The sequence below is a fragment of the Rana temporaria genome, chromosome 1 (assembly GCF_905171775.1).
Source record: "Rana temporaria chromosome 1, aRanTem1.1, whole genome shotgun sequence".
Lineage (NCBI taxonomy): Eukaryota > Metazoa > Chordata > Amphibia > Anura > Ranidae > Rana > Rana temporaria.
Window position 1 is genome coordinate 106521141 of NC_053489.1, and position 144179 is coordinate 106665319.

A 144179-nucleotide genomic window follows, 5' to 3' on the forward strand; every position below is an offset into this window, starting at 1 on the left:
GCTGCAGCCAGGTGGGTTGGCAGTGCCTGTAGCGGTGGTGCTGGGGTCAGTGGCCGCAAGAAGAAAATTCCAAGCTGATCACTGTATTTTGCCACACATTCCTGCCTGTAAAGGGCCATTGCTAAAAATCTAATTGAGAGTTGTCAGATCAACAGTGCATCAGCTGGAGCCAGTAAGCAACTCTGTGCAGGAGGAGTGTAAAGGAGACTGTATATAGACTGTATATAGGAATATGTTCCTGAAGTGAAGTGGGCATCCCATAACCTCCCATCCCTATCCAAATTTTTAACCCTCAATAAATAACAAAAAAAAAGTCATGGACTGTTCTCTGACTCTAGAGTGCCTGTGAAAATTCAGTGTGCCTGGTTATGCAGGAGTGGGGGATCCGGTTCACCTGCGGCTCCTTATGGGTGCTGTCAGGAACACTTAAATGCTCCTGCTCCTCATTCCAGCATCTGGGTTTTGGCCATTGCATTCTCCCTGTCTGTGTCCACCTGGAAGGTGATTGATATAGTTAGTCACCTGTTATAAGCTAGCCAAATGCTCTGTCCCTTGCTTGTGATAGAGACAGAGATACCTGCATTGTTCCTGATCGAGCTTCCTGTTTGTATGCCCTGCCTTACTAGTTTGGATTTCCCTGTATATGACTTTGGACCGGATTATTGGTCTATTCCTTGAACTCAGCCTGCCTTTTACCTGGACTGTCAAAGAATCACGCCACATGGTCTGCTATCTGACAGTATCTCTTGGCTTTGCTTGGTTCACATCTGGCCTGGTGTGGTGGCCCGGCACTATAGCATTGTGTATGAGTCCTGGGGGCAACCAAGTACTGGTAGGGCTGCTTGCCTTAAGGGAACGGGGGCTGCTATAGGTGAAGCACACAGTAGCTAGCTAACCCCCTAATTTTCCAGCTAAAAGGTTGCTTTTGGGATATACTCACCTTATAAGATGACCCCCCTTCCTTTTTTCAAATCTCACTGTGCCCATTGCATGCCTCACCTCACTGTGCCATTGCATGCCTCACCTCACTGTGCCCATTTCCACACCTTATCCCTGACATGCAGAGTCAGACTGCTGGCATCCATTGTTCAAAAGCCGCGCCTCCTCCTCGTCCTGTTCCGTGATAGGTGGAACAATCAGTTTCCCAGCAGAGCCTGTGTTCCTCAGCCTCGGATGAGAGGACATCCGCAGTTTGACTCTGGATATAATACCGGCGTATAAGACGACTACTGTTTTTTGGGGGATATTTTTAAGTATAAAAGGTCATCTTATACGACAGAAAATACAGTAACAAACATATCATACTTACCTCCACTGTGCAGTTCGTTTTGAACAGAGTGACCCCGATCGTCCTCTTTGGGCCCTGGGGTCCCACGGCGGCTCTCACGGCTCCTCCCCACAAGAGCTAACCCCCTTTGGGAAGCTCTCTCTCAGGGGGTTACCTTGTGGGCTCACTCCCTTGTCATACAATCTGTGTCCATAGCCACCAATTGCATGACTCGCCCTGCCCCCAGGGGCCGCGTCATTGGATTTGATTAACAGCAGTGGGAGCCAATGGCTCCACTGCTATCATTTTATCCAATGAAGAGCCGATCAGGCATGGGGAGAACGATGCAGGCTCGCGCCCTCGGAAATTCAGGGCTCAGGTAAGTAAAACAGGGGCTCGGGGGGGGGGGGGGGGTGGTGATTGCAAGGTGATTTTTCACCTTAATGAATTTAAGCCACACTCCTCTGATTCTGAAGCACAGCAGGTTAATCTGATTATTACATGGTTGCAAGGGGATCCCCAGTCTTGGGCTTTTAGTCTCCCCACAGATGACACAGCCAGAGGGTCAGTTGAAGAATTTTTCAAAGTCCTGGGTTTACTCTGCGATGTCATAAAACCATGCTACCTGTCTGCTAACTGCCAGTATCTCTTGGCTTTGCTCGCTTTGCATCTGCCCTGGTGTGGTGTCCAGACACTAGAGCATTGTGTATAAGTCCTGGGGGCAACCAAGTACCGGTAAGCCTGCTTGCCTTAAGGGCACGGGGGCTGCTATAGTACACAGTAGCTAGCTATAGTGTCTGACCACCTGCGGTGGGGTAGACGTGACAGGTGCGCTACATACGTTATGTTGACTATTTTAGGTAAACTTAGGCTTTAACATTTTGCAGCTTACCCAATCATAGATGTGATGGCTGCATTTTGTCCATGTTTCCCTTTATTTCCATCTAGTTATCCAGACAGTCAGGCCCCGTACACACGAGAGGATTTATCGGACCGGACCGTTTCCGCGGATAAATCCTCTCGAGGATTTGCGAGGATTTTGATCCGATGGAGTGTACTCACCATCGGATCGAAATCCCCGCCGAAATCCCATCGCGATGACGTGTTGCGCCGTCGCATTGATGATGACGTGGCGACGTGCGCGACGCTGTCATATAAGGAATTCCACGCATGCGTCGAATCATTACGACGCATGCGGGGGATTTTATTCGGACGGATTGATCCGGTGAGTCTGTACAGACCAGCGGATCAATCCGTTGGGATGGATTCAAGCGGATAGATTTGAAAGCATGTCTTCAAATTTTTATCCGCTGGAAATCCATCCCAGGGGATAAAAATCCGCGGAAACAGATCCGCTGGATTGTACACACCAGGGGATCTATCCGCTGGAGCCGGTCCGCGGATCAATTCCAGCGGATGGATCCTCTCGTGTGTACGGGGCCTAAGTGTGTTATTTTTTAAACATCCTTTATTAGATCAAGCTATCCAGCAAAAATGCCAGTTAAAGGATTGCGACAAACCTTTTAATAGTGCCAGGGCTGCTTACAATGGTCAGATTGTATAAAAAAAAAATTCCCAAAGGAAAATAAAACGGTTTGCTGTGACTGTTTATAAAGTGTTAGCTAGAGTTCAGCTTTAATTTGTTAGTTAAACCGAAGGTCCGCCAAATTATTATTATTTTTATTTTTTTAAAGTCAGCAGCTACAAATACTGCAGCTGCTGACTTTTAAAATAAGGACACTTACCTGTCCAGCGCACCCACGATGTTGGCACCCAAAGCCGATCTCTGTTTTGGCTCTCGGGTGCTGCCACCCACATTTTCGGTAAGGTAATCAGGAAGTGAAGCCTTGCAGCTTTACTTCCTGGTTCCCTACTGCGCATGCGCAACTCGCGCTGCGCAATGCCACAGGTCTCTGCTGTCTACTGGGACCCGTGTGTCTCCCGGAAGACAGCGGGGGGGGGTGTATCTGGGGTATCTGCTCCCCTGGAAGGTGACAAATGTGACAGCGGAGGGGGGGAGGAATCCGGACAGCGGAGGTTCCATTTTTGTGTGGACCTCCGTTTTGAGCCCAGATATGTGCCATGTGTTATATTCTCCTTTCTGCATTTTGGTTGGTGTAATAGGTTTCTTCTGAAATGCCCTAATCACCAGCTGTTTTGTTACCGTTGTGTTTTCTGGTAATTATTGGTTATTCTATGGGTACACTGATATGTCCTTATGTCTATATTATTGCCATTTGATATTGCAAGCTGAATGGTATGTACCCTTTCTTTGGCATGATGTTAATGCTTATTTGGAAACAAATACATTTACACTTTTAGATGTGTTCACTTGCATACAATGCATCCAGAAAGTATTCACAGCGCTTCACTTTGTACACATTTCATGACAATATGAAAAAAGTTTGTTTAAAATCTTTGCAAATTTATTAAAAATAAAACAGGAAAAAAAATCACACATAAGTATTCACAGTCTTTGCTCAATACTTTTGTTGAAGCACCTTTGGCACCAATTACAGCCTCAAGTCTTTTTGAGTATGATGCTACAAGGTTGGCGCACCTATTTTTGGGCAGTTTCTCCCATTCTTCTTTGCAGGACCTCTCAAGCTCCATCAGGTTGGATGGGGAGTGTCGGTGCACAGCCATTTTCAGATCTCTCCAGAGATGTTCAATCAGGTTCAAGTCTGGGCTCTGGCTGGGCCACTCACGGACATTCACAGAGTTGTCCCAGAGCCACTCCTTTGTTATCTTGGCTGTGTTCTTAGAGTCATTGTCCTGTTGGAAGATGAACCTTTGCCCAACGCTGTATCCTGGCCTAGGCCAACAAGGCCCAGGCCTAGGGCCAGAGGCGTATCTAGTGAAAATAGCGCCTATGGCAAGCACTGAAACTGCGCCCCTGTCGAAACATTTGAGACCCATCTTTCAGATAACCTTATCATCCCTTGTGATAACTTGAGTAGTGACATATCCTCTTTATGGAGAAATCTGGGGTTTATTAGACCCCTGATCCCTCCTCTGCCCTCCAAGGCCAGGTAAATGCAGAACCAATACTGGAAGTGATGAAATGTTCATCACTTAAGGCCTCAGTTTTCACAGAGGAGAGGGAGAAACTCATGTTCCTCCTTCTTCTTTGTGCGCTGCCAATCCGACCAGATGGAATGGGAGAGCCTGGGAGAACAGGGGAGGGCTGTGGCTGAACGCAGCAGGGATAGCGCTGCCATTGTCCATTAGCAAAGGTGCTGAAAAGGAGATCCTGCCTATGCTCGGGAGAAGGGAAGAAGAGACCCTCAGACCCTGGTAAGTGGCTTGCTGCCCAGCCACCCAACAGCACCCCCTTCATATGGCGCCCATCAGGGCCGATCCTAGGCAGGGTGCACAGGGTGCTTTGCACCCAGGCGCCTGCAGAGGAGGGGGCGCCAAAGTGGCAGAGTTCTCCCCTCCCTCCTTGTTTGTGTCCGTCCAGAACTAGTATTCCGAGCATAATTGTGTGTCCGTCCAGAACTAATGTGTCTCTGACCATCTCCTTTACTATGTCTGCAGTCTCTGACCAATTCCTGTACTTTGGCTGCAGTCTCTGATCATCTCCTGTACTGTCATCAGTCTCTGATCTTCTCCTGTACTATGTCTGCAGTCTCTGACCATCTCCTGTACTGTGTATGCAGTCTCTGGCCATCTCCTGAACAATGTCTGCTGTCTCTGACCATCTCATATTCTATGTCTGCAGTCTCTGACCATCTCCTGTATCATGTCTATAGTATGTCTGGGGGTCTTTCTAACAGACTCTCTAACAGAAGCCCTCTCTGTGTCCATCAGAGAGCCCCCCCCCCCTCCAGGTCCCAATAAAGTACTCTGCTTCTCTTCCTGTATTTTGTTTATTGTTAAGAGATCATGTAAGGATCCCAGGGTAATGAAGACTTTGTGGGAGGAGCATCTCTGTGGTTGAGTAATTGCCATAGAAACATTTGTAAAGGGGAGGATTTAGTAAAATGACCACGTCCATGTGGGGACGCCAGAAATATTTCTGCACCCAGGCGCCTGTGACCCTAGGATTGGCCCTGGCGCCCATGGCACTTGCCATGGCTGCCATACCCTAGATACGCCACTGCCTAGGGCAGCACTTTGCAGGGGGGCAGCACAGAAAGACTCCCTGCCGGCTTGCGCTACACTGTTACAGGCTGGGTTGAGAGACAAATTAGTCTAGCACCACCATAAGGCTGCCGCACTACTTCCAGTATGCGGGGGGCCAGCATTTCACAACTGGGGGGGGGTGCTGCTTCTAATTTTGACTATCCTATCATCCTGAACCATAAACCTTCCTCACTGTGCTATATGTTTTCTGCTGCACCATTGACATGGTTATATCTTCTTAGTTAAAATCATGGGTGTAGGAACCCTTACAAATCTGGGGGGGACAGCATTTTTACTCGCCAGGTATATTCTTATTCAGTAAACTGGGAGTTGTTTATAACGTGTATGTTATTTTGAAGGGTTGAGAGGGATCCCCTTCTTAGGGTTGCTGCCTTATTCTACTGTTGTGATTTAGCGCTGACCTATTTTGTTTTATTTGTAAATCTAAAGAACGCAAGTTTTTAAAATCCAAAAACTTTTTTTCGACGATCACAACACATTGCAAATTCCTTTGCTATGGCTTCAATATCTAGTTCATCCATTATGTCTCTATGGATGTTGCATATAGCAACATGGTTCAAACGTTTCTGGGTCATTGTGGACCTCAACCAGGTTTTTAATCTACGCAGTGCACTAAAACTTCTCTCAGCTTCACAGGAAGAAGCAGGAATAGTTAATAGGATTCTGATAATTTTTTCTACACTGACCTGACCTGCATACACTGACCTGACTACACTGAACTGCATTGCATACACTGACCTGACCTGCATTGCATACACTGACCTACATTGCATACACTGACCTGACCACACTGACCTGACCTGACCTGCAGTGCATACACTGACCTGACCACACTGACCTGACCTGCATTGCATACACTGACCTGACCACACTTACCTGCATTGCATACACTGACCTGACCTGCATACACAATCACTGATCTGATCTGCATACACTGACCTGACTACACTGACCTGACCACACTGACCTGACCAGCTGCATTGCCACCAATTTGATTGGCACATGCAGTGGAAAATTACTTATAGAAAGGAAAATTGAAATGTGTTTGGCTACGGAGCAGCAAGTTTAACTAATATTTGGTGACATATTTTAAATCGATTGTTTTTATTAAAGTTTTTTTTTTTATAAGTTTACCAGGGAAAGAAAAAAAAAGGTACATTAATAACAAACCATATAGCCAGGAATCTGAATACCATCTTTCATGCCCTGTACAATTTAATTCCTGTGTACAATAAACTGTAGTGAAGCATCACTGTCTGTTCAAAGACAAAACCTAATAAACAATGCAATGCAGAGTAAGATGTTGTCTGTATCACCTGTGACCTCAGGCTGCTGGCAGCTGGGCGTTCACCAGCCGTCCTCCACGCCGGCGCCACGGTCCACCGCCGCCTCCTCCTCCTCCTCCTCAGACACTGCTCTATTTGCTGCGCCTGACGTGAACTCAGGCTTCGTGCGCTCTGTCTCCCCTTTTAAAGGGACCGGCCATGCGTGATCATGCGTCATCACGTCCCGGCCGCAAATCGCGATAGAATTGGTCCACTGTGATGTCCATCATGACAGCACAGCGCGCCTATGATGGACATCTCACTGGCCAATCCTGGGATCGTGGGCGGGCGGGACCGTGTCTGTGATGTAGATGGACGCTCACCGTCGCACGGCACAGGCACTGACAGTGACAGGCAGCAATTGTCTTGACTTATCCCCGCGCTGCCTGGGGGGGATTTTACCATACCTGTCCCCCCGCATTATTTCCTGGGGGGGGGGGATGCGTCCCCCCCGGTTCCTATGCCCATGGTTACAATACAGGCCTCATTGATGGAGTGCTGCAGAGATGGTTGTCCTTCTGGAAGATTCTGCTCTCTCCTCAGAGAAATGCTGGATCTCTGTCAGAGTGACCATCGGGTTCTTGGTCACCTCCCAGACTAAGGCCCTTTTCCACCGATCGCTCAGTTTGGCCGAGTGGCCCACTCTAGGAAGAGTCCTGGTGGTTCCAAACGTCTTCCATTCAGGGTTGATGGAGGCCACTGTGCTCTTTGGGACCTTCAATGCTGCAGACATTTTTATGTACCCTTCCCCAGATCTGTGCCTCGAAACAATCCTGTCTCAGAGGTCTACAGACGATTTCCTTGGACTTCATGGCTTGGTTTGTGCTATGACATGAACTGTTAATCATGTCCAATCAACTGAATTTACCACAGGTGCACTCCAATCAAGCTGTAGAAACATCTCAAGGATGATCAGTGGAAACAGGATGCACCTGAGATCACTTTTGAGTGTTATGGCAAAGGCTGTGAATACTTAGGCCCCTTTCAGACGTCCGCTCCGCCTGTCCGTTATTACAAGTCCGTTAACGGACTTGTAATACATCCCTATGGGATCGCGTCCGTTAGCGGATGGAGCATCCGCTAGCGTCCGCCGGGATCCGGTTTTCGGACGGAAGAAAACCCTATTTTTCTTCCGTCCGGCGGAACGGAACTGATGCAGACGGACAGATGGTCCGTCTGCATCCGGTTCCCCATAGGGCAGAGCGGAGCTGAGACAGGGCGGTCCCTGCACTGTGTGCGGGGACCGCCCTATCCGCCGACAGCTGAGCGGGGATCCCCGCTGAGCCGACGGAGACACACGGAGCGGGCCCAGAAATGGTCCGCTCCGTGTGAAAGAGCCCTTATGTACATGGGATTTTTTTTTTTTTAAATACATTTTCAAAGATTTCAAACTTCTTTCATGTTGTCATTATGAGGTACTGTTTGTATAATGTTGAGGAAAAATAATGAATTTAATCCTGAATAAGGCTGTAACATAACAAAATGTGGAAAAAGTGAAGCGCTGTGAATACTTTCCTGATGCACTGTATATGTGTTTTTTTTTTCCTGCTGTGTGGGCCCCATCGGTTATTTATCCATCGGTTAAAAAATTTGAAACTTGTTTTAAAATTAACCGATAGAAAAAAAAACGATCGTCTGTGGGCACGTCCATCGGTTAAAAATCCACGCATGCTCAGAATCAAGTCGATGCATGCTTGGAAGCATTGAACTTCATTTTTTTCAGCACGTCATTGTGTTTTACGTCACCGCGTTCTGACACAATCGTTTTTTTAACTGATGGTGTGTAGGCACGACTGACCATCAGTCAGCTTCATCGGTTAACTGATGGAAAAATCCATCAGACTGTTCTCATCGGATTGACCGATCGTGTGTACAGGGCATAACTTTCACTCTCTGTTGGAGTGAATATTGGCATCAAATAAAACACAGAACAGTTTTAAAAAAAACTGTATGTGAATTCACTGCAAAATATATTCCAATGGGCAATAAGTTTAAAAGGATTAAAGTAAAAAAAAAAACTGTAAATAATAATAGCTTGAAAAAAAATTAAGGAACACTATCATCATTTAAATGTTGCAAAGAATATAACGGGATATGTAAAAATGAAATCAAGGATGCAAAAATGTAAAACGAACGACAGATTGCAAAAGATAGTAGGACAAACCCCAAAAATTCTTCAAATATATTAATAGTAAAAAGGTCAAGTCTGAGCATGTAGGCCCTTTACAAAATAATCTAGAGTGGGTGACTGGGGACAAAGAGAAGGCAAATTTAATAAAAACCTTCTTCAGCTCTGTGTATACAAAGGAGCATGGGGGAGCTCATGTCCATAATCGGATGGTATTGACACAATGACTCAATTGGAACAATCTGTTTGTAAATGGATACAAAACTGGCTAAAAGACCATGTTCAGAGAGTAGTGGTTAATGATTTATACTCTGGCTCTAGGGTTGTTAGTGGCGTACCCAAAGGTTTCATTGTTGGGACCCTTCCTTTTAAATATATTTATAAACGATATAAGGTTTGGGATTTAGATGACCATTTCAGTGTTTGCAGAGGACACCAAGCTATGCAGTGGAATAACGTCCTTTCAGGATGTCTCCAACTTACAAGCCAAACTTAATGCCCTGTTTAATTGTGCAACTATGTGGCAAATGAGGTTAAAGTTATGCACTTGGGGGCTAAGAATATGCATGCATCATACATACTAGGGGGGGTACAACTGGGGGAATCCAAAGTGGAGAAGGATCTCAGGGTTTTGGTAGATCATAAGCTCAATAATAGCATGCAATGCCAAGCTGCGGTTTCCAAAGTAAGCAAAATTATTTCTTGTATTAAAAGAGGTATGGACTGCAGAGAGAAATATATCATTTGCCCCTGTACAAATCATTAGTAAGACCTCATCTGGAATATGCAGTTCAGTTTTGGGCTCCAGTTCACAAAAAGGATATCGGGAACTGGAGAAAGTGCAGAGAAGGACAACCAAACTGATAAGAGGTATGGAGGAGCTCAGCTATGAGGAAAGATTAGAGGAACTGAATTTATTCTCTCTTGAGAAACGGATATTAAGGGGAAATATGATCAACATTTACAAATACATAAGTAGTCCATATAGTGAGAGTTATTCACTTTAAGGTCATCACTTTAAGGCACATTTTACGTCTGGAGAAAAAGAGATTTGATCTCCAAATACAGAAAGATTTCTTCACAGTAAGAGCTGTGAAAATGTGGAATAGTCCACCACAAGAGCTGGTCCTGTCCAGGTCAGTAGATTGCTTTAAACAAAGGCCTGGATTCTTTCCTAAATATACATAACATAACTGGATACTAACATTTATAGGTAAAGTTGATGCAGGGAAAATCCGATTGCCTCTCGGGAGTTTAGGAAGGATTTTTTTCCCCTGCTGGAGCAAATGGGATCATGCTTTGCTGGGGGTTTTGTCTTCCTTTGAATGAACTGTGGGTACAGGATTGTGTATAAAGGATTGTATACATTTTTTTCCTTTTTATTGGTTGAACTAGATAGACATGTCTTTTTTCAACCAGACTATTAGCTAGATTCAGGTAGAGTTAGGTCGGCGTATCAGTAGATACGCCGACCTAACTCAGAATCTACGCCGACTTATGTTTAAGTGTATTCTCAAACAGAGATACGCTTAAACATATCTAAGATACGACGGCTTGAGCTAGGTGGCGCTTCCATTGTGGTCGGCGTAGAATATGTAAATCAGTAGATACGCCTATTCACGAACGTACGCCCGGCCACGGCAGTACATTTACGCCGTTTACTTAACGCATTACAGGCCTAAAGTTATTCCATCAAATAGATGGAATAGTAATGTTAAGTATGGCCGCCGTTCCCGCGTCGAAATTCGAAATTTTTACGTTGTTTGCGTAAGTCGTCCGTGAATAGGGATTTACGTTGTTTACGTCCACGTCAAAATCAATAGGCCCGTGCGGAGGACGTAGCTGCAATGCACACTGGGAAATGTAGGTGCATGCGCAGTTGAAAAAAACGTCAATCACGTCGGGTCAAGCCTCTTTATCATAAAACACGCCCCCTTAGACAAATTTGAATTAGGCGCCCTTACGCCCGCCCGCTTTAGGCTACGCCGCCGCAACTTAGCAGGCAAGTACATTGTGAATCATGTACTTGCCTCGCTAACTTACGGCGGCGTAGCTTAAATGCCTTAAGCTACGCCGCCTTAAAGTTGCGGCCATGTATGTGAATCTAGCTATATGTAACTATGTGACTGTCAATCCACGAAAATGTCCAAAAAACACAGAGTACACCATTTTTTGATAACACAGCTCACCACAAAGCGTGGGCGTGCCTTACCATGCGTTGTAGTGCTCTACAACACATCTGCAGTGGGGAGCTGCATAATCCCTAAGTGCATTAGGATGTGTTGTCATAACACACCACGCTGGAACGTTGTGTGGTTGCACAAGACAACCGAAGCACATCTCTTAACCACTTCCCAGCCTTTAGAAAAATGATTGCCAGGCGGGTGCTTTTCCATCTTGACTGGACAACATATGACGTCTTGTCAGGATGCGCCGATCATAGGACACAGCCAATGACCGATCTGAATACCGGCTCACTGCCGGTATTCGACCGCCGCGATGAATCACAGCTGGTTACATGACAGTTGTACACAAAGGATGGCTTCCTTTCAAGCCATCCAATGTGTAGAAATTTGTTGCTAGCTGTGATTGGTCAATCCGATCTCATGGTACTGGCAGGGCCTATCACAGCCTATTTGTACCATGTGATTAGCTGTGACCAATCATAGCTAATCAGAACAAAAAAGACTCAATGAATAAGTTTCATTCAGCAAAATTCTTGTTTTATAGCAATATAATACATGATAAAAATAAAGATTTTTGTACTGTAACCAGTCCCTGATCACCAGTTATAAGATGACGCTGTACTGCACTGGTGACAGTATATCATTTTTTTTTTTTAATGTGACTTTTTGTTTATTTCTTTATTTTCCAAAACCACGATGACAAAAAATTACAACTTCAAAAAACCTGCTATACCTCTTACTAAATACCTTGGACTGTCTACATTCCAAAAAGGGGTTGTTTGGGGGGTATTTCTACTGTTCTGGCATTTTAGGACCTCAAGAAATGAGATCAGTACATCAAGATTGAGCAATTTTCAGATACTGTATATACCATAGTTTGTCGACACTATAACTTTCCTATATACTAAAAAATATACACTGATTTGGGTTATTTTTATCAAAGAAATGTAGCAGAATACATGTTGGGCTAAATTTATGAAAAACATTTATTTGCAAAATTTTCAAACAGTAACAAAGAAAAACATATTCTTTAAAAAAAAAAAAAAAAAAAAATTTACATTTATTTAACAAAAAAAAAACAGTGGTGATTAAATACTAACAAAATAAAGCTCTATTTGTGTGAACAAAATAACAAAAATGTGTTTGGGTACAATGTTGCATGATGGCGCAATTGTCATTTAAAGTGCGACAGCACTGAAAGCTGAAAATGGCTCTGGGCAGGAGAGGGTAAAAGTGGCTGGTATTGAAGTGGTTAAACTGGCCACAGAAGGCTCAAAATGTGTCCGGTTTAGCAGAGACTAGTCCAATTTTTTGATCCCTATATGGCCATTCTCGTTTCAGAGAAGGCCATCTAATGATCGACTTCTTCTGAACCAGGTTCTTGGGAATTTTTTCTTTGATCAGTGTGTTCTGACAGCGGAGAACACACAAAGGAATGTGTGGATGGGGGAATCCATTTTATATATTTTTTTATCAGCCTGATGTTTGATCGAGCAAACTGACCATGTATGCCCAGCCTTAGACCCGAGCAGAGATGTACTTTGATTTGCTTGTGCAATAGATTTACTCTTGCTGATATTGGAGTGCTGTGATCACCATTTTTAAAGCACAGTAGCTTTAATTTTAATGCCATCTTTACTCTGCCTACCCTGTCTGCTCTTTTATATATGGAGAATAAAATTGGCATGTTTATGACTTTTAGGGTTTAATAAATTTACATATGTGTGCGTTATGTTAAGACAGCCTGTTTTTTTTTTATAGGTTCTCAAAGCATCTCAGTACACAAAAAAATGCACCTGTTCTATGTTGACAAAGCAGCACACCGCAGCAGACATCCGTGCATTGTGGTGCACAGGTGGATTTTTTTCACTGTATATGTATGTTGGGGTGCAACTCAGTATAAATAGCAACAGACACCAATCCACCTATATACCGTCACATTAGCGTGCGTTACAGTCAGGGCTATCTTAATGCATGGGCATTCCTGGGAAATGCCCAGGGGCCCCATAATCTTAAATTATATTATATGTGTCAACTGTCATATATGCCAGATTTGCCGTGACAGTCATGCTCTTTACTAAACTGTCCCGGGATGGCACGGGCAGCGTCCCAGAACCTGTATTGTACCCTACTGATTCCCTCTGTACTCTGCCCTTCTTTATGCACCTTTTTGTTGATTAGTCTTTGATTTATGGCATGTTTTCCTACTGTTTAACCACTTGCCTACTGAGGACGTCATATGACGTCTTCGACTTTGTGCGGTGATATCTGAATGATGCATGCAGCTATAGGCATCATTCAGATATCACCATCTTCTGCCAGCGATTCTCTGCACGATAAGAATGATCATAGCGGCAGTTCCGCCGCTTGATCGTTCTTATAGGCAGCGGGAGGGGATGTCCCCCCTCCCGCCGACATCCGGTGCTTCTCCGGGCTCTCCCGTGCCATCGGGGCCCGGAGAACCGTCCGGTGCTGGCCAAATCGGCCGGTGCTAGCTCACGACGATAGAGATGACTGGTGACCAGATGGTCACCAGTCATCTCTATGACCATTGGAGGCCCGAGTGCGATGTTGTGACGTCACGCCCGGGTACCCGGAAGTAGAAAAAAACCGCAATCGCGGCTGTCGGCATGAGATCGTGAATTTTTTTTCACGATCTCATGCTTTTAAGCCTGGGGGAGATATGTGGGGTCTTATTGACCCCACATCTCTCCATAAAGAGGACCTGTCACAGATTCCTATTACAAGGGATGTTTACATTCATTGTAATAGGAATAAAAGTGATAACAAAAAAAGTGTAAAAATAAAAAAAATTAAGTAAAATAAAAATAAAATATATTTTTTTTAAACGCCCCTGTCCCTGGTAGCTCGCGCTCAGAAGCGTACACGCATGCAAGTCCCGCCCACATATGTAAACGCCATTCAAACCCCACATGTGAGGTATCGCCGCATGCGTTAGAAATAATACTAGCACTAGACCTCCTCTATAACTCGAAAATAGTAACCTGTAAAAAAAATTAAATCGTTGCCTATGGAGATTTTTAAGTACTAAAGTTTGCCGCCATTCCATTAGTGTGCGCAATTTTAAAGCGTGACATGTTGGGTATCTATTTACTCAGCGTAACATCATCTTTCACATTATACAAAACAAATTGGGCTAACTTTACTGTTTTGTTATTTTTTAATTCATGAAATCGTTTTTTTCCCCCAAAAAGGGCGTTTGAAAAATTATTGCGCAAATACCGTGCGAGAAAAAAAGTTGCAATTACCGCCATTTTATTCCCTAGGGTGTCTGCTAAATAACAAATATATAATGTTTGGGGGTTCTGATTAATTTTCTAGCAAAAAAAATTAGATTTTTACATGAAGGAGAGAAGTGCCAGAATAGGCCCGGTGAGACAAGTGGTTAAAATCAATTTTAAAGTACTAATAAATATATGTTTATTTCTATCAACTATTGCACCAGTGCATTACTTTGCCCATGATGCTGATAAGACAGTTCTGGTTACAGTAATGTGCAGTAAAAGGCTTTTTACCATGCTTTACAGCAATGCAAATGTGTATATGAGCCCTTAGTGATAGTGAGAAAGGTAGATACTGCTGCCATACAAGGCTGCGATTGAAAGGTTTGCATGCAACTTCAGGATCTCCTGATCTTTTTGACATTCATTTGTTATGAATAGTAGTCTCTGAAATGTTATGTTTTTATAATTTCCTTGGATTAAAATGTCATAATCTGTAAAGCGTTTATCTTGTATGCCTTTAAGTTGTTTTGGGATTGCTCTTTGGGATCCTTTGCATTTAATTATTTAATTCTCAATGGTTGGTGAAAATGGCAAATACCACTGCCAAGCAATGAGTAAACTTTTAGCTTGAGGGTGACTCTCTTTCATTGTGTTAAACATATTTAAATCATCTTTATCGAGCAGCCAGCCATACATCATAATGGTCAACAAGTGTGGTTGTCTGGACACAAATCGCACAAAGGCAATGACAGTTAAAGCGTTGGACTTAATATGCTGTGTGTACATGCGACTTATATCCAGATGACTGAGCTTTGGCATGTGACCTGATCTCTCAAAAAATGTTCTCCACCCAGATTCAGTGACGTTGGTGTTGATTTGCAGTTCAAGTTGTTGAAGCTTTGTCAGATAGCCGTTTCTTGTAATATCAGCTACAAAGATAATAAATAATACAGTCATAGAAAAATATTAACATCTTTCAATTGCGAATCTATAAGCATCTAAAAAAAACATCTTAAAGTATAAGGTTAGTTATATACGATTATATTTCCGATGTGGGCTAAACAAGAGAAATCAATCAATACGTCCATCCACGCCGCATCTCCGCTGCCGGCTATTGCATAGAGACAGCCTCAGCAACTGAAGCTGCCTGAATACATCTGATGGGATGCAATCACTGTTTGACTGATCATTTTACACCCATGTTAGTTGATTATGTAATTGACTTGTGTAAAGCAGGGTGGTGCTTACTGGGCTGATTCCTGCTGAATAAGCCTTATATGGCCAGCCTAACTGTACTTAACAGTATTGTGACAGATCTCGAATACCCCAGGTGGGCACATCCGCCAGACCTGTGTCTCCTGTCCTCCTAACGCACCCACAGCCTGCAGATTCACCATAACCAGCCCTTAACCCCTCAATCACGAGACAATCCACACAGGGGTTGAGGGTTAAACATGCAGAGCATAAACTGTTTATTAAATCCAAGACATACACTTTTACACACAGTTAGGGACACTCCCCTCAGCCTTGTAAAAGAGGGGAGGGGGACAAGGTACAACCAATGGGAACTGAACATTTGTACATTGAAACAGACTACAGATAAACATAAAGGGATTATGGTAAGCAGGCAGCCTCTCAATACACATCCCATGCGGAGAGATGTCTCCAGTCCAGACCATTTTCTTTGTGCAATGAATCAAGACAATTAGACACAGCAACAAGAGGGGGGGATGGGGGAGAAGGCATGTAGCATTACATTACATTATCTCAATGCCAGCTTGTCCCCAGGTCTCCAGTCTCTTCGGAGCCATAATCTGTGGGTAGGAGGTCTGCCCACAGTCCCTTCCAAAACACACAGTGACAGTGGGTTCTGTCACAAGTATATACCTAGAATCTCCTAGAAGGAGCCACACATACATTAGCACGCTGATTACCCTAAATAACAGGGTACTCTACATCAGCCCTCAAAATTTACACATTAGCCTACTCGCATTTTGCGAGTAAATTTTGAGGGCTGGCGAGTGTGGGCTGCCTATCAAAGTTTCCCGAACAAGGAGGAGGGGCTGTATACGATGCTCGTGGCGGGGAAAACAGCTATTGAATTGAAAGCTGTTCCCAGCACTTTAAACAACCAGGTGGCGGCGGCGGCTCCTCATCTCTCTTACCCAGCACATGTAGGCTGCCATGTGGGGACATCTGTCTGCAATGTGGGGACACGTGGCTGCAATGTGGGGACACGTGGCTGCAATGTGGGGACACGTGGCTGCATTGGTAGACATGGGCAGGCTGCATTTTTGGGCACAGATAAAGTTATTGTTAATATTTATTTTTATAACTTAATTCTGCATAAAACATTTAAGTGTCATTTCATGAGATAATTTATGGGGGCGGGATTAGGGAGCGGGACATGGTAGGGGTTGGGCGGGGCAACTGGTGGAGAGTACGCCTTGAGGCCTGGCTAGTAGCTCAGGACTTGAAATTTTGAGCCCTGCTCTACATGAACCCAAATAAAATGTTGCGCAGTGTCCCTTAAGTCTCATTAAAATAAATACAACAAAGTACAAGCAAATGTTCTCCTTAATCATAATTTTTGAGAAAGGTGACACCACTATTACATAGGTGTGAGGTAATAGGCGATCCTTATATAATACGAAAAGTAAGTACAAACAAACAAATTTATCTTGCTATAAACGCGCCCCGGCGTATAGCGCGCACCCCCGAACTTGAAGGAAAATTCCTGAAAAGAAAAAAAATACTTAGTTTGGATGCCCCTCGTCGGTGTCTTGCCCGTCGTCCATCGCGTCCTGCTCGTTGTCCATCGGCGGCCTCGTCCGGTCCGGCGTCCTTCTGCGGGCATCGTGGTGTCCTCCACACTCGATCCCCGCTTCCCGCACTGTGTTTGAACCACTGCGCCGACATATACCGAGTGCAGTACACTCGGGTATAGTCGGGAAGGCTCGGCTCCTCTCGCGTAAAGGACGTGACCGCGAGAGGAGCCCAGCCTGCCCGACTATACCCGAGTGTACTGCGCTCGGTATATGCCGGCGCAGTGGTTCAAACAGCGCGGGAAGCGGGTATCGGCGTATATCGTGCACCCACGATTTTGCCCTGATTTTCAGGGCAAAAAAGTGCGCGGTATACACCGATAAATATGGTATCTTTTTCTAAAAAATTAGAATAAGAAGGTGACACCACTATTGCATAGGTGTCAGATGATAATCCTGGTTGGATCAATTAGCAAAACAAAAGTCCATGACCAATATGTTCAAACTAATCAAATGACGATGATTTAATTAGTTTAAACATTAGTTTAAGCCCTGAGCAAATCCCCAGGAAGTGGGCCTGGCAGGGGACCATGGAGCCCTTAAATAGCAATGAGCCATGCCAGTCAGGGAGTCAGGTGGAAGATGGAGAATCAGTGCTGGAGGAATCTGTCAGTGACCCTTGAGGGACCCCTGCTGCGGAGGGATTTTTACTCAGGCTGGAGCTTGGGAAGTTGGCATGGAAGGATCCCACCAAAGAAGGCAGTTGGAGGGTGCAGGGACAGACAATGGGAGAGACTGCCAGCTGTAGCAGGTCTCTCTTGGAGAGAGCGGTATGTCAAGTCTTCATCCAACTTTGCCCATGGGAGTCTGCAATGTGTGTGTTTCAGTCAGGAGGAATGGGAAGAGGAATCAGCCAGGTGGACTGGTGGCAGCCAGGTGGGTTAGCATTTCTGCAAACAGTAGAGCTGGGGTCAGTGTCAATGGGGAAGCAGAAGGTGATGTGAGATGCTGTTCACTCCACATGTGCTACTTTACCAAAGGTCTGGGCTTGTAATGGGCTGTTGTTGAGCTAACGGTAGACCGTTAGTTCCCAACAAGTGAACCCAGCAGAAGCTGTGCAAAGGGACCAAGTTTGTGCAGGAGGAAGGAAGAAGAGAAATCTGTAAATAGGGAGGACGTTGTTCCTGGTTTTGTGTGTTGGACATTCAATGAAGGGAAATGAGTTTCTTCCACTTCACCCCAGACAATTGCATCCTTAACTGCCCTTGCAAAAGGCTCTATTGGGCAAACATCAAAGCCTGTGGCCCCTTAAATGTCTTTGTCCTCCGACAAGCTCTCCAATCTGACACTACCTACTGGCTCTGGTTGGAAGTGCTAGGCAATTCAGCTGCTTGAGGAGTAAAGGCTTCATGTATTGACTCTTTGGACGATTCTTTAATCAAGGCTGCTATTTTCCTGCCATCCCCTTCTTTGTCAGTGCTTCCCCCAAGGGGACATGACATACTAGCTTGTCACACACTGACTTTACAAACTCAACAGGTTACCAGCCATAATGGTTGCTGCGTTTGTGATGGAGACAGAGAGCAATAATAACGAGAGGGGAGATGATGACCTTGATCAATGTTGCATGGATGTCTGCACCTAAATGGCGACTGCTCAGGCCTTTAGAGGGCTCCCTCCATCTTGAGGTCCTTGCAGGGCTGTATGCTGCTTGCTCCAGGCTGACTTGACATATTAGTTTATCAGGCAATTACTTTCCACCACAAACACAGTAATTATTAGGGCCAGTAACCTGTGATGTTTGTAGACAGGGAGCAATGATAACAACGGGTGAGATGATGACCTTGATTCAAAAAAAAGGGAAAACAAAACATACCTGCAAACAATGACCACATAAGCATCCAGCATGCATGAGTAAAGAACACCACCACGTGTTGCCCAAAAATGCCTTAAAACCATTATTTAAAACTGGTACCCTTGACCATTAGTGATGATATCAGTGCCTGAGCATGCTCAGATCGCCATATTGTAAACCCTTTGTATGGACTTCTACCTATAGGTAAGCCTACAATAAGGCTTACCTATAGGTAGTGGAAATATCTTCTAAACGTGTGCCATTTAGGAGATATTTCACTTGTAGTCCGCCGAAAATGCTAACGGTGCATGCGCGGGAACGAAACCAAGTGCCGTTTCTTCCCTAACCTGTGTCGTTAATGGCGGCTCCCGTGCGCATGCTCGGGAGTGACGTCACGTGGCTCCGGCAAATCACAGAGCCGGAGTCCGCGGCCCAGAAGGAAGAGGGGCCAGAAAATGGACACTGCCTACACAGGGGACATCACTGGATTCTTTTGCAGGTAAGTGTCACATAATGGGCTAGTATGTGATGCATACTAGCCCATTATGCTTTTCATTTGCAGGCTTTGCAGACAGCAAAACAGGAAGTAAACCCAATAGGGTTTACTTCCACTTTAAGTGCAGCCTAAGTGAAAAGGGTATATTTTTTTAGTTTTTGTAGCTGCGGACTTTTAATGTTTACAAATATGACTGGCGCTCTTCTTTAACTAGCGGAAAGTGCTTGTAGCTCCTTGGAAAAATTATACATCTGTGTCAATATTGAAGGAGTTACAGACATAAGTAAGAGTAAGTGCCGGTTCACACTGGGGCAGCTTCAAAGTCGTCCGACTCTGAAGGCGCCCCGCACAGCTCGAGTCGCTCCCATTAGAACGGTTCCATTGCACTGCATGGTGCGCAACTTGTCAGGCGTCTAAGTCGCCTGACAGGTCGCCCCCAGTGTGAACGGCTAAAAACTTAAAATTAGGTAAAAAGGGTATCTAAGATCTTAACCCGGCAGACCCCTGCATTAGAAGACAGAGTATACTCATTTATTCAGTGGCCCCTGTCTCCTTCCTCTTCTCCATTCCAACACTGGAGAAGAGTCCTGGTTATTCAACACTTCTGAGGAATGTCAGGTGCCTGTGTGCTGAGGGTTCCTTCTTTCAACCCCTATGTCACTGTTGAATCCTGCAGTAATGTAGGGGTTAGAAAAAGTAACCAGCATCAGTGGCCGATACTGGAAGTATTGATGCCAAACAGGCTGTCCTAGGCTGCAGGGCTGGAATGGCGCAGGGGTAGGAGAAATGGACAGTGGATGGGTCCTACTACAGGCGGTGCTAATTTTCAATCTTTCAAATCTTTAGAGACCTACAGGGTCTTTTTAAAGAAAAGATAAAGAGAGCCAACCCTGAAAACACTAGTGTCACATACCCATAAAGTACTCACCTAAAAGTGCAATGGATTCATCATCTAGAATCTCTTTCATGGCTAGAAACTGGAGGTTATCAAGGTTCCTGAATTGTTCAATGAAGTATTTAGCAGCATAAGTCATTCCTTGGCCCTTTGGCAAATACAACTTTTCCAGATGAATGAGGGAGCCCAATGCCACAGCTGTGAGGAAATAATGAATAATTGTATTTATCGCAATTACATTTACATTTGGTCTTAGAAGTTACAATTTCTGAGATTAAGTGACTTAAAGAGATTGTAAAGGTAATTATTTATTTTTTTAAATAACAAACATGTCATACTTACCTCCACTGTGCAGCTCGTTTTGCACAACCTGGTCTTCTGGGGTCCCTTGGCAGCTGTCTCTGCTTCTCCCTGCAAGAATTAACCACCTTCATGCGAGCTCTCTCGCATGGTGGTTAGTTCTTGCGGGCGCGCTCCCGTAATACAGCCGACGGCTGCACTGGCTGCACTGCTTTCAATCAACCAATTAATGAGCCAAGAAGCCAGCGCATTCACGGCGCGGGACTTTCGAGGGGTCAGGTAAGTAAACGGGGGGGCTGGGGGGCCGCTAATCCTCAGATGTTTTTTCACCTTAATGCATAGAATGCATTAAGGTGAAAAAACATGTACCTTTACAACCCCTTTAAAGAAAACCTTTGCTAACAGAGATTTGAAAGCTATCATTACTGGCTTCTCATTCTGCAAATGCTAGTGACCTAGTTTTCAGCATGATTCTTTTATATCAATACTTTGAATGAATGAATGAATGAATGAAAAACTTATAAAGCGCGGCGCATGCGAACTGAATCGGCACCAACCCAGAACAAGTGTGCAGAACTCCAACTTCCCTGATATGTACACTTGTCCTGGGTCAGAAATAGATCCGTATAACAACCAGGCAGCTAGCATTATTAGAAGAAAGCAATAGCATCTGCCATTTTTTTCTTAGACAAGGTTTACTTTAAAGGATAATGTCACCTTTTTTGAAAAAAATAAATAAATGCACATACAGTATTTTTGTAGGAAAAAAATTGTGCATTTATAATTTTTTTCACAGGAGCCTGCAGAGCATTGCACCGTGATCAGTAGATCAGGAGTGCAATGTTAGGCTCCTGCAAACACTGACTGCAGATCTGTTGCCCATACTTCTGTACATGTTTTCTGTTACAGAGCTGTAGGCAGAGTAAATGGACTACGAGTGTGCTGATCAGTATACTCGTGGTCCATTGAGAACTACAAGCCATCTGCTCAGGGGCGTCATTAGGGCGCGGCTTGGGGCTCTGGACCCCCGAATGGGTCCCCGAAAAGCCCCGAGTCTGTGCAGCATTGCATTAAATTTTAAGCCCGAGTGTCTGGGAGTCGGGACCTGCCAAAGTGGCCGAGTGCCGCCGAAAGTGGCCGAGTGCCATAGATAGCAGGCCCCGCCTTCTGGAGCCTGCAGCGCTAATGTCGGGACGTCCATCATAGGCGCTGCAGGCTCCACAGCGGGAATTACAATTCGGCCGCCGCATCACATCCCTGTTCAGGCGGGTGGCTCTCCTCGGCTCCTCTCTGACTGACTGCCAGTGCCTGCTGTGACCGCACACCAAGGCTGAGGCTGAGCTAAGGTAGGTCAGTGTGTGGAGCTGTTACTGATCTTTTTTAAAATGATATTACTTGTAAAAGCTCTTCATATAGGTTCACGGTGAACATATATGAAGGGCTTTTACAAGTAATATCATTTAAAAAAAGATCACCTGTTCTGTTCACCTGTCTGTTCTTGGAAAATTCTTATGTAGGTCAGTGTATGTAGGTCAGGCAGGTCAGTGTATGTAGGACAGGTCAGTGGGTCAGGTCAGTGTATGCAGGTCAGGTCAGGTCAGTGTATGCAGGTCAGTGTATGCAGGTTATGTCACACACACACACACACACACGTAGGTCAGGGTATGTGTGTCAGGTAGGTCACCCCGCGCCACTCCGCATACCGCACCCAAACTCCCCCCCCCCCCCGGTGCCGGCTTGGCTTCAGGCTGAAGCCACTGGTCTTTTTGGCCCCTGCATCTGCTGTGGTGGCAGGTGTGACTTATAGTTTTCTCATTCACAGATTCTTGTGACTGAATGATGTGCCTGTGTAGGTGGAGTCCTACACAGCCATGCTGTTTTCATAATGTTACGGTGGGTGTGCAGGGAGAGGATTCCCCACCCGCTGTCATGGGGCCGGGGGTTGGGGGATCAAGGGCGCAGGGTGCAGGTCTGGGGCATATTACATAATACACTCTAAATATGAGTGTAACGTGTAACATGCTCCAAAAGGTAAACGTAGCCTTTAATAGTAAAATTACATACATGTCAGATTTCAGCTGTTGTCAGGGAAGATATAAAAAACACTTTTTTCAATCTTCAGTGGTCTGCAACCTTGACAAAGAAAAATGGGTCAAAACGCTCTCATGAAATAGATATACGAAATAACGATCTCTAATATAACCAATATAAGTCCATAAAAGTTATTATAAGGTGAAAATGATTTCTCCAAAAGAGTGTGTAAATATTCTCAACTTATTATAAAACAGTGCAGCGCTAGAAAAAACATATACAAATAAAATACATATAGCAGAACACAAGCACCAATGATAAGTGTCCAAAATAGTGCTGTAATTAACGATCATGCAGGTGACTCCGTGAGGGACTGCCACCACTTGAAATACTAGCAGCTCACCTCCCAAAGTGGACCCCTGAAGGAATAGTGCTTTCCCTAATGTGGTTTGTATTACTTTGATATCACCAGGCTGTGCTGCCTAGTAAACAAACATGTACATCAGTGATGGCTGCGTGTGACGTTACGTGAATCCATTTTGTCCGTATGCGTTACGTCCCAGTCCCGCCCCCTAGGATGTAACATACACATTTTTACAGTGTATGCAGGTCAGGTCAGTGTATGCAGGTCAGTGTATGTAGGCTATGTCAGTGTGTGTGCACACATACACACGTAGGTCAGGGTATGTGTGTCAGGTAGGTCACCCCGTGCCACTCCACATACCGCGCCCCAACCCCCCCCCTCCCGGTGCCAGCTTCTGGTCCTGTCAGGGGGGGAATGACCTATCGTCTGTTCATACAATGTATGAACAGCGATTTGTCATTTCCCTCAATCAGTCCTTCAGTTAAAACACACCCAGGGAACATACTTAACCCCTTCCTCGCCCCTAGTGTTAACCCCTTCCCTGCCAGTGGCATTTTTATAGTAATCAATGCATGTTTATAGCACTGATCGCTATAAAAATGCCAATGGTCCAAAAAATTTGTCAAAAGTGTCCGCCATAATGTCGCAGTACCGATAAAAATCGCTGATAGCCGCCATTACTAGTAAAAAAAAATGCCATAAAACTATGGCCTATTTTGTAGACGTTATAACTTTTGCGCAAACCAATCAATAAACGCCTATTGCGATTTTTTTTACGAAAAATATGTCTAAGAATACGTATCGGTCTAAACTGAGGAAAAACATAGTTTTTTTTGTATATGTTTGGGGATATTTATTATAGCAAAAAGTAAAAAATATTCATTTTTTTTCAAAATTGTCGCTGTTTTTTTAAAAAAAAACGCAGAGGTAATCAAATACCACCAAAACAAAGGTCTGTTTGTGGGGAAAAAAGGACGCCAATTTTGTTTGGGAGCCACGTCGCACAACCGCGCAATTGTCAGTTAAAGCAACGCAGTGCCAAATCGCAAAAAGGGGCCCGGTCATTGAGCAGCAATATGGTCTGGGGCTGAAGTGGTTAATAACTTCCTCTTTATATCCCTTCTGAATAAACTTATTACCTAAAATATTGGCATGTGCAAAATAGTCTCCAGATGTCGTAAAATTGGGGATGTTCCTGATCCATGATGGATGGTGACCACTCCCAATGGACAGAGAATTGTTTCTATCAGTTGGTTTAAAATACACTTTCGTGCTTAGTATATCCCCACTTTTCATAATAGTTAGATTCAGAAAATTAACTGCTTCTTTACTAATCACATGGTCCAGCACAATATTATTGGTGTTATTATTCAAATGGTTCAGAAACTTCAAGGCTGACTCTTCGGACCCCTCCCATATGAACAAAATATCATCAATAAATCAACGATATAATTTCAACTCTGGTCTATATTGATTAAAAACATGTCTGTCCTCCCACTCAGACATGAACAGGTTGGCGAGGCTAGGGGCAAACTTGGCTCCCATAGCCACACTAACCTGCTGCAAATAAAAATGGCCACTATACCAAAAGTAATTATGAGCCATACAGTAATCCAAAACCTTGCCCAAAAAACATTTCTGTACGTTAGGAATATCCTCTTGTTTGCTCAAGGCCCAGTTCAACGCCAAAAGTGCATCATCATGTTGTATGATGGTATATAGGGAACACACATCTGCGGTTACTAGATAGGTCGTCAAGTAGTGTCAGTAGTGTCTTTTAAATAAGCCCTTGTGGTGATCACACTTAACTGGAGAAATTTATCAAGATACTCTCCAAGTCTCGCGCTGATCGATCCTATACCATTCACAATATTGGTCGTGCTGGTGGAAATTCTGCATGTTTCTGAATTTTTGGTAATGTGTATATTCTACAGGAAATAGAAATCTCGCGCCAAATGAATTACACTAAATTATATACTTGATAAATCAAGTGACTAACTGAGTGAAGCTGCTCCCAAATAAAATCAGGTGACTGACTTGCATATATTGTATAGTGAGGTGAGGGGCGCTATATCAAAATAGTGGATGCGTGTCACAATGTGCGTTTGAGTAGTACACAGTGTAACTGTGTACCCAAATCTATGTGAAAAACCAAACAGATTATAGTCTAAACTCTATAAGTACAATAGTGCCAAATGCCGTGGAAAATAAATAAAATATAAAAAAAAAAAAAATTAAAAGAATGTCCAGCAAATAAATAGTTAAGTGCAAAATGGATCCCGTGTTGTATCAAGTCCAGGTGCAAAATGCAAATAATCCAATCCCAAATCGCAGGGAAAAGTGCAAATGCTAAAGTGCTTGTTAATCTTCAAAATAGCCAAAGTGCGAGAAAGAAGTGATCCGCCTTCACCTATAGGTCACCAGAATAATAATGGATGGCTCCTTACCACACGGTGTTGACCAGATTGCTTAAAATATGGTCGATCAGGCTTGTTTTAAATGAGGATCAGCAGGGTCTCATTGGATTCCAATGTCAGCGATTGCAGCAAATGGTGTACCAAGAAAGGAGAAGAGATACCACCATAGTGTAAAACCATTTAATATACGAAAGTTAAAATTACAATGCCAAATGGCCTCTTACTGTTGCTGGTGCCCGTTCCCGGCACTGAGGCTGTAGGTGGTGGGGATAGTAAGACAAGGTAAGAGATGGCCGCGTCCTGGTCCACTAGCGTGCGTTCCACCGCTAGTTGTCCATCAACCAGTGAGACCGGAAGTGCGTGGCTATGCGTGCGCGCTCGGATACCGCCTCGACGTCACGTTTCAGTTAAACCGTCTTCAGGAAGCGTATCCAGCACACGCAACAGACATCTATTATATAGGTCTGTCTATCAGCCTGTGGGAGGGGCAATCGGCTCACACAAAACAAAAGGGTAGAGGGAAAACACACATTCCTTGCACCACCCGAGCCTTGGAGTGTAGAATTTTGATTGTTTTACAACTAAAGTTACATACACACTCCTTGTACTACTCGAGTTGGATTGTATAATTTTTATTATTTTTTATTATTTTATAACCTATTTTAACTAATTTACAGGCTACGCAAATGGCACACATATTAAATAATAATATAACTGGGAGAACTAAAAACGCACTGCATTTAGATGGATTTAGAATACTGGTGCTATTTTGCACAATACCACATAACCCCTCTAGATGGCGCACAGAACACTATGGACCCATTGCATAGCATATTAAAAATGCCAGAGTTTTAAACAAATTCAACATGTCCAAATAAGAATTCAAAGATACATTTTAGGTATTTTAAGCAGCGAGCAGATACATGTATGTATTGATTTATGATTGGAGACAGTTTGCACAGCCATAATGTGTTTAATATGTGAGCTTTGGTAACTGGGACAGAGGCTGTCACATGATCCGATTGCCCCTCCCACAGGCTGATAGACAGACCTATATAATAGATGTCTGTTGCGTGTGCTGGATACGCTTCCTGAAGACGGTTTAACTGAAACGTGACGTCGAGGCGGTATCCGAGCGCGCACGCATAGCCACGCACTTCCGGTCTCACTGGTTGATGGACAACTAGCAGTGGAACGCACGCTAGTGGACCAGGACGCGGCCATCTCTTATCTTGTCTTACTATCCCCACCACCTACAGCCTCAGTGCCGGGAACGGGCACCAGCAACAGTAAGAGGCCATTTGGCATTGTAATTTTAACTTTTGTATATTAAATGGTTTTACACTATGGTGGTATCTCTTCTCCTTTCTTGGTACACCATTTGCTGCAATCGCTGACATTGGAATCCAATGAGACCCTGCTGATCCTCATTTAAAACAAGCCTGATCGACCATATTTTAAGCAATCTGGTCAACACCGTGTGGTAAGGAGCCATCTATTATTATTCTGGTGACCTATAGGTGAAGGCGGATCAGTTCTTTCTCGCACTTTGGCTATTTTGAAGATTCACAAGCACTTTAGCATTTGCACTTTTCCCTGCGATTTGGGATTGGATTATTTGCATTTTGCACCTGGACTTGATACAACACTGGATCCATTTTGAACTTAACTATTTATTTGCTGGACATTCTTTTAATTTTTTTTTTTTTTTTTTTTTATATTTTATTTATTTTCCACGGCATTTGGCACTATTGTACTTAGAGTTTAGACTATAATCTGTTTGGTTTTTCACATAGATTTGGGTACACAGTTACACTGTGTACTACTCAAACGCACATTGTGACACGCATCCACTATTTTGATATAGCGCCCCTCACCTCACTATACAAAATGTGTATATTCTACTTGAAGTGGGATTGAGGTATCTCCTTTCTTTCGGATTTAAGGTATGGTTTCTAAACCCCCATTCTACCAACAAATTAAGTTGATCCCTATATGGTGCAGTTGGATCATTTACCAATTTTTTATATGTTTTCTGATCATTCAAAAGTTCAATGAGTTGGTTATGATAGAAAGATTTTTCCATCAACACCACTCCCCCCCCCCCCCTTTGTCTGCTGGACGTATAATGATATCCTTTCTATCTTTCAGGGCACTTATTCCCTCTCTGATATATTCAGGATTGATCCGTTTTTTTAAGGGGGAGTTCATCCAAATCCTTTAACACCATATTTTTAAATACCTCAATACAGTGGTTATTGGGATTTTAAGGATTAAAAATGGATCTATTTCGTCTATTTCGCAGGCCACTATCTATTACATCTGAATCCTTCACTATTGCTCTAGAGGAGTCACTAGGGTGACTTAAAAAGTATGTTTTCATATTGACAGTGCGTACAAACTTGTGTGTGTCAATATACACATCAAATGTGTTCATTCTTTTCCTAGGTGCACACTTTAAGCCCAAATTTAAAATATTCAGTTCACTGTTCACTAAGTTGAAACCTACTTCAGTTATAGATACCCGTATTCAGTTGTTCCTCCTTTTTTTGGGATTGTATACGTTTTCCTGCCCTGCACCATCTCCGTCTCTTTGCGGTTGTCCCATATCTCTGTTTAAATGATAGGGGATTGGATTTCTCCCACCCCCTCCATTGTACCCGGGGTGGGGCAATTTGTGACCATGCACCCGTTTATGATTTGCAATTACTCAATGTGTTTTTATGTATTTACCTTTGGATACCTTTGGATTCATCTGTGTACATCATTTGAATGTTGGGGTATTGGCAATGAGGGGGGGCGAACTATAAAGATGATGCTGCTATGCCGTGCAGCCAATCCCATTGAAAAAGTCTATACTGACGAAACATGTCTGGGCGGGGCCCTGCACGGCAAACTTTTGTGATCCTTATACGTACCATCACCGCCGAGGGAGAAGCTGTATCAGCTGGGGAAATGAGCAAGCAAGTGGAGGGTGAGATCTGCTGGTTGTTCTGGGTCCACCGTGACCGCAATACCTAACCTCTTACTGCAAGTCTCCTTCATTAGAGAACTTTTTGATTAAAGTGGCTGTGTGAATTTTCAAGTGATGCGAGTACAATGATTGAGGATTTGTGAGCACTTTTTTAACAAATTGGTTTACATACTTCACCATTGGAAGCATTTCATTTATTTTTCATGTGGATTTTGATTAATTTGTGATCACAGTTGGAATTGCCTATTAACCCTGGTGAGCTATCAAGCTATTATGCCAAACATGTGAGTGTGAGGCATATCGTTTGAGTTTTTTTCCTTTGGGAGTGGATTCACAAGCACATGAGGTGTGGTGGAAAGTTTGTATCAAGACTTTTTCAAGAAAGACACCATTCATTGATCAACTATTGTTTAATCACTTGGAGATCTGTGTTATTTATGGACACGTTTGTATGAATCTCACTTTCTGTGTTTTTTTTATTTCTTTTAACTTTTTCATGTATGTTTATGGACAGTGGCGTCACTAGGGTTGGTGTCACCCGGTACGGTAAAACATGGTGTCACCCCCCCCTCTGTGTAGGCTGCCCAGCACCAAGCAGGCAGCGCACGGGGCGCACCCCAAACCAGCCCCTGTAAATGATAGTATAGGGCAGTATAGTGGCAGGTTAGGGTAGTATAGAGTGGTATAGTGGCAGGTTGGTGTAGTGGGGTGGTATAGGACAGGTTAAAGCGGGGGTTCACCCTATCGACGGGAAAAAAAATAATTTTTTTTCTTTTACCTTTAAATCAGGCATTGTAGCGCGAGCTACAGTATGCCTGTCCCGAATTTTTTCCCCCCATACTCACCTTGTAGTCGTCCATCGAAGATACCGGGGAATGGGCGTGCCTCTGGAGACGGAGGATGATTGACGGCCGGCTCTGGCGCGTCACGCTTCTCCGGAAATAGCCGAAATAGGCTTGGTCTTCACGACGCGTGCGCATAGCCTGTGCGCAGGCGCCGTGAAGAGCCGAGACCTACTCCGGCTGTCTTCGGGGAGAGTGACGTGCCAGGGCCGGCCGTCAATCATCCTCCCTCTCCATAGGCACGCCCATTCCCCGCGGGAGCCGAAATCTACGATGGACGACTACGAGGTGAGTACGGGGTTAAAAAAATCGGGACAGGCATACTGTAGCTCGCGCTACAATGCCTGTCTCGATGGTAAAATCAAGTACGAGAGGGTGAACTACCGCTTTAAGGTGGTATAGGGCATGTTGGGGTGATATAGGGTAGTTTGGGGTGGTATAGGGCAAGTTAGGGTGGCATAGGGCAGATTGGGGTGGTACAGGGCAAGTTAGGGTGGCACAGGGTAAGTTGGGGTGTTTAGCGGCGCGGCAGCCCCGTTGTCACCCCTCTGGCGGGTGTCACCTGCTGGTGCGGACCGCACCCCCCTAGCAACGCCTCTGTTTATGGATCATTTATATGCACTATTAATTCACTTTCACTTGGTGGTTTAATATACATGTGTTAATGTTATGTTATATTTAATTGTTGCCATAACTCATTTTTTTTAGTACTGTTTTTCGAAACAGAGCGCTACTATTTTTTTCACAAAAAATACACTATATAATTACTTAAGTTGCAAAAAAACTTGAAATATCCTCTTGGTTGACAAATTGTGAGTGAGTGGAGTGGTTTTACAATTCAGCCTTTAGCCACAATTCAAAAATAATTTATATTTGATTGTTTAAAGGAACACTAAAGGTTCGTTTTTTATTAGATCAATTGATTGCTGTAAGCTAGAGCATTTAAATATCACTTACCTCGTTTTTCCTTTTGACCTCCAAAATACAGTAATCCAGGTTTGAAAATGCCATTTCCTGTCTCTCCTCTTCTTGCTTTCCACCAGCATCTGAGCCGTTTTGCATGGTGGAAAGTAGAAGGTGCTCACCCCCTCCCTATGACTACAGCCCTGCGTGAAGATGCTCTCGGATCCCTCACAGGCATGGAGGCTAAGCCTAATGGGAACTGTAGTTCCCAATAGGCCGTGATGTAGCAAGAATGAATGTGCACCGAAAACCAGGAAGTCAGTGAGAATAACGATTCAGGAGTGCTGGAGGTGAATAAAACAGCTCGATTTCAACAGGTATCAAACTAGTTATAATGCAAAACATTACTTTTTACTTTATCAGCTACTGTCAGACTTTAATTTAAGGAGGAAAATATTTTTGTCTTTACAACACCTTTAAGTTTTTCTTTACAATATAATTGTTTTTGGTATAAAAGTGCATACTATTTGAAACAATTGGGGCTTCAGTGGGAGAAAATACACACATAGTTTAGCTAGTCTTTTTATGTCCCATTGGGAGGATGGTGTCATCTATGCTAATACTCCCACAAAACGTGAATGGAGGTATATAAATGGCATGTTCCTTTATTTGGGATTGGGATAATATTTAATTTGAAACTTTTGGTAACAATTAGATGCTTATTAATCAAGGTATTCATCCATCCCCTTGTACTGACAAGACCAATTGATTGTTTAGATTTTGCAATTTGTACCAATAATGACATCTGTACAAAATCATGCTTCACATTGAATAAAAAGGGTGTATAAATAATATCCCCATAAACACTTTAAAAACAAAACTTTAATAAAAAGGATACGATGGGCAAGTATTGTAGCAGGAAGTAAATTCTGTTGCTTCTCTGGTGTTATTGTAACGTTTCTCTTTACCAGGTGTGTTGTCAGCACACTGAACTTACTTTCTGTCCCCATGCTGTTTTTTCCTACACCTGGTAAACCACATGCAGTTGGAATGTATGTCTCGTGTTCCACAAGTCTCCTCCCTCCATCCTCCCTATAGATCCAGCTTCCAGATACAGTGGAACCTCGGATTGTGAGTAACGCGGTTATGAGCTTTTCACAATACGAGCACTGTATTTTTAAAAATCCTGACTCGGTTTGCGAGGGGGGGGGGGCACCGGAGCCAAGCAGGGCCAAGAGGAGCCGAGCAGAGCCGTTCGGAAATACTCAGTTCCCGAGCCTTTCTGAGGTTTTCCAAGTTCAGCTGAGCTGTCCTCGGGCCTTGGCCTTTCCGGGTGTTTGAGGTCCTCCGGTGCCCCCCACCTCTGGCCACATGTGGTATTGCATGCCATTGAAGTCAATGCGGAACAAAATTATTTTCGTTTCCAGTGACTTCTATGGGGAAACTCGCTTTGCTATGCGAGTACTTTGGATTACAAGCATTTTCCTAGAACGGATTATGCTCGTAATCCGAGGTTCCGCTGTACTTTTTTCCAGTATGGCATCCAGAGTTTTGTGGAGCAGCTGAGTCTGAGTAGGATCACAATGTAGCACAGGGCAAGGCTAGGAACTGCAGTGGAGGAGGTTTCTGAGGCCAGTTTGATGGCAACTCCAGTGGTCTGCATTCTGCTGACCACTGGTCATCCCCCTCATATGGAGTATCTGCTTTTGACACTGCAGTCCTTATACTCTGGTGGGTCTTTCCTTATTTCACCTTCTGTTTCTCTATGCTTGTCGAATATATAAAGCTCTACTACCAGCCCTTGAAACTCTAAAAGAAGCTGACAGCTGTTGTGGCTGGATGGGGCTGTATGGTGCACCAAGCAGTACTTTTGTTTTTAGTTCAGTATGCGCCCTTGGATGAATGACTGGAACTCAAACTTCTTGTGTTTCCATCATTTGTGTCTGGATGCATACTGCCCTAAATCGTTATACCACTGGGTGCACCATCCAGGTTTGTCCAGCCACAGCTCCTTTCATACAGTCCGAAAGGCTGCCTGCTGTGGTGCTGGATGACACACAAGTACCCTCTGTCAGCAGCTAAATGCCAGAGCTCTATGTAACAAGGCTAAACACACAGTATGCATGGGGCCTAAAAACTTAGAAATACCTGCTGTGTCTTTAGAGACTAATATTAGATGGCTGGCAGACGCCTAAGATTCTTCTCTTCAAAGAAAGTACAGTAATTAGAAAAGATATGTGATTTTAATTCCTCTGTTAACTTTGAAGATGGATTCATGGACAATGCCTATAGCTACAGAGTTGAATGAGGGCATGGTTCTGAGTCTGACTTGTAAAGCTCATTATAAAAAATAGTCGCTATTGTATATTGTACATGTTAGCAAAGGAATTAATGAATAATTTATAAAGCTTACCTAGGGTCTCTGCTGTATCTTTTTCTGTAACAGTGAGCTTGTCCAGATTTACACATTTCAGCGATGTAAAGTTCTTAATTTCTGTTGCTGTCCAGGAACAGATAATAACAATTAGTGCTTAATAGGCCGTAGAGCAGAATAAGGATGCCAAAAATGTATCAATTGCAGGAATTAAAGTGTTACTAAACCCAGGACCCTGCATTTATTATATCTGGTCTCCCACAGTACACAGAACATGGTAATGCAATAGTTTTTTTAGTAAATCTAAACTGCTAAATATCTTTTCTCATCAGTAGCATATAGCATTCTTGTGACTTCTATCGGTGTCCAGAAGAGCACTGGTTAATGATTAGAAGTAGGAGTTTTGCATTCTCTTCTGACTGTTCTATGAGGCTGCATGACCCCTGACCCTCTGTTTGGACGGAGCTGATTGGCCCTGTGTCAATCACATGCACCCTCCCAAGAAAAAAAAAAGAAACCCTCTAGCATTACACACCAAACTGAGCATGTGCAGCTTGCCCCAAGTATCTCTTCTATCAGGAGATGGATTGGGGACTGGGGAAGAAGGGGAGAATCAGAGAAGACAGGATCAAACTGCCTTTTTACACAATGCAGAGGATTAAGGCCCCTTTCACACCTGCGGACCGTTCAGATCCGCCTGTCAGTTTTTTTTAGGCTTATCTGAACGGGTGCTCCATGTATCTCTATGTAGCGTCGGATGTCAGCGGTGACATGTCCGCTGACGCCCGATCAGCCCAGATCCGATCCTCTCCGCTAAAATGTGACGGATGCAAACCCTATTTTTCATCCGTCTGGCGGACCGGATCGGATGAAAACAAACAGACAGTTCGTTTTCATCCGATCCTCCATAGAGGAGAGCGGAGATCTGACAGGGCGGTCCCTGCACAGTGTGCAGACAGACTGATCATCTGCAGGCTCAGCAGGGATCAACGGAGCGATCCCTGCTGAGCAAGCTGATGTATAAAAACTGATCTTTACGGGATCCGCAGGTGTGAAAGGGGCCTAACCCCTTAGTTTCCACAGTGAGTATAACAAGCATGCTTGACAGCATATACAGACTTATTTTACACTTTAAAACCATTTGCTATTACTGTATGCTCCCTAAATTTGGTTATATATCTGCATGTCGTTCTTTTAGCCGTTTTAAGAATGACAACTGGCTTTCTCTATAAAAATTAGAACAAATATCGTCTAAATCAGCCCCAGTGTGTGTTAGGAAGTAGTACGCTGGTAATTTAAAGTAAACCTGACACAAACCTATATGATTTAAATTCACCCAATGATAAAAAAATTCAGAATTTTTTTTATGCAAATGGAATGGTCAGTAGATCCAGAATTTTGAGCAGCTGAAGTTATTGTTGTGAAGCTTTGTTCCAAGGATACTTTAAAGCCCAACTCCAGCCAAAACAATTTTTCAGGGTCTAGATCCTTGGATTTCAAATCTTCGTTCTCCTTTGGACTTGTATCTGGCTTTGGGTATCTGGAGTAGATTTTGGTTGGTGGATCGCAGAACGCGATTGGGGTTGTGACATTTTAATTTTTCACATAGATATTGGGGGACATTTGCTTGAACACACTTATGTGTCAGACAGAGTGCCTTAAAAGTGATTCTGTCTTTTACTGGCAACCAATGAAGGGATCTCAGTGAAAGTGAGATTGATTCCCATGTTTTTTTCCAGTCACGAGTCGGGTAGCCGTATTTTGAACGACTTGCAGACGAGTGATTTGGTATTTTGGGAGTCCAAGATAGAGGGCATTTGCATAGTCGAGTCTGGAGTTGATAATTGTACCCACCACGACTGCTATGTCTTCTTTCGGGATAAAGGGAATGAGTCTATGTAGCAGGCGCAGCAGATGGTGGGATCCGCTGACTACTGACCCTATTTGTGCATCCATTGTCATGTAGGTGTCGAAGATGACTCCGAGACTTTTGACTTTGTTGCTGGGGGTGATGGTTTGTCCCAGAATGGGCGGCGGTGTCCATATTGGTACGGGAAGTCTCTTTCGGTTGGCGTGAAACAGGAGAAGTTCTGTTTTTGAGCCGTTGAGTTTAAGGTACCGTAACTCTCCGTCATCCAATTTTCTATCAAAGTAAGGCATTTCTCTAGACCGATATAATGATCCTTATTGTTGCAGATGCGAAAATATAGTTGCGTGTCACCCGCGTAGGAGTGGTAGAGTAACTTCTGGTTACTGATGATTTCAAAAAGAGGGCAGAGATAGATATTGAATAGTACGAGCGACAAGGGGGATCCCTGAGGGACTCCGCATGACACTGTGCGTTTTTCAGAAGTGAAAGGACCCAGTTTCGCTATTTGAGATCGGTTTTCCAAGAAGGATGAGAACAGGGTAAATCCGAGACAGCGACTCTAGCTACTTCAGCTAGGCGAGTCAGCAATAATTTGTGGTCTACAGTATCAAATGCTGCGCTTAGGTCCAACAGTATCAGAAGACAAGATTCTCCTTCATCTGCTGCTTCAAGAGCGTCATCCCATATTTTGAGAAGTGCTGTTTCAGTTCCGTGACCAGGACGGAAACCCGATTGGAATGGATCGATAAATTTGTGGGTGTCTAAATGCTGTTGTACAACTTTTTTCTCCATAACCTTGGAGAAGACATTTAGGCCTGTTATGGGTCGACGATTGTTTGGGTCTTTGGGGTCAAGGGTGTTTTTTTTTAGAATTGGTTTAATTATGCCTTGTTTCAGCAAGGTTGGCACCATGCCTTCCTTGAATGACTGGTTTATGAGATACGTGATCGCCGGTGCCACAATATCGGCACATTCTTTCAGCAGTTTGGTGGGGATAATATCATTAGGCGCTGTTCTGTCTCACAGAGTACTAATGATTTTTTTAGTGGTGTCGAAGGAGATAGGGTTAAGAGTGAATTTAGTTGATTGCGGCATATTTGTGTGGATATTAGCTTCTTGGTTTAAAGGGGAGTCGATGGGGAATCTATTTTGCTGAATAATTTCAAGGATTTTTTCAATTTTGTTAATGAAGTAATCCGATGCAAAATTCTTGTGATTCAAAATTCGGAGCCTCTAGGCAGGCTGGGTTCATGGACTGAGCGACTAAATTAAAGAGTTCGCGGGGGCGGTTCAGGGCATTTGCGATGATATTAGAAAAATTATATTTGTTGGCCTTAAAGATCTTTGTGATATTTCTTAGTTATTACCTTGTAAATAATGTGGTTTCTCTCTGTAGAGCTTCTTCTCCAGGCTGCTTCCGCTCTTCTGCGCTCCTGCTTCAAAAACGACAGCTGGTCATTAAACCAGCTGGAGTTGTTTTTCCGGATGCGCGTTCTGCGTTTCGGCGCTACTATGTCTGCTGTCTGTAGTAGAGCCTTGTTGATGGTGTTGAGTGTTTCTGTCGCTGTTTGATGTTGATCAATTGTTTTTATTTTGTTGTGCAATGTAGTTTTGAAGAGTTCCGAATGGAGCTTCTTCTTGGATCTTGTCCAGTGTGTTGTCAACGGGTTTTTTTTTTTTTCTTTTAAGGGGGCGTTTGTAGTGACTTTGAATTTTATTGCATGGTGATCTGTCCATGGTAAGGGCTGATTTCCCAATATGTTAATTTCCAAATCTTGTCTGAAGATGATAAGATCGAGTGTGTGGCCTGAAATATGTGTGGGTCCACATACCAGTTGCTGCAGACCTAATTCTTCCAAATGGTCAATGCAGGCATCAGCAACGGGGTCCTGTGAGGAGTTGGCCCAGAGGTTGAAATCCCCAAGTAGCAGGAAATGTTTGATGTTTAAGGTATAGGTGGAGATGAATTCTGTCAATAACGTGAGGAGGTGCGTTTTTGGTCCTGGTGGTCTATAGCAGAGTAGTACGTGAACGGTGTCCTGGGGATTTGTTTGGAATTGCAGAGTGAGGGTTTCCATGAATGGAAGTGAGGTCTGAAGGTCTGGTTTAGTGACCGAGAGGTGAGCCTTGTAGATTACCGCCAGGCCTCCTCCTCTTTGCCCCACTCTGTTTTCTGTGAGAATGCGATAATTCTCTGGCACTCTAACTGCTACATCTGCAGGACAACTTGTTTTTTTGAAAAACAACAGACTTACTGTCAGGATCAACAGTTGAAAATAAAAGAAAGAAGGACTAAAAAGAAAATGAATCCAGCCATCACATCTAAGAATTGGTAAGCTATAATATATAATATACTGCTTTTGGGTTTAATATTACTTTAAAGGGGTTGTAAAGGTTCATGTTTTTTCACCTTAATGCATCCTATGCATTAAGGTGAAAAAACATCTGACAGTTACGCCCCCCCCCCCCCCCATTGTACTTACCTGAGCCTGTTCACCTGCTGCGCTCGCCCCCGACGTCCTCTTCTCCACTTAGTCTGGCCGTTGATTGGCTAGAGTGGATGGATTGATAGCAGTGCAGCCATTGGCTCGCGCTGCTGTCAATCACATCCACTGACACAGCGCTGGGGGCGGGACCAAGTGATACAGTGAGCTGCTATGGCCGCCGGCTGTATCACGGGAGCGCGCCCCGCAAGAACTAACCCCCATGGGAGAGAGCTCCCATTAAGGGGGTTAGTTCTTGCAGGGAGGAGCCGAGACAGCCGCCGAGGGACCCCAGAAGACCAGGATCGGGGCCACTCTGTGCAAAATGAGCTGCACAGTGGAGGCAAGTAGAACATGTTTGTTATTAAAAAAAAATTAAAAAAATTATCCTTTAGAACCCCTTTTAACCTCCTCAAAAAAGACAAAAAAGTATTTAATTTAATTTTTCCAAGTATATGCAAAACTACAAAATAGAACCATTATTGGCTGAAGCTGTGTTTTAACCCTTTATGACCAGGGGTCATTGATGCCTGTATGCCCAGGACAAACTTAGCAGTGTCAGTATGTGTCAGTTAACTTAACAATAACTCAGTTGGCCTACCTAAATAATTTTACAAAGTTTTTTTTTAAAAAAACAACAAAACAAGGATATTTTTTTGAAGGCTACTAAACACAGCCAGAGAGCTCCCTGTTAATGTAAGTTAATGACACTTCCATTATATAGCTGAACCATTTACTGTTATTTTCACTTCATTATAGCTCAAATACACATACATTGAATGCAACAAATCATTACCCAAAACAGCCATGTCACTCTCCTGTAGCGTTGATATATGGAGATGAAGCTCTTTCAGCTTTTTACAAGTCACGAGTGAGTTCATGAGATCACTGCAATCCACATTTTGTAAATTTAAGTCCAGATATTCCAGGTTTTCAAAGCTTCGGAGAAACTGAACTGCAATGTAGGAATAATTAATAAACACAATTAAGTAAAATAATAGCTCCCAACTCTCCCTGATTTCCAGGGACTATTCCTGATTTGGAACAAAGTCCAATTGTCCCTCTTTCCTTGTCATTTGTCCCTCATTTTGGTCTGATCTATATAGTTGTAGATGTAGCACTGTGGTGTTTAGGCAGGGTTGCTAACAAATTTAGTGTGCCAGGTGGCAATTATCCTGTTTAATTGTTAGAAGATCCACTGATTCCTCTCTAACTCTGGAATTGCTGCACCTTTTCTCTTCTGTCACTAGCTGGCGCTGTAGCTGGTGACATTAGAATGACAAGGGCTTAGCAAGGTCAGATCATGAATGGATGGGTGTCTCAGCCAATTGGCAGGGGCTTCTTTAGTCCCTTGGCCTGCTTTCTGTGCCACCTGGACAGCTGTCTGGGTGGATGTGTGTTATGTCACCCCGGGCTGCTAGGCCGAAAGCCTGAGGCCTATCCCGGGAACACCTGGCTGCTAGGCTGCCTGAGGCCTATCCAAGAGCAGGAGAAGCAGCGTGGGGTTGGGACTTCAGGATTGGAGTCCAACCGGGTTGAGAAGGACCAGCTGAATGAGGAACCAGTGTGACCGGAGGTAAAGGGGAGCAGTCACCACTAAGGGGCCATCCACCTTATTACCAGAGACTACTGTGAGTGAGCTGAAGCAAGTACCAGAGCAGTCTCCTCACCAGCAGGGGACGGTGAAGAAGTGGGAAAGCATCAGCAAGTGGCAAGCCAGGACCCAGCAAGATAGCGGGGGTGACGCTTGAAGAGTATACAGCGGGATAGCTGTGGAAGAGCTCAGGGGATCCAGTGACAACTGGGATCTGGAAGTCTAGTGAGAGACTGGGGGCTCAGTGAGTGAAGCTCTACAGTGGGATACTGGGAGATAAATAAAGGACTGTTCTATGTTTTCAAGAGTTATGTATATCTACCGTTAGTGATGTTGTGCCATGTTCTTTCCATTTGGTTATGATAGATTTGATGGTACTCCTAGGGATCATTAAAGATTTGGATATTTTTTTGTAACCTTGCCTAACCCTGACTTGTACTTCTCAACAACATTGTCCCTTACTTGTTTGGAGAGTTCCTTGGTCTTCATGGCAGTGTTTGGTTAGTGGTGCCTCTTTCTTAGGTGTTGCAGCCTCTGGGGCCTTTCAAAAAGGTGTGTATATATAATGACAGATCATGTGACACTTAGATTGCACACAGGTGGACATCATTTCACCAATTATGTGACTTCTGAAGGTAACTGGTTGCACCAGAGCTTTTTATGGAGGGTGAATACATACGCACATGCCAATTATCAGTTTTTTATTTCTGAAAAATAGTTTTATGTATATATTTTTCTAATTTTACTTCACCAACTTAGACTATTGTGTTCTCATCTATCACATATAATTCAAATTAAAAAAACATTGAAATAAAGGTTGTAATGTAACAAAATAGGTAAAAAGCCAAGGGGGGTGAATACTTTTACAAGGCACTGTAGATTTGCCTGCTTTTACTAAATGTCTCTCAGTCTTGTATTATCTAATATACATATTTATATGCACTTACCAAACCTTTTTGGTTTGATTTCAGATTTATTAGACAGAAAAACAATCTTTTTCACTTTTTGCAGTCTTTGAAATTCATCTGGTAAATGATCGAAAACCTCTGGGTTTTCAGGAAGGTCAAAAAAAAGTTCAGTCAATTCAGGAAATTTGTGAATGCCACAAACTAGTATCTCTGAAAAAAATGAGACAGTAATGATAATTTTATTAATAATACATGTTTATCAAAATATCAGCAAAGCCTAATGCCGCGTACACACAACGTTTTTCGGATTGTAAAAAAATAAAATTTTTAATGGTCTAGGGTTCACACTGCAGCCCTCTCCGGCTCACAGCAGGAGTCTGGTTCGTCCCCATTCACCATGTCAGGTAAGATTTCAGCCCAAATGTTTGGCTGAATTTGGACCGGAAATGGACCACAAAACGCACAGGGCTCCTGTGCAATTATCACCAGAACCGCTGCGGAGATGTGTGAAGCGGCTCCATAGAGAGCTGGTCACAATCTCCTGCTATGCGAGTTGGATGCAGAGAAAAATTTGCATCCAGTTCGCGAAAGTGTGAACCCAGCCTCAAACAAAAATGACATTTTAGTCAAAAGAGTATGACTAAAACCAAGTTGAAATTTGACATGAAAATTAACACTGGTATGTTCAAAATGTAATACCATAAATAATAACATATTAGATTTTTCATTCCAGCAATATATAATGAGTTTGGAAATTGTAGAGATATGCTTAAATAATGCATTACAACTTAACTGAACCCATTCAATTTCAGATGACTAAAATGAGTTTTAGCGGACTAAATTTATTTTAGTCGACTAAAATGTATTGAATTTTTAGTCGACTAAATATGACCAAAACTAAAAAAATTGCAGAAGACTAAAATGGGACAAACACTAAAATGCCATTTCAGTCAAAAGACTAGGACTAAAACTAAATCGAAATTTGCTGCCAAAATTAACACTGCCACGACTGAATGATAAAATAATTTCTAATTGTAGCTCATAGCACCATAGAGAGGAGGCTGTGCTGTGCCTTCTGGACCCAGAAAAACATCCTATATTTACTAATTTAGCATTTAACTCCACTGCACTCCACTGATATAGCAACCTGCCCGTCTTCCTCTATCTGTACTGATACAGTAACCACTTATGCCACACCAATGCCCACTGCTGCTACGAATACAGCATCCAGCCCGCCCATTTTTCTTCTTGTAACATCCACCACTACAGCCCTACCCATTGACCCCACGGTAGTCTCTTTTTTTAGTGCCAGACTTCCCCGGACCAAACCACTAAAAAGAAAACACAAAGTAGAGGATGCCGGGGTAGAGGAGACAGATCCAAGCCCAGACCCCAGGAGAAAGACAGTACTATAAAAAACTTTAATCTCTCTACCCATCCCTTTACTAGAGATGAGACTTTGCTACTCAGTCGGAGTCTCAATTTATCTCCCTCCGCTTAGCTGAATCCCCTTCTTTTATTCAAAGACTTAAATAAATGTACACGTCGCTTGACTCTTAAAAGGTTTTTCAATATACAGTCTCCTAAACATAAGAACAACCACCTTAAGGTTCCTTCCATTCCTGCTGATCCTCCACCTGATGATACTATCGCTAGTAGTATCATCAGGCGGAGGACCAGTTTGGCCCTTTTGGAGGAACTTTATTTTAATAATACAAATTCCGGTTACCATCAACCATGTTCCTCTTTTCCTGTTGCAAACACCAAGAGCGACTTAATTTTGTATACGCAACATCTTATGACTTCACCACCCATCCATAATACACAATTTAGGCCTACATCTGTGTTCTACCCCATCCATCCCAAAGGCTCCTGCATCGATGCCTTTTACCGCATTGTCTACGCTGAAATTCTGGACATGTGTAATTCAGCCAAAAATAAAAATAAGATGATCCATAATCTTACACGCTCCGAGAAGATTGCCTTGGATACCTTGACCAATAATTATGACTTAAATCTGCAGATAAAGGAGGGGGGATAGTGGTACAAAACAGAACCGATTATGTTACAGAGGCAACTAGGCTCTTGTCTGATACGAACACCTATACTAAATTAAAGACTGATCCCTTACCCCAATTCACCCTAGAGGCCACCTCCCTTAGTGATAATATCATTACTTAGCAGGAAGACTCCTTCTTGGTCAAGGCTATTCACTACACCCCCTACTTTTACCATCTGCCCAAGGTTCACAAAAGCCTGGATAATCCTCCTGGTCGACCGATTGTCGCAGCCATGGGTAGAATTACCAGTGGCTTTTCACAATATGTGGATCAATTCCTCCAGCCACTTGCTCAATCACTTGAGTCATAAATAAGGGATGATAATAGAAAAAAAATTGCATATCTGTGGGATTCATGGAAAGAAAAATCATTACAGCTTTGTCATTTACTGCATCTGACCACCATTAACTAACTATGGTTAACTTAACCCTTGTCTCCTCTATGTCATGGTTTGTCTTTGCTGTAAACCTGCTTTGGTTGTGTTGCCTTTCCTTTATGTTGCCAGTATGTCCACTGCTTCTCCCTTTTACCGTGAAATGCCTCAAATTGACAATACCAAATGCCAAAAATACTATCTGCATCAGTTATTCACAAAGCATCTGGACACAAGGGGGTAGATCCACGTACCTGGGCGCATTAATACGCTGGGTGCAGCGTATCCAAGATACACTACGCTGCCGCAACTTTAATACACTACGGCGGCGTAGTGTATCTCTGGCGGCGTAAGGGCGCGGAATTTAAATGGATGTAATGGGGGCGTGTTTTATGTTAATACGTCGTGACCCGACGTAAACGACGTTTTTTTAACTGCGCATGCACCGTCCATGGGGGTATCCCAGTGCGCATGCTCGAAACTAAACCGGAACAAGCCAATGTTTACGACGGTGACGTTATTCTACGCAAATCCCTATTCGCGAACGACTTACGCAAACAATGTAAAAATTTCAAAATTGTATGCGGGAACGACGGCCATACTTAACATTGAGTACGCCTCATAACAGCACCTTTAACTATACGCCGGAAAAAGCCGAACGAAAACTACGTAAATAAATGCGCCGGACGTACGTTCGTGGATCGCCGTAAATAGCTAATTTGCATACTCGACGCGGATTTCGACGGAAACGCCACCTAGCGGCCTCCGAAAAATTGCATCTTAGATCCGACGGCGTACTAAGACGTACACCTGTCGGATCGATCCCAGATGCCGTCGTATCTTGTTTTGTGGATACAAAACAAAGATACGATGCGGGAAATGTAAAATTACGCCGGCGTATCAATAGTTACACCGGCGTAATCCTTTTGTGGATCCGCCCCAAGATGTGTATGCAGGTTTGTAATAATAATTATTACTAAAAAAAGAAAAGAACAACCATACCAGGATAATAAGAACTGACAGAGTTTCTAATATCCAAGGATTCCACAGAAGACATTTGAAGTATCAAATCTTGCTCCTCTGCAGTCAGTTGTGTGTTATTAAAGCTCAATACTTTAAAAGAATCCGAGAACTGTTTAATTGCCGGGCCAATGTGCTTCACAAAATCTCCACAGTTTTTCAAAATAAGCTCAATATGATTAGACATTGAGAAAAGAACACAAAGCTTCTGAAATTCATCTGAAGAAAAGTTGTCATTGTTAATATAATTTGCTATCAACCTGAATGTAGGCACTTTATGCCTACCAAGCCCCATAAATGGACGAATAATTGCATCACTGATTTTAATTCTTTGGGGTAAGAGTGAAAAATATTGATCATTCATAAAAGCCCTTTTCTTTTCAATGTGCTGAATTTGAGCATTGAGTGACAGATAAGCAGATGAGTAGTCACTTTCCACAGTAGGAGCTCCATATGCTGCAAAGCCTCTAAATATTGAGCTGTCCAGTCCTCTGTACTCTTCATTTGAATTGTGCATGATAAAATCAAAGGATTTCAGTACACTAATACTTTTAGGGAACTTCTCTATGAAAGTCAGGATACTTCTTGAAGGATTAAACACAGATCTTATGGAGAAGGTGGCGGTTTTCCCGGCAAGAAATTGCATGATCACAGGAGCACATTCAGGAAGACCCTGACATGCAATGGCTGCTTCAACAGCAAATGTCATCAGTCGATCCATGCATATTACAGAAGTGGTTAGTGTAATATGTTTACGTAGGCTTAGAATAAACCCCTCCTCTTCCACTTCAAGCTCCGGATGTTGCTTCAAATGTTCTCTGTTTTCTAAATGGCAATCTAGTGCCTCGGGATTGTCATACAGGCTAAATACAAAGGATAACATCTTCACAGTTGCCACTGCAGAGATGCTTCCGGCGTATTTCATGAAATAGCTGTAACGTCCTATAAGTTTGAGGAAAGTATTAACCTGATGAAGGTAGTAGAGACCTTTGTTCAGATCTTTTGGTTGTTCAGATTCTAAAAGTTCACTTAGCCTGCTTCCTGCAAGAAATTCCTGGAATGATGGATCAAAAAACCTATGGATAGACTGAAGCCTTTGTGCTGTGAATTTACTCAAAAGTCCGTATTTCATGGCTCTGTCACTATCAACTCCAGCTGCTCTTAAATCATTGTCTGTGAACTGAAATTGTGATTGAAAAAGACCCTTGAGGGCCAGTTCTCCACATGCCGACATCTGTGACATCACTTCTTCTCTCTCAGCAGGAAATTTCAGCATGCTATATTTTATGTATGTTTTAAAAAGATTTGTGTCACAAAATGTACTGCCACTAGGATTTTGATGTTGTGTAGAACAATGAGTAAGGATCATTAGAGGTGTTTGCAAAATCGATTTCAGGTTTTCACAAACTTGTAGCTTCACTGTAAATTCTTTGACATACTCCATGTCATGTGGAAATTGGTTCTTCACTAAATAAACAGTACTGTATAGAGGGAATTTTCCAATACTCATTATAGTACTTGCATATTGTCGCACCTTCCCTGACTTGTTAGGGTTCACCGTGACTGCAAATGTCACTCGGTTCCAAGGGTTCTTCAACAACAGTTCCTCTAATGCTCTCGAAGTTGAATCCGTCATGCCATAGTCATCCAGAAGGAACAGCACATTGTCCATTAAATGTTTTATAATATCACCCAATAGCTCTTCTGTGAGAGATTCTTTGGATCCAATTAGCTGCTGGCAAATGATGTCACTTAGAGATTGTTGGCTCTCAGTGGAAGAAAGGGAAATATAAAAAACAAGGCTGAACCTGCTGAGTATAAAACATTTCCCAGAGGCCCACAGTATGGCAATTTTCTTGAGCAGTGCCGTCTTTCCACTGCCAGCCTCTCCTTCTATCATAGTGATTTCCTTCAGCTCTGATAGGACGTCTGGTAAAATGAGTTGTCTCACTGGTTGATTCCTGGTGTTCTTTAACACAATAGATATGTCGGCAAAAAGCAAGTTCAGATCTATGGAAATGGAATCTTCGAATGGGGATACTTTATAGAAAGTGGCATCACTGTACTTTTCAATGAGCTTCTTTTTTAACATTGTCACTTGTTCAAAAAGCGGAGCCTGTCTATGTGTGGTTCCTATGAGGAAAAGAGCACTGTCAATTTCAATAAGAAAAATAAGTTATCCGTGCTATATTTAACACAGAATTAGATCACTGTTATATTGGGGGTGTGGATTTACTAAAACTGGTACACACAGAATCTGGTGCAGCAGTACATAGTTACCAATCAGCTTCTAGGTTTTATTGTCAAAGCTTAATTGAACAAGCTGAAGTTAGAAGCTGATTGGTTACTGTACACAGTTGTACCAGATTCTAGATGCACCAGTTTTAGTAAATCTCCTACATTGTGTGTCAGTTAATTTTTGCTGTACATGCGTTGATTATTTGAAAACGTGTTGATGTTATACATTTGGTTTATTTATTAAATGTATTAATAAATATGTGCCATGTGGAGCAGCAGATGTTGCTCCACATGGCAGGCAGAGCACACAGCAAAGAGAGCATGCTCCAATCCCGCTGCCCACCCTTCCCCAGTTCAGCTCAATCGCAGGTGGGAGGGTGTTAAACCTGTGCAGACTTTGCTCATGATGTGTAATTACTGTACGAAAAGGTTGTACCTGCTGGGAAACTGCCATATTTCCTCTGGTAAAAAGATCAGTGGCAGCTGGTGCTCAAAGTTTTTGGGGGGGGCGTAAACAAACTGAAAAATTCTGAGAAAAAAACATCAATTGCAGCCTCACTGTGCCATTAAATGCAGCCACTGTGCCCATCAAATGTAGCCACTGTGCCCATTAAATGCAGCCACTGTGCCCATCAAATGCAGCCACTGTGACCCCCTGCCCGCCTGCTCGCTGTCTGACCTGCACTTACCCCATCTTGGTTGCAAGTAGTATGCAAAAATCACAAAGGAAAAGCCGTTAGCCCCCCCCCCCCCCAAATGGAGCCCCAGATAAATCTCCTGATAGCAAATGTTCTTAATCCTATACTGCTCTATCCAAAACTAAAAAAAAAATGTGGTGGAAAGACACTATATCACAAACTGGAACAAAATATGCAAAAGTCAGATTATGAATTTATAATGTTCAAAAAAATTATGTTTTAGACCCTTATCTGAGCATCCAGCTTGGCCGGCCAGGAAATATGGGTGAGCTTATGCTCCTCCCTACCTGATTCATACCAAGTCACATCCCTCAACATGGGAGGGTACCTATTTAGGGGGAGGGCCCCCTGAAAAAGCACCTTGTCCCCGTGTTGATGAGGAAAAGGGCCTCTAGCCCACAACCCTGGCCTGGTAGTTTGAGGGTCTGCAGGCAATGGTTTAGCAGAATCTATACGCCCCCTTTAACAAGGGAACACTTAGATACTACCCTCCCCCCCACATGTTAATGAGTAAGGGGCACATCCAGCCGAGTCAGCTGTGTTTTTTTTCCTCTAGCTGGGCAGAGGGCAGCCAAATTGTGTTCAGACCAGACCTTAAGCTCATCCCTAATTCTGATCCTTCCCCACTTTATCTTAAAAAAAAACATTTTGGCTAGACATAAGGCCCGTCGTACACACGATCGGATATTCCAACAACAATTGTCCGACGGACGTGTTTTGTTGGACAATCCGACCGTCTCTATGCTCCATCGGACAATTGTTGTCGGAATTTCCGACAACAAATGTTGGCTGTGCATGCTCTCAAATTGTCCCACAACAAATGTGTTATGATGTTCACAGCGTCTGCCCACAACGATGTAGCCACAAGGGAGGGGGCAAGCGCGCTGACTAACCCCCAGCCAGAATGGCTCGGATGATGGGGGCAAGCTTACTGAGGAGAAACAGGAAGTGAGAAATTCAGACAAAGAAAAAAAACATTTATTATCCAGCCAGAAAAAACACTCCTGCCAAAAAACGCTGATAAAAGCCTATGTGTGCATGCCACATAGGATAACATGCTGCGGAGTTTACTAGCTGCAGAAAAAAAACATCTGAAGCCAAAAACAGCAGCTATAAAAACATCCAGTGTGCGTGAAGCCTTATGCCGCTTACACACGAACGGATTTCTGATGGAATAAAATCCGATGGATTTTTTCGTCGGAAATCCGATGACGCTGACTTTGATCGGTCTTGCATACACACTGACAGACTAAATTCCGACCGTGCCAAATCGCTGTGACGTAAAACACTACTACGAGCCGAGAAAAATTAAGTTCAATGCTTCCGAGCATGCATTGACTTGATTCTGAGCATGCGTGGATTTTTCTCCGATGGAGTTCCACACAAACGATCGTTTTTTTATCCATAGGAAAAATTTAAAACATGTTCTATTTTTTTACACCGATGGAAAAAAGACCGATGGGACCCACACACTATCGGTTTGTCCGATGAAGTCCATCAGACTTTTTTCATCGGATAAACCGATCGTGTGTTCACGGCTTTAGTCTTGGATAAATTGGGATTACAGATTTCCTCCCTGTTTGGCAAAACCAGTCAGCAGGACAAGAAGTGACAAGTAATCACTCTAATGGAGCCCCAGATAAAGCTCCTGATAGCAAATGTTCTAAATCCTATCCTGCTCTATCCAAAACAAAAAAAAATGTGGTGGAAATACACTATAACACAAACTGAAACAAAATATGCAAAAAAGTCAGATTATGAATTTATAATGTTCAAACAAATTATGTTTTAGGTACCTAACTTACCTGGCAATGATAATGTTTCATGATCCAGAAAATCTGTGAATGTTTCTACCTAAAAAAAGAAAAATGTATAATATTTGTGAATACTACACAAATCACAATGAATTATTGTAGCTGGAAATTATATAAATGGGCTAAATATTAAAGGGGTTGTTTTACCTTAAATCTGAGGTCCACATAAAAATGGAACCTCCGCTGTCCGGATTCCTCCCCCCCCCCTCCTGTGTCACATTTGGCACCTTTCAGGGGGAGGGGGAAGCAGATACCTGATAGACAGGTATTTGCACCCACTTCCGGGCATAGACCCCTGCATATCTGCCGCAGTCTACGCTACGTCCCACCCCGCTGTCTTCTGGGAGACACAGGGGTCCCAGAAGACAGCAGGGACCAGTGGCATTGCGCAGCGCGAGTCAAGTATGCGCAGTAGGGAACCAGGAAGTGAAGCCTCAAGGCTTCACTTCCTGACTCCCTTACCGAAGATGGCTGCGGCAGCATCCGAGGGACGGGTCGGCCTTGGGTGCCCACATCGCGGGCGCGCTGGACAGGTGAGTGTCCTTATTTTAAAAGTCAGCAGCTGCAGTATTTGTAGCTGCTGACTTCAAAAAAATAAATAAATTGGGCAGGCCTCCGCTTTAATGCATACTATGCATTAAGGTGAAAAAAACACCTGGCTGTCACGGGCCCCCAGCCCCCCTGTTTTACTTACCTGAGCAAGTTCACCTGCTCTGCGCGTCCCCTTCTCTACGAAGTCTCAGTGTTGATTAGATAGATTGACAGCAGCGGGAGCCAATGGCTGCGCTGCTATCAATCAAATCCAATGATGCGGCTGCCAGGGGGCGGGGCTGAGTCATACACTCTGCGTCTATGGACACCGACTGTATGACACAGGAGTGCACCCACAAGCCAACACCCTCGGGATAGAGCTTCCCAGAGGGGGTTAGCTATTGTGGGGAGGAGCCGCGAGAGCCGCCGTGGGACCCCAGAAGACGAGGATCGGGGTCACTCTGTGCAAAACGAACTGCACAGCGGAGGTAAGTATAACATGTTTGTTATTTAAAAAAAAAAAAAAAAAAAAAACCTTCACAACCCCTTTAAAGATTATGTTTTACAAAGTCAATATTATTGCTTTGACGATGGTGATTACTCAATTACACAATAAAAGGGAGAGCCATAACCATACAAGCTTAAAATCTAGAGTGATAAGGAATGCACATAAGATGCTTTCAACTAGACAATTACCTGGTTAAATCTGAACTCCAAAAAAACTCTATAACAGTGCCAAGAAGAAAGTTCACTCTAATCATGTTAATTTGAGTTCTCTCTAATCCGCTGAAGACGACCTGGTCATACACCGGTGGATTTTTGTATGAACTTTCATACAATAAACCTCATCAGTATATTCGATAATGCCATCAGAGATGGGGTGAATGTTGTTTGAAAGTACTTAAACATTTCATTTGCTTTTAACATTTGATTTTGGAATGTCTCCTGCATCACAAAATGGGGTTCTCTGGTCACTAGTATACTAGCAAGAGGTCCAGTGGTGCATTACAGCAATGTCCAGATGGAAAACCAAAGTACTTTGCATGCTAGGAATGTTCTTTGCCTAAGCGAAGAAATCTTTGTTGAATAAGATCTAAGATCACATGAAAGAATTGTTGCATGTAAATCGAGCCAAAGGAGGCTCCAGGTAATTCTGAGTATGCCGGTTCACACTACAACTTGGGATCTGACTTGTCAGACCTCAAGTCGCCCCAAGTCTCTGGACATAAGAAATTCAATTGAGATGAATGAGAGCCGTCTTAATGTACACTACTGAAGTCGCTCCGACTTCAGAAAAGGTTCCTGTACTACTTCAAGGTGACTTTTAGCCGACTTGTACCGATAGATTTCAATGGAGGTCGGCTCCAAGTCAGATCCCCAGCTATATTGAAGCGACTTTACAGAAAAAAGACAATAATTTACCCAGGTACTCCCCACGCTTACTCAGGCAGCCCCCTCCCTCCCACAAGAGAGTTTATTCTCTGAATGGCCACAGGCAAAGTCGCTTGTCATGGAGGTCGCTTGAAGTCACGTTGAAAGTCATGCAAAGTCGTGCTGAAGTCGTGTGCAGATCGCCTTGCAAAGTCGCGCTGTAAGTCGGGTTGCCCCTGTGTGAACCGGGTGGGCAGCAGACAAGTACTTTTACAGACAAGCGGCAAAATTATCAACATTTTTATTTATATGAAGCCAGTGAAAATTTAAAACAATTATTTTAACATCAAATACTGTATTTACCATTATTCCATTATATCTCCGCTCATTTTGAACATACTGCTGAATGTCTTCTGGAGATATTTTGCTCTTTAGAAATGTACACCTGTAAAACAAAATTGTGTTAATTTATTAGCTGTAGTCAGTTTACATTTTAGAATAATAAATAACCCAGTGACAACAAAATCAAACTTGAAGTGAAACTAAACTCTCTCAGATGAGCATTAACTAATTGTAATCCTTATGTTGTTATCCTTTGTAAATAGATAGGAAGGTGTATTATATATTTTTTTTTACATTTCTTCAGTTGCTTCCTGGTTTCTGACCTAGGCCAAAATTATGTCATACCCCAGCCCTCAAAATTTACACTCGCCTGCTCGCATTTTGCGAGTGCATTTTGAGGGCTGGCGAGTGTGGGCTGCCTGGGAGCAGGGGGGGTGAGCAAGGAGTATATATAAATGAAGAGGGAGGAGAGTCGCCGCCGCCTGATTGTTCAGAGAGCGGGGAACATGACAGCTTTTAATTCAATAGCTGTGTTCCCCGCTGCGCGCCGTCATATACAGACCCTCCCCCTGGTCCGGGCACTTTGATAGATCACCCATCCCAGGATTGGACGGGTGATCTGTCTATCAAAGTTTCCCGGACAAGGGGGGAGGGGCTGTATATTATTGCTTGCAGGGGGGAACACAGCTATTGAATTGAAAGTTATTATGTTCCCTGCGCTTTGAACAACCAGGCGGCGGTGGCTCCTCTCCTCTCTCTTACCCAGCACAGGTAGGCTCCACTGGGGACACAGGTTGCAGACACAGGGACATTTAAGTGTCATTTCATGAGATAATTTATGAGGGCGTGTCTAGGGATGGGATTAGGGGCGGGACATGGTAGGGGTTGGGCGGGGCAACTGGTGGCGAGTAACCCGAGTGGCGAGTAAACCTTGAGGCCTGGCTAGTAGCTCAGGACTTGAAATTTTGAGCCCTGTCATACCCCCACAGGATTCTTAATGGACATATTTTTTCATATAATGAAGGGGAGGAGGAGCTTTCTCTGCTAAGCACACTCTCCTGCCTGAGCTAAGGGCAGATGGATTACAGAATGTACAATGTATATGTTGCAGGAATCATTTGCCCTTGCTCATGATGGCCATGGCTACGAATTCCAGAAGGTTGCTTTTCAAAGTACTTTTTTCAACAAAATAAAGTACAATGACATGGATGGCTGGATGGATGAGTTTGCTTTGAATATTAAAAATTTATTAGATAGCATTTTCCTTTTTTGGTGCTCAGAGACAGTTAAGTTGCACTTTAGACAACATAAACTCACTCAGGAAACCACTTTGCATGTTCTCTCCAAGGATCATCATCTTTCTCCCATATTCCTATACATCCCCCACAGGAGAAGCACTGCACTGTGTCTCTTGATCCTGAAATTAATAAGAGTACCAGCTTATATTATTTTCTTTCCAAGCAATAAAAATAAAAAAACATTTTGTGTGCACTGCCTACCATCTAACATGTGGGAAAAGGTTGGGAGGAGTGTATTAGCGACAATACCAATTTAATAGCATGAAAAGTATTATTCTATATGGCATCTTTATGTTTTAATTATCAAGGAATGATGTCTTAAAGGAAAAGTACTGTCCCTCTGTCCTCATCCCATCCTGTCCCCCTGTGCTCATCCCACCCTGTCCCCCTGTCCTCATCCCATCCTGTCCCACTGTGCTCATCCCATCCTGTCCCCCTGTCCTCATCCCATCCTGTCCCTCTGTCCTCCTCCCATCCTGTCCCTCTGTCCTCCTCCCATGAAAATGACAGGGCGGGTCTTAAAAAGGAAGGGGTGCGTCATATATAAAGTAGGGGGTACGCAAGTTTCACCAGGCCTAGGGCGGCACAAAACCTAAATACACCCCTGCTCGTAACCACCCCCACTTGCCTCCTATCCAATGAGATATTGTCAAGAGGTAGTCCGTCTCAATAGATATATTATATTACTGAGCATCTTGCCGTATCGGCCTCTAGGGGCAGTATTGCCCATATCATCTCCAGGAGCTTGTTGATCTTTTGATCTTTGTTATCAATCAACCTGGCAGCCATTGATCTCTTGGAGATGGCTTGCAGTGTATTGTCAGCGACAGACATTCTGGAGCCAGGCGTTCAGATGCAGATTCTGATATGCTACAGAGCTTTGTTGTATAAATACCTTTATCCTTTAACCACTTAACGATCCGCCAATAGACAAAAGACGTCTACAGGGCGGTTTGTTAACTCTGGGAGGATGTCCATGGACGTCCTCCCAGAATCGCGCCCCCTGGGGCGTGCACACGGGAGTGTCCATGACCGCTGGGTCCAGAGGACCCGGCTCATCACAGATCACGGTACATTGCCGCTGATAGCGGCGGCCGTTTACCACGTGATCGATCCGTCCAGTGACTGAGCGATCACATGTAAACAAACCAGCGTCATTTGATGATGCTGGTTCCTCCCTCCCCTCTCTGTACTGATCAGTACAGTGTGAGAGGGGGGGAGAGCGGGTGTCAGCAGCAGTGCTGTGGGGGGGGGGAGAGCGGGTGTCAGCAGCAGTGCTGTGGGCTGGATCTGTGACAATTGCAGTCACAGATCCAGCCATCCCTGCAATACCCCCTGCAATACCCCGTGCAATACCCTGTGCAATACTCTGCAATACCCCCTGCAATACCCTGTGCAATACTCTGCAATATTCCTGCAAACAATACCCCTGCAAATACTCTGCAATACCCCGGCCAATACTCTGCAATACCCCGGCCAATACTCTGCAATACCCCGGCCAATACTCTGCAATACCCCGGCCAATACTCTGCAATACCCGGAAAATACTCTGGAAAAAAAATGCGTTTTATCCACTTCCCGCCCGCTGGCCGTCATAGGATGTCCTTGACTTTGTGCAGGGATATCTGAATGATGCCTGCAGCTACAGGCATCATTCAGATATCATCTTTTTCAGCCGGCTACACCATAGGAATGATCATGGCGGCTGTTCCGCCTCTTGATAGTTCTTATGGGAGGCGAAATGGGATGTCCCCCCCTCCCGTCGCCCTCCGGTGCTTCTTCCGACTCACCGCTACGATCAAAGCCAGGATTGTTTTTTTTATTTTTTTATTTCAGGCTTCCCAGCCTAGAGGTGAGATGTGGGGTCTTATTGACCCCATATCTCACTGTAAAGAGGATCTGTCATGCCATATTCCTATTACAAGGGATGTTTACATTCCTTGTAATAGGAATAAAAGTGATCAAAACATTTATTTTTGGGGGAAAACATGCCCAACTAAAATAAAGTAAAATGAGCAATAACAATCCCCGTGTGCTCGTATACAGCAGAGAGCGCACACGTAAGTCCCGCCCACATATGAAAACGGTGTTCAAACCACACATGTGAGGTATCGCTGCGAACGTTTGAGCGAGAGCAATCATTTTGGCTCTAGACCTCTTCTCCAACTAAAAAGATGTAACCAGTAAAAATATTTAAAGCGTCACCTATGGGGATTTTTAAGTAGCGAAGTTTGGCGCCATTCCACAAGCGTGTGCAATTTTAAAGGGTAATATGTTGGGTATCTATTTACTCAGCGTAACTTCATCTTTCATATTATGCAAAAACATTGGGCTAACTTTAATGTAATTTTTTTTAAAAGCACAAAACAGTTTTATTCAAAAAAAAAACACGTTCGAAAAAAATTGCTGTGCAAATACCGTGCAACGACTGCTATTGTATTCTCTAGGGTTTTTGCTAAAAAAATATATATAATGTTTTGGGGTTCTATGTAATTTTCTAGCAAATAAATTATTATTTTTACATGTAGGAGAGAAATGTCCGAATTGGCCTGGGTGCTCCAGAACACCTGATGGTGCTCCCTGCATGTTGGGCCTCTGTATGTGGCCACGCTGTGTAAAAGTCTCACACATGTGGTATCGCCATACTCGGGAGGAATAGCAGAATGTATTTTGGGGTATAATTTGTGGTATGCATATGCTGTGTGTGAGAAATAATCTGCTAATATGACAATTTTGTGAAGAAAAAAAATCTTGATTTTGCAAAGAATTGTGGGAAAAAATTACAACTTCCAAAAACTCACCATACCTCTTTCTAAAAACCTTGGAATGTCTTCTTTCCAAAAAGGGGTCATTTGGGGGGTATTTGTACTTTTCTGGCATGTTAGGGTCTCAAGAAATGAGATAGGCCGTCAGTACTTCAGGTGTGATACATTTTCAGATATTGGCACCATAGCTTGTGGACGCTATAACTTTCACAAATACCAAATAATATCCACCGATTTGTACTTATTACCAAAAATATGTAGCAGTATAAATTTTGGCCAACATTTATGAAGAAAAATTACAAATTTGCAAAATTTCATTTTTTTACAGAATTTTTAGTCTTTTTTCTTTTATAGCGCAACTAATAAAAAATCCATCGGTGATTAAATACCACCAAAAGAAAGCTCTATTTGTGGGAAAAAAAAGAATAAAAATTTCATTTGGGTACAGTGTTGTATGACTGAGTAATTGTCATTCAAAATGTGAGAGCACCGAAAGCTGAAAATTGGTCTGGTTATTAAAGGAGTTCTCCAAGCTAAAACTTTTAACCCCCGCTGTGCCCGGGCTGTAAAACTATACAAAATAAACTTTCACTTACCTGCCTACGATCCCCCGTTGTTCCGATATCGCCGTCCCGTTCTCCGGTCCCGGTCTCTTCCACTTCCTGCGGGTCGGTGACTCACAGTGCGCTCAGCCTATCAGCGGCCGCGGCGGGACATTGCTGCGGCCGCTGATAGGCTGAGCGCACTGTGAGTCACCGACCCGCAGGAAGTGGAAGAGACCGGGACCGGAGAGCGGGACGGCGATATCGGAACAACAGGGGAACGTAGGCAGGTAAGTGAAAGTTTATTTTGTATAGTTTTACAGCCCGGGCACAGCGGGGGTTAAAAGTTTTAGCTTGGAGAACTCCTTTAAGGGGGTTTAAGTACCCAGTGGTCAAGTGGTTAAAGCCATGGAATTGCAAATATCAGCATGGCTGATATTTGGGAATAGGAACCAGATATGTGGACACTCCAGAAATATGACATTAGACCATGTTGCCTTCCAACAGCGACCATGGTTGGGATCCGCCCACATGCCCTGACCGCCACCTGGCTCAGCCTCTCAGCGAGCCGCTTAGAGCCTTATCCATCCACTCCTGCCCCTCCACAGCCCAGCTCTCCAGTGAGCGATGGAGGGGCAGAGCAAGAGCGTTGACTGACAGTCACGGCTCTCTGCATACAGAGCTCTGAGAACCAAGCCATTAGTAGTGTTTGATCGATGTTCTCAGTGTTAGAGCTGGCAGGGGACAAGTGCAGCATTCACCTGGGTAAGAATGATTAGGAAACAAAAACATTCCCATACTTCTCCTCAATCTACACAATACAATCTGACTGTACAGGGTGTCCTAAATATCTAGATGTACCAAAACTGTCTAGTGGTACCCCCGTAGGAGCTGCTGAGTATTGTGGTCCGTCTGTCACTCTGCCCCAGCCAGGCACACACTTTTCACTCATCCAGAGACATGAAAACAGTCCTTGTTGTTATGTTTTATTGAGAGTGATTAAACTTGGATGGAGACTTATGAGATGCCCAGGTAATCAAAACATTAGAAATGGGGACTTCTATATACATCACATATGGTATACATTTTCCTCTTCTCCTCCTGCACATCGCTTCCTTTCATTCACTCTCCAGACTAGCTAGCACTGTATGCCCGACACTGGCTCAGCCAGGCCCAAAGAAATGACAAAAGATACATTTTATTTCTTCTGGTTATTGCACTAAGGCCTCATTCACACGGACGGACCGTTCAGGTCCGCCTATCAGTTTTGACGGCGCTCCATGCATCCCTATAGAGCGTCGGATGTCAGCGGAGACATGTCCGCTGACATCCGACCCTAACCGATCAGCTAAAAACAGACGTATGGGGGCCACGTCCCAATCCGTCCATGCGGATCGGATCAGGTAAGATCTGATGAAAACGGACATGCTGTCCGTTTTCATCAGATCGCTCCATAGGAGACAGCGGTGCCCGACAAGCCCCTCCCCGCTCAGTGAGCAGAGAGGAGCTTGTCATCAGTCGGCTCAGCGGAGATCTGCGGACTGATCTCCTGCTGAGCTGGCGGGAGCAGGCGGACTCCGTAGCAATGGAGTCTGCCTCGTGTGAATGAGGCCATAAACTACAGAATAGTGGTATATGTCAATACTATACAATATGGAGATGCCTATAGAATAAATGTGTAGGCAGGTGCCTAACTTCAATGTACACTTTACCTCCTGTTATATTGAACAGTAGTGTGCTAGTGAGTTTAATGTATAGTAAGCTGTCCAAGGGGTTAGGAAGGATAAGTCTGGCTTCTCCCAGATGTTCTTGGAGCTGCCCCTTGAGGTGGGCTATAAATCGGGGAGCTGCAGCTTACTGTACAGGGGTGGACAGGCAGGTAGGTAATTTTAACACAGAAGAGACAAAGCATGTCTCTTCTGCATCAAAAATCCTACCTGTTCGCCCATTTTTATTTATTACTTAGAGTTCCACTTTAACTATGTGAAACTCTGTGCTCAGTGAAAATATTATTAGGTATGAACTTTTTGGAAAGCTGCACTCAACTTATCTGAATAAAAGCTAACGAGCCAAAAAAAATAATAAAAACTGTGTTGCGCTATCCATTTAAAGTGGCTGTAAACCCTTACAAACCACTTTTTGCTACAGGTAAGCCTATAACAAGGCCGTCATGTGATCAGAAGGGCCAATCACAGAGCCCTCCTGCCGATCGGAGATGCGCCATGTCTGGGTGACACAAGCACATGGGGATCGCGCTGCTGCGCGGGCACGCGCGTGCGGTCCCCCTACTTCTGAGGGACGTTCCTTAACGTCCACTCAAAAGGAGAGCGCACCCACCCGGCCGCATATATGCAGTGGCCCGGGTGGGAAGTGGCTATATACTGTTTTGCAGTATTTACCGCAAAAAGCTTGGTAAATATCACATGAACTGGTGTTAAAGTCAAAGGATTAAAATAATTAAATGCATGCAGTCATTAAGTAGTGGTAAAGTCATTGCAGTATTTACGGAATGTAAAAATATAATAGTCAATTCTGAGTAATCTCTATCTTTTCTGATCAATTCTCTCAACAGTAATGAATAGGAACCCTCTTTATTTATGCTGTTAACCATTATCATTGAAAGTGATAGCAAAAGAAAATCGGAAATTTTGGGATGTCCTGTGACCTGGCTTTCCGTCCCAAAGGTCTTCTATCGGGTTGAGGTCAGGACTCTCTGTAGGCCAGTCAAGTTCCTCCACTCCAAACTCACTTATCCATGTCTTTATGAACCTTGCTTTATGCACTGGTGCACAGTCATGTTGGAACAGGAAGGGGTCATCACCAAACTGTCCCCATGAAGTTTGGAGCATAAGATTGTCAAAAATGTCTTGGTATGCCTTAAGAGTTCCCTTTACTGGAACTAAGGGGCCAAGCCCAACTCCTGAAAAACAACCCCACACCATAACCCCCCTCCACCAAATTATTTGGAAAAGTGCACAAAGCAACTGCAATGACATGGCTGAACGAGTTTGGGGTGGATGAACTTGACTGGCCTGCACACAGTCCTGATCTCAACCCGATAGAACACCTTTGGGATGAATGACACACTCCTAAACCTTGTGGACAGCCTTCCCAGAAGAGTTATGCCACGTACATACGATCGTAAATTCCTCTGAGTGACGAAATGCGTAGGAAGGAGCTACGTTCTGACGTCACCGCGCCCACGCCAATCCCGGAACTATACGGGCTGTTTCCAAGAGCCGGCCGGCTCGATTTTATGCTGTTTTATTTCTACTTTCATGTAAGTGTCCATTCGTCTTCTTCTATTTATTAAATGTGTAAGGGTTTACACTATATTAGCCTTGTTTTTTCATTCATATAGACTCTGACGTTCATTTTTTCAAGCGATACTCCTGGGAGGTTTATTGCATTTCACTGTGTGTGTTTATTTATTACATTTAGCTGGATTTCAATATGATCTTTCCTTTTCCACAGTTTTTTTGGTTATATTTGTTTGAGCGTTTATTATTTGTTTCTTTACATTTTTGGTGAAGTACACCTACATTAGTCCTAGTGGACTAGCACTTCATAGATCATTTTTTTAGCGCAACTTTTTTCTCTTTCTATATCTGTTGAGTGTTGTATAACCATGGTAGTTGCAGCTTGTTGCACATAATTTTAAAGAGCGCAGTTTTTCTCTTTTATATTTTTTTATATACTCCTAAACCTTGTGCACAGCCTTCCCAGAAGAGTTCCCAGAACACGATCGGAAATTCCAACAAGAAAACCGTGTTTTTTTTTCCGATGGAATGTTGGCTCAAACTTGTGTTGCATACACCAGGTCACACAAAATTCCGACTGTCAAGAATGTGGTGACTTACAACACTATGACGAGCCGAGAAAAATTAAGTCCAATGATTCCGAGCATGTGTCAAATTGATTCTGAGCATGCATGTTTTTTTGCACATCGGAATTGCATAAAGACGATCGGAATTTTTGTCGGAACCAGCTCTCAAATTTTTGCTGTCGGAAATTCCGACAGAAAAAGTCAGATGGAGCCTACACACATTTCCAACCAAAAGCTCACATCAAACTTTTCTTGTCAGAAAATCCGATCGTGTGTACACGGCGTTGTAGCTGCAAAGGGTGGGCAAACTCAATATTGAACCCTATGGACTAAGAATGGGATGCCATTAAAGTTCATGTGTGTGTAAAGGCAGGCACCCAATACTTTTGGTAATATAGGGCCAGATTCACAGAAGCGATACGACGGCGTATCTCCTGATACGCCGTCGTATCTCTGTGATCCGCCCGTCCTAACTATGCGACTGATTCATAGAATCAGTTACGCATAGATAGCCATAAGATCCGACGGGTGTAATTGACTTACACTGTCGGATCTTAGGATGCAATTCTATGCCGGCCGCTAGGTGGTGATTCCATTGCGGTCAGCGTAGAATATGCAAATGACTAGTTACAGCGATCCACGAAGATCCGCGCGTTCGTCGCAATCCCGTACGTCGCCGCTAGTCGTTTTTACCTGTCGCAAAGTTACACCTGCTTTAACATGGCTTATCTTTAGATCAGCCATGTTAAAGTATGGCCGTAGTTCCCGCGTCGAATTTCTTTTTTTGCGCAAGACGTCCAGGAATACGAAACGCCGTAACGCAGGTCGCATTTAAAAAAAAAACGTTGGGGCGCCGTAATTTCGCGCAATGCACGTCGGGAAATTTCCTAACGGAACGCGCCCAATTTAAATGGTGCCCACCCCATTTGAATTAGGCGGGCTTGCGCCGAGCGCATTTACGTTACACCGCCGCAAGTTTACAGGTAAGAGCTTTGTGAATCGGGCACTTACGCTGTAAACCTGCGGCGGTGTAATGTAAATGGGATACGTTACGCCGCCGCGGAGTAACGTAACTGTCTCTGAATCTGGCCCATAGTGTATATACACAGTATATTTTATCTGTGTATTTAGCTGTGTGCCTGGAGTTCAGCTGTAACCTTTCTTCCAGTGTGGTTGATTTGAATGATATTTTCTTCAAACAGTGTTGATAAAAAAAATATTTTTTATAAGTTTCATGAAAAATAAAATACCTGTGAAGAAGAATCCAGCCTGTACCAGGGCAGAAGGATCTATTAGGGCATAGGGTGGCCAACAGGAAAACGATTGTAACCTGGCCTGTTCACCTTTCATTGATTCCTCGCAATTTTTCTGTGCACTTTTTACAGGCCTCGGGTGAACTTCATACTTTAATATATTCCCAGTATCACCACCTTTAACAAATTCACAGTTAGGATTGAAATGTCTATGCCTTTCTATGGGAGTATAAGTAATAGATGGTTTGCAGAGGACTAGCCCACAGCAAAAGCATTGAATGCTGCTTTCTAATTCTGTACAGAAGAATCCAGCAGAAGCCATTTCTTTTGGGCACCAAGGTGACAAAGGGTCGTATAGACTAAAGAAACTCTTCAACCTTTTTGTTTCACTTCTCATCGAGTAATTGGGCCCTCTGGGCAGCTGCTCTCGTATCTTCCTGGCATTTTGTTCTGCTCTAAGGATCGCTTTGTTCCAGTCTATATGCTCCAAGGATGGTGGGATTGCGAGCTTAACAGATGGGTCATACTCCGAAATCTTTGTAAGATCCATGTTTTCAGAAAAGGTGGACATTTCGTTTCCAAATATATCTGTAACAAAAGAAAGAAAATACAGTAAAACCTTGGTTTGAGAGCATTTTGCAAGACAAGCCACATTTTTTAAATGAATTTTGACTTGATATACAAGCGATGTATTGAAATAAGAGTAGCGGCGTCATGTCACAACTGAGTATAAAAAAAAGAAGAGAGGAGCCTCTAAGTGTAGAAATATGGTTACATTTAATGAAGGTACAACATTTAGCAACATATTCCTACACTTAGAGGCGCCTCTCTTCTCTTTTATACTCTGTGGCTCCTGCTGGATTTTGCTTCCATTTGTGGATGGACATTTTATGGTTACACAACCTATCACATTGCTATAATCTTTTTATATGGATTATAAACCAAATGACTTATGAATAAATGGTAGTGGAAAGAATCATCCGAGTTTCCATTATTTCTTATGGGGAAATTTGCTTTTATATACAAGTGCTTTGGATTACAAGCATGTTTCTGGAACTAATTATGCTCACGATCCAAGGTTTTACTGTACTGTATGAAATGGAAAATGTTATTAATCACAACCTTTAATGCAAAACTGAGTGTCCCGATCAATCAAAAAAAAGTAGGAATTTAGGATTGTTTCCACTCAGCTTTAATAACAGGTTCTCCATGACTTATGTGGCCGAGTGGTTGGTGTGTGGCATTCTCAATGCTCTGCAATCTGATTGCATCTAAATAAGGTATTACACTTCTGCTGCTTACACAGTCCGTGCCATAGACTGCTTTAATAATTGCTCTGGTGTTGCTTTTTGGTATGTTTTAAGTTCCCGATTACATAAAAAGGAATATCCTGCAGTTCCTATAACTTGTATCTGTTTTCACGCAATGGGGTATAGAGTGTAATATAGTCAGCAGCTGTCACCGGGTTATATATCCTACACCAGTAGGGTATATAGTACATTGAAGATGTTTATGGTATAGCCCATACCAAATTCTACTTAACTGTTGTGCTTGTTCTATAATAAAAAAAAAACTGAAAATCCAAAATAATAAAAACCTTAAAATTGCACTTACAGCATAAAAAAAAAAAAAAAAAAAAAGATACTGACGATTTAAAAATTCAATGTTTGGATCGCTTGTGCATTCTTTGGACCAGACATGATGAAAAAGAAAGTGACGCAATTAGCCCCATCTAATATATTTTGTCACCAGTATCGGCCTGCTGATGACATTGTGATGGACGAAACGCGTTGCAATGGCTCTTTTTGCTGTAAGTGCAATTGTAAGGTTTTATCAGTACTAAAAAATGGTATAACTCTATGGAAGATTCCCTCTTTTAAATTTACACTGTATTGTCCGTGTAGAGGAGTGGAGAAAGGAACCAATTGTGGAGGCAACTTGGAGCCAGAGGAAGTTTTACCCACAAGGTGCCATCTGCCACACTTAGTTATAAGGGGTCAAGGAATTGTGGCGAGTGCAGTTTTGGAGGTGGAGCACAAGTGTTTAACCACTTCCCATCCCGAGTATATTAATATGAGGGCCTCACGGCCACTAGGAGACGCCGCCCGTCATGTCACTCGGGTGCCGATGTGTGTGGCTGGCGGGAGCGATGTCTACCAGGCACCCCGTGATCGCCAGTTACAGAGCCAGGAATGTGGATCTGTGTGTGTAAACACACAGATCCACATCCTGTCAGGGAGAGGAAACCGATGGTGTCTTCCTTGTACATAGGGACACCGATCGGTCACCTCCCCCAGTCAGTCCCCTCTCCTACAGTTAAAATCACTCCCTAGGATACACATTTAACCCCTTGATCACCCCCTAGTGTTAACCCTTTCCCTGCCAGTCACATTTACACAGTAATCAGTGCATTTTTATAGCACTAATAGCTGTATAAATGTGAATGGTCCCAAGAATGTGTCAAAAGTGTCCGATATGTCTATCGAAATCACAATAAAAATCGCAGGTCGCCGCCATTACTAGTAAAAAAAAAAAAAAAATTAAAATACCATAAATCTATCCCCTATTTTGTAGAGACTATAACTTTTGCGCAAATCAATCAATATACGCTTATTGCAATTTTTTTTACCAAAAATATGTAGAAGAATACATATCAGCCTAAACGGAGGAAAAAATTGATATTTAAAAAAAACATTTTTTTGATATTTATTATAGCAAAAAGTTTAAAAATAGTGTTTTTTTTCAAAATTGTCGCTCTTCTTTGGTTTATAGCGCAAAAAAATAAAACCGGAGAGGTGATCAAATACCACCAAAAGAAAGCTCTATTTGTGGGGAAAAAACATAAAAATTAGTTTGGGTGCAGTTTTGCATGACTGTGCAATTGTCATTCAAAGTGCGACAGCGCTGAAAACTAAAAATTGATCTGGGCAGGAAGGGGGTGAAAATGCCCTGTATTGAAGTGGTTAAGAACTTATGCAATATATTTATGTGGAAGGTGTTTTGTCGTTTTTGTGGAGGCACTTCACATTTATGATTTATGGTATTTACTTATTAGTTAATATTGTCCATTTTTGCATTGAGTGGAGGTATTTTGTAGTATATCGTCATTCAATTATATTTTACATAGGTTGGTCAAAGTACTTTGGAAGATTATACAGGTGATTTGAGTGCACCATTTCTTTATCGTACATCACGGGACACAGAGCGGCATTCATTACTATATGGGTTATATGGAGTACCTTCAGGTGTAGACACTGGCAATCTCAAACAGGAAATGCCCCTCCCTATATAACCCCCTCCCATAGGAGGAGTACCTCAGTTTTTCCGCCAGTGTCTTAGGTGTTAGTCATGGTTTAGCTTGCCTCCACATCCTTGGGATTAGGTGAGCTAACCGGTTCTGTCCAAAAAAGCCTCAGCGCTAAAGTGGTCAGTAACCGGACCCCAAACCCTTGGGGTATAGCCCATAATGCTTTTCTTTTTAGAGAGCTGGACCCTGGGCCCAGAACTTAGAAACCTTTGGGTGCCTAATGTTTCTGTTGCCAGAGTGCTATATGGGCCCAGGACAGTGGATCCTTCATAGGAACCCAGGGCCTGAAGGTCTAGACATCCCCACCGAGATGGGGGAAGATTGGGCCTCTTGCTTGGCAAAGTCCTGCGGCATGGAGCAGGTAAGTGAGGGGAAAACTTGCGGAACTTGGTTCTTAGCAGGTTTTTTCTGGGGGGTCACAGGGGACATGCCTAAAGTTATGCACTGCATCTGGCAAACTAGTCACATATCATAAAGATAGGATGGCTCTATATGTATTATTCCCCATAAGATGTGACCTCCCTTGTAGTGTTGGAAAAGCATTGAGTGGGGCCTGTGTTATATAAAAATATATGTGTGTGTCAGAGAGCTGTGCTTACCTGCAAGCCTCCAGGCGATGCTCCATTCAGTCTTCCTCCTCACGGCCTGCAAAGCAGGCAAAACGCTGACCTCCTCATGGCTGCAGTTTGCTGGAGCAGAGAGGTCCCTTCCTCCCAACCCCACCCCCCCCCCTGTCGGGAGGGGCATTTCCTGTTTGAGATTGCTGGGGGGGAAGGGCGGGTCAGTGGCTTAAGGAAGGGGCGGCCCTTCCTTGTTTGTTCCATATAGCTCATTCAATACTTTGGAACTGAGGAGGAAAGACCAGAACGGCAAGCACGGGGCGCCGAGGACACACAGTGGCCAGAAAGAATATTGCAGTCTTCAGAAAGACTGTTTTCAATCCTAGGAATAGGCTGTTTCTTTTCCATCTCATAGTTTTTCTTGCAATACTACTCAGGGGGACAGAATGTTTTTTCTTTCCTAGATTTGAAAAAAAAAGATTTTTTTTTGAAAAAAAAAAAAAAAAAAAAGAGAAGTGTCATCTAGGGGAGAGGAAGCATTTTTTTATCCCCCAAACAGGTGTTTGGGCATTTAACTATTTATAAGTCCCAGGTACCAATAAGTAGCAGGTGTACCTCGGTATTGTACCATGGCATCAAAAAACAAGGGTACAAGAGGTGGGGATTCCCCCAGAGAGTCTGAGGTCTCGGACAATGCTATGCCGCTGCTTTCCCCACAGGGAGCCTTGGGGCCATCGGGATCTGGGGCTGGAGCTGACGCGGGTCAGTCCAACCCTAAGATGGTCACGGAGGAGGTATTACTCACCTCTTTAAAAGAGATGCAGAAAAGCATGGGAAAAATGATAGCCGCAGCTATGCGGGGCAGTAAGCGGAATAGATCTCCGTCGCCCGAGCGCGGACCCTCAGAAGAGGAGGTCCTTTCCTCAGGGGAATTGGACGACCTCTTGGACAAGGACCAAGTAGGTTCAGGGATCGAAGATCCGGATACAGAGGAGTCTGGGGCAGTCTCCCTGAGGGAGAGCTGGTGGATTCAAGGATTGTCGGACTTGGTCCATAGGGCATTCAACTTGCCAGTACCAGATCTCCAGGTATCGACGGTTTCAGCTTTGGGTTCACTGAGGGCGCCTCAAAGCAATGCTGTGTTTCCGATCCATCCTCTATTAGAGGGAGTTTTGTTCCAAGATTGGAACAAGCCAGATAAGATCTTCTTACCACCTAAGAAGTTCTCTGTCCTATATCCTATGGAAGAAAAATTTTCCAAAAGATGGGCTACTCCTGCAGTGGACGCAGCCATCTCATGTGTTAACAAATCGTTAACATGCCCTGTAGAAAACATACAGGTGTTCAAGGATCCAGTTGATAAGCGCTTGGAAGCACTACTTAAGAACTCCTTCACTACTGCAGGGGCAGTAGTACAGCCAGCTGTGGCTGCGATTGGGGTCGCTCAAGCATTATCGGATCAATTTAAGCAGATGCTTAAACTTATTCCTGCCCAGCAGGCAGAAGAATTTTCGGATGTCCCTAAGGCCATATGTTTTACGGTAGACGCAATCAAGGATTCTATCCAGCAAGCGTCACGTTTATCGTTATCCCTTATCCATATGAGAAGACTCTTATGGTTAAAAAGCTGGGAGGCTGAGCCCCCATGCAAGAAGCTCCTGGTAGGGTTCCCCTTCCATGGAGGACGACTCTTCGGAGAAGACCTAGATAAATACATTCAGACCATTTCAAACGGCAAGAGTACTCTCTTGCCAACTAAGAAGAAGGTTCAGGGGCCTGCGTTTAAACGACAGTATTCCCCTGGGCAGGGGCCCTCTAATACCAAGCAGTATCGACGGCCTCCTGCAAAAGCAAACTTCGGCTTCAACAGCAAATCACAAGGACAGGCTGTTAGAGGCAAAAGGCAGTGGTTTCGCAAACCAGCAAAACCAGCCCCCAAGCCAACCTTATGAAGGGGCGCCCCCACCCACGAAGGTGGGGGGAAGGCTGCGACTCTTTTCAGAGATTTGGGAAGCCAGCATTCCCGACGAGTGGGTACGGTCTTCCGTGGCCACAGGCTACAAATTAGATTTCCTAAGGTTTCCTCCTCCTCATTTCCAGGAGTCGAGGATTCCAAACGATCCGCCTCGGATTCTGGCCAGCCTGGAACAGGGGCTGGGTTTCTACTCCAACCTATTCATCATCCCCAATGGAGATGTCAGGCCAATTTTGGACCTAAAGATGGTAAATGCATATCTAAAGATCCGCTCATTTCGGATGGAATCCGTGCGGTCAGCAGCTGCCACACTCCAGAAGGACGACTTCATGGCGTCCATAGACATAAAGGATGCCTACCTTCATGTTCCAATTTATCAGCCACATCAAAGATATCTACGCTTCATGGTGGCTTCGCGTCACTTCCAATTCGTGGCGCTTCCCTTCGGGTTGGCTACGGCCCCCCGGGTGTTCACGAAGGTCCTAGCTCCGATCCTAGCCAAGCTAAGGATCCAAGGGGTCACGATCCTAGCATACCTGGACGACCTCCTAGTCATAGACCACTCGTCTCCCGGCTTGGAGCGAGCAGTGGCCCTCACGGTCCAATACCTCGAGAGGTTCGGCTGGGTCCTAAATCGAGAAAAGTCAGCTTTCCAGCCCACAAGGCAGTTGGAATATCTCGGCATAAGATTAGACACAGAACAACAAGGAGTGTTCCTACCTCTGAGGAAGGTAAAAGCCATCAAGGAATTAATCCTACTGGTTCTAAGCAAGAAAGAACCGACTATTCGCCTATGTATGAGGTTACTAGGCAAGATGGTGGCCACATTCGAGGCGGTACCATACGCCCAGAGCCACACTCGCATCCTACAGGCAGCCATCCTGTCAGCATGGAGCAGAAGGCCACAGGCCTTGGATATCCCGTTGCCGCTCTCATCAAGAGTCCGACAAAGTCTGTGTTGGTGGTTAGACCCTCAGAATCTACTGAAAGGGAAGTCTTTCAGCCCAGTGGCTTGGAAGATAGTGACCACAGACGCCAGCCTGACGGGCTGGGGAGCAATTTTGGATGGTTGCACTCGCCAAGGTACTTGGGCAAAGCCAGAGAAGCAGTTGCCCATCAACATCTTGGAGCTCAGAGCTGCTCGACTAGCCCTCAGGGCTTGGACGTCAAAATTGCAGGGGTTCCCGGTGAGAATTCAATCAGACAATGCCACGGCCGTGGCATACATAAATCACCAAGGGGGAACCAGGAGTCAAGCCGCTCAGAGAGAGGTGAGCTTGATTCTCCTATGGGCAGAGGCTCATGTGCCCTGCATATCGGCAATATTCATTCCAGGAGTGGACAACTTTCAGGCGGACTTCTTAAGCCGCCAGACTCTATGGCCGGGGGAATGGTCTCTGCATCCACAAGTCTTTCAAGCACTCTGCCAAAGATGGGGAGTGCCGGACGTGGATATCATGGCATCGAGACTCAACAAGAAACTAGACAGGTTCATATCCCGCTCAAGGGATCCGATGGCCTGCGGAACCGATGCGTTGGTTTGCCCTTGGCATCAGTTCAAACTTCTTTATGCGTTTCCCCCGCTCCAGTTACTACCCCGCCTGCTGCGCAGGATCCGGGTGGAGCACATACCAGTCATCCTGGTAGCTCCAGCATGGCCCAGAAGGGCATGGTACTCACTAATCTTAAGGATGGTAGTGGGAGACCCTTGGACTCTTCCTCTACGGCCAGACCTGCTATCGCAAGGTCCGATCCTCCACCCTGCCTTACGGCATCTAAATTTGACGGCCTGGAAGCTGAATCCCTGATTCTCAGGGGTAGAGGTCTGTCTCAGAAAGTAATCTCTACCCTAATCAGAGCCAGGAAACCGGTCTCTAGGGTGATTTATTACAGGGTCTGGAAGGCCTATGTAGGCTGGTGTGAGTCCAAGCGATGGCTTTCTCGCAAATTTACCATCGATAGAGTATTAAGTTTTCTCCAGCTAGGAGTGGATAAAGGATTGGCATTAAGCACAATCAAAGGACAGATTTCTGCTCTGTCAGTGTGGTTTCAGCGGCCGCTGGCCACCCACTCGCTGGTTAAGACCTTCCTTCAGGGGGTCTTACGTATTAGACCTCCAGTTAAATCCCCGCTTTGTCCGTGGGATTTAAATCTTGTTCTGTCAAGTTTACAGAAACAACCGTTTGAGCCGTTGGCTGATATTCCTTTGGTTCTACTGACAAGGAAGTTAGTATTTTTGGTTGCCATAGTTTCCGCAAGAAGAGTTTCGGAGCTGGCGGCCTTATCCTGTAAGGAACCATATCTTGTTTTTCATAAGGACAGGGTCGTTCTCCGCCCTCATCCTTCCTTCCTACCGAAGGTCATATCCAGTTTTCATTTGAACCAGGATTTGGTATTACCATCCTTCTTCCCTAAACCTACTTCCAGAAAGGAAGGGTTGCTGCATACCTTGGATATTGTCAGGGCCATGAAGGCCTATCTTAAAGCTACAAAGAAGATCCGGAAAACAGATGTGCTGTTCATTCTACCGGATGGGCCCAAGAAGGGGCAGGCAGCTGCAAAGTCCACCATTTCTAGGTGGATTAAGCAATTAATCACTCAGGCCTACGGCTTGAAAGGGTTGCCTCCTCCAGTATCATTAAAGGCTCATTCTACTAGAGCCATGGGCGCCTCCTGGGCAGCACACCACCAGATCTCTATGGCTCAAGTTTGCAAGGCGGCAACCTGGTCTTCTGTCCACACGTTTACAAAATTCTACAAGTTGGACGTAAGAAGGAATACTGATACTGCCTTCGGGCAGGCAGTGCTGCAGGCTGCAGTTTGAGACCCTCGGATTCCGGGGGCTCCTCTTTTTTGAGTTAAATTTAAAATTTAAAAATTATTTTTCTCAACTAAGTTGGATTTATTATGATTTGAGTATATCTCTAAATTAAATCCTTTTGTCTTGGAGATGTTCTCCCTCCCCTCATTGTAAGCATTGCTTTGGGACATCCCATATAGTAATGAATGCCGCTCTGTGTCCCGTGATGTACGATAAAGAAAAAGAGATTTTTAATACAGCTTACCTGTAAAATCTTTTTCTTGGAGTACATCACGGGACACAGAGCTCCCACCCCTCTTTTTTGAGGACCATTTTGGGAGGCATACTGCTTGCTACAAAACTGAGGTACTCCTCCTATGGGAGGGGGTTATATAGGGAGGGGCATTTCCTGTTTGAGATTGCCAGTGTCTACACCTGAAGGTACTCCATATAACCCATATAGTAATGAATGCCGCTCTGTGTCCCGTGATGTACTCCAAGAAAAAGATTTTACAGGTAAGCTGTATTAAAAATCTCTTTTTTTTATAGTGGAGGTGGTGCACGGTAGTTTACATACACATTCATTTATTTTTTGTATTTTTACGTTTTTATTATATAGCAAGCACAACGGTTAGGTGGGGTTTGGTAGCGCTATACCACAAACATCTTCAATCCTGCTGTCCCTATTCTCTAATCTGCTTTGCATTTTAGTATCCAGCCACAATGGGGTTGCAGGTGTCAAATATTTTAAGCATAGGTAAACCCAAAAAGTGATTATATGCTTTGCCTATGCAATACAAAGCAACAGGTTCACTTTAATGCACACATTTATTGCTGTACTACTTACATTGTAAGCATCAGTGTCCACAGTTTAACAAGGGGGTCTTCTCAAATGGTTGGAGCAGCGGTAAAACAATGCACAAGAGAGGGACACTAAGAAAAGTCCAAGCAGGTTTACCCTGCACTATTTTTCAGCAATGCCAAAACACATATTCAGTACAGGAGAAATGTTTTGTACAGCAAGTCCATAGCATGAAACAAACAAAACATCTTCCAAGCCACTAAACAAACAATTTTCCTGAATAACAGATTGCCCCCTAATAGGTTCCCCCAAAACAAACAGGCAGCATTTGCATCTTGTTAGTGTTCTGTCTGTAGTCAGCCTTTTCACCCAACAGCATTAGCACCCCACCCAGAGCTCTGCAAAGTCTCCAAGACCCAGACCAGAAGCGTACGTAGAATCTGAGAAAATAAAGTTATTTTTTTCCATATCAAACCCAAATCCTGGAGTCCCTCACCATGTGAGAACCCTAGTTAACATGGCAGCCAGTGTCTCTCAATATATACAGTATACCGGTACACACACGCTATATTATTTATCAACGTTTTTTAATTTTCACATTACATAGTCAAAGAAGCAAATATAAAACATGCACAATAATGGGGGGGCTTGTGGATATGTAACACCACATTACCCTCTTAGTGGTGGAATTCATCCCTTAGGTGTCTCTATGGGTTAACATCTCAATGTCAGGGTCTGGTCCTTGGTGTATGGTGGGGCATAAATAAGTTGGGTGATAGAAGCAATCATTCCAATAAACTAATGCCGCGTACACACGATCGGACTTTCCCTTGGAAAAACCTTGGATGTTTTTTTAGACGGAATTCCGCTCAAGCTTGGCTTGCATACACACGGTCACACAAAAGTTTTCTGAACTTTCGACCATCAAGAACGCTGTTACGTACAACACTATGACGAGCCGAGAAAATTAAGTTCAATGCTTCCGAGCATGCATCGAATTGTTTCCGAGCATGCGTCAGAGTTTTGTGCGTCTGAATTGCTACAGACGGATCTTCCGCTAGGAATTTTTTCTGTTGGAAAATTGGAGAACCAGACCATACACACGGTCGGAAATTTCCGTTCAAAAGCTCACATCAGACTTTTGCTGTCGGAATTTCCGATCGTGTGTACGGGGCATTAGGGAAGATCTGCCAAACCTACAACAAGGTAAATTACAGCTCAGTCTGGGTACATCCCAGCAACAACACACACCAAACCTAGACAGGGATACAACAAAATAAAGGTCATGTATAAAGACCAAAGTGTTGATGAGGCATAGTTCAGATGTAAATAAATTGATCAATTTAGTCAATAAAAATCAATTGCGGGTCAGAACACATTGACTGGTCAGCTCTGAGATGGAAAAAACAAGCTTGTTCTGCAATGTATTTTCTCATAGGAAGTATTACCCAATACACAAAGATTAGGCAAGACTGTTACGGTATTCACTGCTTCCTGAAGCAGAGCTTAACCACTTGTCCACCGGGCCTATTTTGGCACTTCTCTCCTTCATGTAAAGATCAACATTTTTTTGCTAGAAAATTAATCAGAACCCCCAAACATTATATATTTTTTTTTTTAGCAGACACCCTAGGGAATAAAATTGCGGTCATTGCAACTTTATTCTCGCACGGTATTTCCGCAATAATTTTTCAAGCGCCTTTTTTTGGGAAAAAAAACGGTTTCAAGAATTAAAAAAATAACAAAACAGTAAAGTTAGCACAATTTTTTTGTATAATGTGAAAGATGATGTTACGCCGAGTAAATAGATACCCAACATGTCACGCTTTAAATTTGCGCACACTCATGGAATGGCGCCAAACTTCGGTACATAAAAGTCTCCATAGGTGATGCTTTAAAATTTTTTACAGGTTACTATTTTCGAGTTACAGAGGAGGTCTAGAATTGTTGCACACACTCTAACGCACGCGACGATACCTAATATGTGGGGTTTGAACAGCGTTTACATCTGTGGGCGGGACTTGCATGCATGTTCGCTTCTGCGCGCGAGATAACGGGGACAGGGGCGATTTGAAAAACAATTTTTTTTAATTATTATTTTACTTTTTTTTAGCACTTTTATTCCTATTACAAGGAATGTAAACATCCCTTGTAATAGGAATCAGTGTGACAGGTCCTCTTTATGGAGAGATGTGGGGTCAATAAGATTCCACATCTCTCCTCCAAGCTTACAAGCATGAAATCACTGATCACATGCCGACAGCCGCGATTGCGGCTTTGTTTACTTCCGGGTACCGGGCGTGACGTCATAACGTCGCGCCCGGGCCTCCGACGGTCATAGAGATGACTGGTGACCATCTAGTCACAAGTCATCTATGCTTTCCAGGTAGCGCCGACCGATTCGCTCTCCGGGCCCCCGATGGCTCAGGAGAGCCCGGAGAAGCACCGGATGGCGGCGGGAGGGGGGGATGTCCCATCCCGCTGCCTATAAGAACGATCAAGCAGATATCACCGCACAAATTCGAGGACGTCATATGACGTCCTCCCGTGGACAAGTGGTTAAAGTGTAATTAAAAAGTGTATGCAAAGCATTTTTTTTGTTTTATATAAAGTAAAGAAGTTTTAAAACATCTGTTATGTTTTTATTCCTCTTTCCCTATATAGGGGATTTACCTCTTTATTGCCCTAATGACCATAAAACCCTCAAAGCCAGTACTCCATTCACTGGTAAAAGCTTTATTTGCACATATACGTTAATAGAAAGTTATCTCCTTCTAACATTTTTTAACCAATAATGGTCCTAGTCATGGCCAAAGGCTTCAGAAACATCGACTCCCCATAAGTATACTCCCAAATGAATGGAAAAGCACCAGGAAAAGATGATACTGATGAAAAAGAAGATCAAGCTCACTAAAAGACCTATGTAGTCCAATACAATGCCACCAAATAATTATAGCAAATCTCTTACCTACTATCATTAAAATAATTAGTTGTATGCAAAAGGCCTCATCCAGATAGTCAGCATTAACCCCTTCCATACAGGGCATTTTCACCCCCTTCCTGCCCAGACCAATTTTTAGTTTTCAGCGCTGTTGCACTTTGAATGACAATTGCGTGGTCATGCAACACTGTACCCAAACGAAATCTTTATGTTTCCCCCCCCCCCCCCACAAATAGAGCTTTCGTTTGGTGGTATTTGATCATCTCTGCGGTTTTTATTTTTTGCGCTATAAACAAAAGAGGAGCGACAATTTAAAAAAAAAAAAAAAAAAAAACAACACAATATTTTTTACTTTTTTATTTAATAAATATCACAATTAAAAAATAAAAAATAAAAATTCCTCAGTTTAGGCCGATACGTATTCTTCTACATATTTTTGGTAAAAAAAAAACAAAAAACGCAATAATCGTATATTGATTGGTTTGCGCCCTAGATCGCCGGGAACACAGGATGTCATATGACGTCCACCCTGATCGGCGAGGGGTTCCTGCCGCCGTCATTTCCCTATGACGTGGCATGGAAGTGGTTAAATGGAGGTATCTACTGGTAAATGGGGTATCTACTGGTAAATGGGGTAGTTAGAATGGCACCCATCTGGTTCAGCAGCAGTCTCGTATTCATATTAATGATGTGCCAAAACATGGCATCCTGGCGCTACCATGCACTTGCACGTAATGACGTTATCACGCGCGGCACAATGGCGTCAGAGTGCAGCTGCCTTCTTAGGACACCCAGGAAGTGCTAATCCAAATACAGTCAATGAGGGCTTCCATAATGATCCTGAAAATATATTTTGTGACATACCCAATTCCAACGAAGATGACATTTTTTAAAGTGATTCTAAAAATAATAACAACAAAACATGTCTATACTTACCTCCTCTGTGCAGTGATTTTGCACAGAATGGCCCTGATCCTCCACTTCTGGGGTCCCCCCGCAGTGCTCCTGGCTCCTCATCTTCTTAAGTGCCCCCAGGGAGAGCTGTCTCCCTGGGGGCACTAGTGCGGGCACGTTAGAGAGTTCTGCTGCTGCATCCATTGACACAGACAGCAGGACTCTGCCCCAGCTCCCGTGTCACTGAATTTGATTGACAGCAGCAGGAGTCAATGGTTCCTGCTGCTATCAATCTATCTAATGAAGACCCGAGACAGCAGCTAGAGCTGCTGTGCTCATTCCCGTCGCTGGAATGACTGGGTTCAGGTAATTTACAGGGGAGCTTGGGGGGAGCTGCATCACAAAAGGTTTTTCACCCTAATGCATATGCATTAAGGTGAAAAACCGTGATGCCGCGTACACGATCGTTTTTCGGCATGAAAAAAAAAGTAATTTTCAGCATGTCCAAAAAACGTTTTTCCAACTTCATCATTAAAAACGATGTTGCCCACACACCACCGTTTTTGAAAAATGATGAACAAAGCGTGATGACATACGACGGCACTCTAAAAGGGAAGTTCTATTCGCCTTTGGGCTGCTTTTAACCGATTCCTTGTTAGTAAAAGACTATTCGCGCTTTTTTGTCTGTTACAGCGTGATGAATGTGCTTACTCCATTATGAATGGTAGTTTTACCAGAACGAGCGCTCCCGTCTCATAACTTGCTTCTGGGCATGCGCGGGTTTAAAACGTTGTTTTTTCCCCACACACGATCATTTTTTACAACACCAAAAACAACATATTAAAAAACGACATGAAAAAATGCAGCATGTTCAAAAAAAAAAATTGTCGTTTTTCAGAAGCCGAAAAACAATGTGAAGCCCACACACGATCATTTTAAATGATGTTTTTAAAAAAACATCGTTTTTTTTAATGCCGAAAAATTATCGTGTGTACGCGGCATGAGGGTTGACAACCCCTTTAAATAACATAGCTGAGAACGTATGCAGCACTGCAGGGGGACCTCAGACAAAATAAATGATACACAAAAGGAAAAAATAAATATATAGATACAATTAACGAAATCCAACTATTAACTGGGTCAGTGAATCCACTTTACATATTGGATTGTACAGACAAATAATAGATACAAAACATGGTTTTATTATTTGTATATATAATTAATTCACCTATCTAAAAATGATCTTAAAATAATGAAAAATAAATAAAAATGTACGATAAAAATGACTCTTTTATTAAATGTATCTAGGGAAGTAATATTTTGCCTGCTATCATTTGTAAAACTTTTATTCTGGACTGGTATTTTGTATAGATTTAAAGTCTGATTTACATCTATGTGTTTTTCAGAGCATTTTCAGCTTATTTAACATGGTTTCCTATGGGTAACATTCACATCTGTGCATTTTTTACTGGTGCATTTTTTGGAAAGGTTCGGGTTTTTTTTTCCCCCACAGCAGGTTTTTGGTTCCATAGACTTGAATGGAAATGTAGTGGAAACGCATCACAATCGTTTAAAAAATGCAGTGCTTACATTTTGAATGCATTTTTGCTTGTTTCAAGACAATACACCTCTCCAAAATGTAAAATGGACTGGGAAAATGTAGTACTTTCTATTTGAAAGGTAAGCAGCTACAGTACTTTTGCTTTATGGGTGTTGAAACCACCACCTTGGAGAGATGAAAAAACATGGAATACTGTATGTACATACCTCCCAACCCGCACGGATTCTGCGGGACTTTCCCGCATAGACACTATTAGCCGGATTCAGGTAGATCTGCGCATCTTTCTGCCGGCGTAGCGCATCTTATATGCGCTACGCCGACGTAACACAGAGAGGCAAGAACAGTATTCACAAAGCACTTGCTCCCCAACGTTGCGCCAGCGTAACGTAAACTCATTGGCGTAAGCCAGCCTAATTCAAAGTAGTTAGAAGTGGGCGTGATACAATTAAATGAACCGTGACCCCATGCAAATGAATGGCCGAAAAGAACGGCGCATTCACGCGCATGCTCAGAATCATGTCGAATATACTCCCTAAGATACGACGGGTCAATGCCTACGACGTGAACGTAACCTACGCCCAGCCCTATTCACGTAGTACTACGTAAAATACGACGGCTGTTACGTGGTCCATACCTTTGCATGGGATGCGCCTCCTTATATGTGGAATAACTTTACGCCGGACGTACGCCTTACGTAAACGGTGTATACTACTGCGACGGGCACAAGTACGTTTGTGAATCGGCGTATCTCGGTCATTTGCATATTCGACGCGTAAATCAATGGAAGCGCCCCTTGCGGCCAGCGTAAATATGCGCCCAGGCTCCGACGGCGTAGGAAACTTACGTCGGTTGGATGAAGCCACATTTCAGGCGTATCTTGTATTAAGAATCAGGCGCATAGATACGACGGCGCATCTGTGCACTTACGCGGCGTATCTACACATACGTCGGCGTAAGTGTTACCTGAATCCGGGCCTATGTTCCTGCAGTCCCGTGCTCAACAACTAATGGCAGTAAAGAACAAATTTTCGCACCCCCCCCCCCACTCAACTTGAATGTCCCGCAGTAGAATTTTTAAAAGTTGAGAGGTATGTATGCAGAACATATCAAGAAATGCTCTGGTGGGCTTCTGACAAAAGGGAAAACCCTATATAGCAGGGGTCTCAAACTGGCGGCCCCTCAGCTGTTGCAAAACTACAAGGCATTGCAAGGCTGACAGTTACATGCAAGACTCCCACAGGCAGAAGCATGATGGGACATGTAGTTGCGCAACAGCTGGAGGGCCGCCAGTTTGAGACCCCTGCTATATAGACACCAAGCAAAGATTTACTTCAAAAAGTAAAGTTTTACCTTTTAACATAAACATTACATATATACTAAAATCATGAAGCTCATACATACATGAAAGCCTAATGCTCACTTACCAAATATAATACATCATCTTCAGATAGTAATACTACACCTCACAAAGTGATGTAAAGTCCAAATCAACAGGAAGGCAAGTTGAATATATAGCTGAAAGGAAAAACAAAAACTGGCGATGTGTTTTTGTGAACACAGGAACCTCCAACAGGAACAAAGATTAATAATGACTAGAAGGAGGAATGAGGAAGTGAAAACGAACACCCATTCATCTAAAAGCTCTCCCAGTCCAGAAAAACAAACACATACAGTGGATATAAAAAGTCTACACACTCCTGTTGTGTCATGTTTCTGTGATGTAAAAAAAATGAGACAAAAGGTAAATCATTTCAGAAATGTTTCCACCTTTAATGTGACCTATAAACTGTACAACTCAATTGAAAAACAAACTAAAATCTTTTTGGGGGAGGGGTAAAAAACAAATGTGGTAGCATAAGTGTGCACGACCTCTTATAACTGGGCATGTAGCTGTCGTCAGAATTAAAGCGGAGGTCCACACACATTTTTAAGTTAAACTCCATCGCATTCTTGCCTTGCATACATTGTCAAATGGAAATTTGTATTTCTTTTTTCAGAGGGGGTACCTGTATATCCGGGTTTTCTTGTTTGCTTCCTGTCTGACCCCTGCGGGTATGGTTGTCATATGCTGCGGCACACTGTCTCCTGGGAGCTATGTGTCATTATTCCCAGGAGTCAGTGCGGATGGCCGCTGCTAATTCTTGCGAGATTCGTAAACCAGTTTATCTTCGTTGCCATCACAAAGGGGCGGGAACTTCCAACGTCACCGCCCGTTGTGATGGCAACGTGGAAGTTTGTGGCGCTCTGCGCTGTAAAAACTGAGCTTGCGCGGGAACAAGTGGTGAATGCTGGTAGCTCAGCATCACCACATCCAGAAAGTTTATGATTTTGGGATTCACATGCCCACAAGCAAGATGAAACCTGCCATTACTCAAGTACGTTTTATGTACGAAACCGGACATTGTGGGATATATTTCATAAAACAAGTGAGTATAGCATTTACATTATATTAACTTATGAATTGTTAAAAAATAACATATATTGAATTGTCGGCGGACCTCCACTTTAAGCAATCACATTCAAACTTATGGTAAATAAGAGTCAGTACACACCTGCCATCATTTAAAGTGTCTCTGATTAACCCCAAATAAAGTTCAGCTGTTCGAATAGGTCTTTTCTGAAACTTTTTTTAGTCGCATCCTACAGCAAAAGCCATGGTCTGCAGAGAGCTTCCAAAGCATCAGAGGGATCTCATTGTTAACAGGTATCAGTCAGGAGTAGGGTACAAAATAATTTCCAAGGCATTAGATATACCAAGGAACACAGTGAAGACAGTCATCAAGTGGAGAAAATATGGCACAACAGTGACATTACAAAGAACTAGACGTCCCTCCAAAATTGATGAAAATACGAGAAGAAAACTGGTCAGGTAGGGCTGCCAAGAGAACTACAGCAACATTAAAGGAGCTGCAGGAAGATCTGGCAAAGTACTGGCTGTGTAGTACATGTGACAACAATCTCCCATATTCTTCATATGTCTGGGCTATGGGGTAGAGTGGCAAGACGGAAGCCTTTTCTTACAAAGAAAAACATCCAAGCCTGGCTTAATTTTGCAAACACACATCTAAAGTCTCCCAAAAGTATGTGGGAAAATGTGTTATGTTCTGATGAAACCAAGGTTGAACTTTTTGGCCATAGTTCCAAAAGATATGTTTGGCGCAAAAACAACTGCACATCACCAAAAGAACACCATACCCAAAGTGAAGCATGGTGGTGGCAGCATCTTGCTTTGGGGATGTTTTTCTTCAGCTGGAACAGGGGCCTCAGTCAAGGTAGAGGGAATTATGAACAGTTCCTAATACCATGTTCTGCTAGAAAGCTGAACATGAAGAGGAACTTTATCTTTCAGCATGACAACGACCCAAAGCATACATGCAAATCAACAAATAAATGGCTTCACCAGAATTTTGGAATGGCCCAGACCTAAATCCGATTGAAAATCTGTGTATCTGAAGAGGGCTGTGCATAGAGGATGCCCTCGCAATCTGACGGACTTGGAGTGTTTTTGCACAGAGCAAACAGAAATTCAAGATGTGCCATGCCCATAGACTCATACCCAAAAAGACTGAGTGCTGTAATAAAATAAAAAGGTGCTTTAACAATGTACACTTATGCAAGAATATTTTTTTTTTTTTTTACTTCCCTCCACCTAAAAGATTTCAGTTTGTTGTTCAACTGAGTTTATAGCTCACATTAACCACTTCAATATCAGACACTTACACCTCCTTCCTGCCCAAGCCAATTTTTAGCTTTCAGTGCTGTTGCACTTTGAATGACAATTGTGCGGTCATGCTTCTGAGTACTCAAACACCTTTTTTTTTTAATTTTGCTCCCACAAATAGAGCTTTATTTTGGTGTTATTTGATCACTGCTGTTTTTTGTTTTTTACACAACAAATAAAAAAATACTGTAAATAAGTATGTTTTCTCCTTCACTGATGTTCATTGATGAGGCTGCACTGATGAGGTGGCACTGATAAGCACTTATAGGCAGCACTGGTAGTTCCTTGATGGAAATCGTCTTGAATCTTGTTTGGCTTGAACCCTTTGCTTCTCCCATGAACTTCCTATAAAAGCCATGTCCCTGCACTTGCTGGTTGCCAGAATATTGTGCCTTCACCAGCCAATATCTTGCTCCCGTCTCTCTTGCTGCCGACCGATCTTTGCTACCATTCGCTACCAACTTTTGGCTCATCCCCAGACTACGCTTCTGCTGAATCCCAACCTGCAACTATTTGTTACCAACTTTTGGCTCATTCCCCGACTACACTTCTGCTTGATCCCTACCTGGTTATATCTGCTTCCGGACCCCGGCTTGCTCAACTCCTGGTGGGGCTATCCTGAGGACCGCGACCTGGCACTAACACGCAGCAAAGCCCATCTCCACCATCAGGAGCTCTGGTGAATACAGGTTAGTGCTTAGACCCCGCACCTCAGATGAACGCGTGTCATCAGCCAGGATGACCTGTGTGAATATTCGCTCTGCTGCTATAGCTACTGGCCTCTGAGCCTGACTCCAGACCGTGACAGAATATTCTGGCACAAAACATGGAGGCCATTGTAGCAGCTGCTGTAGCTCCTCTCAGGGTGCAAATCGCTGAGTTGCAGACATTTGGTGTGAACTACCAGGAAAACATTTCTGAGTTACAAATTGAAGTGAAAGCACAGGAAATCCCTGATCTGAATAAACAATTTCGTGCCCGAGACACTGCTGCCGTAGATACTAATGCACGAATGCCAATACCACTTAAGTTTAACAGAGTCCGCCACCATTATAGAGGGTTCCTCAATCAATGTCGTATATACTTTCAGATGTCGTCCTGGATGATTTAGATTCTTTTGTGACTGCGATGAACCAAGTTTTCGATGATCCTAAACACTGCGCTACTGCTGAGGCTAAATTGCACAATTTACAGCAGGGTAGACGCTCTGTTGCAGAGTACACAACTGGATTCCCACGTTGGATCTCAGATACCAATTGGAATCCAGCAGCACAAAAGAGTCAGTTCCGTCAAGGACTCTCGGAACAAGTAAAAGATGGAGCTTGCCAGAGTAGAAAGTCCTGACGACCTTGAGGCTTTTATTAAATTAGGTATTCGAGTTGATCAGAGACTTACTGAAAGGAGAAAGGAGAGACTGGGAATCTTAGGCAGTAACGGTGGCATGCGTTTTTCTACTACTCAGTATCCTCCTAAGGGTCCAAGAGTTTTTCCTGATTCTGAAACTCCAGAACCTATGCAGGTGGATGCTATTAAAAGATCTATTACTACTCAGGAGAAAGAAAGACAACGTTCAGAGAACTTAGGTCTTTATTGTGGAGACTCTGGACATTATGCAGTTAATTGTCCCAATAAATTTAAAAGAACAATTGCAGCAACAGATATTACAGTATCTGAACAAATAAACTAAATTTCTCAGTCCGTCTCTCCTTTGATTCAGGAAGCAAATAAAGTTAAAGGGTCACTAAAAAAAAAAAACATTTTTGCTGAAATGACTGTTTACAGGGTATAGAGACATTAAGGTTAACTGATTCCTTTTAAAAATGATTAAAAATAAGAATAAATTCAATCATAATGTGCCTCTAGTTTCACTTTTGTTTTTAAACTGGTTTCAAGTTTCTGTGAAGTAAAGAGACCCACAGAACAAAAACAAACAAATCCAGGGCAGTGTTTTGTTTTTAAAATGAATCTGATTGGTTCTGAGGAGTTTTAGACACACAGCTTGGACCACAGTGAAAAGCTGCCATGAGATTTTTCATAAGGAGCCAGACAAGCAGGAAGTGTGGAGATCAGAGCAGAATTACAGCAACTTCAAAGCAAAAACTAAAGGACATTAAACCAGGACTGCAGTAAGGTAAAGGAAGCTATTTAGCTAAAAAAAAAAAAAAAAAATTCCTTTAGTGATCCTTTAACTAATTTTGTCACCCCAATAAGGCTCATCGTTGAAAGCAATGAAATACCTTGCTCTGTTATCAGTGGTGGCTGGTGCTCAAAATTTTTGGGGGGGCTCAAGCAAAAAAAAAAAAAAAAAAAAACACAATTGCAGTCTTACTGTGCCATCATTTATCGCCACTGTGCCCATCAATTGCCACCACTGTGCCATGCCATAAACCACTGCCATGCCATAAACCGCAACCACTGTGCCCAAACGCAGCCACTGTGCCCATCAAACGCAGCCACTGTGCCCATCAAACGCAGCCACTGTGCCCATCAAACGCAGCCACTGTGCCCATCAAACGCAGCCACTGTGCCCATCAAACGCAGCCACTGTGCCCATCAAACGCAGCCACTGTGCCCATCAAACGCAGCCACTGTGCCCATCAAACGCAGCCACTGTGCCCATCAAACGCAGCCACTGTGCCCATCAAACGTCGCCACTGTGCCCATCAAACGTCGCCACTGTGCCCATCAAACGTCGCCACTGTGCCCATGACTTTTAGCCACTGTGCCCTGGAAAAAATGCTGCCACTGTGCCCTGAGAGGAGCGAGGTTTGGGGCCGGCTGCATCGCTTGACTGTGGGACAGGTAAGTGTCTGTTTAAGAAAATACTTAAACAGAACAAATTAACCACTTAAGCCCCGGACCAATATGCTGCTAAATGCCCAAAGGCGTTTTTACAATTCGGCACTGCGTCACTTTAACAGACAATTGCGCGCTCGTGCGACGTGGCTCCCAAACAAAATTGGCGTCCTTTTTTCCCCACAAATAGAGCTTTCTTTTGGTGGTATTTGATCACCTCTGCGGTTTTTATTTTTTGCGCTATAAACAAAAATAGAGCGACAATTTTGAAAAATGCAATATTTTTTACTTTTTGCTGTAATAAATATCCCCCAAAAATATATATAACGTTTTTTTTCCCCTCAGTTTAGGCCGATACGTATTCTTCTACCTGTTTTTGGTTAAAAAAAAAAATCGCAATAAGCGTTTATCGATTGGTTTGCGCAAAATGTATAGCGTTTACAAAATAGGGGATATTTTTATTGCATTTTTATTTTTTTTTATTTTTTACTACTAATGGCGGCGATCAGCGATTTTATTCGTGACTGCAACATTATGGCGGACACTTCGGACAATTTTGACACATTTTTGGGACCATTGTCGTTTTCACAGCAAAAAATGCATTTAAATTGCATTCTTTATTGTGAAAATGACAGTTGCAGTTTGGGAGTTAACCACAGGGGGCGCTGAACGTGTTAGGCTTCACCTAGTGTGTGTTTACAACAGTAGGGGGGTGTGGCTGTAGGACTGACGTCATCGATTGTGTCTCCCCTATAAAGGAGATGACACGATCGATGCGCCGCCACAGTGAAGCACGGGGAAGCCGTGTTTACATACGGCTCTCCCCATTCTTCAGCTCCGGGGCGGCTATAAACGAATAGCCGCGCCGTCGTCCCGGATCGCTCCCCAAAGAGGAATCCGCCCGCCGCACGCAGCGGGGGGGGGTCCCGATCGGACCCCCGACCCGCGGAAAGGCAAGGACGTATATATACGTCCTTCTGCCTGTCCGTGCCATTTTGCGGACGTAAATAGTCGTGCGGCGGACGTTAAGTGGTTAAAACAATTGTGTTGCACTGTGAATATACTCAAACGTATTCAAATAATTAAAATCATGTAGTGCTCATACACGGATGAGAATAAAGTGCTATAAGTGCAAAAAAGGAAATTCATCCATATATACATGCAATGCTGTAAATGTGCATTTATAAATTATATTATTCAATAAAGTGCCCAGTGAGGTATACAATAGTTTATAAATAAAGTGCCAAATTATTCAGGGCAAAGCATAAAAAAACTCAAATAATGTTCATTCAAAAATGCCAAATCTTCAAATGTGGCATAAAATTGGTGAATGATAGACAGAGAAATCCCAATTTCAAATACTGGTGGTTACACAGGTGCTCCACTTGTGCTTAGAGTCCAAAAATGCTGAAAAGTGATCCCTTGTCCGTGCTTCACCACATATAATAATCTATTGAGACAAAACTTTAATGAATAAAGACAACTTACCGGACACATTATTGGTGATCTTTTGGATGATGCATCCAACATACGGGTCCTGTGAAGGGAGTGTTCCCTGCATACCAACAGTGAGGGGGTGCTGGCCATAGGCGTCCCTAGGGGGGGGGGCCAGAGGGGGCCCTGACCCCCCCAACATCATGCTGTGCCCCCCCCCCCCCCAAAAAAAAAATTTTTCTTTTTTTTTGGGGGGAATTTTTGTATTTTGCTCCCTGAGAGGGAGAGCGCCCCCAGTCAGCTCTGCGGGGGATTCCTCCCCCTCCCTGTGCTCGCCGACACTGCATAATGCGAGTGCTCACACAACCAGATATTCTAGCCTGGGCCGTGTTTAAGTGTGTGCACTGCAGACTGCAGTACACTGTAATCACTGAACTACATTATCTCCATCCCTTCTGTCCCCCCCCGATCTGTCTCCCTCCCCCTCTCCTGTTCTTTCAAAACATTCACAATTTACTTTCACGTTCAGTTAGGCAGGTAATATATGGTACAAATTTCTTTCCTGCATCCACAGATTGCAGGAAAGAAACTTGCATGATTCCCCCATCAACACAGACAGTGGTGACAGGGGAATATCCCTCCTGCCCAGCAATTATATTCTCCCGACAAACAGTGATTATCACTAGTGACTATACAGCAACCACTAGTGATAATTATAAGAGAATCTAGCCAGTTTATGCTGAACCAGCTGAGATTTAAACTGTCTATGGCTGGTCTTAGCTCTTAGGCAGCCCATACATTGATTAGCACTGTGGAGTGTCGGCTTCCTGGCGGGATCGGGCATGTGGGATTTCAAACACACCCGAACCCATCTCTATTGGTTGTAGACAGTTGAGCTCCCTGCAGGTTGCTTAGCAGCAGTGGACCCTTCTCTGACATGCTGATCAGGATGCAATCCAGGTGATGCTCTTAGTCAAATCCTAGTCAAAAATATCAGTGATTTTATTGATCAAAGCCCACACTTTACAGGCATAGAGCCCACATGGCTGCTGATCATACGGGTGATTATATATATGTGGTTGTACTCTTGATGCTAATAAATACTGTGTTTATTAGATCTGACTGGGAGCATCACCTGGATCACATCCCGATCAGCATGTCAACAGAGAAGGTTATACAGCATTACTGCTGCTAGGTGACCAGCTGGGGGCTCGGCTCTCTATAACCAATAGTGCCAGCCTTCCCCTGCATGCACCCATAATGTCACCAGCACTTGGTCCTAATAGACTGCCGCCGCTGCCAAGGAGACAGATGCCAGACCAGCTCTGTAAATAGCAGGGACAGGACAGCTGGGGATCCCCACTGTGGCAGAACACCAGGGCCCGGTGGCAAGACAACCTTTGCAACCCTGAAAGTTCTCCCACTGCTTTGGACCCTTATGTTTTCTTGTTGTGCTGGTGACATATATCTCTTGTTTTCTGCCACCCTGGGGGGCCCCAGTATAGTAGGAAGGGAGCTCACTGCAGAACATGTGAAAGGGCCCATAGTGGGATCGTAGTAAAGGGCCCCAGGAGATATATATATATATATATATATATATATATATATGTGCCCCCCCTAAATATGAAAGCTGGAGACGCCACTGGTGCTGGCCACTAATGCATGGCTAGACCTCGTTTGGGGTCTCATCTTGTAAGAGTCCATTCATGATTATATATGGTGGAGCACAAACAAGGATCACTTAGAGCACGTTTGGACTGTAATTAAGCACGCTGTGGAGCACCTGTGTCACCACCAGTATTTTGGAAATGGGAGAACTGGCAAAGACTCTCTTGTATATAGACTGAAAAAAAAAATCCAACAAGGGGATAACTTCTTAGTCTCTGGTAAAAGTATTACCAATAAATTAAAGTATAAACCATAAAAAAAGTGAAACAACATTGTTTCACTTTTTTATGGTTTATACTTTCATTTATTGGTCGAGGCTCTGTTCACACTGTGGCAGCTTCACTCCGAAGCCGCCCCGCACAGCGCAACTTCAGCGTGGCCTGCAAATGACTTCTTTAACCACCTCAGGCCCGCGCTATAGCCGAATGACGGCTACAGCGCGGACCTGAAAATCCAACTGGACGTCAATTGACGTCCGCCCCTTTGGGCGTTCCCCGCGCGTGCTCCCGAGCGTGCAGCGGGGGAACTCTGTGTTGGCCGTGTCCCTTGGACACAGCCAAACACAGATCGCGGCGAACGGCCAATCAGAGTGGCCGTTTGCTATGCGATCTGTGCGGCCAATGAGAGATGATCTCAAATGTAAACATTTGAGATCATCTCTCATTGCCGACTTACACAGAGACAGCGTCCTGTCTCTGGAGAGGAGACCGATCTGTGTCCCTTGTACATAGGTACACAGATCGGTCACCGGGGGGGTCACCCCCCTCCACCTACAGTTAGAACACTATACAGGGAACATTTTTAACCCCTTCCTCACCCCCTCGTGTTAACCCCTTCAATGCCAGTCACATTTATACAGTAATTAGTGCATATTTATAGCACTGATCGCAGTATAAATGTGAATGGCGCCAAAAATGTGTCCGATGTGACCGCCATAATGTCGCCGTCCCAATAAAAATTGCAGATCGCCGCCATTACTAGTAAAAAAAAAAACAATTCTGTCCCCTATTTTGTAGGCGCTATAACTTTTGCGCAAACCAGTCGCTTATTGCGATTTTTTTTTTTAACCAAAAATATGTAGAATCGGCCTAAACTGAGAATTTTTTTTTTTTTTTTAATTGGGCTATTTATGATAGCAACAAGTAAAAAATATTGATTTTTTTTTCAAAATTGTCGCTCTTTTTTGTTTATAGCGCAAAAAATAAAAACCGCACAGGCGATCAAATACCACCAAAAGAAAGCTCTACTTGTGGGGAAAAAAGGACGTCAATTTTGTTTGGGAGCCACGTCGCAGGACCGCGCAATTGTCCGTTAAAGCGACACAGTGCCGGAAGCTGAAATTTCACCTGGGCAGGAGGGGGGTATATGTGCCCAGTAAGCAAGTGGTTAATAGAAGTCAATGCATGCCTCTTCAAAGACACCCCCAAGTAGTGAAGGAACCTTTTTCTAAGTCGGAGAAACTTGTTCCATTGCAGACGCCTGACAGGTTGCCCCAGTGTGAACCAAGCCTTCCGTACCGAAGGATTGAGGACAACCGATATCTAGACTTTGTCCTCCAGTGTAGCTCATGTGGTTGAACACCTAGGTTGAAGTAAAAGATGGGAGATCAGACTAGCTGATCCTGGGTTTTTGGCAACATGATTATCGAAAGAGTGAAGTCCAGAGAACTCTTTTTTTTTTTTAAGGAAAGGTAACCATTTCTCCCTATAACTTCTGCTTTATCCTTCCAAGAAAGACTGCTAAAGCAGAACTTTGCATACAAAATTTGTGAACAGCCAGAAATACATACTATGCCTTTTTTGGAATAAAGGATGATTTATCTGCCCGTTTTCCATGAAAACCTGCATCAAACCAGCACTAGCAGCTGGTCAGTGTGTTCTGGCAGGAGGTACAGTACAGTCCCTGACAGAACACAAATGCACAACGCGGGTGAATGCCACACTAACATCACAGGTGTTAGTATGACGATCATTTTATTTTTTGTTCAGTCCACTGGGTAGAATGAAAAAAAAAAAAAAAAAGTTTTTCCTTAGGTTGGAAATTGGGAGAATTCACTCATCTCTCTTACATGCACTGATGCTGCCCCCACCACCGCTACTGTCAGAACAGAAAGCAGGAAACTTGTGAACTCCAGTTTTGTGATGACCTCTGCAAACTTAGTTTTTTGCTTTTAGACATCTGACGCAAAACCCACAATGATAACACTCTGGGTCAGTCACTTGGTCTGATCCCTAAAACAGGAATGGGATTTAATTTACATCCTTAGTCCCTCACTTATTTATCCTTGAATTCCTATGTGTGCTTCATATATTCATAGATATCATTCAACGACATCATAGAGCACCAACAGATTGTGAGTTCTGACCTGCCGTTCCCCAATGTGTGCTAAATGAGTCTCTATGTCATTGTACCCAAAAACCTTAGCAATGGACAGTAAATGAAAACTGCGAAAGAAGAAATGGCAGCCAGCTAAGGTGCACTTGGCAATTATTACATTTAATTTTTTTAAGAAAGACTGTAAACAAATTTTTACAATATGTACAACTAAAAGTATGTTGAAAAGTATTTATACATGCCATTGTTGCAGCATCTCGGAAAATTAATTTTTAGGGGGAAAAAAAATAATTCAGTCCACCAAAAAGTTTTCAGGCTTTTTTGTTTGTGAAACCGGGTGTGGGGGAGAGGATCTTTCACCCACTGTCACAAGTGGGGAATGAGGGGGGCTGCAGCATTAGTAACATTTTAGGGTGTAACATGTTACTAAAGGTGAACTTTTAGGTGATCCTTTAAAACAGTGTCCATTTATATTTATTACGGCAGAAATCAGCAGAGATCACACATTTATTTTCTTTAACAGCAGTCACTTAAACCAATGTTTCTCAACTCCAGTCCTCACGTACCCCCAACAGGTCAGGTTTTCAGGATTTCCCTCAGATGAAACAGCTGTGGTAATTACTAATGGAAAGCCTGAAAACATGACCTGTTGGGGGGGACTTGAGGACTTGACTTTAACCATAGAGGCGGTGCTGTCATACTACAGGGGGGTTTAGCTGTGCGTGAGTGCATCCAGGACAACAATGCAGAGAATCATGAATAAACAGGTCACAGTCCACACAGAAGACACACTGACACACTGTGCAAATGTAAACCTGTAAAAGATAAAAAAGAGAAAAAGTTAACATATACATTTAAGAGGTAAAAAAATTAGAATCTAAGAAGCAAATTGGAAACAAAGCTACAGCTGGTCACACCTTATTCTAAATGCAAGCATCCACAGGCATTAGATCTATCGAACAGATAACGGATTTAGCTGTATTTTCTGTTCCGAAAATTACTTCCAAAAAGGTATTATATAATATTATTGAAACATGATTTTTTTTTATCTGCAGCCTTGAAACTGTCCAAGCTATTATGATTCAAATCTGTTGCATCAGTAAACTGCAGCGTGTCTCTTTTTTAAATATCAGCTACATAGAGCTCACAGAGAACGTAAGGCAGGCCATACAGTTGAAAAAAAAAAATAACCGATTCTCCCAATCCACATTTTCAAGCTATAACCAGTGGTACTGTTCGGTAAAGAAAAACCCAACAGGCTGGTTGTAGACAAGAACAAAAGAAGGCATTATCTAGAGCAGGACTGGGCAAACTACGGCCCGGCGGACCTTTTAATCCGGGCCGCTGAGCGCTAGCTACGGCATTGTAGTGGCTGGGCGAATGACATCTCGCAACGTCTCCTCCTGGCTAGTCAGTGGCTGGGCCGGCCAGCAGCTAGTGGGGGGGGAGGGGCGGGGCTGTGGGCAGACTACGAATTGAGCCGTACTTGCAGGCGCAGGCAGGGAGTTGACGCAACGTCAGATGACGTCACCTGCCTTTCCGCGCGCCTGTGAGGAGCAATCCATGCGGCGTGGATGTTATCAGTGACTGGCCCTCCTAGGTGCAGTAAACTTTCCTTTGGATCTTAACTGATGGTGAGTGATGTTTGGTTGCTATGGTTTGCAATATATTGGTGCATTTTCTGCTAAAATTACATAAACCAGCTGATGTGAGAAACTAAAAAAGAGAAGATAAAATGGGCACAAAGCATGACAAGGAACAGACACCACAGAAAACAGAAAATAGAAAGGAGAAGTATAGAATAATGGATGTTATTCATCAGTCTGTGAGCAGTCCATGTGCATACAATGAACATCTTCCTACTTTTTTCAAGACAAAACCGAGAAAAGAAACATAAAAGGAAAATAACAGGTTAAGTCTGCATGGCTGTCTGAAACGAGCCATGATAAATTGCAGAGTTCCTAAATCTCTATAGGAGGAGACGCTGTGAGATGTCATTCCCCATCCTCCTGGTGTAATACACAGGTGAGTCCATGCCATTTATATTACAACCCTAACCGTTAGGGTTGTAATATACATGGCATGGACTCACCCAACGGTTGGTTGTAATATAAATGGCATGGACTCACCTGTGTATTACACCAGGAGGATGGGGAGGTGATGGGGAATAATATCTCACAGCGTCTCCTCCTATAGAGATTTAGGAACTCTGCAATTTAACATGGCTCGTTTCAGAAAGCCATGCAGACTTACCCTGTTATTTTCCTTTTATGTTTCTTTTCTCGGTTTTGTCTTGAAAAAAAGTAGGAAGATATTCATTGTATGATTAATGTTGCAAGCTTGCACATGGACTGCTCACAGACTGATGAATAACATCCATTATTCTATACTTCTCCTTTCTATTTTCTGTCCCTTGTCATGCTTTGTACCCATTTTATCTTCTCTTTTTTAGTTTCTCACATCATCAGCTGGTTTATGGAATTTTAGCAGCAAAATAAAATGTTAGGTTTCTTCAAAGAGGGTTTGTAATATATATATATATATATATATATATATATATATATATATATATATATATATATATATATATATATATATATATATATATATATATATATATATATACTTTTTAATACTGTACTGTATTAAACACTGTACTTATATATACATTTTATACTGTACTGCTGTAACCTATTGCTATGTGTATATCTAAAGTACAGTATTTAATACAGTACTAAAAAGTAAATTATATTATAATATATATCCCCGGGTCCAATATTTGAACCCATTGCGGCCCTCGAGTCAAAAAGTTTGCCCACCCCTGATCTAGAGTATTAGGCTTGAAAACACAACTACAATGGAACCTTTATAACTATTAGAATGTTTAATAGACAGACAATTTTAGAAAAACCTACTGGTAGGGAACAAAGTGTATAACAGCTTCCTTGTTCGGATAATTGTCCTTAAGCCCCAGATCGCCGATGCCATGCAGGTCTCGGGCAGATATGTCAGTGTATAGGCTTACTTCGTACGAGGAAGCCGATACATTCTGACAGGAAGATTCAATGAACTATGGTGGTAGGAGGGCCATGGTAGTTCATTGAAAACTACAGGCCACAAAAGTTGCCGGAATTGTGGCAGATACTGGGAAAAGATCCCCCCGGTTTGCTGTCACAGTAGAGATCGCAGGGGGCCAGTGCATACATAACATGTTACACCCTGAATATGGGTGTAACATGTTATGAAAGGTGAACTTATTCCTTAAAGATAGAGGGCAGTTGTTTCAAAGAAAACACAGTAACTATCCTGAACATTATCAGTATGATGTTTGTCATCTAGTCTCCGGAATCCACATTCATAGTAAAGCATCAGCTGCCCACTAGTTTTGCTATAATATACTATAATATAGGAAGTGTAATGAAGAGAGATCACAGAGTAAGGAGCTCATCCTGAAATGTTACTTTTTCCCCAAATCTGCCCTTTACCCATATCTAAAGGAAACTCCGGAGACTTCCATTGCTGACTTCTTGTCAGTTCCCTGGCTGTGATGCTGATCTGCTAAGTCACGAACAAAGAACAAGTATGAAGACATGACCTCTGCTTCCCTGATCTACATACTTGTTCCAGGTCAGTGACAGTTCAAATTTTGATCCATGGATAGGTAGGGTGGCTGTGGATTTTTGCAGCTCGATCAGCACCACTGGCTATAGCCAGCAGCACTGATCAGTGTAATCTGACAGCAGGGAACTCCCCCCACTGTCAGAATACGATGGCACAGCAGGGAGGATTCCCCCATCCACAACGTTTGTGTGGATGGGAGAAAAGATCCATCTAAAGCCAGCCTCAACAGAAAACCAATAAGCATTGTCAGAATTAGGTCAGCAACCTTTTCAATGGGCTACAAAGAGTCAAACAAACAAGGAAAGTAGTAAAAAATAAATATTTCACTTTAAAATGATGGCACTTACTTGTAGATCTTTGATCTCTCCATCACAACCTCGACAATACCTTAAGTAGGTGAAATGAAATATATGTCACATAAGCATTTTATTAATATATAGGTATTTCACCATGAGCATTAAAAGCTGGCAATGCACCAGCAAAATGTACTCTAACAAAGCTAAACTCTAAGCAATTTTTTTGCAGGCACAGTCTCACTGCATGGGTTAATTGCTCGTTTTTGTCTAAGGGATTGGAGAGTGAAGATATACTTACCTAATCCTCCGATCCCCCCAGCACAATACCGGTTCATGCGGCTCCCCCCCCTCCCCGGTAGTCTGGTGAACTTGTACGGTGGACAGTTCCTGACGTCATTACGCCCATAGACCTGCTCTGGAAATAAAAACATCAGGAACAGTCCACCACTGCTTCATGGGGGGTGCCGTTTGCCACTAGAGAGGCGGATCGAGCGAGTGTACAACTTTATGGTTACCTCTTGACAAAAACAAACAGTTAACCCATACAGTGGGGCTGTGCTTTAAAGTGGAATTGAACCCAAAAGTAAACATATTGCAGCTTACCAATTCTTGGATGTGATAGCTGCATTCGTTTTGTTTTTAGGCTAATTTTCACCTGGTGATCCTGCCAGTAAAGTGGGCCATACTTGGATTAAAATTCAGCCAGTTAAGCAGGGACCAGCCAAATATCCATCTGTATACAGTCACTTTGGTTGTACAGAAATTGACTTCTGTACAAGCACCCTGTCAGTTTTGATCAGTGCTACAGGCCAATTGTGCCTGTTAACACTTGCACACTCAGAGGCCCCATGCTCAAAAAAGCGAATACCTTATTTTTTCCTTAAAAATATATATGCTATGTTTTCTACTGTGAATAAAATAAATAGTCATCTGTTTTTTTGTGGATTTCACACAGCGTTCCAACAGTTTTTGGAATTGGGGTTGTACATTATAATCAAGATATGTCACAGTCACAATTTCTAAAGGCCTTTTTGTTGAGGTGCTAGATCTTAAAATAGACACAGGGGAACGATACCCGTTACCAAATCTGTCTATTGCCAATACAGTATGTTGCTGAATCCAACTTTGGTTAATGTTTATTTACCCCTTCTATTCAATGCTCAATTGCTTAAATTGATATTGACCCAAGCCGGAGCCATCAGCTAGAGACTTTAACACCATACTTTATCGCATCCACAGATAGACCCCTTTGTCAAGGTAGGCCTAAAGGATAAATTTGTGAACTGTATTAAATGTTATGACCCTCAAGATGAGTGGAGATAGATGCATCTGGATATCAAAACGTTTTCTTGTCACTCTGGCACCTGCAACTCCCTTGTATGACAGTGATGGGCACAGCTAGACAAAATACTATGCCACCGAAAGTCAATCAGATCTGAACCAGACAGACAAAATTATGTTTCTGTGCCCTTTGCTGTACATTATAGAATATGAATGAAAAGAAAAACAATGTGCACTTTTCCTTCTCTTGGTGACCAAGAGCAAAAAACTGGTACTGTATTGTGATTTTTGTACTTCATTTACTAGTATTGTTTACATAACTTGTAAAATTCAATAAAAAGCATATTAAAAAAAAATAATGAGACAAAACCCACCAGGATACCCGTCTTCTATCCTGTATTAGAGGTGGCTACCTCCAAATAAAATGATGCTACTAGAGCACATGGACGTTTCAATTGCGCTAAACTGCAACCATCTTAACAGGTTTCCTTTTAAAAAAATAGGATTTTTATAACAGCTTACCTGTAAAATCCTTTTCTTGGAGTACATCACGGGACACAGAGCTGCATATTCATTACTATGTGGGTTATAGAGTCTACCTTCAGGTGATGGACACTGGTGTAATCAAACAGGAAGTTCCCTCCCTATATAACCCCTCCCCTACTGGGAGTTCCTCAGTTTTTGTAGCAAAGCAATAAGTGTCCCAATATCCCCAAACAAGAGGGGTGGGAGCTCTGTGTCCCGTGATGTACTCCAAGAAAAGGATTTTACAGGTAAGCTGTTATAAAAATCCTATTTTCTTTATCGTACATCACGGGACACAGAGCTGCATATTCATTACTATGTGGGATGTCCCAAAGCAATGCTTACTGAGGGGAGGGAGACACCAACAACGCAGACCGCCATCAGACGTGAGGACCTATAATGCTGCCTGCAGCATACTGCGCCAAAAAGCTGCATCCTCTTGCCGTCTTATGTTCACCTGATAGGAGTTAGTGAACGTAAGCACAGATGACCAAGTTGTGGCCTTGAAAATCTGTGTCATAAAGGCTTGGAAATGCATTGCGCATAAAGCGCTTACCATCCTGGTAGGGAGCACCCCCACAAAAAAACAGGGGGAATCCTACTCTAACCACAAGCCTGAATAATAACCTGATGAATCAACCTTAAAAACAGTTGATTTTAGACGCTGCCTGCCCTTTCCTGGGGCCTCCTGGTAGCGCAACAACATCAGTTTTCCGTATCCGAGCAGCCGCTTCAGATAGGCCTAGACCCTTCTTACTCCAACGAGAGAGAGAGAGTGTAACCATTTTAATAGCTGACCTGAACACTGCCTGCCCATCTAGGGTCTTCTGGCAGCCCAATAAAAACGTCAGCTTTCTATATCTGAAACCTTCAGATAGGTATTAACTGCTCTCATCTCAATTGAGAGAAAAGCAATAACCTTTCCTTCCGTGAAATAAGGTTTTGAAAAAAGGGAAGGTAAGAATATCTAGATTCAAATGAATACTAGATCCTTCTAGTAAATAAGGTTGGGTGAGGATGAAAATCACTCTACTTGTAAGAATAATTGAGTATGGCTCTATACCAAGAAAGTTGCCAATACTGAAACTCTTGGAGGCTACCACAACCAAGAACACCAATTCCCTTGCTAAAGGATGAAGGGAAATATGGTGCATCGGCCCAAGGAGCTGACCCTGTAAGCCGACAAAACTAGAGCCAATCCTCCGAGCACAAGGGCGACCTAACTGGTGGACTTATACAAGGGGTGACGTGCATAACAGCCCGGACCAAAGAGTGTGAAGTAATCGACCTTTGGAAGCAAGGCCGAGATCGGATCCTTGATATAACTTAAGGCTAGCTCCGTCTCCTTTCCAAATGTAGGAAGGCAGGAATTTTACCTTTGACAAACTTCCACGGATGCCACCATCTGGTTTCACACCAGGAACATGGGCCTTCCAGACCGTAGGCTATCTGGTCCTGGAGGCCAGCTCTCTTGTATGAATCAAGGGAATTGCCGCTGATTCTGAAAGCCCCGATCCTCGAGAATGTGGTCTATAATAGCCAGACCATTAATTCACCTGTTGCAAGGCAGAATGTAATACCCCCTGCAAAGTAGGCCTGGACAAGATGTAAGGGACTGTGGGTCCTCTACTACCACCCTTACTGTTCCTGCACTGAGAGGTCGTCAGGGTTATGCCGGAGTAATCAGGCCAGCTTCCGTTCTCCTCTAAATGTTGCATAGAAGCCACAAAAGTCGCGGCACTGGGGGGAGAGACACAACCAGTGACAACTGGTCCCCCCCCTCGGATTAAAAACACATCTGCCCCGCATGCGGGTGGATCCTTTATCCTTGACCCCAAGCTGTTCAATCTCTTGTTGAGCCTGGACGCCAATACATCTTATGTACAGGGTACTATTTCTGTGACATTTGGTCAGGAAAACAGTCAGGGTGTAGAGGTCATTCTCCCGGAGACACTTGTTGACGGCTCCAGCGAATCGCCCGCCAATTCTGCATTTCATGAAATGACGAATGCCAATAGGCAAGGCACAAGCTCCTCCTTGGTAAATTAAGTAAATCACTAGTATGGCATAGTCTGATTGTACTCTGACAGAACCAACCTGCCACCTGAACGTTCAGGCCCCTAAGCCAGATGCTCCATCGGTAGCTCTAGCTGACAGATAAGGCTCCCTTGGAGCTTGACTACTTCCCCTGGGCCATGGTCTCTTCCTGACCTGGCAAACCCTTTTAGTTAAGAATCACCAAGAGGAATTCCAGCATATCTCTGGGACCGGGTTCTTTGGATAATGCTAGGTCAAGATCCACACTTTCTAGGCCGACAAAATACTGTTTATAACAGCCCTGAATAAAAGTTAGTATAGGGAACTGTCTTGAATGAAGCCAGCATCTTCCCTAGTGCCTTAATCAAAAGGCCAAAAGTAAGGAACTGTTCCTTGCCGTGACCACATAGACCAGTTTTCTTATAGCGATGGTCTTGTCTGAGGCCAAAACTCTCCTTTTTGGACTGTGCCAAACATACCCAGCTTCTTGTCAAATGAAAGAATGTATCTTTAGAGTTCCAGATACTTGACCATGCTGGACCCAGGTCTTACTAGCCACCTATAGGAAAACCTCTCTTTACACTCTAAGGAGAAGATAGAGGCTTTGGCCGAGTAGGCAGAGGGAAATTATATGCAGCATGAATCTCTGAAAAGACTGCAGGTGCAATCAGAACCTGTAGAGCTATTGATAGCTTATCCTCGTTAGGCTGCAGCTCCTGTCTCCTGTCCTCTGACAGTGAACCTTCATCCCCAGCTCTTCTAATCCCTTTGTTTAAGGATTAAAGCAGGAAAAGGGACACACCCTGCTTTTTTTTTTTTGCTTCTTGTGAGGATGCTGCGAACATAGCAGTTAACCTCTTGTAGAACAACAAATGTGATGCAAAAAACAAAACACATGCAGAGTGGCTGCAATGTTGGGGGAGGCTGCATTGATTGCCTGAGAGGTCTGATGGCTCAATCTGTGAGCTGTCTCTACAGGGGAGAATAAGGGGCCACCAGGTTCAGGTGGCGATTCCTTTTTATATTCCTACCCCTGACCTTATTCAATGGGGAGACCAAAGTCCTAAGCTAAAGGCAGAGGAGCTTAACCCAGGTGCATCAACAGCTGAACATAGTCTGGCAGCAACAATGCCTGCTAATCTGCACAGCTAGATGCGGAGTAGGCGTCTTAGATGAATCTGTATCCAACTCACACAAGGTGCTTGCGTTTGTGTCCCCCTAGCTTTACAGAGCTCTGACGTCTGGGCCTTTTTGAAGAGCCCTCTCTGCGACTGCACTGAGCCGGTGAGCACGTGCGACATGGTAGAGCCTGAAGCTGAGGAAGTGGGACGCACAATAGACCAGCTAACACTTAAGCTTCCGTCTTTGGAAAGCATGGTAAGCGAAAACATCAGGCATGTCTTTTACTGCCCATAGTAGTGGAAACACAGATAAGACTTGCAGCTACTCATGGAAGACAATGCTTTGCATAGGATTAAGGGCATTTTTTTTTTTTTTTTTATATGTACCAGCCCCTTCAAGGGGAGATATATGGGTACTACAGCCATCCTGTCTGAACAGACATAGTGGCCCAGGCTACATGCCGGCTAGGGGAGGTATATGGGTGCCCTGAGCCATCCCGTCTCAAAAGACATTGTGGTTTACATTGCCCATGCATAAAAACATAATATAGGCGAGACCCATAGTCCCCTACAGAAGACCTACTGTCGAACCAAGTCCCGTAGGTCTCTCTCTTACCTTTCCACGCTGCAGGGTATTGCCAAGCAAGAGGCCCAATCTTCCCCCTTCACCGTGGGTATAGTCCTAGACCTTCAGGGACCGGGGTCCATGGCAGGAACACCACACCCCTGGACCTATATAGCACCCTGGCAGCAGAAAAAACATTTGGTCCTTAGAAGGCACAAAGTTCTGGAACCCAGGATCCAGCCCTCCACAGAGAGGCATTATAGGCTAAACCTCGTTCTTCGTACCGAGGCCCGGGTACCGTCCACTTTGGCTATGAAGCACCTTGGACGGATCCGGATTTATGGAGGCTTTTTACATCCAGCATGGATCCCTCCAGTGGAGCTCCTAAGAGCACATGTTAACTCGTGACCAACACCTTAGACACTGATGAAAAAACTGAGGAACTCCCAGTAGGGGAGGGGTTATATAGGGAGGGAACTTCCTGTTTAATTGATTACACCAGTGTCCATCACCTGAAGGTAGACTCTATAACCCACATAGTAATGAATATGCAGCTCTATGTCCCGTGATGTACGATAAAGAGATTTTTAATACAGCTTACCTGTAAAATCTTTTTCTTGGAGTACATCACGGGACACAGAGCGGCATTCATTACTATATGGGTTATATGGAGTACCTTCAGGTGTAGACACTGGCAATCTCAAACAGGAAATGCCCCTCCCTATATAACCCCCTCCCATAGGAGGAGTACCTCAGTTTTGTAGCAAGCAGTATGCCTCCCAAAATGGTCCTCAAAAAAAGAGGGGTGGGAGCTCTGTGTCCCGTGATGTACTCCAAGAAAAAGATTTTACAGGTAAGCTGTATTAAAAATCTCTTTTTCTTTATCGTACATCACGGGACACAGAGCGGCATTCATTACTATATGGGATGTCCCAAAGCAATGCTTACAATGAGGGGAGGGAGAACATCTCCAAGACAAAAGGATTTAATTTAGAGATATACTCAAATCATAATAAATCCAACTTAGTTGAGAAAAATAAATTTTTTAAATTTAACTCGAACAAGAGGAGCCCCCGGAATCCGAGGGTCTCAAACTGCAGCCTGCAGCACTGCCTGCCCGAAGGCAGTATCAGTATTCCTTCTTACGTCCAACTTGTAGAATTTTGTAAACGTGTGGACAGAAGACCAGGTTGCCGCCTTGCAAACTTGAGCCATAGAGATCTGGTGGTGTGCTGCCCAGGAGGCGCCCATGGCTCTAGTAGAATGAGCCTTTAATGATACTGGAGGAGGCAACCCTTTCAAGCCGTAGGCCTGAGTGATTAATTGCTTAATCCACCTAGAAATGGTGGACTTTGCAGCTGCCTGCCCCTTCTTGGGCCCATCCGGTAGAATGAACAGCACATCTGTCTTCCGGATCTTCTTTGTAGCTTTAAGATAGGCCTTCATGGCCCTGACAATATCCAAGGTATGCAGCAACCCTTCCTTTCTGGAAGTAGGTTTAGGGAAGAAGGATGGTAATACCAAATCCTGGTTCAAATGAAAACTGGATATGACCTTCGGAAGGAAGGAAGGATGAGGGCGGAGAACGACCCTGTCCTTATGAAAAACAAGATATGGTTCCTTACAGGATAAGGCTGCCAGCTCCGAAACTCTTCTTGCGGAAACTATGGCAACCAAAAATACTAACTTCCTTGTCAGTAGAACCAAAGGAATATCAGCCAACGGCTCAAACGGTTGTTTCTGTAAACTTTGACAGAACAAGATTTAAATCCCACGGACAAAGCGGGGATTTAACTGGAGGTCTAATACGTAAGACCCCTTGAAGGAAGGTCTTAACCAGCGAGTGGGTGGCCAGCGGCCGCTGAAACCACACTGACAGAGCAGAAATCTGTCCTTTGATTGTGCTTAATGCCAATCCTTTATCCACTCCTAGCTGGAGAAAACTTAATACTCTATCGATGGTAAATTTGCGAGAAAGCCATCGCTTGGACTCACACCAGCCTACATAGGCCTTCCAGACCCTGTAATAAATCACCCTAGAGACCGGTTTCCTGGCTCTGATTAGGGTAGAGATTACTTTCTGAGACAGACCTCTACCCCTGAGAATCAGGGATTCAGCTTCCAGGCCGTCAAATTTAGATGCCGTAAGGCAGGGTGGAGGATCGGACCTTGCGATAGCAGGTCTGGCCGTAGAGGAAGAGTCCAAGGGTCTCCCACTACCATCCTTAAGATTAGTGAGTACCATGCCCTTCTGGGCCATGCTGGAGCTACCAGGATGACTGGTATGTGCTCCACCCGGATCCTGCGCAGCAGGCGGGGTAGTAACTGGAGCGGGGGAAACGCATAAAGAAGTTTGAACTGATGCCAAGGGCAAACCAACGCATCGGTTCCGCAGGCCATCGGATCCCTTGAGCGGGACATGAACCTGTCTAGTTTCTTGTTGAGTCTCGATGCCATGATATCCACGTCCGGCACTCCCCATCTTTGGCAGAGTGCTTGAAAGACTAGTGGATGCAGAGACCATTCCCCCGGCCATAGAGTCTGGCGGCTTAAGAAGTCCGCCTGAAAGTTGTCCACTCCTGGAATGAATATTGCCGATATGCAGGGCACATGAGCCTCTGCCCATAGAAGAATCAAGCTCACCTCTCTCTGAGCGGTTTGACTCCTGGTTCCCCCTTGGTGATTTATGTGTGCCACGGCCGTGGCATTGTCTGATTGAATTCTCACCGGGAACCCCTGCAATTTTGACGTCCAAGCCCTGAGGGCTAGTCGAGCAGCTCTGAGCTCCAAGATGTTGATGGGCAACTGCTTCTCTGGCTTTGCCCAAGTACCTTGGCGAGTGCAACCATCCAAAATTGCTCCCCAGCCCGTCAGGCTGGCGTCTGTGGTCACTATCTTCCAAGCCACTGGGCTGAAAGACTTCCCCTTCAGTAGATTCTGAGGGTCTAACCACCAACACAGACTTTGTCGGACTCTTGATAAGAGCGGCAACGGGATATCCAAGGCCTGTGGCCTTCTGCTCCATGCTGACAGGATGGCTGCCTGTAGGATGCGAGTGTGGCTCTGGGCGTATGGTACCGCCTCGAATGTGGCCACCATCTTGCCTAGTAACCTCATACATAGGCGAATAGTCGGTTCTTTCTTGCTTAGAACCAGTAGGATTAATTCCTTGATGGCTTTTACCTTCCTCAGAGGTAGGAACACTCCTTGTTGTTCTGTGTCTAATCTCATGCCGAGATATTCCAACTGCCTTGTGGGCTGGAAAGCTGACTTTTCTCGATTTAGGACCCAGCCGAACCTCTCGAGGTATTGGACCGTGAGGGCCACTGCTCGCTCCAAGCCGGGAGACGAGTGGTCTATGACTAGGAGGTCGTCCAGGTATGCTAGGATCGTGACCCCTTGGATCCTTAGCTTGGCTAGGATCGGAGCTAGGACCTTCGTGAACACCCGGGGGGCCGTAGCCAACCCGAAGGGAAGCGCCACGAATTGGAAGTGACGCGAAGCCACCATGAAGCGTAGATATCTTTGATGTGGCTGATAAATTGGAACATGAAGGTAGGCATCCTTTATGTCTATGGACGCCATGAAGTCGTCCTTCTGGAGTGTGGCAGCTGCTGACCGCACGGATTCCATCCGAAATGAGCGGATCTTTAGATATGCATTTACCATCTTTAGGTCCAAAATTGGCCTGACATCTCCATTGGATTTTGGGATGATGAATAGGTTGGAGTAGAAACCCAGCCCCTGTTCCAGGACTGGTACCTCTACTATTACTTCCTGGGAAAGTAGATGATCTAATGCCGATCTTAATGCGGCTCCCTTTTCCGGATCGTTTGGAATCCTCGACTTCTGGAAATGAGGAGGAGGAAACCTTAGGAAATCTAATTTGTAGCCTGTGGCCACGGAAGACCGTACCCACTCGTCGGGAATTCTGGCTTCCCAAATCTCTGAAAAGAGTCGCAGCCTTCCCCCCACCTTCGTGGGTGGGGGCGCCCCTTCATAAGGTTGGCTTGGGGGCTGGTTTTGCTGGTTTGCGAAACCACTGCCTTTTGCCTCTAACAGCCTGTCCTTGTGATCTGCTGTTGAAGCCGAAGTTTGCTTTTGCAGGAGGCCGTCGATACTGCTTGGCATTAGAGGGCCCCTGCCCAGGGGAATACTGTCGTTTAAACGCAGGTCCCTGAACCTTCTTCTTAGTTGGCAAGAGAGTACTCTTGCCGTTTGAAATGGTCTGAATGTATTTATCTAGGTCTTCTCCGAAGAGTCGTCCTCCATGGAAGGGGAACCCTACCAGGAGCTTCTTGCATGGGGGCTCAGCCTCCCAGCTTTTTAACCATAAGAGTCTTCTCATATGGATAAGGGATAACGATAAACGTGACGCTTGCTGGATAGAATCCTTGATTGCGTCTACCGTAAAACATATGGCCTTAGGGACATCCGAAAATTTTTCTGCCTGCTGGGCCGGAATAAGTTTAAGCATCTGCTTAAATTGATCCGATAATGCTTGAGCGACCCCAATCGCAGCCACAGCTGGCTGTACTACTGCCCCTGCAGTAGTGAAGGAGTTCTTAAGTAGTGCTTCCAAGCGCTTATCAACTGGATCCTTGAACACCTGTATGTTTTCTACAGGGCATGTTAACGATCTGTTAACACATGAGATGGCTGCGTCCACTGCAGGAGTAGCCCATCTTTTGGAAAATTTTTCTTCCATAGGATATAGGACAGAGAACCTTTTAGGTGGTAAGAAGATCTTATCTGGCTTGTTCCAATCTTGGAACAAAATTCCCTCTAATAGAGGATGGATCGGAAACACAGCATTGCTTTGAGGCGCCCTCAGTGAGCCCAAAGCTGAAACCGTCGATACCTGGAGATCTGGTACTGGCAAGTTGAATGTCCTATGGACCAAGTCCGACAATCCTTGAATCCACCAGCTCTCCCTCAGGGAGACTGCCCCAGACTCCTCTGTATCCGGGTCTTCGATCCCTGAACCTACTTGGTCCGTGTCCAAGAGGTCGTCCAATTCCCCTGAGGAAAGGACCTCCTCTTCTGAGGGTCCGCGCTCGGGCGACGGAGATCTATTCCGCTTACTGCCCCGCATAGCTGCGGATATCATTTTATTTTTATTTTTTATTTTTTTTTTTTTTTATTTTTTTTTTTCCCATGCTTTTCTCATCTCTTTTAAAGAGGTGAGTAATACCTCCTCCGTGACCATCTTAGGGTTGGACTGACCCGCGTCAGCTCCAGCCCCAGATCCCGATGGCCCCAAGGCTCCCTGTAGGGAAAACAGCGGCATACCATGGTACAATACCGAGGTACACCTGCTACCTATTGGTATTTGGAACTATAAAAGTTAATTGTCCAAACACCTGTTTGGGGGATAAAAAATGCTTCCTCTCCCCTAGATGACTTTTTTTTTTTTTTTTTTCGTTTTTGTTTCAAATCCAGGAAAGAAAAAACATTCTGTCCCCCTGAGTAGTATTGCAAAGAAAAACTATGAGATGGAAAAGAAACAGCCTATTTCTAGGCTTGACAAAACAGTCCTCTGAAGACTGCAATATCCTTTCTGGCCACTGTGTGTCCTCGGCGCCCCGTGCTGCCGCTCTGGTCTTTCTCCTCAGTTCCAAAGTATTGATGGAACAAACAAGGAAGGGCCGCCCCTTCCTTTAAGCCACTGACCCGCCCTTCCCCCCCAGCAACCTCAAACAGGAAATGCCCCTCCCGACAGGGGGAGGGGGGGGGGATTTTGGGAGGAAGGGACCTCTCTGTTCCAGCAAACTGCGGCCTGCAGCCTGGAACCATGAGGAGGCCAGCGTTTTGCCTGCTTGCAGGCTCTGAGGAGGAAGACTGAATGGAGCATCGCCTGGAGGCCTGCAGGTAAGCAAAGCTCTCTGACACACACATATATTTTTATATAACACAGGCCCCACTCAATGCTTTTCCAACACTACAAGGGAGGTCACATCTTATGGGGAATAATACATAGAGAGCCATCCTATCTTTATGATATGTGACTAGTTTGCCAGATGCAGTGCATAACTTTAGGCATGTCCCCTGTGACCCCCCAGAAAAAAACCTGCTAAGAACCAAGTTCCGCAAGTTTTCCCCTCACTTACCTGCTCCATGCCGCAGGACTTTGCCAAGCAAGAGGCCCAATCTTCCCCCATCTCCGTGGGGATGTCTAGACCTTCAGGCCCTGGGTTCCTATGAAGGATCCACTGTCCTGGGCCCATATAGCACCCTGGCAACAGAAAACTTTAGGTACCCAAAGGTTTCTAAGTTCTGGGCCCAGGGTCCAGCTCTCTAAAAAGAAAAGCATTATGGGCTATACCCCAAGGGTTTGGGGTCCGGTTACTGACCACTTTAGCGCTGAGGCTTTTTTGGACAGAACCGGTAGCTCACCTAATCCCAAGGATGCGGAGGCAAGCTAAACCATGACTAACACCTAAGACACTGGCGTAAAAACTGAGGTACTCCTCCTATGGGAGGGGGTTATATAGGGAGGGGCATTTCCTGTTTGAGATTGCCAGTGTCTACACCTGAAGGTACTCCATATAACCCATATAGTAATGAATGCCGCTCTGTGTCCCGTGATGTACGATAAAGAAAAAGAAAAACTTCTGACATCAGCCAGAGAAAACACAAAACTACCAAAGTGTATATAATAATAATTTTGATATGTGAAAGAAAAAAAAAGAAAAAAAAAAAAAAAAAAACACATTACTTACTTCTCCCCTTCATATTCTCTAGTGGGAACCTCTCTGTAAGCATCTAATGGGAAAAGATGGTGGTAGGACCGTGCTAAGTGCGGAGCAGACACTAAAGTAAGGCCTAAAAGAAAAAGAGAAGGTGTATTTATAAAAGCAGTAAAAAATAATATCTATCCATCAGTACAGGACACAGGCTGGATATTCATTAATCCTGGTTTATAGGCTGCCTACCTTTTGTGATTCTCATTGCACAAAATTGGCCCAGAAGAGCCTGTACACATTTTAAAGGACAGGACCGCTGGCCTCTCCCGAACAGGCCAGACCTGCTGTCCCAAGGCCCCTTGTACCATCTTGCTTCTCAGTCACTGGCTTGAATGCCATGACAGTTGAAACCCAGGTATTGAAGGACAGGCGTATTAGTGCATTGTGCTGTTTGATTGCAAGACATAGACTAAGCCCTGAATGGTGCAAATGTAAACACTCAATAGGTGATTAAATGGGACCGTTGTTGCTGGCGCAAATGAAAAAACAAAATTGTTCTATATTAATGGGTTTGCTGCAATCAAAAAAAGGTGCAAGACACTCTATGGTGTCTCGTCCAGAATGAAATAAGTGTAATATATGGATTGTGCTACCCTGGTGGTTGGTCTATATCCACCTGGTCCTGGGCAATAATTGCAATCATTAGTCCCTATGTATATCACCCCTATTGACAATCCACCAAACATATATGTGTATATGAATGTGTATCGAGTGCTCGCATGCAAATATTCCTCTCAGGACAGTGTGAAAACACATACATATGCGTACCATACACGTATTAAAAAGTGGACTTAAAAAACGTGCGTTCCCCTATATCAGATTCAAAAGATCCTTACCACGAAGAGGTCTTCTAGATTGATCCTCTTCCCTTTAAAGTCCCAATATGATAACCAAGTGCTCATAAGCGATCAATGCTTCTCCTGTGGGGTGTGAGGGAGTGTAAAAATGTATATAGCGCTGCACATGCGAACTGAATCGCCTCTGGGCGCTTGTTTGAGCATTTCTCCTTTGACCTCAAAAGAGATGGGTTTTGATCTTTTTCCTAAAAAGGCCAAGTGGTTCTCCTCCAACCGAATGGAGGTTGGTAAAGTGTTCCAAAGTCGAGGGCCTTGGACAGCAAATCTTTCTCCTTTAGGCTTGTATCTGGTTTTGGGGATTTGGAGTAGATTTTGGTTGGAGGATCGCAGAACGCGATTGGGGTTGTAAGCCTTTAGTTTTTCGCATAGATATTTGGGGGCATTTCCCAAAATACATTTATGCGTCAGACAGAGAGCTTTGAAAGTGATTCTGTCTTTCACTGGCAGCCAGTGAAGGCTTCTCAGTGAAGGCGAGATTGATTCCCATGTTTTTTTCCCAGTCACAAGTCGAGCGGCCGTATTTTGAACGACTTGCAGACGAGTGATTTGGTACTTTGGGAGTCTGAGGTAAAGGGCATTTGCATAGTCAAGTCTGGAGTTAACAATTGTTCCCACCACGACTGCTATGTCTTCTTTAGGAATAAATAGAATAAGTCTGCGTAGTAGGCGCAGCAGATGGTGCAATCCGCTGACTACTGACCCCATTTGTGCATCCATTGTCATGTAGGTATCAAAGATGACTCCAAGACTTTTGACTTTGGTGCTAGGGGTGATGATTTTGCCCAGAAAGGGCGGAGGTGTCCAGGTTGTTGCAAGTTGATTCTGTCTATTGGCGTGAAACAGGAGAAGTTCTGTTTTCGAACCGTTGAGTTTAAGATAACTCTTTGTCATCCAGTTCTCTATCAAAGAGAGACAATTCTCTAGACCGAGATGATGATCCTTTTTATTGCAGATGCGAAAGTACAATTGTGTGTCATCTGCATAAGAGTGGTAGAGCAGCTTTTGGCTGCTGATGATTTCAAAAAGAGTACGGAGATAGATATTGAACAGCACCGGTGACAGAGGGTATCCCTGAGGGACTCCGCATGACACCGTGCGTTTTTCAGAGGTGAAAGGTCCCAGTTTCACTACTTGTGATCGGTTTTCCAAAAAGGAGAAGAACCAGGATAAGTCACATTCCGCGACTCTGGCTACTTCAGCTAGCCGAGTCAGTAATAGTTTGTGGTCTACCGTGTCAAAAGCTGCGCTAAGGTCCAACAATACTAGAAGGACCAGGTAGATATAGACCAACCACCAGGGTAGCGCAATCCATATATTACACCCCTTAACGCCCGCCGCACGACTATTTACGTCCGCAAAATGGCACGGACAGGCAGAAGGACGTATATATACGTCCTTGCCTTTCCGCAGGTCCGATCGGGACCCCCCCCCCCCCCGCTGCGTGCGGCGGGCGGGTTCCCTCGGGGAGCGATCCTGGACGATGGCGCGGCTATTCGTTTATAGCCGCTCCGTCACGATCGCTCCCCGGAGCTGAAGAACGGGGAGAGCCGTATGTAAACACGGCTTACTCGTTCTTCACTGTGGCGGCGCATCGATCGTGTCATCCCCTTCATAGGGGAGACACAATCGATGACGTCAGACCTACAGCCACACCCCCCTACTGTTGTAAACACACACTATGTGAAGCCTAACACGTTCAGCGCCCCCTGTGGTTAACTCCCAAACTGCAACTGTCATTTTCACAATAAACAATGCAATTTAAATGCATTTTTTGCTGTGAAAATGACAATGGTCCCAAAAATGTGTCAAAATTGTCCGAAGTGTCCGCCATAATGTCGCAGTCACGAAAAAAAAAAATCGCTGATCGCCGCCATTAGTAGTAAAAAAAAAAAATTAATAAAAATGCAATAAAAATATCCCCTATTTTGTAAACGCTATAAATTTTGCGCAAACGAATCGATAAACGCTTATTGCGATTTTTTTTACCAAAAATAGGTAGAAGAATACGTATCGGCCTAAACTGAGGAACAAAAAAAAAAAAAAAAAAAAATGTATATATGTTTTTGGGGGATATTTATTACAGCAAAAAGTAAAAAATACTGCATTTTTTTCAAAATTGTCGCTCTATTTTTGTTTATAGCGCAAAAAATAAAACCCGCAGGGGTGATCAAATACCACCAAAAGAAATCTCTATTTCTGGGGAAAAAAGGACGTCATTTTTGTTTGGGAGCCACGTCGCACGAGTGCGCAATTGTCTGTTAAAGCGACGCAGTGCCGAATTGTAAAAACGCCTTTGGGCATTTAGCAGCATATTGGTCCGGGGCTTAAGTGGTTAATAAGTGATTAAAGTCCAACACAATTCCTAAATAGTTTTATTTGTAAAAACAAATACTTGGCAGAACAGGTCTTATCTTTTCAAGTTGCTGGTCCCTGTATGGGTCTAGGCTTCCCCCGTCACAGTGGTCATCCCACAGCACCCTGCAATTTGCTATAGGCATTGCACAAAGTGCCAAAATGCAGGATCCAGTGCCCAAAGCAATTTTCCAGGTGGGGGATCCCCACGGCATGTGATCCATGTATGACTTCTCTAGTCTTTACCATGTTCACACGGAGTGAGGTAGAGGCACCCCTAGGGTCATGTCAAAAGCTTTGCCAGTGTCCAAGCACTTGAAGGTACACGCCTAAAACCCAGAGCCTATGAATATTCAGCTTGCATCCTTTACTGCATAACTAAGATATAACAAATATCAGCAGAGAAATCTATCCAGGCTGATCCATTCATCCCCTTAGCCAAAAAAAAAAAAACTGAGGAGGGCTTAGGGATATATACAAACATTCCCCAGTATGACCATAAATGGCTAGATTGGCCTTGTGTTTTTGTATGGCTGTAGATACATTTAACAGTGACTGCACTCTATTTCATTAAATAAAGGCAAAGTAAAGGCATTGTAACAAAGGCAAATTCACAAATGCACTTCTAAAACTCAATATTTTATCTACAGTACAAATAATTGGATTTCTCTTACAGCTTACCTTGGAGTACGTCTGGGACACACAGCAGCCATAGTAATGACTATGTGGGTTATACGCCACCTATAGGTGAATGGACACTGGCTGATTAATCAAACAGGAAGTCCTCCCCTATATAACCCCACCTACACAGGAAGGACCTCCGTTTTATAGCTAAGCAATGAATATCCCCAAAAAAGATGGGAGGGACCTCTGTGTCATGTGATGTAATCCAAGAAAAGGATTTTACAGGTAAGCTTTAGGAAAACTCAAATTGTATTTATTGTACATTCAGGGACACTGAGCAGCCATAGTAATTACTATGAGATGTTCTAAAGCAATGCCCTTGTGGGGAGGGAGACACAATCACAGAAATTGCCACCTGAGAAGGCCTTATTCTGCTGCCAGAACAGTATCCCCCGTGGATTTAATATCCATCTGGTAAAATCACAATGTATGAACCAAAAACCATGTAGGGGGCCTTAAAATTAGGGGTGCACCGAATGGAAATTTTGGTGCTGAAACCGAAAATGCAGGATGCACTTGGCAAACACCACAAACTGAAAAATACAGTTTTTAAAACAACATTTATATTTTTATATATAACGATTATATTCCACTTTTTATTAATATCATCAATTGTAATTAATATGAAGTCATTGTTGGCCATTATTGGCACCTTTAGTGCAAGAAAAGCCAAAGGAAAATGCAGTCGGCAGTCTCTGACCATCTCTTGCATCTTGTATCATGCAATCTCTTACTTAAACACATTGTTAATAGTATTTTCAAAATTTCCATTCAGTGCACCTCTAGCAGACATGATACAGGAAATGGTCAAAGACTGCAGACATCATACAAGAGATCAATGCTGCCTGCCAGCGCCCACGAGATGCAGCCAGCACCCACGAGATGCTGCCAGCCTGCCAGCGCCCACGAGATTCAGCCAGCCTGCCAGCGCCCAGTATAGTGATCTCACGCTGTGTGACAAAGCTGGATCTGAATCGCCAGGCAACCGCTGTAACAATGTCCCACCTCCTATGACACACGGCACAATGATTCCCGGCATTGGATCAGTGTACCATCTGTCACAAGAGCCGGTCTAGGAGGCGGGAATTGTTACAGCGCTGCCCGGTCATTCAATCCAGCTCTGTGATACAGCATGAGATCGCACTAGAAGGCACTGGTAAGGCTGCATCTGAAACATGCAAGAAGAAGGGGGCGGGGGACGGACGTGCCAGGATGACATGCGCGGCACCCTGTGCGGCAGACCTAGTCATTATCAGCATTTTTTTTTTCAGCCGCTTGGATGATATGCTTTGGTGGACGAAATTTTGGGGCAGTAATGAACACCACTGTTCATACGGTATCACGCTATGCGAGTTCTTTTTAATATTTCTTGCCTGGCATGTGGTTACCGAGCCTCTATGAAGTTATCATTAACACTGTGATTTGGGATCATCAAGTCGATTAGCCGTTTGGATCCAGGACCAGCTGTTTAGATCGATACAAGCCTTTGGTGACTTGGGCGGTATATACCTTCCCTAGTCATTTATATTTGGTTAGCCCCCTTTTCTACCATTGGTGGTGGCACTTCTGTCAAGCTGTTGTTCCATCTTCAAGATCTCCTTATGGTGAAGCCATCTTTATCCACATTTATTTGGACTCTAGTCACTTCATGCACTTTTCTGTGGTGAAGTCACCCTCATTTCCATTTGTTTGGATTCCAGTCACTTCATGCACTGTCTCAATTCATTGTTATTATTTGCAAGACTTTACTATATGTTGGCACACGAATATGTTTAGTAAGGTCACGTGGTGACACTTTAAGATTTAGTCATGAATTAATATATGTAGATTTGGTTCGTCATCTTTTAGATGTGTTTTTTTCCATATCTTTACACAGATATTAGCACTACATTGTTCCAAGTTACCCCATTTACTCTATTCCAAAGTTGTGTGGCAGCTTATATTTGTACTATACACAGCGCAGTTTATTCTTTATATTTTTGCACAATAAATGAATGTGTCTATATACTCACGGCAGACTTTGCATTCTACTGGGAGCTCAGAGTACTTTGCTTTACACTGTGGGCAGAAGTAGCCTCCTAATGTCAGGCCAGGCTCGCTAGTGCTATCCAGGTGCCTTAAACAGAAGAACAGGAATTGTGGAGCATATGAACATACATATTTGTAATATAAGTAACCAATACTACACCAATGCTATGTATATAATAATCTACTGAACGAATAAACAATGAGTGCAGCAAGTAAAGGAGATCTTCTCTGAATTGGCATATTCCATACACAAAACAAAAAAGGTTCATTACTATTATTTACAAGGCAACTATGCCAGGTTTATGAACTAGTAGAATATAGCAGCCCTCAAAATTTGCACTCGCCTACTCGCATTTGGCGAGTAAACAAATGCGAAGGGCGAGTAATGACATGGCTGTGATATCACAGTAATGTATACCAAGTGTCCCTTCCGCCGCACACAGGCTCGCAGCGCAGATATTTCAATTCATACAGTCAGCCGTCTAGGACCGCCCCTCTCCACCTCCTTCCACACGTCCCCACCCAGGCTCGCAGAGTGTGCATGAAAGAGCCGCCTAGGACCGCCCCCCTCCGCCTCCGTTCTGCACATACCCGCCCAGGTTCACAGACCGTGCACTTCACCATTAAAGAGCTGCCTAGGACCGCCCCTCTCCACACATCCCCGCCCAGGCTCGCAGAGTGTGCTGTTCATTGGGCATGAAAGAACCGCTGGGACCGCCCCCCTCCACCTCCGTTCTCCTGCACATCCCCCACCGTGCACTGCACTATACATGTAAGAGCCACCTGGGACCGTCCTCCTCTGCCTCCATTCTGCACATCCCCGCCCAGGTTCACAGACGGGACCACCCCTCTCCACATTTGTTCTGCTGCACATCTAAGGAGTGGGGCGGTCCCAAGTGGGCAGTCTCAAACGTCGCTCCACCCTCAGTATGCAGTGATGACTGACCCCCGTGGCTGCAAAATGGTAAGTACAATGACAGTGTGCTGGAGGCATTGATGACATGGGGGGATTAAACAAGAGGTGTGCTGGAAGGAAGGGGGGTGGGATTGAGAGCAAGCATATGCTGGATGAGGGGGGGGGGGGGTGCAATTGAAATCATAAATATCATGGATGGGTAAGGGGGTGGAATTGGAGGTCTGAATCTATGCCTTTAATAGCACCCCCCGCCCCCCCCCCTCAATCCATGATATCTATGCCTCCAATTCCACCTTCACCCCCCTAATCTATCATACGGTATGATAGAATGGGGGGGGGATGGTGGTGGAATTGGAGGCATAGATAGGATTGGGGAGAGTATTGAAAGCATAGATGTACAGGATTGGGGGGGGGGGGGGGGATTGGAGGCATAGGTGTTCTGGAGAGGGGAGGTCAGAAGATGAGGTGTGCTGGTGGGTCATTGGAGGCAGAGATATGCTGGGAGGAGGAATTAGAGGTAGGGATGTACTGGGTGAGGCATTGGAGGTAGGGATGTACGGGGTGAGGCATTGGAGGTAGGGATGTACGGGGTGAGGCGATGGAGGTAGGGATGTACGGGGTGAGACGTGGGCGTGTTTAGGGGTGGGCAGGGTAGGGTTTGGGTGGGGCAACGGTGGCAAGTAACTTTTAAGGCCTGGCTAGTAGTTCAGGACTTGAATTTTTGAGCCCTGGAATATAGTATCAATAAACTGTATTAAAAAGTGAAAATTAACAGGCCGGTGTGAACAGCTGAAGCGCACTGGGTGTAGGCCCACTTTAGTTGTATTTACCATTCAACTGGATAGGCCAGTGGTATTACCCCCTTGAATATTACCTTTGGATAATCATTGATAAAGCTTAACTACTCCCCTTCCCTCCTGCGTTAGCAGAGGGGTTTGAGTAGCACTGTATATACTCTCTGGATATTGACTTGATACATTTGTTTTATAATAGCGATAGAGAGAAAATATATATATATATTTATTAGATAGATAGTTTTTAAAGAAAAAAGGTTCACTTTATAATAAAATTCCTCAATGGTCAATTTGTTTTCTCTTTATTGGAATGAGTATGTGAAATCCTATTTGTGATGTCATCCAGTAAGCAGGATTCAAGCAGCCACCTTGCATCACTTCTTCCAGATGCACCTTATTAAATACCAGTCCTGTAGGGTTATCGCCAGTGACAACACTGATAACTATCCTCCTCGGACTGCATATGGATGGATTCACTAAAGGAGGGGGAGGTTATTGGCACCAAGTATTTAATTATGTTAATCTGCATTTAAATAAGATTTATTTAGTGCAGCATACCTTATTTTTAAACAATTTTTTTTTTTTTTTTTTTTAATCTTTTAACTGAATCAATTTTATATTCTTTTTATACAGCTGGAACAGTTGGTGCATAAACTCTTGGATGAATCACTATTTTGCAGAAACTTATACCTTATTTACATAGTATTTGATACGTACGCCATACTAAAAGAAGGTTTTGCATCTTGATCAGCCAGGGAACCCACGGTATGCTGAGGGAAACCTATAGTAAAAACAGGTTTACATAAAAAATGTCATCATTGTATGTCAACACAAGCATTCAGAAACTAAAGATATTGTTCCCTTTTTTTTTTAAGATTTAATTAGTGGCTAGTCTATTAAACCCTTTTCATGTTCCCAATTGCAATATACAATAATTACCCTTTCTGTTCCCCATTTTAAAGCTGTCCATACATGCATCGAAATTCGCCGGTTTAGCAGGGGCTGCCCGGATCCATGTATGGGCAGGCTGGTTGTACAGAAGTCGATCTACCCATCAAATTGTGTACAGCCCAGCCAGTCTAGTTTCCTAATCAGTGATGCCAGCTATTACCGGCAGCACCGATCAGTGTATTCTGAAGGCGGGGATGTCTCCCTGCTTTTAGAATACAAAAACTCAGCAGGAAGGATTCCCCCCATCCACATTGAGTGTGTAAATGAGGGAATCGGGGGGAAAAAAAAAAAAAAAAATATATCTTTCAATCCCCCAGTTGAAAGAAAATAAATGTATGGGCTGCCTATGTCTTCACTGTGCCTTTCTGCAAGAGGATCATGCTGGTGGGAGGGGCTGGCAAGGCTATGTATATAGATTCCTGTAAACATCACAGCAGCCTGCCTCAGTATTTCTCTGAAAAATCCATAGCCTTGATACAAGCAGTGGCCTGGACCTTGGGAGGAGTAATGCACATACAATAATGAAATGGTGGATGGAGTGGCAATTTGCATGCAGGAGTTCAGCTTTAAAGAATGAACCCAAATACATTAGCGATATGAATACAATAGGATACAAAAAAATTATACAAACACAGTACATATGATATGATACCATGCTTTACGATCAGAAGCTTGAACAAAAAAAACTATTGTCTGCTTTGCTTGGAATTAATAGTAAAATAATCAGAAATTAAAAGGTCCCTTACCCATTCGTATCAGAGAGCATTCAGAACTGTTATTTGCAGGAGGGGGGCTGACATGGTGCATCAAGAGCTCTTTGTAGTGACTCTCATCCAGGATGATATGATAAACGCCTAACAAAAAAAAAAAATTTTTTTTTTTTTTATAAAACACATTTCACCAATATTGAAATTTAACACCAATCCGTAAAAAGTACCAGTAAACTTGTACTTAATATAGAACAGATAACAGGTTATTTTTTTTTTTTTTTTTTTATTCAAATATTCAATCTGGAAAAGGCAGCTACAGTGTAACAGGTCAGTAGCAAAGAAACATTAACCACTTAAAGACCTTAGGTGTTTTTCAGATTTGGTGTTTGCAAGACTAAAACATTTTTTTCTGCTATAAAATTACTTCAAACCCCCAAACATTATATATATTTTTTTCTAACACCCTAGAGAATAAAATGGCGGTCATTGCAATACTTTTTGTCACACCGTATTTGCGCTGCGGTCTTACAAGCGCACTTTTTTTTGGAAAAAATACACTTTTTTGAATAAAAAAATAAGACAACAATAAAATTTGGCCCAATTTTTTTATATATTGTGAAAGATAATGTTACGCTGAGTAAAATGATACCAAACATGTCACGCTTAAAAATTGCGCCCGCTCGTGACATGGCGTCAAACTTTTACCCTTAAAAATCTCGATAGGCGACGTGATTTAAACACCGTTTTCATATGCGGGCACTACTCGCGTATGCGTTCGCTTCTGCGCGCGAGCTCGTCGGGACGGGGCGCTTTAAAAAAAAATGTTTTGTTTTCTTATTTTATTACTTTTTACACTGAAAAAACAAAAAAACAAAAAAAACTAATTTGATCACTTTTTTTCCTATTATAAGGAATGTAAACATCCCTTGTAATAGAAAAAAGCAAGACAGGTCCTCTTAAATATGAGATCTGGGGTCAAAAAGACCTCAGATCTCATATTTACACTAAAATGCAAGAAAAAAAAATATTTAAACTGTCATTTTTTCAAATGACAAAAAAAAAAAAAATTGTTTCTTTAAGACGCTGGGCGGGACTGACGTTTTGACGTCACTTCTGCCCAGCAGAGCTATGGGGACGGGTGAAGGACATTTTTCCCCTCACTCGCAACCCCAGTCAGCTGCCGAACGCACCCGATCTCCTCCGCCACTACCGACGGCAACGGTAAGCCGCGGAGGGCACGGGAGATGGCGCCCCTCTCCCGCCACCGATAACGGCGATCTCGCAGCGAATCCGCCGAGAAGACTGCCGTTATCGTGTACAGGACCCTTAGCACTAAAGATGGATACCTCTGTTGTGGCAGCAGCTGCTGCCGTTACCGAGATATCCATCTTTAAAATTTTGACGTATATATACAGTGCAGGGTCTGGAAGTGGTTAAACGTTACTTAAAGTCAAATGAATGGTACAATAAATCAACTGTAAATGGAAACTCTGTTTATAGACAATCGGTAAAGTAATCAGTCGAGTTCTCCAATAGGGAATGTACCATTCTTGAAGCAGGCCCACATGACCTCTTGGTATGGATAATCTGGTAGTTCTCAAAAGGCTACCCTGTCCAGTTTTCCATACTATTCTTTTTTTGAAAAAAATGATGAGTATAAATTAAGAAAAAAAAAAAAAGAAGATAGGGAGAGAGGAGGGAAAAACAGGAGGAAATGATGGGGCGAGTTTACCACGACAAAATAAAAAACTGCTTCACAAAGCCCAGATCGGTCACTTAACGAATGGTGTCAGCAAAGAAGAGCTGCCCCTTCCTCAGAACAAAAAACATGTTCCATAGCCTTGTATAGTTTAGCTGGGGAGTCCGAAACATGTAGTACGAAAAAGGCGAGTCAGGAACCACATACTCCTTAAACCTTTGAAAAATTCCTCTGACTTCTTCACAAAAGTACCCAAGTTTAGGGTATGACCAAAAGATATGAATCCATCTCCAACAACGGTCGGCTACCGTGGGAAAGAATTTATGTAATTGGTGGGGGGTGCAATACCACCTTGTGAGAATTTTGAATTTGGTTTCTTGAATCTCTGTGCAAATCAAAGATTTGATGGAGAATTGAATAATGTTCTGTTGTGGGCTCGGTGTGAAAGAGTGATTTAAGTCCTTTTCCCACTTTTTCAGGTCATTTCTTTTTTGTCATCTGCAGCAGTACATGTTCTTAAAGCATACGTTTTTATTTTTTTAGCGCAAGGGTGGGTTAGACAATTTGTCAAGTTTTTTTAATGATTTTTTTTAATGATGCCGTGTCCCTGCTATGAAGATTCAACCATTTATTTTTCCTGGCAATTATTATCAAGAAAAAAAGTGAGGGAAAATCCCCAAAAAATGTGTCTCTGGAGAGATTTTGTGTAATATCCACAGGACAGGAGGTAAAGGGAAATCTCCCCGGTGGGATAAGATAACTAAAAAATAACTTAATAGCAGTTTACCCCTTTCCTACTAAACTCAAACTAAAATAAAAAGTTTTGGCTTTACATACATTTTAAAGCGATATTAAATTCTTTAAAACAAAAAAAAAAAAAACGAAAACACATGTTATACATTGTCTGCTCTGTGCACTGGTTTGCCCGTTTCCTTCTCTTCTCAGGTCCCAGTTGGCGCTCCTAGCCCCTCCCACCCGCCAAGTGCCTCTAGAGCAAGCAGCTTGCTTTGGGGGCACCCAAGCGGGCTCGCTGCTGAGCCACAGCTCTGCGTGTTTACTCACACAAAGAGCCACGGTTTGGCCTCTCCCCCTCCCTCTCCTGATTTGGTCACTGTCTGTGATTGACAGCAGCGGAAGTCAATGGCTCCCACTGCTGCCTCAGCCAATGAGGAGTGAGTCCCCAGAGAGCAGAGGCTCTTATGCACATCGCTGGATCGAGTTGAGGCTCAAGTATTAGGGGGGCTGCTGCACACAGAAGGTAAAAAACCTTTAGATCTACTTTAAGGTTAGAAACCAGTTAATTGCAGGTGGATACAGGGCTGCCAGGGAAGGCGCACACAGAGCCATGCACTTATCAAAAATGATACTCAGTAACATATGCCCCCCGTACTACAAAAGATTCCAAACTGCCACCCTGGCTGCCAGTGCAAGCTGTCTGGGTGCTCAATGTTGCTGTTGTTTATTCACACTCTTGAGTTTGCACACCTAGTTGTGACTGGCTGTTGGAGTAGGCTGACAATTCTAGTTATTATAGATGGAGAAACACTAAGTGGGCAAACTTGCTTTTACCCTCCCCAAGTATCAAAATGCCTTGTGTGGCTGTTATTCTTATTGCTAGTGTGATACTAAAGCTGGGCATACACAAACCCCCGCCACTGTAAGAATACATTGATCAATTGCTGCAGCCTCCGATCGAAAAAAAACATTTCCAAATAAAGCCTGTATGCAGCCGTATTCGTGTAAACACAGATGGCTTGTGCACACTGAGGAAAAAAAATTGTAGAAGTGACAGTAAAAAACAGCAATGCACAAGCCATCGTTATTTTAGCGAATATAGCCATGTACAGCCCTTTATTTGTATGGGCGGCTGTACGTGGCACCTGCAGTTCCCCAGGCACGAGAAAGCAACAGGTACTTTACGTTAGAGGAACTTGCAGTCTCTCTGTGCAAGGGGCCGAATAGGCAAAACATTTTTTACTCACTTCATACTGCACTGCTTACTGTTCGTATATTTTCGGAAATTCTTATTGAAATCTTAACTATGCTTCAGTTTATAGCTCAAGCAATGCAAACAAATTACTTAGATTGCAAGGGTGAGGTTTGTTGCTCCCTGTGTACGGGAAAGCGCATTCAATTTTGCAGTCTCTAGATGTCCATGTTTTCAAGTGTCATAGGTAAAACACAGCCACAAATGACATTATTGCGCTCTTTATAAGCCATTAACGTTTATCTTACCACCAGTTTCCCGAGTGAGCACAGTGCAGACCCGAACCTCAGCTGAGAGACCTATGACAGACACCCGAATTTTGCTGGCCTTCAGGCTCTGGCAAAAATATGAAAACAAATATATACAAAATTAGGTAGCTGAACAATTTCTGAAACAATATCACGCTTTCTAAACAATGTTCAATATAAAGTTGCCCATAAGCATTGTCAGTAGATGTTGCCCATACCTGTTGTCCTCCTAAACCCCCCTCTCCAGCAAAGGCATAAACAGAAATGTTTAGATATACAAAGTTTTCATATTTATGTGCACTGTGACATAGGAATGCTGGTGGAAGGCAATGCTGTTCCTGCATGTTCAGCTATCCTTTAGCGCAGCCTCTCTCACCCATTTAACACCAGAGGAACTCTTAAAATAATTTTCAGGTCTTGGGGAGTCGTTGCTAAAATGAATTCACTTGGGTGGCAAGAATGCCGTCCTCACAGTGGTTGTCAGAATGCCACCCCTATAGATAGCCAAAAAGATTAGAATCATGCAGCTGGCTCTGAAGTGGAAGACCCATTATCAGATGGGAGGCCAATCAGCCACAGCTCAAGGAACCCTTCAAAACTTCTGGAGAAACCTTAGGGTTTCATGGAACCCTGGTTGAGAATTGCTGCCCAAGTATCTATAGTATAATTTAAAGGACAATTGCAGCCTTTCTATAGTATAATAAAGCGCAACTAGTTATATATATATATATATATATCATAGCTCACAGCTTACTAGTCATTAGATGCGGTAGCTGGATTTGTTTTTTTACAGGCTTTTTGTTTATTCACACAACATAGTCCTGCAAATAAACTTCTTATTCTTGGATGGCTATGTGCACTGTTTTGTATCTATGGGGGGGGGGGGGCCTTGATTGCCACCCAAGCTAGACTACAAATATGTCTGCCTTTGTTTATCCCCATTACATGAGGGGAGCGGTTAGGAGAAATTAGGAGTTTACAGGAAGATATTTATTTTCCTTTCAGTACAGCTCACAAAAAGTGACAAACTTTAAAAAAAAAAAAAAGTCCTTCTACAGAACAGGTCAGTATTAAACAACAAAAGGCTATAATCTCAAACAAAACATATACAGGATCACAAAACAACATAAGGATGGAACCCTGCTGTCCTGGAAGATTACTGGAAACAGAGGTGCCAATAAGTCCAACACTGGATTTCAGAACAGAAGCACCAACAAGGGTGGAAAGGGACACAGCTTGAAGAATTTTTCCTCCTACAGGGCTGTCCATCAGTATTACAGATATAGCTCTTCTTTAACATAAAAAGATTAGTATGCAGACTAAGCTCAGCATAGTAGAGAATTATAATAATACAGAACATTTTAACATTTCTGTTGAAGAAAAGATTTATAAATGAATGACTTCTATAGCGCTACACATGCGAGCTGAATCGCCTCTAGGAGCTTTTTGCAGCCAGTGTCTTCCTGGCTGGTGTGGTCACTGACCCCGTAGGATCTTGACACGCTTGGGAAACACAGTTGTACGCACATATATACTGGGCCAATTTGGACAGGATCTAATTAACCTACCAGCATGTCTTTAGAGTGTAAAAGTCTAGGGGTGTTAGCAAAAATTATGCTACCTCACTTGACATAAATGTGCAGAGAGGTCTAAAATGTGGCGGAGATAGCCCTAGAAATGAAAGCCTTGCCGCAGAAAACAACATACAGGGGGTTGATTTACTAAAACTGGAGAGTGCACAATATGGTGCAGCTGTGCATGGTAGCCAATAGGCTTTTAACTTCAGCTTGTTCAATTAAGTTTTTAAAAAAAAGCCACTCCTCCTGATGACGTCCGCTGTGACGAAACATGATGGGCTTTTATTTATTTAAATACTACACCATGAGAGTTTCTCTCCATTTCTCTTGATCGTCGACAGATGTTTTTGAGTGACAATGGAGGGTCTTTTCTGGAGGTCTGGCGATTCCCTTGCCACATGGATTAGATACAGTGCATACTGGACCATCCATTATAGGTGGCCTTGCCTTCTGGTAAGCTGCCTTTACACACAAGAGTACAGCTTTGGTGGAAGTTTTTTCTACTACCACTTTTCTTGCCAAAAGGCAGTTGTATCTCTCTTAGGGGATTCACAATTTTTTTGGAACTTTCTATTATACTTTTACATTTTGAGGACTTATTACTTATTTGACCTTTTGCTATTTTTTTCACATTTGTGGAGGTGCATTTCCTAATTAGCTTTGTTTGTTCGATGGTTATTTTTTTCACATGAGAATTGATTTCAGCATACAAATTTATGAATTTGTGCTTGTATGAAGTTATTTGTAATTGATTTCTGAGCACAGCACTTTTTAAAATGATCTATAACTTAAACACTGGAAGGCTTACCCTTTAAGAGAAAACCATGCCTAGCATCTAACATGTCTATGTAAAAGAAGGCCATCATTAATACTACAGCCTGTATACAACCTGATCTACATTATACTTTACACTATAATTACTGTATCAAAGAGTTTATGAGAAATATTCTTCTCCTCCTAGCCATAGAGGCAGTCATTTATATAGCATATCACACATTTAGTTTAAATATTACTGTAATAAGTTTGAATGTGGCGCTATATAGCTGGAAATCATGGTCGATATTTACAACAAAATGACACACTTCGCTTTCTCCTAAAGACTGTGCATCCTAATAAATAACAAGGAATCTGTATCTCTTATAATAGGTGCTATAAAATACATTAATTACCTTTATCATATCATAAATATTAGAAGGATCACATGTTGTCAAGCTGCTAAAAATCACCAGAATCTCACGACTTGTATGGCCAGGCATGTGTCTACATAGAAAAAAAAAAAAACACACCTTAGCAGAAGAACTATAAAATTACAGATACATAAAAAACCTCACTGACATTCCATTCGCTCAGGCGAAGAAGGAAGAAGAACTGAAAATTACGGTACTCAATTTGCTTCCCGGCCCATTACTTATAATGTTCATGCACATATAGATCCTATTAATAATTTCATGATGGTCATTTGCATTTAGAACTTATTCCATGATTTTATGACGATTATTTGTATGTAGCATTGTACTTTCTCCCTCTAGTGACTACACAATACTTTATTTGCATCAAGGGAAAAAGCTATATAAGCTCCATTTACATCTGTGTAATGGATTTTTTTGCACAGTTTTGTTTTTAAATGGGCTGCACTCCGTGCATCAAGAGCGCCAAAAGTGCTCCTGCACCTTCTTTGAGCAATGAGCCTTGCACATTGTCACATGACTAGACATGCGAAAATGCGCAACATGCTTGCAGGTGCCATTTATTTTATTTTTTTGCATGTTCCCGAAGTGCGCTGGTATGAATGGGGCCTTGGGGGTCTACCACCCCTTTCTTCTTGGCCCAAGCAGTACTGATTCACAGCATATCAATACTACTTGGACTGAGAAGAGGTAGTAGACTCCTAAAAGCTTGTCCTGTAAATGTAACTGTTCGTGCAAAAAATAGAAATGATGTGTGTGTGTGTACGATAGAGAGAGAATCCCCCACGCTGTCTTCTGGGAGACACACAGGTTCCACAAGACAGCAGGGACTATTCGGATCCCACAGTGCGACTCGCGCATTCGCAGTAGGGAACCAGGAAGGCTTCACTTCCCGATTCCCTCACCGAAGATGGCGGCGGCAGCATCCGAGAGTGGATGGAGAGATCGGCTTCGGGTGCTGACATTGTGGGCGCCCTGGACAGGTAAACTTCCATATTTTAAGTCAGCAGCTGCAGTATTTGTAGCTGCTGACTTTTAAAAAAAATAAAGATTTGGCGGACCTCCGCTTTGAGGTTCAACTACGATATTTACTGGAAATCACTTCTGGTAACCAACTCAGATATGGCTTACTCAGTAAAACAGAGAGCAATACCCATAACAACCAACCAGATTCCATACTGTAATGGTTTGACTTCAGCAAGTGAACTCTGGTTAGTTTGTAGAGGTATGTACACATTGGGGAAAAATATCCAGAACTTAGTAAAGGAGGTAAAGCTTCACTTTGAAAAATAATTCTTCAATCACATGCAAGGAAAATAAAACAGCATTTTTGTTTGTACATGATTGAAATCAGCAGAGCTTCCTGTCAGATCTAGAGCAAATGCACCGAGGACCAGTTCACACAATATAAACACAGTCCAGATGCGATCTTGATGCAGTCCTGTGAATTTTTCCCCCACTTTTTCTTAACTTTAAATAAGGACATGTGTGTTCCAGTGCATTTTTGGTACATATAGGTGCGTTTCAATGCGTTTGAGTTGTTTCCGGCATTCCAGTACAGTAAAAATGCAACATGTTATACTTTTTTTTCTGGAACCCATTGGACCTACAAGCACTGGTGTGAACTATGACATTTAAAAACCATATAATCCTGGATCACGCATTAAATCGCAAAATACTGGAAATCGCCTTCTACCCCAAACATATCAGAAGTCAGACAACAAATGGAAGTTATACACAGTTATGAAAAAATACTGGCGTTTAATAGTGGGAACCACACTCGATACCTTGATAGGTGGGTGGTGTGGCAGAGATAGAGTAATTCCTTAATACCTGATCTTTCCCACAACAGATGAAGACTGGCCACCCTCCATGAGCACACATCAATGTTACTTCCCATGGTTTTCTTTTTAGTTAAAGGGGTTGTAAAGGTAAAAAAAATGTTTTTCCTAAAAAGCTTCCTTTACCTTAGCACGGTCCTTCCTCATCCTTCGATTTTGCTTTTAAATGTCCTTATTTCTTCGGAGAAATCCTCACTTCCTGTTCTTTTGTCTGTAACTCCACACAAGAATGCAAGGCTTTCTCCCTGGTGTGGAGTGTCGTGCTCGACCCCTCCCCTGTAATACAGGAGAGTCGGGCGCTCTCTACCCTGCAGATAAAGGAGCTGTGTGTTAGTGGGCGTCCTGACTCTCCAGTAGTCCAGGGGAGGGGTTGAGCATGACACTCCACACCAGGAAGAAAGCCTTACATTACTGTGTGGAGTTACAGACAGAAGAACAGGGAGTGAGGATTTCTCAGAAGAAATAAGGACATTTAAAAGCAAAAATGGAAGGATGAGGTAAGTGAAGGAGGACTGCACTAAGGTAAAGGAAGCCATTTAGGATTTTTTTTTTTACCTTTACAACCCCTTTAACAATACAATAGATACCAAGTCATACATAGTACTGTGTCCCTTCTTTCCTCCAAATTTTTTGCTTTCTTCTATTAACCTAAAACATTGCATTAAGGTTTCCACCTTAGAGTATTGACCTATTTATGCAACATTGTAAATGGTACAAACTTGTTATTTCAATCATATATTGATTGTCTCAATGTTGGAGATATGACGGTACTTTAAAGTTTGTGTTGAACTGTTTTCCTTGTAAAATCTTAATAAAAAGAAATCTATATATATATATATATATATATATCACACACACACACACATATATATCCTACTATACATGCGTTTTTGATGCAGAAAAAATAAAAAAACGCGCTGGACTGTATGTGGTGTAAACTGGCCATTAAAGTGGGATTGCAGTGCACAGTATATTTCCCCATTAGTAAATCAACCTCATCATACTTACTACTTACAGACCACATCTGTAATGAGCAAATTGTTAGAACATAAAACTATTTGCCCAATATAAAATGTTAAACACTCGCACACATTTTAGCAATATAAAATCAACAGTGGTATACTGTAACCCTCACCAATTTTTCTAGGTGACTGAACTACGGCATATAAGAATCCTTGTTAAAATCTAAGTCAACGGCTGGAGATGAATGTGTTTAGCACCTTTAGGGCAGTTTCACACGTGCAGACTGTATGTCCGCATTTTCATCCGTCCGTTGCAGATGAAAACGGGACATACATTAGTTCCCATGCGATTGCGGGTGTCAGCGGATGACCATCCGCTGACACCCTTAATCGTCCGCCTCCGCAAAGATCCGCATTTGCGGATGGAAGAAAATCCTATTTTACTTCCGTCTGCCGGATCGGATGAACACGGACATACGGTCCGTGTTCGCCCGATCCCCCATAGGGGAGAGTGGAGGAAAGACAGGGCGGTCCCTGCACAGTGTGCGGGGACCGCCCTGTCAGCTGCCAGCTCAGCGGGGATTTTACGGAGGATCCCCGCTGAGCTTTTTACGGACACACGGAGCGGATCATTACTGATCCGCACGTGTGAAAGGGCCCTTAAGCGATTGTAAAAGGTAAAAAAAAAAACACACACACACACACACACACACACACACACACACACACACACACACACACACACACACCCCCCTATACTGTCCATGAACCTCCTCTTCTCGGGTCCCCTGCTGGTGCTCCTGGCCCTTCCTCTATCCAGTGTCCCCACAGGAAGCCGCTTCCCATGGGGGCACACATGCGTGCCCACTCCCGAGCCCTGGTGCTGCGTCCATTGACACAGACAGCAGGACTCAGTCCCTTGTCATTGGCTTTGGTTGACAGCACTAGGAACCCATGGCTTGCAGTGCCCCAGCAAAGAGAGCAAGACCTAGAAGTGAGGGAAGAGAAGAGCTGCAGACATGCACAGTGCTGGATAAAATTAGGGCTCAGTAAGTAAAAGGGGGAGCGGGGGTGTAAGAAATGCATTAAGGTAAAAAAAGGTTTAGGCTTTGAAACCATTTAAGACCTGGACCATTATGCAGGTAAAGGACCTGGCCCCCCTTTGCGATTCAGGACAGCGTCGCTTTAACTGACAATTGCGCGGTCGTGCGACGTGGCTCCCAAACAAAATTGGCGTCCTTTTTTTCCCCCACAAATTGAGCTTTCTTTTGGTGGCATTTGATCACCTTTGCGGTTTTATTTTTTGCGCTATAAACAAAAAACACTTTTTGCTATAATAAATATCCCCAAAAAATATCTAAAAAACATTTCCTCAGTTTAGGCCGATACGTATTCTTCTACATATCTGTGTTAATAAAAAAAAAAAAAAAAAAAAAAAAAAAAAAAAAATCGCAATAAGCGTTTATTGATTGGTTTGCGCAGATGTTATAGCGTTTACAAAAATAGGGGATAGTTTTATGGCATTTTTATTAATAGTTTTTTTTTTTTTTTTTACTAGTAATGGCGGCGATCAGCGATTTTTTTCGTGACTGCAACATTATGGCGGACACTTGACACATTTTTGAGACCATTGTCATTTTCATAGCGAAAAAGTGCTATAAAAATGCACTGATTACTGTGAAAATAGCAGTGAAGGGGTTAACCACTAGGGGGCGCTAAAGGGGTTAAGTGTGTCCTATTGTGCGTTTCTTACTGTAGGGGGCGTGGCTGGACGTGTGACCTCACTGATCGTCGTTTTCTATGACAGAGAACAGACGATCAGCGACAAGCCACAGAGAAGAACAGGGAAGGATTGTTTACACTCGCCTCTCCCAGTTCTTCAGCTCCTGTGACCAGCTCGTGACCCACTGCTGGGTTCTTAAAGGGGACGTACATGTACGCCCTTGTGCCCAGCTGTGCCATTCTTTCAACGTATATCGTCGTGCGCCAGTAGTTAAGTAAAAAAACTAGCAATGTCCTAAGTCATTTTTCACTTTGAAGTATTTTCCCAAATATATTAATAAACACAACAAAGAACACGGCTACTAACTTCAGTGTCTGCATTGCAAGGTTGAGGGAGTTGTAAAGAGATGGCTCGCCGCTGCACGCTGTGTCTACAGCTTTCTTCAGGGCAGTTATGTGTTGTCTGGGATTACCTGAAGAAATAAAAAAAAAATCCAAGATTAACCACTTTAGCTCTCGCACCTGTATACCCCCTTATGGACCACAGCAATGTTTACATTTATGCCACAGCCCCATTTATTCAAAAACCACTGTCTGAATTTAAAATAGGGAATTAATGCAAGCGTTTTTGGTTCAAGCAAGACTTTTTGGCAATATCATCTTGTAAATATTTTATGGACAAAAATACATATGAACATTTAAAAAATGTATAGATTTCTCTTTTGGCCAGGGTTAGCTTTTGATTTTTACGGCACAATGATATTTGCTCAAAATGTTTATCAAAACAATATTTTCATTAAAAAAAAATACACTAAAATTATTATTAGCAAAAAAAAAAAAAAAAAAAAAAAAAAAAAGTACATTTTACAAAATTCCAACTAAATATAAAAGCTTAACCTGTATTGAGTGAATAAATCACTAATACTTGCACTTTTTAAAAATTACACCTTTTTGCAAAATGGTATGCACAAATGTAAAAAATAAAAAAAAAATTTCTCAAAGAATCGGAAGGTTTTCATTATTCCCTTACAGCTTTGAGTTTGTTAAAAGACCCGCAAACCATATATTTTCTGAAAGCATAGGACTAGTAGAATAAAAAGAAGGTGCTACCGATTGTTAAGGCCCCACGATATTTGCGCAGTTGTTTTTCAAAACAATATACTTGCGCAAAAAAAAATCATTTTTAGCAGATTTAAAAAACAGCTAATTTTACAAAAAAATCATGCCAAATATAAAAGCTTAGCCTCTATGGATTTATTAAATAACATATTTGTAAATTTTAAATTGCGCTGTATGCAAAGGTTTTCTAAATTTTTCAGAATTTGTAAAATACATTTTCTGAAAGCACATGGCCAGTAGAATAAAAAAAGAAGGTTACTACTGATTTTTAAAGCAAAATGTTTATCAAAACAATATTTTCGCTAAAAAACAGTACATAACCCCAAAACCCCTGCATAACCCCAAATGCAGGCAGCTCAGGGACATGCATGCGGACCTACATGGATGTAAAGTTGGGAGCAACGGCTCTGTTTTTGCAGTGGCTACATCCCAAATGACATCAATGGGACTGCCTGCACAGAGATGCACGGAACACCTGTGCATCCCGGTAAATGTATGCCCTGTAAGAACAAGACTTTAGGCCCCTTTCAGACAAGCAAACCGATCAGGTCAGCCTGTCCGTTTTTCAGACGGGCGCAATCGGATCACACATTGTTCTCTATGAAGAGGCTGATGTAAAGGAACATGTATCCAATCCAGTGTGCTGAAAACAGACAGATGGGGATCCCATTCCCCATCCATCCAGCAGATCGGATGGTATCCGATGGAATTGGACAGGAGACCTGTTTCCATCTGACTGCCCCATAGAGAACAGCAGGCTGTGTCCATGTCCACTCTGCATCAATGGAGAGGACACGGACCTGTTGTTATTTGCCTGCTCAGCAGAGATCAGCAGAAAGATTTCCTGTTGAGCAGGCGGATCTGCTTGAAAGAGTCCCCTCCATGTGAAAGGGCTCCTACCAGGTGCGGTCGGTCCATTAGGGGCACTGTCCCCCGGATTCATATGTTTGTAGGAGTTTTTTTTTTTTCCCCTTAGCCACATGATTAGAGCATGAGGCCCCAATTGGCTTGAAAAAGGTTAGGCTCAGGGCGCAGATCATTGCACCCCAAACCCCCCCCACTTGTGACAATGCGACAGTCTGACACATAGTAACACTCGCGGTTTACTATATATATATCAGCTGTCAGTGGACATATAGGAGCGATCTATACTGATCGCTGAATATGACCACTGTACTACAGGGATGGGGCTGGTAAACACATCCAACTTCACCGGCACCACTCCCCCAGTGCTCCCCAGCCTGACAGCTCACACAAGCTTAGTGCAGACAGAAACTGCAGGTGGGGAGGTGGGATGCCGCCGGAGTGGCGATGAATCGTGGGTGCAATTTTTGAAGAAACACTAAAAAATAATAAAAAAATAAAGTATCAAATTGTAGAGAAAAAAAAACAGCAAACAAATTACCAGCCAAAAGGAGGAAAAGGTGAAGTAGGGCTGATCATAATGCACTAAAAATTATCAAGGGGTTAAAGTATGCCTACAGACAAAAGTATTTTTAACATTTTGGATAGAGTAAGGGAGGGCAATAAACTTGTCATTTTTTGCCACCTGTGTCCCATTACCAAATAGGTTGAGAGGAAATCCCTCCAAATTACGGGAATCCCTTGGGGACCCCCAGTTGACCAGAACTAGTGTCTCGATTGGAAGATTTCCCCTCCCCTTATTCAGATATAGGGTGCTTTGTATGTCCCAGGACACATGCTTCCCCATCAAAGGCATTTTTATGAACACATGCTTTGATAACCGATCCATAATTTGCTCATGGGTATTTTCCCCAACCTCCCAATTTATAATATCTAATAAGCAGTGCCTTCTTGCTTCCCAATATTCTCTACAATGCCTGATATTTGTTACAGCATTTTGCTTAAACAATCCTTTCTATGCCAAATATTCTTCCTTTATTTCGCCACCCTGTTAACTTTAGATCTGATACAAAAAATACATCACAGTACAACATAGAATGCATATCTTTAGATCAGTGGTGTTCAACCAACTTGATGAATGGGGCTATAAGTGCAGCCCTTAAAACCTCCAAACAGTAGCACATATTGTTGAATGTATTCAATGGAAGATTAAAAAAAAAAAAAAAAAAAAAAAAAAAAAAAAGTCAGAGACTGAACATACTACAGTGGAAGATCAGAGAATGACGACAAGTTACAAAAGAGGATACACCTGCTACAGTTCCCCCGAAAAATTACTGTTATAGGTTTACATGGTTTGTTGAAAGTAATACATTTAAATTTGTGAATTTTTAACAAATTGTTAAAAAAAAAAAAAAAAATCTTTCAATGTGGTGGCTGCATTAGATTTCAGTTATTTTCATCCGATGATCTGACCATTATGTCTAATTTTTCAACTTTTGTTAACTGGCCCTGCTATCCAGCAACAGTGGCCGTTAGAACATGGATAAACTATTTAACCCTGACAAGGGTGCTTACAATAAGCTTTTATTCATTTTTGTGAAATCTTTATCCCAAAAGGAAAAAATGTAACCGCTGTAAAAGTGTTGGCTGTAGTTCTATTTTAATTGATTAGTCAAGTCTATCTGAATCTGTTAGCACATCTAACACTTCTCTTTTCCCTAGATGGACAATGCTGCTGTGCAAAGATGGCTTCTTTGCTCCTCCACAGATAGAGGAGACACCCTAATACAAGAAGTGTGTTACTGGCAGGATCACAAGGTTGGAAAAAAAAAAAAAATGTACAGCAATCACATCTAAGGATTGGTAATCTGTAATAAATGACATTTTAATACTATAAAACAGGCTCCTGCCTTGCTGGTCAGCATTATCAACATTAGACGTGTAAATGGAAGCAGTATCTACTTTGTTTCATGCAAGTCAGCAGCAATGAATATGAGAGTTGCTGGTTCTTAGACCAGAGTCAGATTTGTCATCTTCACTTGCGTATGTAACTGATCAACAGAATTTTGTATAGGGTCAACTCAAATGCCACAATCCAAAAATATATTTCTTTGTACCATGTGGGAAAAAAAAAAAAGAAAGAAAGTGAAAAATTATTTTATTATACTTATCATACCAGCAAGCTCTGTCAGCTTCTCAGCCCTTTTATTTCTTGTGATAATGAGGCCTACCTAAAAGTGATCAAAAATGTGACAAAAAGTTAAAATCGGTAAAGGATTTGCATTTTGTGCGTTTCAATGTGTTTTTTGCAGAAACGCAGTACAGTTCATTTACCATGGTTTCCAATGGGACACCTTCACCCCTATGCTTTTTTCAGCCACTGCATTTTTTAGAAAGGGTAATTTTTTTAAACGTAAAATGGTGTTTTTTTTGCTTTTTTGGTTTTATAGACTTTAATGGAGAAGCTGCAGGAAAGTGTGTAGTGCGTTTTTGCCATACTACATACAATTTGCGTTGTGGTTTTTACTTTGTCCTACAACAAATTGGGCAAAAAAATAAAATAAAATGTGCAAAATGCAAATTTCAGCGAAATTGTGTTTGCAAAAACACACAGCAAAAAGCACTGCAGAAACGATCAAAAGCAAATGGCATAGGTGTGAACCAAGCCCAAGACCCAAGCCTAAGGCCCCAGAACTTTCTGTCAGATAGCAACTCTGCCACTACATATTTCTCCACTGCTCCCCCTTGTCATCTTTGCAGGGACATGCGGTGAGGCTGAACCTGATGTTTCTGGGCACATTGCCGACATCACTTCTTCCCAAGGAGCAAGGAAAAAAAAAAGAAGAAGCGCACACTTCTGGGCTAAAGGGCATAGTAAAGCCTACCTTGTTTATTTGTACCTACAGGCTAGTCTATAATAAGGCTTACCTGTACATACAGTAAATATCTCCTAAATGTGCACCGTTTAGGAGATATTTGTCATCACTGGCCCATGCCGTCCATTGAGAGAGATATGCCGCGATCATGACGCCCTGCACATGTGCGAGAGTGATGCTTGGCCAGTCAAACTGTGGAAGCCCACAAACCCAGAAGGAAGACCGGGTCAAGATGGAAGCCCTGTCAGCGGTGACAGCACAATGCTGGAGGGCTTAGTTCTAAGGCAAGTCTTTCATTATGTGCCAATATGCAATGCATAAAAGGACATTATGCTATATTTTTTTTGCAGTTTATTAACACTTTAAGCCAACTACTGAACACGACCATCACCTCAATTGCCATGGAAGCCTTCCAATGCGGCTGTCATTTTCTAGAAGTCCAGCATCCAAATGTATTCTAGATTTCTATTACTTACAAGGGTAAGCATTTTATTTGAAATGAAACACCACTATTTATTACTCCTCTCTCCAAACTACAAGCCACGGGCCAAATCCAATCTAAATTACAATCACTTTAAGAGACCCTGATGTAAGGGGGAACCTCTGATGTGGTCTCTGAAGTTAGGGGGAAGGTGCAGACTGCGTTTTTTGTTCAAACATTCTTGGCTCAAATTTATTTAGAATTTATTTTCTTTGTTTTACCAAAATTTCCTTTCTCTGTTCTGAATCATATCACCCTGATTAAATGAATACCCAAGTACAACGTACTCATTCATTTAAAAATTGTATTCATTCATAAAACAGATATTTTTTTTTTTTGGACCAGTGAATATCTATAAGACTTCCATTGTGGCTCTTGTACTGGAAAAACTTAGAACAAGGGTCTGCAAACTTTTCCATGTTATTATGACCATGCCATCTCTATTAGGCTGAAACTAAGGGGAGAACAGATTCCAGTTTACTTTCTATATTCTTCTTTTACAGGATGCATCTGCATTTGTATATGAATGTCAAGCATAAATCAGGGCATATGCATTCCTAAAGTTTATTCATTCTGGAGAGTGTGATAAAGCGTTAGAGCCCCTGTCAGGTTTTTATTGATGCATGTACCCCACAGCTACAGAAATTCACACTCAATATTTGTTCTGGTAAACATCGATCAAGACCGAAATTAAAAGGAGAATTTAAAATGGAGTTGTCATCTTATATTTTGTATACAAGATGGTACAGATTGCAAACACTATTATAACCGGTAATATCAGATATGTGTGGCCAAATGCATGGCCAAAGAAGGATGACATTCCCTTAAAAGTGATTGTAAAGGCAGAAGTTTTTTGTTTTTGTTTTTTATCTTAAAGCATGCATGTATCAAGATAAAAAGCCTTTTGTGTGCAGCAGCCCCCCCCCCTCATACTTACCTGAAGTTCCTCTAGATCCAGTGATGTTGCAGGAATGTCTCAGCCTTATGGGACTTCCCTCCTCATTGGCTGAGACAGCAGTGCGGCACCATTGGCTCCTACTGCCGTCAAAGTCAGTGAGCAGAGAAAGGGGTGGGGCCTGGCCGCAGCTCCGTGTCTGAATGGACACAGGGAGCAGTGACTCAGCTCGGGTGCCCCCATAGCAAGCTGCTTGCTGTGGGGGTCACTCAACAGGAGGGAGGGGCCAGGAGAGCCGAAGAGGAACCCGAGAAGAGGAGGATCTAGGCTGCTCTGTGCAAATCCACAGCAACAGAGCAGGCAAGTATAACATGTTTTTTTTTTGTTTTTAGTTAAAAGAAGAAGACTTTACAATCACTTTAAGGTTTTCTGAACTAAGATTTGGGACATGATTTTTTATTTTATTTTTATATTATGTCTCAAAACATACCCATTGGTAATAATGCTACATTGTAAAGATGCCTTACTTGTAGCATACAATCTTCTACATTTATCCAAAAGTCCAATCCTTGTCTCTAATGGCTGGTATCAACATTATAAAAGAAACTAAGGGATATTTTTATAATGGTTTTCACACAATTTCCAACTGAATCCAGTTACAAAAAATTTGTGAATTAGGCATAAATCACGTGAACCTTGATGGTCAGGATTTCTTCTCCCCTCATACAAGTCTATGGGAATGTAAAAGCAGCTTGAAGTAGGTCAGACGGAGGTAAACTGCAGATGAAGTGCATCCATGAAGCAAGCTGCATTTGTTCACTGAAACAAGTGCAAAGCCTGTCAAAACAAGCTCTAAAGACATAGCAGAACAATTCTATTGATTAATGGACCACAGGGTTGATTGCCAAAGATGTGTGAAATACTTTAACTGCATTTGTCATTTTACACCAATATCATTTTTGTCATCATAATACTAAGTTTCATTAACATTAGTTAGTAGGTTTTAAATCATTTTTCACAAGAAATGCATATTTACATGAGGGAACAATGCTTGAACACACAGAAGAATAATCAATCTGATTAATGTAATACAAAAAAATAAAAGAGAATAATAGTTTACGTAACAAATGTAAAATAAATTACACATACCTGACTTATTGGGTTTTGATCAAAATATTCATCCACAAAATATTCCAACAGCTAAAAGGAAAAGATAAAAAAAATGTATAAGGAAATAATTATTTCAGCATATGTTAATCAATATGTTTAATTGGTCATGAAGTATAAACAAACTCTAAATTATTTATTTTGTTTTATATGAAGGCTGTGGCTTTAACAAGCAGTACATTTTTTTATTTTAATTTTAAACAAGCCCTCACTGATCTCAATAGCTGCAACCAATATAGAGAAATGTATTCTCAACTGAAACAATGATATTGCAGCTCTCACCCCTGGCTTTCTCTGCCAGCAGGAACTGCCCCCCTCCTTCTAATCTAAACATCAGGTGCCGTAATTTGAGGATGAATTACTCTACAGTATCTGTAGCTAGAGGTCAGTACAGGCTTGTTAAGAAAACTTACTACCCCATAACCTAGCCAAATATTTGCTTGAGTGTGAGAAGATTTTGGGCTAAAGACCCATGTACAGTCCAAAATTCAAACTAGGTTACAGTGCTGAGACTTCATAAAAGATGTATGAAAGAAAACTCTGTTAATACAAATTATAGGTTACACAATAAAAACATTAAGTTATACAACATCATAACTGATAGAATGTATTATAAAAAATAATTTTAAAGAGTTTTATATATTTCCCATGCTGTGTGTGCATAACAGCTATAATGTACACTTATTCTTTATTATAAAAGATATCTAAGAATTTCAATAATTATATACAGTACTACATCAACAGACCTATCCAATAATTAAAGTTTAACCACTTAAATACAGGGCACTTTCACCCCCTTCCTGCCCAAGCCATTTTTCAGCTTTCAGTGCTGTCACACTTTGAATGAAAATTGCGTGGTCATGCAACACTTTCCATATGACATTTTTAAGCTTTTTTTCACAATAGAGCTTTCTTATGGTAGTATTTTATCACCACTGGCTTTTTCATTTTGTGCTAAACAAAAATCTTGAAAAACAAATGCGTTTTTCTTTGTTTCTTTTATAAAATGTTGCAAATAAATAATCTTTCATACATTTAGTTCAAAATGTATTCTGCTACATTTAAAGTAAAGCCCCCCACCTCGACCCCCCTTAAAAAAACACAAACACACACACAGCGACCACTGAGTGAGCTTAGCGAATTCTAGCATTTTATTTAATACTCTTCCCCGATTGTAACTTCGGCACCAGGCGCTGTGTTGCAAGAGGCAGGAGAAGTCACGGCCCCCATACCCCAGAAGCTCAGTTTTTTGAAGGTACAAATAAGGGACTGTAAAAAGGCAGGGCCATCTTTAATGTTGATTGGACCCTGGGCCCATGCAATTTTGCTCTCTACCTGCTCTGAGACATACAATAAATATCAGCTAGACTTAAAATCAGTTTACTCCTTACTTCCCACTGACCATCAATGTAAGGAGCATTCTTCATATCAGTCTGTATTGTGGTTTGAAAACTGTCACATGACATTTTAAAAAAAAAAAAAAAAAAAGAATCGGTATCGGCGAGTACATGAAAAAAAAAGTATCGGTACTTGTACTCGGTCCTAAAAAAGTGGTATCGGGACAACCCTACTTATCAGCTATACCATATACAGTGCAGATTAATACCACATTTTACTGTAATAGCCTGTCCATTACTAAATCAGTCAGGGCCAGTCCGAGTAGCTAGCCAACCTCCCCAAACTTTGAGCAGCTATGCCGATATATCAGCTTTTCCATCCTTAACACTGAAACCATATGGGCAATCCACATCTGTGGCGTGGCAAGTTTTTTTAAGTTATGTTTTAAAACAACTTTTTGGAAAAGAAAAATATATATATATATATATATATATATATATATATATATATATATATATATATATATATATATATATATATATATATATATATATATATATATATATATATATATATATATATATATATATATATATATATATATATATATATTTTTTATTTTTTTATTTTTTTAAATACGGTCACCAGTGCAGTACAGCATTATCATATAACTGGTGTGGTGGTGATCAGGGACAATGACTGGTGACAGTATGTAAAAATAAATAAAAAAAAGATCAGCATTTCATTGGTATAAGCAACCATTTTTATTGATTCACTCAGTGTCTTTTGTTGTGAAAAGCTGTAATTGGCCAAAGCTAATCACATTGTACAGATGGGCTGTGATTGGCTCTGTCTGTACCAAGTAATCACTGTGACCAATCACAGCTAGCAACACAATTGTATACAATGGATGGCATAAAAAGGAAGCCATCCATTGCTTACAGTTGTCATGTGATCTGCCCAAAAGTGTCCTGAGATCAGAATTTTACAAAACCAAGATTTGCATTGCTTTGCCTTTATCAAGTAAAATCGTACTGAAGTGATAAAATCTACCTAAAATGACAAAAGATACACAAAGATTCCATCGCATGCTCAGGTCCCACCATTAGTGCAGGTTTGGCAGGTAAAGTCACAATGGCACAGGTCAAGAAATTAAAGTGTCTGCAATGTAATGCAGCTACCTGCGTTAGGATAGATTTGGGAAACAGCGTGTCAAGGAAATAAAAGGGTAATTTCAACTTACCTTCAGTGTGCTTGTGAGCCTATTAGGTTTCAGATCCTGATCTTCCATTGTTCTTGACCCATCAATGATCACATACAAGTGGCGCATCTAGTAAAATAAATAAAATAAAAACTTCAAAAACATTAAATATTTGTTGTGCAGTTTCTGCAGGACATGGCAAAGACTGGAATAGGGGCCTATGACAACTCACACTTTAGTATCAGCAGCTATTCTTGAAAGATTTTGGCAAAGGGGTGACCAATTTTTAGGATGATACGCAAGTGATTTTTCTAAATACAGTGGCACTAGGGGTGTCTGCTCAACATATAGGCTTACAATCTTAGGCAAGAGGTGTATACAATTGTATCCACTTTTCCTGAAAAGTAAGAATTCCAGGAAACAATTTTACCCCATTTACTGCCATTTCAAACCAAGTCCTTTTAACTTAAACTTGGTGGGACAACTTTAAAAAAAAAAAGTGATGTTCTGCAGTGCCCAAAAACATACAGGAAAATGCTTTTTTTTGTAGGAGAAAAAGATTAAAATTGCATATCCACCAAATCAACCCAACGCGTTTCAACTATACATGGTCTTCTTCAGGGGGTAGGAAAGTGGAAGCAATCAGAGGGATGGACATAAGCAAATCAAAATTGTGAAACCAAAAATAGCTAGTAGTGCATGCTATTCAGGTCTCTTTATGTCTCTATTTATTTCTACTGTGTGATTTCTATTGCTGCAACAAAGTCCCAATGGGAGATATCTTTCCTGTTATATAGTAATACCATAGGACAAAGCTGCTTAGTGGCCAGACAGTGCAAGCACCATTTAAAATCCTTAGAAAATGTTAAAATAACTTACCATACCAAGTCTAACTTGTCCACGATTCTCAAAAACTCTGTAAAACATTTATTGGATCCATATGGATTAAATTATACATTGCATGGGCAGAGTAGGTAGCTGTTACTGTCACCTATGAACTCTTATAATCTCCCACTCAATTAGAGTAGGCCCTTGTGCATTGTAATTACAGTTTATAGTTCAAAATAGCACAGCAAAAAAAAAAAAAAAAAAAAAAAACTTAGATAATAGCAGTAAGGATTTTTACTAGGGTTGTCCCGATACCACTTTTTTAGGACCGAGTACGAGTACCGATACTTTTTTTTAAATGTGTCCCCAAATGCAGCGATGTCCCCCCACATATGCAGCCATCGTCTCCCCCCATGCAGCCATTGTCACCCCCCATGCAGCAATGTATCCCCCCATCCAGCCATTGTCACCCCCCATCCAGCAATGTATTCCCCCATCCAGCCATTGTCTCCCCCCATCCAGCCATTGTCACCCCCCATGCAGCCATTGTCACCCCCCATGCAGCCATTGTCACCCCCCAATGCAGCCATTGTCACCCCCCATCCAGCCATTGTCACCCCCCATCCAGCGTCTCCCCCCCCATCCAGCGTCTCCCCCCCCCCCCCCCATGTATCCAGCGTCTCCCCCCCCCCCCCATGTATCCAGCGTCTCCCCCCCCCCCCCATGTATCCAGCGTCTCCCCCCCCCCCCCCCCCCCATGTATCCAGCGTCTCCCCCCCATGTATCCAGCGTCTCCCCCCCATGTATCCAGCGTCTCCCCCCCATGTATCCAGCGTCTCCCCCCCATGTATCCAGCGTCTCCCCCCCCATGTATCCAGCGTCTCCCCCCCCATGTATCCAGCGTCTCCCCCCCCATGTATCCAGCGTCTCCCCCCCCATGTATCCAGCGTCTCCCCCCCCATGTATCCAGCGTCTCCCCCCCCATGTATCCAGCGTCTCCCCCCCCATGTATCCAGCGTCTCCCCCCCCCATGTATCCAGCGTCTCCCCCCCCCATGTATCCAGCGTCTCCCCCCCCATGTATCCAGCGTCTCCCCCCCATGCAGCCATGTCCCACTTACCTGCATCCCCGCTGCCGCCGACTGTGTCATACGCCGGGAACATTACAACTTTGAATCGCTGTAATGATTGGCCCTGCGTATAGACACTCCCCCTCGCTCGGGATTGGACAGTTCACCCGAGCGAGGGGGAGTGTCTATGCGCGGCGCCAATCATTACAGCTATTCAAAGCTGTAATGTTCCCGGCGTATGACACAGTCGGCGGCAGCGGGGATGCGGCGAATGGCGGCGGGATGCGGCGTCACGGCGGCGGGGGGGGGGGGGGGGGAAGAGTATTCTATTTGGGTATCGAGGGTATTTGCGGGAGTACGAGTACTCCCGCAAATACTCGGAATCGGTCCCGATACCGATACTAGTATCGGTATCGGGACAACCCTAATTTTTACAACCTCACATATGCCCCGAATCACTCCACGAGTCATTATTGCTTTACGGTTTACTGTCTTTTTTTCCCCCCTTCTCTTTATTTACTTGTTGCAGTTTACCGATTTATTGTGTTTTTTATCTGTATGGCAAAAAATGTATAACAATTATTAAGTCACTATATGCTGTTTAGTGCAAGAACTGCATCACTCCATGTTCTATATATGGCTACAATAATGTCAAAAAATGTTTCCTGTACTAGTGTAACTGTTTTCATCGACTGTATATACAGTAGTACCTTGGATTACGAGCATAATTTGTTCCAGAAGCATGCTCGTAATCCAAAAGCACTCAAAAGTGAGTTTCCTCATAGGAATCAATGGAAACTCATAATTCGTTCCACAGTTACTGCTGGTGTATGCAGTACTGTTTGTGGCCATAGGGGCGGGGGCGCTGGTGTATGCAGTACCGCATGTGGCCAGAGGTGCAGGGGGGTCAGAGACACTCAGGGAATGGAGTGTGTTCGAGCGTCACCGGTGTCCCCGCACCTCTGGCCAAATGCGGTACTGCACACCCCAGTGGCTTAAAGCCTACTTGTCTTGCGAGACAACGCTTGTAAAATCAAGTCAGGACTAAAAAAATAAATAAAATAAAAAATATAATAGCTTGTACTGCGAAACACTCGAAAACTGCATTACTCGCGATCAGAGGTTTCACTGTACATGCAAAATTGCTTCGATAAACATTCCTAACAAACCATACAGTGAATGTATATTGCCAAATACAAATGTTACTTCACTCCCGCTTGTTTTGCTGGGTTCTCAGCAACCTAGACCAGTGATGGCGAACCTTGGCACTCCAGATGTTTTGGAACTACATTTCCCATGATGCTCATGCACTCTGCATTGTAGTGGAGCATCATGGGAAATGTAGTTCCAAAACATCTGGGGTGCCAAGGTTCGCCATCACTGACCTAGACCTTGCCTCTAGAAGGCAGGAAGGGTATTTGAAATCCCTGCTGCTCCCTCTTCTCTAGCCATCATCAGAATCTATCTAGTCTGTCCCGTTGTTCTGACGAAAACTCCAACTCGCCAAAATCTCCAACCACGTCACTGCCAGTGACTCTGCAGCACCAATAATTGGAGGATTGGGACGAGTTGGCTGTTTTGACAGAACAGCGGTAGCATATACATCAGGGATATGCAATTAGCGGACCTCCAGCTGTTGCAAAACTACAAGTTCCATCATGCCTCTGCCTCTGGGTGTCATGCTTGTGGCTGTCAGTCTTGCTATGCCTCATGGGACTTGTAGTTCTGCAACAGCTGGAGGTCCGCTAATTGCATATCCCTGATATACACTATGGTACACCATATAATGAGTGGACATTGTTAGTCTGTCCGATACTAACAACATGACCGCCTCCAAAGCAGCGACAAATTTTTTCCTCCTTACCTGGTGTTCTGTCAAAACATCCAAATCGTTGTGTACCGCACTGTATACACTGCCGCTGTTCTGTGTAAAGAGGCAAATTATCCAACTCTCCAATTATTGCTGCTGGAGAGTCACCGGACGTGACGTGGTTGGAGATTTTGGCGTGTTGGAGTTTTTCGGCAGAACACTGGGACAGACTAGAGTCACTAGATGGATTCTGATGATTTATCAATGCCATCACTTGACGTGAACTAACCTTTTAATAATGTGCATAGTCTGGACCCTATGTGATCATGTTTGTGTACTATCCTTCGTATATAAAAAATATGAATTTAAAATGCATTATTTATGAAAAAAAATAAAAATAAATGCATGGTAATAAAAATCATAAACACATTTGACATTTATTCATTTTCCTTTATTATACTGATGCATTGCATTACTTAGAAAAACAAAAAATACCTTTTTCTTTTATCTTTAAATAAAATTTCATCTATTGTGGATTTCAGGGATCCTGACTCGTCTTCCTTGAGAACCTCCCTGAAGAACAAAAGCATTTCATTTTAAACACATGGGTAGTGGCCTGGGATTCAATCCTTGATTATTTCCCGCCTTGACTACAGCAACTCTCTCCTTAACCTTCTGAGCGGTGTTCCCAAGTCAGACTCTGGCTCGACTCGCTGCAGCCACAGACAAAGTTACTTACCTTGTCCCTGGATCCAGCGATGCCACCGCGCTGTGTGAGCGAGCGGGACCTCGCTCGATTCACACAGTGCCTCTGTGTGCCGCCGATCTCCGTTCCCTGCGACGTTACGACGCACGGGAGCGGAGAACGGCGCCAAATTCAAAAAGGTAAACAAACACAATACATACAGTATACTGTAATCTTATACAGTACTGTATGTAAAAAATACACACCCCCCTTGTCCCTAGTGGTCTGCCCAGTACCCTACATGTTATTTTATATAATAAAAAACCTTTCTTTCTGCCTGCAAACTGTAGACTGTCCATAGCAACCAAAAGTGTCCCTTTATGTCAAAAATGGTTTTAGAGCAGCTAGAAAACAGCGATAATAAATTATAATCACTTGCAGAATTGTGCGATAGCGATTTGTGGGGAAATTCGTCATAAAAAAATAAAAGTAATGACAGCGACAATTCTGCAACTGAGCAAATTTCAGTGATTTTGAGTTGATTACATTATTGAATAATTTTTATTATATTATTATTTTTTTATATTATTATCATTATCGGTATGTCCGATCAGCCCCTACCCTGTCCACCTTTAGGAGATCCCTGAAAACTCATTTATTCAGGGAAGTCTATCCCATACCCACCTAACAACTGTCCCAGAGCCACCCCCATCAAATCATTCTCAGCATCCATTACCTTTTGTACCACCACCCCCTCCCTTTAGAATGTAAACTCTACGAGCCGGGCTCTCCTGTACCTTCTGTATTGAACTGTAATTGTGCTGTCCCCCCACATTGTAAAGCGCTGCGTAAACTGTTGACGCTATATAAATCGTGTATAATAATAATAATAATAATATTATTATCTCACACAATGAAGGCACAGTTCTTACCATGTTCTTTCATAGCCACCTTCCCACCGCTTGGTTTTTTCTGGTTCTTCATCCACCTTTAAATGATCTGCCATTTTTGCTTTATTCTGAAAATAAAGAGGGATATTAAACAGAAGAACAGGTATGCATTATGAGATATATACCGGTACTTAATATACAGTACAATTCTATTTGTTTTTTTAAAATCAGGTAAATAGGAAATATCACTTAAAGCGGTTGTAAAGGGGAAAAAAAAAATTTCCTTTAAAATAACAAACATGTTATACTTACCTCCACTCTGCAGTTCGTTTTGCACAGAGTGGCCCCGATGCACGTCTTCTGGGGTCCCTCGGCGGCTGTCTCTGGTCCTCCCGGCAATTACCGACCACAGTCATGCGAGAGTTTGCATGGTGGCGAGTAATTGTGGGCGCGCTCCCGTGATACAGCGAGCGGCCATAGACGCTCACTGTATCATTCGGCCCGCCCCTCGGCGCGCCGTGTCACTGGAGGTGATTGACAGCAGCGCCAGCCAATGGATGCGCTGCTCTCAATCCATCCGCTCTAGCGAATCAGCGGCCAGGCTGAGCGGCGAAGAGGATCTCGGGACCGCGCAGGACTTTCGACGGGTCTGGTAAGTAAAACAGGGGCTTGGGGGGGGGGGAATTTTTTATTTTATTTACTCCATTAATAACAACACAACACCATTTTCAGCAACAGGAGGTAGCAATTTTCTAAAGCCACAAAACCAGCTACTGCTGGTAGACCTGAGAAGTATAAAATTAAAGTAAAACTTTTTTTTTTCGTTTTAGATAGAGTGGAGAGGGATCAGAACTCCTGCCAGTTTTTACTGCCGTCTGTGCCCCCATTAACCATTTGCCAACCAGGCCAATTCTGACATTTCTCTCCTACATGTAAAAATCATCATAGAACCCACAAAAAACAATCTCAGCTTCCCAGCCGAGGCGGCGCAGTTTTTTTGAATGCAGAGGCCGGGTGTGACGTCATAACATCGCACCCGGCTTCCGACGATCATAGAGACCCCGGCGACCATCTTCTCCACCGGAAATCTCTATGGTGCACATCCAGGGCCGACAGATCCGTTCTCTGACTCACCGATCATAGAGGGCAGCAGGAGGGGGGTGGACGTTCCCTCTGGCCGCCCATAAGAACGCTCAAGCGGCTGACCGTCGGCAAATGGTTAATGAGATTCTTCCTCTATATATGTTCTGTTAACCATTATCATTAAATATGAAAGTAAAAAATCCCAAATTGGGTTGACCACAAGAAAAATAATTAAGGGAAACTCCTCACTTCCTGTTTGGCTAAGGGACAGGAAGTGAAGGGAAATCTCCACAATGGGACACAGATGGCGGGAAAAAATCAGGGGTTGAAAATGAAGAAAGAAACCCCACTGCCACGTAGGGCTGAGGCAAGAGTCCCTGGCCCTGTGTATATTTCAACTCAAGGCTGGATCAAACATCAAAAAGCATTTAGGCACGGCAGCAATCAGGGCCAATGTGGACATATCAGGAGAGTCCTACACGGGGACTCAATATAAGACTAACCTTTTTGTCGATGATGCCCTCTTGCCCTGCCCAACCCACGTATCTCCCTCCCCAATCTGCAACTCAAGCTTGATCGCTTCTCTGCCTTTTCGGGTCTTCGGATCAACCTTTCTAAGACGACGGCACTGAATGTAACTCTCTCCAAAGTTGTGGAACAGCTTCAAGAGCACTTTCCATACAGCTGGGCAATCCACTCGATCGACTATCTAGGGCAGGGATATGCAATTAGTGGACCTCCAGCTGTTGCAAAACTACAAGTCCCATCATGCTTTGCCTCTGGGTGTCATGCTTGTGGCTGTCAGAGTCTTGCTATGCCTCATGGGACTTGAAGTTCTGCAACAGCTGGAGGTCCGCTAACTGCATACCCCTGATCTAGGGATTAAACCGATACCTTCCAACTCTTCCCTGTTCTCTGCCATTACTCTCTGTTGTGCACTTTAACCTTCCCTATGAATTCCTGGCAATATGCTTCTCTGATCCTCCCCTTCTTCCACGATTTCCAATCGATCTCCTGAGATCGATTGGAAAGAGATCAGAGCCTTGGAGCCTTGTAATACCAACGGCCACCACCGGATTTCGCCAGCTCACACAAAGAAGAGCTGGGGACTTCACCAAAAAAAAAAAAGTTTTTTTTTTTTGTTTTTTTTGCCCACCTTCCAAGCCAAGTCGCCAGGATGCCATTTCTAGTCGGGCGACCTGGCGACCAGGATTAGTCGAGCCCTGGGTTAAAGTAATTTTATCCTGAAAAATTGCATTGTGACAAAAATATTGCAACAATCACCATTTTATTCTCTAGGGTCTACTAAGAAAACATATATAATCTTTGGGGGTTCCAAGTAATTTTCCAGCAAAAAACAATGATTTTAAATTGAAACCAACAAATGTCAGAAAAAAGGTTTGGTGTTTAAACTTTCCTCATTTACACACAAAGTCTATTCCTTTGATGTAAAGGACAAATTGTTACAATGTTTAGACTTAAAACGGAGGTTCACCCAAAAAAAAAAAATGTTTAACATTACATTCAGCCGAGTTGTCCTAATGACAATCGGCTGTTTTTTTTTTTTTTTTGGTACATACCTTATTTTCACCGCCGCTTCCGGGTATGTCTTCTGTGGGACTGGGCGTTCCTAATTGATTGACAGGCTTCCGACCGTCGCATACTGCGCTTCACGAGTTGCCGAAAGAAGCCGAACATCGGTGCGCAGGCGCCGTATAGAGCCGCACCGACGTTCGGCAACTCGTGACGCACTGTATGCGACGGTCGGAAGCCTGTCAATCAATTAGGAACGCCCAGTCCCGCAGAAGACATACCCGGAAGCAGCGGTGAAAATAAGGTATGTACGGAAAAAAAAACAGCCGATTGTCATTAGGACAACTCAGCTGAATGTAATGTTAAACATTTATTTTTGGGTGAACCCCCGCTTTAACGTTACACTGCTAAAGAATGTTGCGATACTTGGCAGACTGCCTGGATTTTTTCTTCCTTTCTTTTGATGGCTGTGGCTTCAGCAGAGCAGAGAATTCTCTGCATAGAAAGAATCGGGAAATACTTGGTCAAGATCGCAATGGAAAAAAAAAATTGCGATAACGATTCTCTACCATTAATCGTGCAGCTCTAATGGACACAGGGAGCTGCGACTCAGCCCCCATAACAAGCTGCTTGCTGTGGGGGGCACTCAACAGGAGGGAAAGAGGAGGATCCGGGCTGCTCTGTGCAAATCCACTGTACAGGGTAGGCAAGTATAACATGTTTGTTATTTTTATAGAAAAAAAAGAAAACACGACTTTACAATCACTTTAACATGTTCATTTCATTCAAGTCAGATTCACATTTTTTTTTTAATATATTTAAATTAAAATAAAAAAATGCTCCGGCACTTCCTGTTCCTGCCACCACTGCCTCCCATTTGTGTCTCAGTGTCCCTGAAGGGAGTCTACCTGTGGCCATGCTGCCACACATTGCGCAGGAATGGTTGTCAAGAAGCTGATCCTGAGTAAGGATGAGTTCCGGCGTGTTTTCAGTCCATGTGCAGAGCCCACCAGGAAGTCGGCACCGCACTGCGCTAATTACAGGCAGGGAGACATTTTGCAATGCTCGGCTGCAGACATCGGGAAATGTCTCCCTGCCTGTGATTAGCGCAGCGGAGTGCCGACTTCCTGGTGGGCTCTACACATGGACTGTGCAAACACGCCGGAGCTCATCCCTAATCCTGAGTAGGGAGGAGCTCAGGAGTGCTCTGACACAGGTTCAAACCTGCAGGAGCCATGCCGCCAGGAAGCTGTCAAAGACAAAACAGCCAATCATAAGTGACAAAGGCATTCCCTGCCCCACAGCTGCATATATAATATATATATTTATATTTATATTGGGCTGCAGGGCAGAGAATGCTGCTGCCGCCTATGATTGGCTTTTGGCTTTGACAGCTCCCAGGCACAAGTGAAACTGAAGTGTCTTAAAGAGGCTGGAGGAGATCAGCAGCACAGAGATGTAAACAAGGAGTGAGAAATGTGGAAATTGTAATTGATGAAAAACAAACAAAGCGTGGGGTTTAGGCTGCATTCACTCCATGGCATTTAGTACACATGCACATTTACCAAATAAAAATGCATGTCACGCTTGCAGTGTCATTCAATGACAATGGCACCCCAAAAACAGCAGGCGGACTTGCATTGTTTCATGCAACAAGAGAGGCGCAAAAAAAAGGATGCAGGAGCTATTTTGTGTCACATAAGGGAGCGCACTGAACAGGCTGCCCTATGCGTTTAGCACAGCAATGCACACAACCTTTCACTGTGGAATAAACCCTGACAAAATTAGATAGATAGATAGATAGATAGATAGATAGATAGCACATTCATAGGAGGAGCACCCCCTGTCCTCATACACACTCTGCCAATTATCTCAGGAAACAACAGATCACACCACACACATACCTGACCCAACTCACAGCCAGAGAATTATTATGACTGTCACACCAGTGACCAGACACACAACACAGCCCACCTTCTCTGCTATCTTCGGGACTTCTTTTCACTCGTGTGCAGCACAGAACAACTTCCCCCCGGAAACATTCACGCTGTACAAATGTTCCGCTCTCCTCTCTCTCGGAGTACAATGTGTGCTCAGTATGTGGGGAGGAGCTCTGCTTTAACCCCTTGTCTACAGCGGGTTTTTCTTTTTTCACATGTTATAATATGCATCTGTTTTGTTTTTTGCTAGAAATTACTTGAAACCCCTAAGCAATTTTTTCTGAAAGCAAAGATCCTAAAGAATAAAATGGTGTCAGTGGTATTTTTTTCAGATTGCACAATATTTATGTAACTATTTATCAAACGCAATATTTTTTCAGATTTTTTGGTAAAATATAAAATAAATACAAAGTTTTGTGAAGTAAATCGAACCTGTTAAGCCTTAAAGCGGAGGTGCACACAAAACGTAAGACCCCTTTCACAATGAGGAGTTTTTCAGGCGGTACAGCCCTAAAAATAGCGCTGCTATACCGCCTGAAAAACTCCTGCCCAGCAACCTCAATGTGAAAGCCGGAGGGCTTTCACACTAAGGCGATTCGCTGGCGATAGACCAAAAAATCTCCTGTCAGCAGCATCTTAGGAGCGGCGTGTATACCGCTCCTTCCCATTTAAAACAATGGGAACCACGGCAATACCGCCCGCAATGCGCCTCTGCAGAGGCGCATTGCGGTCCGTATTAACCCTTTATCGGCCGCTAGCGGGGGTTAATACCGCCCCGCTAGCGGCCGAATCCCGCGGCAAATCAGACGGTATAGCGCCGCTATTTTGAGCGGCGCTATACCACCACCGTGGTTCCCGCCCCAGTCTGAAAGGGGTCTAGATTTCCGCTTTTCAGAACCCTCTGGTGTCACATTTGGCACCTTTTAGGGGGAGGGGGGGTGCAGATACAGTACCTGTATAATACAGATATTTGCACCCACTTCTGGGCATAGACTCCCACGGGAGTCACTCCCCATCCCCCCTAAGGTGACCACATGTCCCGGATTGCCCAGGACAGTCCCACATTATGCAGGTCTGTCCCGGGCACCTTCATTCCAGGACAATACAGTGTCCCGTAATGAAACTGACACAGCCACCCCCGGGCCAATCTGATGCCCCCAAAAAAGGCGGCCACATCACCTCTTTACTCACCGACAGTACTTGTCCTGACGGGGAATGCCTGGAAGAGCACAATCCCCGCCCCCTGCTTGTGATTGGAGAAATCATAAATCCCGCCTTTTGTATCCATTCACTGTGCTGTGATTCGTTACAGCACAAGCTGATTTTTGGGAAGGGAGGGTGTCACTGAATGGTAGTTTGGAAATGTGGTCACCCTACTCCCCCCCCCCCAGCTGTCTT

The 144179-nt window shown here is 43.2% G+C and overlaps 2 protein-coding genes across 5 annotated transcripts; both read right to left on the bottom strand.

Annotated features, from left to right (window-relative positions):
* Positions 1–14855: 14855 nt before the first annotated feature.
* Positions 14856–76014, bottom strand: LOC120930335 (baculoviral IAP repeat-containing protein 1b-like). 2 transcript variants are annotated; one of them, XM_040341541.1, is made up of 11 exons: positions 75767–76014; positions 59500–60090; positions 51136–51235; positions 49840–49921; positions 47566–47614; positions 42807–44957; positions 39411–39581; positions 37666–37824; positions 32556–32636; positions 20345–20509; positions 14856–15229 (listed from the first exon to the last, which is right to left on the bottom strand). In XM_040341541.1, exons 2-11 carry the CDS (start codon positions 60071–60073, stop codon positions 14865–14867), a joined length of 3897 nt encoding a protein of 1298 aa, XP_040197475.1. In that variant the 5' UTR covers positions 60074–60090; positions 75767–76014; the 3' UTR covers positions 14856–14864. The 2 variants fall into 2 exon arrangements, with proteins under 2 accessions (XP_040197475.1, XP_040197471.1); XM_040341537.1 differs by having other exon boundaries at positions 32556–32642.
* Positions 76015–86878: 10864 nt separating this feature from the next.
* Positions 86879–142940, bottom strand: LOC120930352 (general transcription factor IIH subunit 2). 3 transcript variants are annotated; one of them, XM_040341550.1, is made up of 16 exons: positions 142816–142940; positions 138268–138353; positions 137146–137223; positions 133823–133859; positions 132986–133072; positions 130387–130437; positions 127162–127216; positions 123370–123475; positions 118460–118550; positions 115714–115801; positions 111816–111923; positions 110836–110899; positions 108393–108496; positions 102464–102566; positions 90264–90303; positions 86879–87110 (listed from the first exon to the last, which is right to left on the bottom strand). In XM_040341550.1, the coding sequence occupies exons 2-16, from the start codon at positions 138339–138341 to the stop codon at positions 86991–86993; spliced, it is 1206 nt and encodes a 401-aa protein (XP_040197484.1). In that variant the 5' UTR covers positions 138342–138353; positions 142816–142940; the 3' UTR covers positions 86879–86990. The 3 variants fall into 3 exon arrangements, with proteins under 3 accessions (XP_040197484.1, XP_040197486.1, XP_040197490.1); XM_040341552.1 differs by having other exon boundaries at positions 142746–142820; XM_040341556.1 differs by lacking the exon at positions 142816–142940 and adding an exon at positions 142760–142780.
* Positions 142941–144179: the final 1239 nt, after the last annotated feature.

Coding starts and splice junctions, on each gene's coding strand:
- LOC120930335 (XM_040341537.1), bottom strand. CDS start 60,073: ATGTCCACCTTTTCTGAAAACATGGATCTTACAAAGATTTCGGAGTAT. Junction 37,825..39,410: donor AATCAAACCAAAAAGGTTTG/GTAAGTGCATAT, acceptor CCTACATTGCAG/TTCAGTTTCTCCGAAGCTTT. Junction 15,230..20,344: donor TGAATCCATTGCACTTTTAG/GTGAGTACTTTA, acceptor TTATCTTTGTAG/CTGATATTACAAGAAACGGC.
- LOC120930352 (XM_040341550.1), bottom strand. CDS start 138,341: ATGGCAGATCATTTAAAGGTGGATGAAGAACCAGAAAAAACCAAGCGG. Junction 115,802..118,459: donor ATATTTATGATATGATAAAG/GTAATTAATGTA, acceptor TATTTTTGCCAG/AGCCTGAAGGCCAGCAAAAT. Junction 90,304..102,463: donor AGAGAATATGAAGGGGAGAA/GTAAGTAATGTG, acceptor CACCTACTTAAG/GTATTGTCGAGGTTGTGATG.